At 38.8% G+C, this 131,376-nt stretch overlaps 1 protein-coding gene across 3 annotated transcripts; it reads right to left on the bottom strand.

Annotated features, from left to right (window-relative positions):
* Positions 1–29,174: 29,174 nt before the first annotated feature.
* On the bottom strand, positions 29,175–131,115 carry FRK (fyn related Src family tyrosine kinase). Of its 3 annotated transcripts, XM_086317201.1 has the most exons (8): positions 129,948–131,115; positions 68,714–68,835; positions 47,322–47,485; positions 45,023–45,191; positions 42,146–42,304; positions 33,327–33,508; positions 31,497–31,662; positions 29,175–31,117 (listed from the first exon to the last, which is right to left on the bottom strand). In XM_086317201.1, exons 1-8 carry the CDS (start codon positions 130,319–130,321, stop codon positions 30,909–30,911), a joined length of 1,545 nt encoding a protein of 514 aa, XP_086173327.1. In that variant the 5' UTR covers positions 130,322–131,115; the 3' UTR covers positions 29,175–30,908. The 3 variants fall into 3 exon arrangements, 2 of the variants coding, with proteins under 2 accessions (XP_086173327.1, XP_086173328.1); XR_015132746.1 differs by lacking the exon at positions 33,327–33,508 and having other exon boundaries at positions 129,948–130,919; XM_086317202.1 differs by lacking the exons at positions 29,175–31,117; positions 31,497–31,662; positions 33,327–33,508 and adding an exon at positions 41,758–41,983 and having other exon boundaries at positions 129,948–130,919.
* Between the last annotated feature and the right edge of the window lie 261 nt (positions 131,116–131,376).

Here is a 131,376-nt window from a genome sequence, read left to right as displayed (position 1 = left end):
TGTCAGCGTCCAGCAGTTCTTCAAATTATAGGACAAATGTCTAAAGCAGACACAGGCTCCCCATGGGATGCAGTCTGCTATCCTGAGATTCCTTCTTAACAAGCACGAGGACCTTGCAGTTTAATTTAAGGGGAAAGAATCCCACCCTGTTTCCCTTTTGTAGTTTTGAGAATAATTTAAAATCTAAAATATATAGAAAAAGAATGAAGAATAGAAGAAGCCAAATTAATCTCCCAGTATGGTAGTCTCTGACCATGAGCTCAGAAGTTTGAAAACCTCACGTGCTCCATCATTGACCAGTTGTGTGATTTCAGGCAGGTTACCTAACCTTGCTGCTGCTGCTGCTAAGTCGCTTCAGTCGTATCTGACTCTGTGCGACCCCACAGACGGCAGCCCACCAGGCTCTTCCATCCCTGGGATTCTCCAGTCAAGAATACTGGAGTGGATTACCATTTCCTTCTCCACCTAACCTCGCTACTCCTCAGCTTTTGCACCTGTAAAAGGTGTGCATGTGTGTTGTGTGTGTATTCGAAGATTCATAGAAATGACTTAGCATATAGCACTGTTAGCTATTAGTATAAAAATAGAAGACATCAGAGAACTACTGGTGTGCCTCTAACACATCCATTCATAAGAACAAATAATTTAATGGCCCTACTAGGTAGCAGGCTTCTGTATTAAGTCCTGGGAAGCAAAAACAAACAAAAAAAACCTTCCTTCCTCTCAAGGAGATTCTTTCTAAAAATGACATGAAGTCAGACAATCCTAATGCAGCAATCTTTCACATTCCGAACACAGGACTGTGAAGTATCATAAAAGACCATCTAGTCTAACCCCTTATACTGCCCTTTGATTCCTTCTCTTTACTATCTTTTCTGAAGGAAAAAAAAAAATCAGCTCCTCCACAGTAAGACAGTTCTATGTGACAGACCTTAGAGAAAGTTCAAGCCTTAACAAAATGATAGGTGTTTAATACTTCACTGGTTTCAAGGTTTTTTGAAATGCATGAAATCAACACCTTTTGCAAACAATCTTTTTCAGGTTTACTCACTTCCAGATCCACCTTCCCCACATCACATAGTATCATAAGGTCTCCTCTCCTTTCCCTGGGTGTCATGACACCCTCCCCTCCTGCTAACCAGCAGGCAGTGGGGGGACGTGATCTCAAGTAGCACTTGCGCAAAAGAAAACCGGTAATTTTGATGTGTCAAGGAACTCAGATGTAAACATCCCACACTCCTTTTTCCTGCAATGCAGTTTGTGTAAAAGACAAAAGTCTACTTTAAATTCTGAGCCCACGCTCTTTTATTTTCTATAGCACTTGTAGCCTGCCTGGGCTTGAACATGAAAACCTCCATTGAGAACCATTCCCATTTTGGATGATGCAGCCTGCTAGAAACCTCTTTTTACATTGAGTTCAAGTTATTTGTGTCCCTTTCTTGTCACATCTCCTGCCATCCCTGCTCTGATCTCTATGCTCCCACTAAGATGAACTGGTTGATGTTCCTCACGACATGCTCCACTCTCTTCTGCCCTGAGTCTCTGCCTTTGCCTTCCTTCTCCATGATTATCCCTTCTTTTCCCTTTTCTTTCCCTTCCTTTCTTTATTTTAAAATGGAGCTCAGACATGCCGTCTCCAGGAAGCAAACTATGACTACCCCCAACCCACACTTACACTTTCATCCCAGGTTTATTCAGCACTTTCTATGACCATTTTGTGTCCATTTTGTTATAAAATTATCTCTGAGCATGACACCTTGATTCTATACCGGAACCCACTTGAAAGCTTAAATCATGTCTTATTCTGCTTGAGAATTCCAGTACCTGCTACAAAATAGTCTCTCAAAAATGGTTGTTGAAAGAACAAACTGTTGTGTTTTTTTTTTCTCCCCACAATTGTCATTCATTCATTCTAGTTTGATCACACAGAACTAAAAACAGGGCTGTCTTATTTGACACGAGTCATTTCTACATTTGAGGAGAGATGTCATCTCATGTCATATCATTCATGTATTCATTCATTTACTCATTTGATCAGCAAATATTTAATGATAGCCTTCTACCTGACAAGTATTATTGAAGACACTACAGAAGAACAGATAAATGAAGTGCAAACCCTGTCACTAGGAAGAATATAATTTGGATAGTGTCTCTGTAGCTTACGTACTCCATTGTAAATTTCAACCACCCACTTCACCAGTTTCATCTTTTAAATATTTTTAAATTTGATAATACTTTAACGTGGTCACAATAAAATTAAATTTAAACAGGTACATTGAGAAACCTTATTCCTACCCTCTCACTATTCTATTCCTACTCAGCCTGCTCTGGGCTTTAATTCCTTTATTATTTTTATTCCACATTGTTTTAATTCCTTTTTTTATTAGTTTGGAATTTTTTTATGTGAACTTAAAAAATAAAATTACGTACTCTTATTTTATCGATTTCATAAATAAGAGGTAGCATGCTATAGGTACATCATGCACCCTCATCTTTTGCTTAACAATATATTCTGGAAATCCTTCCCAATTAGTATACAGAGAGCCATTCTTTTTCAGAACCACTGAGTATTTCATTTTGAGGATGTATCAGAGTCTGTTTAATTAGTGCCCTAATGATAGTGCTCCTTCTGCCCCAATTTTAGACATTTCACATATCATAATTATAGACCCTCCTGCGGTGGACTCTAGACTCTCCCAAGTCATTAAACTTAGGTTTGCATTAGCTTTGTAGCAAGTATGTTACCCTTCTGTAATACTAGTAACACTAGTATGTAAGCTTTTTATCAAGTAAAATGCTACTCTTTTCCACATGAAATGGTATAAGTCATTTATTCTCCTTTCTGTACTTTAAATGATTTATTTCGGTATCAAGGGAAAACTTTGCATTTATCACCACTAAACTTCATTTTGTTTCAATTCATCATTTCCACATTCCAGCATGACTTCTTGAATCTTACGTCTATTATCAATCACATTAGCTACTCCACACAGATTGGTAGCATGCACAGATTTGATAAGTGTGTTTTCTATTTTTATCCAAGTAATTGATCATCTCACTCTACCACAATCAATCTCTGTTTCAGAGGATGAGATCTCCTTCCTCATCCCCACCACCTTCCCTTCTTCCTGAGCCCTTGCTTTAATCCTTTCCGAGTTCCCTGGTTCCACCTGCCTCAGTCCTGCGGTCCACGCCATTTCCACTCTTTCCTCTCCAATCACTTTACTCTTCTCCTACCCTTGGAATCCTTCCTTCCCATTTATATCCACCTTAAAGAAAAGCCACCTGGACCTTGCTAATGTCCTAATTTATTTTCTTCCTTTTACAGACAAATTCAAGTGCACAATCTGCACTCAGGGTTTCTACCTCCTCCTCCTTATTCTGGCCACCACATGACTAAAACATACCCACCAGCGGTACCAGTTACCCCCATGTCACCAGACTCCTCTGCATTCTTCACAGGGGCTGAAATACCAGCAGTGTGGGAAGACACGGTTCGGAGCCTCCCTACAACATTTGATATTGCTGAACAGCAGCCACCTGCTCTTGCCAGAGCCTCGTTCTCAAACTCACGGTATTTCCTGCTGTCTTATTCCCAACCCAAGTCACTCAGTGAGTCTGCAACCCTGTTTTGTGGTAAAAAGACTGAGTTCTAAACAAATACACCAAAACCACTCATTCCAGGGGACCCTTTCAGAGCAGGCATCTTTGCATAATATGCATTTATCCCAGTGATATAGCCATTGCTTAAAATGGCTTTTATGTAGTCTTAGTGGTAGCAATTTTTTTCCTTAAGGGGATATTTAAATTCACCTTTTAACTGATAGCTTATGGTGATTGGTTGTCAGATTCTTGATCTCCAAAGAAGATTTAGCTTTGGGACCTGGAACCAGGTTTGATCACTCAAGAGCTTTTGTGTAGCAGAGTTTTATTAAAGTATGAAAAGAGAGAAAGCTTCTGACATAGACATCAGAAGGGGGACAGAGAGTGACCCCCTCACTAATCTTTAGCAAGGGAGCTATATACTTTTTTAATTAGTTATTAACAAGAAATCAAAAGAATGTCTCAATGTTGTAAAGATCTTACTAGACCCACTCCCACAATTTACATTTTAAGATAACAGTATTAGAACTAATAATACAAAAATCTTACCAGACCTACTCTCATAATATACATTTTAAGATAACAGGATTGGTCAGAAGGTTTTCAAGAAAAAGAAACTGTCCTCAAGCAGGATATGTTGTTGTTATATAATCCTTAGTACAGAGTTTAACTGAGTTGTTTGTTGTGTAATCATCAGTTCTGGGCTTAAAGAAAAAAATGTTTTATGTGACTAAGACTAAGGAATGTAGAGAAAAAAAAATACATTTGTCCTTTCCTCTTCCTTGAGAATTCCAGACCCCTATCTCCTCTTTGAGAGTCCTAGACCCCTCTCTCCTCCTCAGGGACCCCGGACTTCTTGTCAACCTGCCTAGGAATTGACTCTCTCATAACCAAAAGTTATTTAAAAAGGTGAATATTCTGATTTGGTTATTCATGTTTTTTAGTCAAAAACAAAGAATAACTAATTTACATTGTCCAAAATTTTCTTGTGAAATTGTTTTAGAAGGCAATTCTGAAAGAATAACAAATATTTTTTGAATACATGGCAGAATCTTTATTAAAATAAGAACAATTTTTCAAGGAGACTATTTTGATGATCAACAACATTTTTGATGTATATGGCTTGGTTTGTTTAAAAGTAAAGCCTCTTTACTTACCAAATTGGAAAAATGAAACTCCATTCCCTACTTCCCTAATACCTCCTCTAATGGGGATTAAAGAGGAAGAGACTTCTGGGCTAAGAATTTACTGATCCCAGTAAGCTTTGGCATTGCTCTTGTGTCACTAAGAGGACAGTCACTGACAAGTATATGGCCCGGTAATGCAGTGGCTCTTATTCCTAGAAAGCTTTAGAAAGATCTAGAAAGGTCACTAAAAGGAAAAGGGAGGTGAAGAAAGAAAAGTCACTAACACTATTCTACATATTAACCCAAGATCATATCTTCATTTTGAGATGCAATGAACTTTGAAATGTAGGGAGCAGCCAAGAAATGCTGACCTGTACTCTTACATATTTAATATAAAATGATGGCACTGGTCTTCAGGCACGTCGTATAGGACTTCATGCCATTGTTGTGTTTTACTTGAAACAAAGCCAATAAGCACTATATGTATATATGTGTAAGTATGTATATAGAGAGAGAGCAGGGGAGAGAGAGAGAGTGAGTGAGATTGGAATTATTGCTCATATAATGATGGAGACCAACTGGAGACCCAGGAGAGCCAAGGATATACAGTTCCAATCCAAGTTTAAAGACCTGAGAACCAGAAATGCTGATGCTGATGGTGTAAGTTCCAACTTTAAATCCAGTAATCTTGAGACCCAACAAGATCCACTTTTCAGTTTGAATCCAAAAGCTTAAAAACATCAATGTCACAGCTCAACCACTCAAGCAGGAAGAACTCCCTCTTATTCAGTATTTTTGTTCTCGTCAGGTCTTTAATTAATGGGATGAGTCCCATCCGTGTTAGGGAGGTCAACCAGCTATATTCGGTCTATTTATTTAAATGTCCATCTTGTCTAAAAACCCCCGCACAAGCACATCCAGAATAATGTTTGACTAGATGTCTGCGCACCCAGTCAAGGTGACACATAAAATTAACCATTACAATACTTAAACTGTTTTCCTACTTACTTTGAAAATATGGCTTTCTAGCTCCTCTTGACATAATTCAGATTGTACGGCAGCACCGAAGACCCTCATTCCCATGTAGTAACAGAAAGACGGAGCCGAGCAGAGGTTGTCACTGTCCCCATCTCTCCCTGAAACACTGTGCCCCCACACTCACCTGGTCTTCCTGGCTGGCCTCAGCACATTCAGATTTGGGACCCCCACGTGTAAGCTGTATTGTCTACGAGAGCTAATGTTGGTCTTTGGGAGTGACTCTGTGTGTGTTCCTATGGTAACTATTTTAGACACTGAGAAAAACTAAGAGGCGTATACACAACTTATCCTAATGGAGAGACCTCAAAGGAGAACTGAAATCAGGGTGGACATGACCACCCTAAAGAATTCTAAAGGATTTGAAACACCAGGATTCCTTCTCCTGACCCCTAGTTACCCTGAGGTGCAGAGAACAACAAAAACCACCACGAACTAGAACTCCTGGGGCATCATTCTAGAGGGAGTTAGGCAGACACAAGAGTGTGTCATGTTGAGGAAAAGGGACTAGCTCTCGAGGCAGGACTATAAATCCAGAGCTTTCGCATTGATTGAAGTAGACGTGATTCTGAAAGTGAGTAAATACCCAAGGAAATTGGTTACTATGCACTTTTTTAAAACCATTGATTTCTCAATCCTTAATTTCAGGCAAATATTGGCAGTTTCTTCATGCTAAAAGGTATGAGTGAAGATTAAGCACTGAACCAGAAAGCAGCTTTAGGCTAAAGGGAGAGAAAGTCAAACTCCATTACAAAGTGGTAAATACAAAAACCATATCAATTAATGAGTGGTTTTTACATACCTGGTGCCTGGGTTCGTCTAACAGCTCCTTCACTATTCACCAGTAACCCTCCAGGTGAACTTTTACAAGCTTCATTTTGGACGCTGGTGGTCTATAAGTTCCTTTAGGGGAAAAAGTATATCCTATTCTCCCATTCCCTAAGACTCTTAAAATAGAATTTTCACATCATAATGACTCAATAAATATGCTATATTAAATGAATGGATTTAATTTCCTTAAATTCATTCCTCCCAGTTAAATATAACATTCAAGTTAGCAAAAGCAGTGCTAACTAAAGAAAATGAAATTGTGATAATCACACACAATTAAAACACACTATCAGAAAAACATCTTTGACTATGTCAAAGCCTTTGACTGTGTGGATCACCACAAACTGTGGAAAATTCTGAAAGAGATGGGAATACCAGACCCCCTGACCTGCCTCCTGAGAAATCTGTATGCAGGTCAGGAAGCAACAGTTAGAACTGGACATGGAACAACAGACTGGTTCCAAATAGGAAAAGGAGTACATCAAAGCTGTATATCGTCACCCTGCTTATTTAACTTATATGCAGAGTACATCAGGAGAAACACTGGGCTGGAAGAAGCACAAGCTGGAATCAAGGTTGCCGGGAGAAATATCAATAACTTCAGATATGCAGATGGCACCATGCTTATGGCAGAAAGTGAATAAGAACTAAAGAGCCTCTTGGGTGAAAGTGAAAGAGGAGAGTGAAAAAGTTGGCTTAAAGCTCAAATTCAGAAAACTAAGATCATGGCATCCGGTCCCATCACTTCATGGGAAATAGATGGGGAAACAGTGTATAGGCTTTATTTTGGGGGGCTCCAAAATCCCTGCAAATGGTGAGTGCAGCCATGAAATTAAAAGACGCTTGCTGCTTGGAAGAAAAGCTATGATCAACCTAGATAGCATATTACAAAGCAGAGACATTACTTTGCCAACAAAGTCTGTCTAGTCAAAGCTATGGTTATTCCAGTAGTCATGTATAGATGTAAGAGTTGGTCTATAAAGAAAGCTGAGCACCCAAGAATTGATGCTTTTGAACTCTGGTGTTGGAGAAGACTCTTGAGAGTCTCTTGGACTGCAAGGAGATCCAACCAGTCCATCCTAAAGGAAATCAGTCCTGAATATTCATTGGAATGACTGATGCTGAAGCCGAAACCCAATACTTTGGCCACCTGATGCGAAGAGCTGACTCATTTGAAAAGATCCAGATGCTGGGAAAGATTGAAGGCAGGAGGAGAAGGGGATGACAGAGGATGAGATGGTTAGATGGCATCACCAACTCAATGGACATGAGTTTGAGTAAGCTCAGGGAGTTGGTGATAGACAGGGAGGCCTACCGTGCTGCAGTCCATGAGGTCACAAAGAGTCAGACACAACTGAGCGACTTAACTGAACTGAACCTTGTTATTTAATCTGCATGGTGGATGCAGGAAGGAGTCAATTCTCCTATTTATAAATGTGTTCTCAGTCACATGTATGTAATCTTTTTGTAATATATATTAGTTAAATCTTCCAAATAACAGAAGATTCCTAAATTGATACGTTTTCCCCTACAACTAACATGTTCACCTCACTTATGCTGGAAGACAGTGATATTCATGGAATTTCTGTTTCCTCCATGTTCAGAAAAGAGTACAGAAATCAGAAAATCAGGTACTGAAGACCTACACTGAAAAAATAGGGGATTAAGGATAAAGAGAACGAGGTTAGATTGCAATGCACTCTAATGATGGGTCCTTTGTGTTGAAATTGTGAAGACTTTAGCAGCTTTTTTTAAAGGGGGGCTAACATGATGAATTGATTTTTCTAGGAAGACATAATCTGGTAGCTTCTTCAGACCATCCCCTTCTGGGGTGTGGCGGGGGGAGAGAGGGCATACAATCAGAGGATGTTGTGGTAATCCAGTGACCCAGGGAAGAAGTGGGCTTGCATTAGGGCATTGCTGCTAAGAATGGAAATATACTGACATGTGTAAGACATCTGTTGAAGCAACAATTTATGGAGGCTCATGCCTGATAAAGGGAATGAGAGGAAAGAAAAAAAGTGAAATAGCAAAGTTTCTACACCATGGGATTAAAATAATGAGAATTCCATTCATATAAGTGAGTCTGATAAAAGGAGAAATAATCAAATTGGTACTGGATCTGCTAAGTCTGAGATGACAACAGGATATATCTTCTCTGTGCTACAGTTTCCACCTCTATAAAGTGGGGGAAATAGCCTCAGCTTTTAGGATATAATTGAAGACTAAATGAGATAATACTAAGCACTTGCAACAGTGTCTGGCACTTGGCAAGTACAATCTAAGTCTTTGTTATATAAATATACATCTGTAAACAGCTTCAAATGCAGAAAGAGATTTTACATATGAGGCCTTCTACTTAGGTATAGACTGAAGTATCATTGACTTCTGCTTCAGGCTCTCCATATTTGCTGATTTATTTCTCCTGCCCTCCCAATGCCTACTTTACTTCTAATCACTGATGTCTTACCTCATGTATTACCCCCATGGGAACATGTTTCCATGTCTAAATTAGCTCCATATCCTCACATTTGTCTGCTTTTTAAGCGCCCTTTTTTTTTTTTTTTTTGGTACCATAAATTTTACAGTAAATGGTAGCAGTTGTTCTTAGTTTTAGTTTGCTAGCTCATCAACTATGCCCAGACTAGGATGTTAAATTCCACAGAGACAAAACTAGGATGTTAAATTCCACTGAACCTGTTTAGTTCACCACTGAATCTCTAACGCATACATGATTCCTGGTGCCCAAAGACAAGCAGCCACTGTCAGGATCCGAAGTGTGGCGGGATTAAGGGACTCAAAAGAGAAAGTCACACAAACTAGCAACAGAAGGAAACCGCAGTTAACTCCAGATACAAAGGAGCAAGAGAAGAAAGTCACGTTACCTGAGCCCAGTGGGAGCTGGTGGTAGAGAAGAGACCTGGCAACAAGAGCTAAAGCCAGAATCAAGGTTCAACAGTGAGAAGGGAAGATGTATAATGACCCTAATTCACTTTCCTCCCATCCTTCCATTGTCTAAATACAACCAGAGGGCAGGGCAAGGAGCCAGGGTAGTGCAGTCTGTGGCAATCAGCCTCTCATGGCACAAAGCAGGGCAGAGAAGAACTCAAGGGCAATAAGAGAATAACCAACACAGCATCCAGTGAGCACCAGTAGCTGTTTAATCAATGTAGAGATGACTATTAAAGCCAAAAGCATAGACCAGAATTCTAGCAGAAGTATATTTAGAAATGAACAGAAAATCCAGGAGCAAATCTTATGACCAGATTTAGGGACCAAGAAAAGAAAAAAAGTTTAAAGGAAGGAATGTGATATCTGCTGCATGTCACCCATTTTTTCATATCTATTTCTCATGTGCTGATTCTATAATTTTACCCTTGAGTATTTTCAATAACCAACTTTCCCATCCCACATTTCAGTTGAGACACATTTCTCATCCATTTTGAAGCTTGTGGTGTTTATTAGAATGTGAAGTTCTGCCTTTGAGTCCACTGGAGAGGAAAAAAAATTATAAATGTAGTAAAAAGAAAAAAGAGAGAGGGGGAAATCAAGTGACTGCAATCACCATATCACTAAACAAATTAGTTTCACTAGCTAACTATAAAAGCAAACTTGGAAAAGGTGAAGTAAGTAGATATCGAAATGTCCTGCTTCATCAGAGAAGCTGGAAAAGGAGGGGGACAAACAATCATGAAAAAGATAACAGACAAAAAAGGAAATTCCATTTCAAACCTATAGAGAATCCTACCTACAGGGTCCAATATCTATTTAGAGTACAATACCTACAACAAAATTAATTAGAATGTTTGCAAAGTTTTGGAGATCCAGAGTTCAAGACAGGATCTAAGCTTCTTGGCAACAGGAAATCTCATAAGGCCCTTTTCAGCTCTGGTCTACTGATCAGATATTTCATAGAACACAGAATTATTGTTGTTTTTGTTATAGTTGCAGAAACACTCCAAGTGACAAAATTTGGATAGACCCTTATAGAAAAACTGAGTGAGATGCTTGTCAGTATTTGTATCAGCAGTATTTGTATTTTCAGTTTCTCTATTAAAAGACCTGTAATTGCTAACAGTGCTCTCTTGTAGCTCCTCTAATTTACACTATGATAATCTAAGCCTTAAATGTTACATTTTTTACAAAACAAAAATGTTACATGTAGGCACTTAGATCATTTCATGAGTTCTGCCTAAAATATTCCTAGAAATTTTATAGTATTAAAAAAGTCTAGTAATCTTTATTTCACCAAAGAGATGGGATTGTCAGTTCTCTATTTCCCAACATAGGACAATTGATACCAGTTTCAAACAATCATCAAGCCCTTGGAATTTGGCTTGAGGTAAAACTCAACCATATATGCAGTGTGAGTAGACAGAGTCTTTTAGAACTTTGAAGATTAGCTACATAATTAGAAGCATTTTGGTTCTATTTCACTCTTATATAGGGCTTCCCTGGTGGCTGAGCCTCAAAGAATCCATATGCAATGCAGGAGCCACAGGAGACACGGGTTCGATCCCTAGGTTGGGAAGATCCCCTGCAGGAGGGCATGGCGACCTACTCCAGTATTCTTCCCTGGAGAATCCCATGGACACAGGAGCCTGGCAAGCTACAGACCATAGGATCACAAAGAGTCAAACATGACTGAAGTGATGCAGCACACACACACGCATGCTTGTATTCCCATAATACGACCCTTCTGATTGTGTAAACTGCAGGATTCAGGCAGAAATAATGGATCATAGTAAGGGTAAGGGTGAAATCATCCTTAGAATGTGGGGCAGAGACTTGCTCTATTTTGTTTGCCTCATTATTCCTAGAAAATACCTGGCATATAATAAGCACTCAAAAAATACTTCCTGAATGAAAATGAATGAATGAACAATCACTTTCAGTTCAGTTCAGTTGCTCAGTCGTGTCCCACTCTTTGCGACCCCATGAATTGCAGCACGCCAGGACTCTCTGTCCATCACCACTCCCAGAGTTCACTCAAACTCATGTCCATCGAGTCGGTGATCCCATCAGCCATCTCATCCTCTGTCATCCCCTTCTCCTCCTGCCCCCAATTCCTCCCAGCATCAGAGTCTTTTCCAATGAGTCAACTCTTCGCATGAGGTGGCCAAAGTACTGGAGTTTCAGCTTTAGCATCATTCCTTCCAAAGAAATCCCAGGACTGATCTCCTTTAGAATAGACTGGTTGGATCTCTTTGCAGTCACAGGGACTCTCAAGAGTCTTCTCCAACACCACAGTTCAAAAGCATCAATTCTTCAGTGCTCAGCTTTCTTCACAGTCCAACTTTCACATCCATAATGACTACTGGAAAAACCATAGCCTTGATTAGATGGACCTTTGTTGGCAAAGTAATGTCTCTGCTTTTCAATATACTATCTAGGTTGGTCATAACTTTCCTTCCAAGGAGTAAGCGTCTTTCAATTTCATGGCTGCAATCACCATCTGCAGTGATTTTGGAGCCCAAAAAAAATAAAGTCTGACACTGTTTTCACTGTTTCCCCATCTATTTGCCATGAAGTGATGGGACCAGATGCCATGATCTTCGTTTTCTGAATGTTGAGCTGTAAGCCAACTTTTTCACTCTTCTCTTTCAACTTCATCAAGAGGCTTTTTAGTTCCTCTTCACTTTCTGCCATAAGGGTGGTGTCATCTGCATATCTGAGGTTATTGATATTTCTCCCAGCAACCTTGATTCCAGCTGTGCTTCTTCCAGCCCAGCATTTCTCATGATGTACTCTGCATAGAAGTTAAATAAGCAGGGTGACAATATACAGCCTTGACGGACTCCTTTTCCTATTTGGAACCAGTCTGTTGTTCCATGTCCAGTTCTAACTGTTGCTTCCTGACCTGTGTACAGATTTCTCAAGAGGCAAGTCAGGTGGTCTGGTATTCCCATCTCTTTCAGAATTTTCCACAGTTGATTGTGATCCACACAGTCAAAGGCTTTGGCATAGTCAATAAAGCAGAAATAGATGTTTTTCTGGAACTCTCTTCCTTTTTCCATGATCCAGCATATGTTGGCAATTTGATCTCTGGTTCCTCTGCCTTTTCTAAAACCAGCTTGAACATCAGGAAGTTCACGGTTCACGTATTAAAGCCTGGCTTGGAGAATTTTGAGCATTAGTTTACTAGCGTGTGAGATGAGTGCAATCGTGTGGTAGTTTGAGCATTCTTTGGCACTGCCTTTCTTTGGGATGGGAATGAAAACTGACCTTTTCCAGTCCTGTGGCCACTGCTGAGTTTTCCAAATTTGCTGGCATATTGAGTGCAGCACTTTCACAGCATCATCTTTCAGGATTTGAAAGAGCTCAACTGGAATTCCATCACCTCCACTAGCTTTGTTCCTAGTGATGCTTTTTAAGGCCCACTTGACTTCACATTCCAGGATGTCTGGCTCTAGGTCAGTGATCACACCATCGTGATTATCTGGGTTGTGAAGATCTTTTTTGTACAGTTCTTCTATGTATTCTTGCCAATATTAAGAGATATTCTCTTCTTACTATCTTCTGCTTCTGTTAGGTCCATACCATTTATGTCCTTTATTGAGCCCATCTTTGCATGAAATGTTCCCCTGGTATCTCTAATTTTCTTGAAGAGATCTCTAGTCTTTCCCATTCTGTTGTTTTCCTCTGTTTCTTTGCATTGATTGCTGAGGAAGGCTGTCTTATCTCTCCTGCTATTCTTTGGAACTCTGCATTCAGATGCTTATATCTTTCCTTTTCTCCTTTGCTTTTCACTTCTCTTCTTTTCACAGATATTTGTAAGGCCTCCCCAGACAGCCATTTTGCTTTTTTGTATTTCTTTTCCATGGGGATGGGCTTTTCTCTGTCTCCTGTATGATGTCACGAACCTCCATCCATAGTTCATCAGGCACTCTATCTATCAGATCTAGTCCCTTAAATCTGTTTCTCACTTCCACTGTACAATCATAAGGAATTTGATTTAGGTCATACCCGAATGGTCTAGTGGTTTTCCCTACTTTCTTCAATTTAAGTCTGAATTTGGTAATAAGCAGTTCATAATCTGAGCCACAGTCAGCTCCCGGTCTTGTTTTTGCTGACTGTATAGAGCTTCTCCATCTTTGGCTGCAAAGAATGTAATCAATCTGATTTCGGTATTGACCATCTGGTGATGTCCATGTATAGAGTATTCTCTTGTGTTGTTGGAAGAGGGTGTTCGCTATGACCATTGCGTTCTCTTGGCAAAACTCAGCCTTTGCCCTGCTTCATTCAGTATTCGAAGGCCAAATTTGCCTGTTACCCCAGGTGTTTCTTGACTTCCTACTTTTGCATTCCAGTCCCCTATAATGAAAAGGACATCTTTTTGGGGTGTTAGTTCTAAAATGTCTTGGAGGTCTTCATAGAACCGTTCAACTTCAGCTTCTTCAGCATTACTGGTTGGGGCATAGACTTGGATTACTGTGATATTGAATGGTTTGCCTTGTAAACAAATAGAGATCATTCTGTCGTTTTTGAGATTGCATCCAAGTACTGCATTTTGGACTCTTTTTTTGACCATGATGGCTACTCCATTTCTTCTAAGGGATTCCTGCCCACACCTGATCTAATACATGTATCTTCAGAATGGAGAAAAGCACTTATAGTGAATCACCCTGGGATCTAAGTATAAAAGTAAATTTGTGAAAATTTCCTTTATGACTCAGGGAGCTCTTTTTTAAGAACCAGCTCATAGTGTGGAAACTTCTCAGTCTAATATTTGACAGACCATTCCCTATTCTGACTTTCAAGTCTCCTCAAATTATTAAGTCACAATCCTGACAAACATATCAACCAAGGTAGACTCCATGAGCACTTAGCTTTTGTTCTTAGCATGGGGGGAAATAGAAACAACAAAAGTACTTCTTGTATCTAATTTATGTAAATGAGATGATCCATTTTTATTACTAAATTTGGATTCTATCGATCCCAGCCACAGTTAACTTGTTTGATTTCACATTGAGAGAAGGGAATGGAGATAAAGAATCCTTGCAAAATATAACCCTAAACAAAAAAGAATTTAATAATACCTTTGTTTCTATTTATTCTGGAAGCAAGTATTCTTTTTTTTGCTTTCTTTTTTTTAAAATTTTATTTTTAAACTTTACAATATTGTATTAGTTTTGCCAAATATCTAAATGAATCCACCACAGGTATACCCGTGCTCTAATGAATGTATCAGGAACCTTATCATGTGTCTCTTAGTAGACAGCTTTCAAGAAAAGATTTATTATCACCTAATTTTTTTGTAGAAGCAGGATTGTGAGTAGATGACTAGTGGAAAATGTCTTTTGACCTGACTTTCAGGCTCCATTATTCACATCTGCTCTATGGCTCCAAATGCATGATGTCTTAACTAGAAACAAATTTTTACCATGGGACAACCAGACACCAACTAATCTAGGTATAAGCAAACCACACCATTTCCAGTGTGCCCTTAGTGTGTACCTTCAACCTGCTGAGGGAGACAGAAGCTGTGCTTTAGTCGTGGAGGTTTTCATTGTCTCACTTTTTAGTTTATTAATGCAAATATTATATATTGCTTGCCTATGTATGCCAGTGCTATACTAAGATTTGGTCATCTGTAATGTAAGGCCAGCTTCCTCTAGGACAAGAAAATCATTGTAAACTCCAAGGGGAGTTCTGTCCATGAGCACAAACTAGAACCAACTTAGATCGTTCAGAATCTTTGGTGTGGTGGCCATTTTCATGTTCATTATCCCATGTGATATGCATATATTTAAGAGTCTTAAAAATGAGGCTGAGAGTGATTGCTTAGTCTGCTAGAGGTGACAGAGTTAGGGAACAGGACTTCTCTTCCACAAAATTCATTGCATGCTACATTGCTACCCTGGAGCCACCTGTCCTAAATCACTGCTTTCTCTTCTACAATATATCCCATACTGAAAGGAAATTGTGAGGCAAATAAACATACTTTGCAAGGACTAAGAAATTCCAAAATCCTCTAAATAAAGAGATTAATTTTAAAATAGAAAAAAAATGTACAGAATAAATTGAAAAATATGGCTAATGAAGGTAGATAGAAACTGGTCAAAAGTAAAAATGATTTTTAAAAATTTTATTGGATAAAGGGATCCCTAAAAATTAAATCAAATATTTGATGGGCTAAAGAGTCAAAAGCTTAAGATGTAAAACTAAGTTCTTTCATGTCTCAAGGGAAACAGTTTTCAAAGATCATCTGAGCTTGAAACTCAGACTAGATGCTTGTAAATTTTACACCAATGTTTTTTCAGACTAGAATATAGGTCCTTGGCTTAGCATGAAATTCTCTTCAAAATCTGGTGTTAACATCCTCTTCCATTTGCATTCATCTTCTAGTCTGATTTCAGTGTGTCTCCCCAGTCTTCCTAATAGACCATGTGTGTCTGGGTGACACAACTTACCACAATGTTATATTCATCAGTTACTTACCCAGATTCCCCATAGATGCCTGAGACTTGATTTTCATAGCTAACATATACTGAGTGCATACTGAAAATGCTTTTCTCATTTAATTTTCAAAACAACTCTCTGACCTAGGTACTATCCTCATTTTACAGATATCGGGTCAAAGACATTAAGTACCATGCTCAAGGCGAAGGACTAGTAACCCAAATCTAGCTCAAAGCCTTACCATATAACCACATCAGGCTTTCTCTAGTATTCATATTTTTATTCCCAATTCTAACCCAGTCCCTCAGATGGAGCAGATGCTGAATAAGTGTTGGAATGATGATTGAATGAAAGCCCAAATTAGTTCCTCCTCCTCCTCCACTCCCCCACTTCCTTATATCTCAACCTTCATTGCAGGAGATTTACTGCCCAGACTGAAATTAAATTAGATTGCTTTCCTTAACTACACACTGACTAACTTGTGAAGGGCAACAGCTCAGAAATATACTTCGTAGCAAGGGGATATCAGTCCGGAACTAAATCCACACATAACCCACTAAGTGAGATTTGAGAGTTGGCTGTATTCAATAACACATACTTAGATCGAAATATCTCCAGATCTTCATGAAATATTCATGGCTTTATGTTTATGAAATCCTCATTGCATTTCATAAATACTAACAATAATATTTCACCAAGAGCAAAAAAAAAGACTTATAGAATTAAGTGATTTGATTTGGCAAAGATCTGTCAGTAAATCTCTAGCTAAGACCAAAATAGATACTATAAATCTGACTACTTGGTCTCAAGAGAGAAGAACTAGTTTTCTTCCACTAGCTCACCATCTTGCTAACTACATTTTTTCTTCTTCCTACGTCCCTTTTTCTCTTTTCCCTCTTATCTCATTCCTACCCTTTGCCAAACACAGGAAGTATGTTGTAGGGGAAATAGGACCCCTTGTCGGATCCATTAAGAAAAAAAATCCCTAAATTCCTCAGAAAGCATCACCCTTTCCCTTTCTGGAACCCATGTCTTTTCCCTAAATATTCAGTAATTACAAAGGTTTTATGAGGGGGAATGTTTGTGTGTGTGTGTGTGTATTAGTCACTCAGTCCTGTCTGACTCTTTGAGGGGGAATGGATACAAGTATAAGTAATGGCTGAATACCTTCACTGTTCACCTGACACTGTTACAATATTGTTAATTGGCTGTACCTCAATACAAAATAAAAAGATTTTTAAAAATAAGTAAATCAAGTGTTTTCTTAAATGGACCCCAAAGCAAATTTTCTCTTAGCACAGCATTATGTCAGAACCAGACTGGGATTCTAACATTCTATATTTTTTCATCCATTTTACCCCGGAAATAAGAACAATGAGATGCAAAAGCAACCTTTCATTGGCATTTTTCTAGTATTAATCAAGTAGTGCTTTCCTTTCTTAAAGCCCTCTCACTAAAGAAGAGACTACCAGAATTTAACCACGTAATATCAAAGGTGAAAAAGAAAATATTGGATTCACCTTCATTCAGGTTTTTTTCCATAGGATGTTATGGAAAAACTTGAACAAATTTTTTGGCCAGCCCAATACAATTGTATCATTTATTCAGAAAAAGTGCATGAATCTTACTAAGTCTTTTTCACAATATTAGAAATCTGATTATCATAATCGAATGAACTTGAAGGACATAATTCTTCTTCAGTCAACAAATTAACTTAAAATCATAATATTGAGTAGATAATAAAGTACAGATCAACTTGTTTTCAGAGCCACCAAAAAGTATCGATGTGATTTAGATAGCCTTAAAATGTTAACACAAAATCAATATTTGACATATTAAAATATTTAAATTCTGTGCTGAAAATGCATTAAAGATTTAATGGAAGAAAACAAAATTATTATAAGGTTCCAAATTAAGTAGAGTTAATGCCACAAACAACATATCATTTTTACTGTTTCATGAACTCAAAATTCTAAACCACGGTAGGGAAAATTGTTCAATTTTTCACTGGTATAATAATTTAACTCTCCTATGGTTGAAAAAATGGACTATGATTAGTTGTCAGCTTTGCAAGTTAGTACTGAAAATGTTTTACTTTTTGTGCTAATAACAATCTAAACACCTGTAATTTTTTAAAATTAATTTTACAAAATTCTCTTCATACTTCTTTGTTAAAAGAATGGATAAGCAAAGAAAACAAGTGAAGATACATAAAAAATATTTCAGTGCTTTGGAAACATAATTGGGCATTGTAGGAAGATAACCAGAGTGCACATAAAAATAAGAGCTGAAATACTAGAAACTGTATATCAAAAAAGTAACATTCATGAGGACTGCTGCTGCTGCTGCTAAGTCACTTCAGTCATGTCCAACTCTGTGCGACCCCATAGACGGCAGCCCACCAGGCTCCCCGGTCCCTGGGATTCTCCAGGCAAGAAGACTGGAGTGGGTTGCCCTTTCCTTCTCCAGTGTATGAAAGTGAAAAGCGAAAGTGAAGTCACTCAGTCGTTTCCGACTCTTAGCGACCCCATAGACTGCAGCCTACCAGACTCCTCCGTCCATGGGATTTTCCAGGCAAGAATACTGGAGTGGGATGCCATTAACTCTACTTTGGTGAGGAGCACTCAGTTACTTTGATAATTAGAGTTTGATGAGAAGGGAATTATGTCATCTTGCACTTCTCTCAAACTGGGAGCACTGTGTCATAATCTGTATCAATGTCTTCACTTCACCTCTGTCTGAGCAGAGGTACTTATGATCAAGTGAGCTTACTTCCAGAATTTTTTTTTTCCACATAGACTAAATATAAGGATTTTAGAATACTTTAAGGTCTCTTTTTCTCTCCTAATTATAAACTGTTTGGCAGCAATCTGGGCCCCCACCTGCTGGTCAGTTTGAGAACTTGTGGAATTCATTTATCCTGTTGTTTTGACTTTTGCTATTACTCAAGATTGGCACTCATTCCTATTTGCACAACATTGCACACTTTGCACGCTTTAAAATATTTTTAATGTGCAGCCACAAAATCAATTCTTGAATCTTATCCTTACTATTCTCTAAATTAAGTGCTGTACATTTCTCCAGAAATATAGGGAAGAGATAATTAACTTGAAACAATCTTATTTATGCCAAGCCTTTTTCTGAGATTTTCAAGTAATTCTGCAAGAATTTTAGGAGTATATGAAGCAATTTTATTTGAAAAAAAAAATCTCTCTCAAATGACTAAATACCCCTTGCTTTTTACTATTTTTGTTTCTGAGTTTTCACTCCAAAAGAAAGAAAACTCCTGAGAGACTGACAATATGATCTCCAAAGTTTCTACCAGCTCTCAAATTCTGCAATTCTGTGAAAATAGATCGATGCAGATAATGCCCAGGAAAGATTCTATGGCAAAATCACTTGTTTGACGCAGGTCCTAAAACTCAGCTTGAACTAAGGATATGTTAAAATCAAATAAGACCGTTTTTGCATTATTCATAAGATGAATAGCCAAATAAAGGAAGAACCATTTTTCCTAAGATTTGATGATAGGTTTTCTTAAAACAGTTTTGCCTTTCTTTGCTTTATTTTCCTTTCTTTTTCCCTTTTATTCTTTCTTATAATTATATTCTTGGGGGTAGTTCAAATGTCTTCTCCCTGAAATATTAAAACCCCAGTTTTCTTATCACCTCTTTAAATGGGTTTCATAATTCCTCTACAATGAGCCTTATTGTAATATTTTGAACAATTAGACCTGACATCATGTTCAAGGAAAATGAATAGATACTTTAGTTGAAATTACTTGAATTTTTTTTTTTTTGCCCTATTTCTTTAATCCAGATAAAACTTACATTTCCAAAGAAAAGCCACCTATCTACTACAGAATGTTAGGAAACTAGATCAATCTTGAGCAAACAGCTAAGAAAAATTTACCATGACATTTGCCTTAAAACTAAATGGTCCTGGAATAAGAGATGTGTCTGTTCAAAATGTGTTTTTATAGGTTCCAGGCCTTAGTTCTCCTAAGGCAAAGATACTTAGTTTAACAACGAAATATTCATATTAGATAGCTCGTACAAATGCAGTGAGCAAGACAGCAGTTATTCTTTCAGATTTATTTGAATCGGTAAATGTTCCTACACTGCAGACTCCACTCCCGCTGAAATAAGGTCCAACAAGCATCCTAATGGCAGCCAAACCATATCTGGTCTCCCCGATTTTTAGAAACACACCCCCCACCTCGAATCCCACATTCCCAGTGAGCTGATGCCTCTCTCTGACATTCACAACCCCGTGGGGAGAAACTGCCAGGGCCCTAGACGTGGTCCCCACTCCTCACTCACTTCTGCCTCAGCCCACTCCAGTCTCACTTTTGATCCTGTTTCTCCAGCAAGAACACACTTCCTCAGGAGGGCCAAGTTGCTAAAAGCTAGTGGAAAACTTTCACTTTCCAAAGTCTTTGACCTGTCATTAACATTTGATACAAATGTCTGCTCCTTAATTGTTAGCTTCTGTGATAACACTCCTGATTTTTCACCACTTTTCTGGCTTCTTCTTTTCCACCCAAATTTAAATGTCCACCTCCCCAGGGAAAAGCGCTGATCCCTTTTTGGCCCTTATTCTCCACCCTCTCCTTCAGTGGCCCCCTTTTCTCATGTGATTTTCTTATGCCAACTCCTCCGAATTTACACTTCACACGTCACTTCTGAACTCCAGGTGCAAATATTCAACTCCTTAATTAACATTTCAAGTTGGATGTTTTATGATGACCAGTCAGCTAATTAGCTCCTATGATCATTGTCTCCCCTACTTGCTTCTTTTCTGTTATGTCATATCTAGTTTCTCCTAGAGGACAGGTCCTCCTTGATACCTAAGTATTCCTCATTCACAGAAACAAACAGTACCATTGCTTCTACCTCCAGAGTCTCATGTGGGTTTGTTTGTTTTCTCTGTCTCCTGCCATCCACTCACTTGACCCATTATCACTGCTCCCCCAATCAGTCCTCCTAAATTGTCTCCCCATATCCATTCTCCATAGATTAGTGAAAAGAATATTTTAAAAGTTCAAATTTGATTATGCTATCAATTTAAAGGCTATCAATGTCTGTCCATTACTAACCTGGACTACACAGCCTCCCACAATTGGGGCAGGACTGGCCTGGCCAGCCCTAATTTGTGCCTCTCCCCCTCACTCCACACACTCCTAGAAGTCCTGCCAAACAACTTTCTCTTACATCTCATAGGTACTCCTAGCTATAAAAAGAGGATAAGAAATGTGATCTTTTAGCTGGGATCCAAGAACACAGATTCTGTTGTTAAGGGGCAAGGAGAGAATGAACAGTGGATAGCAGATTGGAGACAATAAATTAATTCTTAGGGAGAATAGGAGAAAGTAAGATTGCTTATAGGTTTATGGGTTGAGGTTCACATGAACTGGACATGGAACAACAGACTGGTTCCAAATAGGACAAGGAGTACGTCAAGGCTGTATATTGTCACCCTGCTTATTTAATATAGATGCAGAGTACATCATGAGAAACACTGGGCTGGAAGAAGCACAAGCTGGAATCAAGATTGCCGGGAGAAATATCAATCACCTCAGATATGCAGATGACACCAGCCTTATGGCAGAAAGTGAAGAGGAACTCAAAAGCCTATTGATGAAAGTGAAAGAGGAGAGTGAAAAAGTTGGCTTAAAGCTCAACATTCAGAAAACTAGGATCATGGCATCTGGTCCCATCACTTCATGGGAAATAGATGGGGAAACAGTGGAAACAATGTCAGACTTTATTTTGGGGGGCTCCAAAATCACTGCAGATGGTGATTACAGCCACGAAATTAAAAGACACTTACTCCTTGGAAGGAAAGTTATGACCAACCTAGATAGCATATTGAAAAACAGAGACATTACTTTGCCAATAAAGGTCTGCCTAGTCAAGGCTATGGTTTTTCCAGTGGTCATGTATGGATATGAGAGTTGGACTGTGAAGAAAGCTGAGTGCCGAAGAATTGATGCTTTTGAACTGTGGTGTTGGAGAAGACTCTTGAGAGTCCCTTGGACTGCAAGGAGATCCAACCAGTCCATTCTGAAGGAGATCAGTCCTGGGTGTTCTTTGGAAGGAATGATGCTAAAGCTGAAACTCCAGTACTTTGGCCACCTCATGCGAAGAGTTGACTCATTGGAAAAGACTCTGATGCTGGGAGGGATTGGGGGCAGGAGGAGAAGGGGACGACAGAGGATGAGATGGCTGGATGGCATCACTGACTCAATGTACATGAGTTTGGGCGAACTCTGGGAGTTGGTGATGGACAGGGAGGCCTGGCGTGCTGCGATTCACGGGGTCGCAAAGAGTCGGACACGACTGAGCAACTGAACTGAACTGAACTGAATCTGCCTCTCCCAATAGATCATAAACTTAGGAAAGCAAGGTCTATTTCTCTCATGTTCACAATTTTATCCAAGCATTTTGCTCACTATCTGCTACTCACAGGCAATCAATATATATTTGCTTAACAAATGAATAAAATAATTAAGGAAAAATAATGGGTAAATGAGTATACATGACCTTCCACCACTCAACATCCTTTAAATATTACTTGACATTTTAATGTGGTATGCTAGTGTTAGTGCTATTTACTAACACTAATATAAGTATTTCTGGCACCCTGTCACTGGGCACATGGTAGGATTACACATACAGTGCTCCTTGTGTCTGGGTGAAGTCATGTCACTATGGCCAATGAATTGCAAGCCAAGGATTTAATTGCCAACACGGGACCTACCAATACTGTCATTCCCACTGCCACAGCTACAAACTACATAAGAGCTGGTAGTTTTTCCATTTGCTTGGGTTTCTGAGAAAGGTGGCATAAAGCAGCTAGCCTGCTATAAATATGTGGCATAAAAAAAGACCATATTCCCAAGGTTCACAGATGTACTTTACCCATCACACAAATATAAATTCTTTTACTATAATCAACTGAGGAAATATTTTACTTGCTATGAAATAAATTAGTGAATTCACAACCAACTTGAACTCTGAAACAGCAAAATCAACTTTAAAAGTCAAGTTAAAATCCTTAATTTTAAATAACTAGCATAATAAACAAATCCAGTACGAATGAAGATAGAACACTTAGGGTAAAATATATTTTTAAGAAAACCCTTTGCTTTAGTATTTTGAAGAACACAATTAATTTTTTTAATTTAATACTTGCACATGTATGCATCTGAATGCAGAGTTCCAAAGACTAGTAAGGAGAGATAAGATAGCCTTCCTAAGTGAACAGTGCAAAGAAATAAAGGAAAACAATAGAATGGGAAAGACTAGAGATCTCTTCAAGAAAATTAAAGATATCAAGGGAACGTTTCATGCAAAGACAGGCACAATAAACCACAGAAACGATATGGACCTAACAGAAGCAGAAGATATTAAGAAGAGGTGGCAAGAATGCACAGAAGAGCTATACAAAAAAGATCTCAATGGCCCATATAACCATGATGGTGTGATCATTCACCTAGAATCAGACATCCTGGATTGTGAATTCAAATGGGCCTTAGGAAGCATCACTACAAACAAAGCTAGTGGAGGTTATAGAATTCCAGCTGAACTATTTCAAATCATAAAAGATGATGCTGTTAAAGTGCTGTACTCAATATGCCAGCAAATTCAGAAAACTCCAGCCAAAGGACTAGAAAAGGTCAGTTCTCAATCCAATCCCAAACAAGGGCAATACCAAAAAATGTTCAAACTACTGCACAATTGCATTCATTTAACATGCTAACAAGGTAGTGCTCAAAATCCTCCAAGCTAGACTTTAATAGTACATGAACAGAGAACTTCCAGATGTTCAAGCTGTATTTAGAAAAGACAGACGAACCAGAGACCAAATTGCCAACATCCATGGGGTCATAGAAAAAACTAGAGAATTCCAGAAAAACATCTACTTCTGCTTCATTGACTACACTAAAGCCTTTGACTGTGTGGATTACAATGAACTGTGGAAAATTCTTAAAAAGATGGGAATATCAGACCACCTTATCTGCCTCCTGAGAATCTAGTATACAAGTCAAGAAGCAACAGTTAGAACTGAACACGGAACAATGGATTCATTAAAAATTTGGAAAGGAGTGTGTCAAGGCTGTATATTGTCACCCTGTTTATTTAATTTATATGCAGAGAACATCATGTGAAATGCCGGACTGGATGAATCACAAGCTGGAATCAACACTGCTGGGAGAAATATCGATAACCTCAGATATGCAGATGACACCACCCTTATGGCAGAAAGTGAAGAGGACGAAGAGAACCTCTTGATAAAGGTGAAAGGAGAGTGAAAAAGCAGGCTTAAAACAACATTCAGAAAACTAAAATTATGGCATCTGGTCCCATCACTTCATGGCAAATAGATAGGGAAACAATAGAAACAGTGAGAGACTTTATTTTCTTGGGCTCCAAAATCACTGCAGATGGTTACTGCAGCCATGAAATTAAAAGATACTTGCTCCTTGGAAGAAAGCTATGACAAACATATTAAGACAGAGTATTAAAAAGCAGAGACATTACTTTGCCGATGAAGCTGCATCTAGTCAAAGCTATGGTTTTTCCAGTAGTCATGTATGGATGTGAGAGTTGGACCATAAAGAAGGCTGAGCACTGAAGAATTGATCCTTTGGAACTGTAGTGTTGGAGAAGACTCTTGAGAGTCCGTTAGACAGCAAGGAGATCAAAGCAGTTAATCCTAAAGGAAATCAGTCCTGAATATTCATTGGAAGGACCGAAGCTCCAAAACTTTGGCCACCTGATTCGAAGAGCCGATTCTTTGGAAAAGACCCTGATGCTGGGAAAGATAGAAGGCAGGAGGAGAAGGGGATGACATAGGATGTCATGGTTGGACGGCATCACTCACTCAGTGGACAGGAGTTTGAGCAAACTCTGGGAGATGGTGAAGGACAGGGAAACCTGGTGTGCTGCAGTTCATGGGGTCGCAAAGAATCAGACACCACTGAGCAACTGAACAGCAAGTAATAGCTTTATAACAAGTGGTACAATTAAAAGAGGTATTTTTTAACCTTTTATTACACAGATAAGTTACAGAGATGTGTAATATATTCACAAGTAATTGTACAACATAAATATTATTAAAGGGTACACTATAGAAATACACATTTTTAGAGAAAAAAATCTCACTGAGATACCTTTAAAATATACTAACCTGGCTAATCTGCTTTGCTTCCCACTTTCTGAATCTATAATTAAATGTAGATTTTGAAAAACGACTGAAAGCTAAGATATATTTTATTCTGCAATTGTGTGGACCATAAAAATTAAATCTAATTTGGCTGATATCAACCAACTTTTTCCTTTACAATTAATACAATTAAAGCCTCTATTCTAAAATTTCAATAAATTATTACTAGACGATGTTTAGATCCTTCCAAACCAAGCAATTTTAGTTGTTTTTAACCACTTCACCCTAACATACAATTCCATGATTCCTATGTTATTTGATTTGAATCTCCTGCATAGCAATACATATAACTAGATGGTTAAGGCATGTTCAAGATTTGCTGCCCTTTTCTGGAAGAGTTGACTACTTTCTACGAGGATGAAAAAGATGTTACACTGAAGTCTGTTGCTTTAGACGACTAATAGATTAACTACCCAAGCAAGAAAAGTAAAAGGAAATAATTGGGTGTCTCTTTCCTTATGACTTAATCTTATAACTTCTATATAGATAGTATCACCTGAGTGCAGACTGAAGCTAAACTAGTTAAAGTTCTGAGATTCAACATTTGTACATTATTTTTATTCTCCAGCTCATTTCTAAATGTCATAAATAATCTAAGAGTTTTACCATCAGTTCCTTAATATAAAAAAAGCAAATCTGAAGGTGTTTAATAGGGCAATGTAGGCAGTAAAAGGATGATACAGTGAAAATTAAAATATTTCTGGGGTCATGGATTTAAAAGATTTCTAAGTATTCTCCATCAAACCTCCCACCTTTTTTCTTTTAGCCCATTCCATGGAATTTGGGGATTATGTTGAAGACTGTAGACCAAAACTCTGTAATGAGCCAGGAAATACAAAAACTGAATATTTCCAGATGAACTCACTGGCAATTCCACTCCCCATGTATAAAAGCCTCACTTGCTTTTTTTTTTTTAAGTGGCCTTTCACACAATCTGAATAAGTATCCAAATTATCGCCATTGTAGTTCACATATCTTTGTGAAGAGTCCTGAAAAGTCACCAGAAAACACACTACCAACCAGACCATTTGGACCAGAAACCACATGCTCGAGTTCACGAAAAACAGGATTGCAGATTGGGCATATGCTTGGCAAAGCTACGGATCACCAGCTGAGCCTTGCTTCCTCTAGGAAACACCAGCTGGGTGACAGCCGGCATCCTTCCAAGGGCAGCGGTTCCCATTGGGCCACCAGAGAATGGAAAGAGCTTGGGCCCCTATAGTTCAGTCATCTGTGCAGGCACCATGCGGACGCACATTGTGAGCAAAATACGCGAGCTGATGTGGCCGGCCTGATATTTCCCCATGGCTTGTTCTTTGGTGTCCTTTAAGACGACCCGTTGCGCAGCCCAGTTTGCAGATTTCTGGTCACTTAGATTTATGCCTCTTTTGACCTTAGACAACATAAAGCTATTTCCTTCATAACCTTCTTAAGAGAGGCTTATTGGAATTTTGAGGGTTTTTTCTATTTTAAAAATCCTTAGATTTTTGTCAACAGAGATTTGAAATACCACATGAAATTATGTACTCACATCCCTCACCACCACCTCCAAATAACTGAATTACATAAATAAAACATTACATAGAAAATGCTTTGCTTCAATTTATGGGAGGTAAATTTAACAAGAGCTGGCTCATTGTAGGAGAATTAAACTTATCTTTACCTGATCCTTTTATCTTATACAGGGAAAGAACTTTATATCAGTTTAAAAATCTATTCCTGCTTCTCATAACTGAATCTATTATTTTTCTCCATGATCCATCAGGTAAAAACAAGAATAATAGATTGGTTTGACAGAAACTTGAACATAAATGTCTCCAAGAATCAAACGTGTTAAGTCAAAGGGTTTCAGGTAGTATAAAAACAAGAAAGGATAACCTTCTTTTTACATTTCAAAATCAGACCTTACGAAAAAATTTATTGTTATTAGCTACTACAAAAAGAAAATGATATAGTAGTTGAATTTTCAAAATGAAATGGGAATATTTTAATTCATTTCTGTATATGTTCAATCAGGATTGAACTCCTAGAAATAAGCTCAAAGAAAATGAGCTATTTTCTTTTAATTTCTAATAACTGGTTATTTATAATTTGCTCTTTGCATTAGACTCTTTGACTTTAAGTAACTGAAGTTGCCTTCAGTTCAGTTCAGTTCAGTCGCTCAGTCGTGTCCGACTCTTTGCGACCCCGTGAATCACTGCACGCCAGGCCTCCCTGTCCATCACTAACTCCCAGAGTTCACCCAGACTCACATCCATCGAGTCAGTGATGCCATCCAGCCATCTCATCCTCTGTCATCCCCTTCTCCTCCTGCCCCCAATCCCTCCCAGCATCAGGGTCTTTTCCAATGAGTCAACTCTTCACATGAGGTGGTCAAAGTACTGGAGTTTCAGCTTTAGCATCATTCCTTCCAAAGAAATCCCAGGGCTGATCTCCTTCAGAATGGACTGACTGGATCTCCTTGCAGTCCAAGGGACTCTCAAGAGTCTTCTCCAACACCACAGTTCAAAAGCATCAATTCTTCAGCACTCAGCCTTCTTCACAGTCCAACTCTTACATCCATACATGACCACAGGAAAAACCATAGCCTTGACTAGACGAACCTTTGTTGGCAAAGTAATGTCTCTGCTTTTGAATATACATAGTCAAATAATTAGAAAGATTAGTGTTGACCTTCCCTTACAAATATTTGCTATTCAATAATCCTTGTGGCTCAAACCTTAAAGAATCTGCCTGCAATGCGGAAGACCAGGGTTCAACCCCTGAGTCGGGAAAATCCCCTGAAGAAGGGCATGGCAACCCACTCCAGTATTCTTTCCTGGAGAATTCTACAGACAGAGGAGCCTGGCAGGCTACAGTCCATGGGATTGCAAAGAGTCAGACACCAATGAGCAACTAACACACACATACTCACACACACACACATAAAGGAACCAAATGACTCTATAATTGTTAGCTCCACATGGCCCATTTTAGTTTCAAAAAGTTTAAGTGTATATACACACACACTATTATATGTATATTGCATAGCTACTTTATTCTAGGGGACTTTCTTCTTAACGGACACCTACCCAGGCTTCTCTAATTTTATTCAGATAAGCCAGCCTCCCAGCCTATCTCCAGAAAAGGTACCCATATTCCCAGCTTCAGTGGCAGAACATATTCTGAAAAAAAAGCAAAAGTGTTAGTCGCTCAGTTGTGTCTGACTCTTTGTGACCCCACGGACTTTAGCCCACCAGGCTCCTCTGTCCATGAAATTCTCCAGGCAAGAATACTGGAGTCGATAGCCATTTCCTTCTCCAGGGGATCTTCCTGACCCAGGGATTGAACCCAGATCTCCTGCATTGCAGGTGGATTCTTTACCATCTGAACCACCAGGGAAGCCTAGAACTTATTCTAAGTCAGCACAAAACAGTCTATTATTGGTCTAGGGCTGGGCATATGACCCCAACTTGCCTTAAAAGAAAAAGAATGATTTTTATACAAGCTGAAAATGCAAAGACAGAGACTTCCCATTTTTCTTGCTGGATGGAGAAAAGGCAACCCCAGTTGGCTCTGATGGCCGTCTATGATCATAGGAATGAGAACAATGCTGATGGCAGAGGGAAGGTTGGGAAAGGGCTTCAATCTTTGTTAACACCATTGATGGGATTCCCAGGTGGCCACTGGTAAAGAATCCACCTGCCAGTGCAGGAGCTGCAGGTTGGATCTCTGGGAATCCTGCAGGAGCTGCAGGTTGGATCTCTGGTCGGGAAGATGCCCCAGAGAAGGAAATGGCAACCCGCTCCAGTGCTCTTGCCTGGGAAATCCCATAGACAGAGGAGACTAGCAGGCTACAGTCCACGGGGCCTCAAAAGAGTTGGACAACAAGAGCATCACTGAATTGCTAATGGTATTGTTCATGAAACCCTGTCTCCTTTGTTAAATAACAAAAATGCAACTGAGTAAATTTAAAGATCAAATTGGCTTTATTCAGTGATTCTTGAATCAAGACCACATCTCATTTAACAAATAGAAAACAGGTAGGCCATGCCATAGAAAAGGAAGGACTTTTAAAAACAGAAAAGAGGGTGGGCAAAGGAAGTTATTAGCCAAGAATGCATTGTTTTGGACAAGGTTGTCCTCCTAAGTGGGATGGAAGGGGTCTATCAGGAAGATTACCTCCCTCGTGCTGGCCCAGTGATTCCAGGTTGACTGGTTGGTTAAAGGTTACATTCTTGGGAGAGGCTGAAACTGCAATTAGGTTAAGTGTTAAGTCTAGGTTTGCTGACATGGGGCTTAGCATGAGTGACTCCCTATCCGGGGCCTGTTATCTTCTTTTTAACCATTTCTGTCTTCCAATTAGAGAGTTACAGATTTACTTAGTGCTTAATCTACTTTGTGTTGGGGCTTCCGTAACTGCTTAGAAATGCTCTTCCTTCCCTTTAAAGAAAGAAGAGAGAATATACTCAAAATATTCTCAATGTACTCAAAATTTTCTTATTGTTTCATTCATATTGCTTTACATTAGAAGATCTTTTCATAAATATTTTTATTTGAAACCTTCTTTGAGGACTCTCTACACTTATCTAATGAGGCACAAAACTTGATAAACCAACTGCTTAAAAGAAAAAAGATTCTTGCAAAGGTTAATTAAAACTTAAGATGAGTAAAAAATCCTTTTGGCCTAACCAGACAAAAAATACAGTTTTAAAACCAAGGTTATGAAACCTTATTATTCCTGATTCATACTCTCTAGATCTGAAGCAGAATTTGACCTGTTGTGTAGTCAGTTTGAAAATCTGGCCTATATACCAAAGGTACATTTTTTTTAATTATTCAGAAATCCTAGGTCATAAAACAATCCTACTGATCTCCTCTCATTTTCCTGAACTATCTTGATACTTATTTCTCAGATCTTGCAGGCTATTACATGTTTCTTGCATATTTCCATAGATAATAAGTCATCAGCTTTGCAATCTGATTCTTAACATTAAGAGACTAAAACTAATGTAGATGAATCTCAGATGACACACATGGAGGTATAGAAAAATTCCATCATTTCCTTCTACAAAATGAGGGAGATTTTAATTCTTTTTCTCAACAGCTGCTTCATTTTTTTATGCATAGAAAAAAATATGTGCAATTACTCCAAGTACAATCAAGTCATTTAACATGGCTTTGCCATCATTGTAGTTACAGGATATTTTAAATGAGAAAAAAAAAATCTCAAAGCACAGGTCCTGCTGTGCAGCAAAGCAATCAAATTCCTTCATAACAACAGTCTGATGGGATTCAGCAATCCAAGGAATAATGAATAACCACTTTAATCAGTAAACAGGAAAATGCTACAACAGTCACTGAGTAAAAATTGACTATCATCTCTTGATCCTCTTGATCGGCATTTCAAACAATAAATAGAAATGTATGTCTCTTTTAAAAAGAAAAATAACTCTGTTTAGTACGTTTGATTTGGCCAGGCAGTGGGGAGATGATATTTCATCTTAGACTGTCCTTCAGTATTGCCCAGTTGGTAAAATGCACATTTAATCTTTTTTATATCATATGGCCAAATTTACCTTATCACTTGAATATGTGAAGAGAAATTCATTTTTACAGTTGGTTAATATGATTGTATTGCTGAACTGATTATTCGGTTTTATTGCTGCTTCATTATTTGTTCTTCCTCTTCAGTGTTCCTCATAGAAAGTTATTTGTATCCGAATATGAAGACTCTGTTACAAAATAATCCTCAAATTTCCAGTGCAGTGTTTCAAATGTTGGCCGGTCCTTAGGCTCTGCATTCCAGCACTCCAACATGATATTGTAGAATTGCAATGGACAGTTAGATGGTTGAGGGAGTCTATAGTTTTGACCCAACATCTGGATTACCTGAGCACCTGTCATACCTAAAACATATACAATGGAACCAACAAAAAACAAATTGAAAATCAGAGTCTTAAATCCACAGATACTGATACCCTAGAGGACAAAGCAAATTGACTTCCTCGGAGAAACTGTGAAGTCCACCATTCTCTTCCCAGGCTGTCAAGACTAAATCCTGCAGCAAGTACTGTCTATAAGACTGCAATTCAAGAGCAAAGGATAAGGAGGCAATAAAGCACCTCATTAATGCAAATCATTATCATCAAATTTTATCTATTATGCTCCCACAGGCGCATGGTGTGGTCAGCCTCATAACTCTGCCCTCTAAGTCTGGGCAAAGCAGTTAAAGTCACACCTAAGTAAGTGACCTACAGCAGAAAGGCCCACTTTAGAATTACTCACCACTATAAGGCATTTTGCCATAAGTAATGATTTCATAAAGAAGGATTCCAAATGACCACACATCGGACTTAATGCTGAATTTATTAGTACGAATGGCTTCAGGCGCAGTCCACTTCACCGGCAGCTTTATTTCGTGTTTAGATTCATAGATGTCTTCATTCTCTACCTGTTAATGCATTAAGGAATCAAGCCAAGTTAAAGTGGTATTTTTTTTGGCCACCCTCATTCGTCTGTAATCTACTTCTCATTAAAATATAGAGGGAAAAGATTCAAAATGAGTTTAGTTCAGGTGATAAGTACAGCAGCAAATTAGTCATTAATGAAACATTATTTGAGAGCCTGAAGTGAAAGTGTTAGTGACTCAGTCCTATCTGACTCTTTGTAGTGCCCTGGCTCCTCTGTCCATGAAATTCTCCAGGCAAGAATACTGGAGTGGGTAGCGATTCCTTTATCCAGGAGGTCTTCCTGACCCAGGGATCAAATCTCCATCTCTTGCGTTGCAGTCAGATTCTTTACCATCTGAGCCACCAAGGAAGCCCTATTTGAGAGCCTGTGTATGCGTGCTAAGTTGCTTCAGTCATGTCTGACTTGCAGTTGGCTGGACTGTAGCCCACCAGGCTCCTCTGTCCATGGGATTCTCCAGCAAATAACACTAGAGTGCGTTGCCATGCCCTCCTCCAGGGGATCTTCCCAACCCAGCGATGGAAACCAAGACTCCTGTGGCCCCTGCATTGCAGGTGGGTTCTTTATTGCTGAGCCACTGGGGAAGCCCTTTGAGATCCTACTATGTGCTAAAAGTAGTACTGGAAGGAGCATTATATTACATATGGGAAATTCGTCTGTGATGACACGGGTTTTATACCTGGTCTTTAACAAACTAAAAAAAGTGAAAACAAAGCCTTTTTTTTTTTTTTTTTTTTTACTGCTGGTATTGAAGAGCCACTGACTTTGAGAATTACCATATAACCATTTTCTAATACTGAAATGTAGGATCCAAATGATTTAAATTACTATATCAACTCACTGGGGATCTAATTAATTTACAAAGAGGAAAGACAACTTCATAAAATCAAAAGAGAATCATATACCTGTGTTTCATGCTCCACACTCATATTTTAGGATATAATGCAGAAATAAATATTTAAATTCAGAGAAAAACAGCTAATACTACACTTTCCATATCAGTGTCTTCTGGCCTGATGTCACAAAATTGAGGGAGGTAGGGGAAGGCAGTATTTTAAAAACCAATGATTGCTGTAGAGTTCTGGCAGCATGCATATTAGTCTGGCACAAAGTGAACAGCAATACATACAAAGTGTGCTGCTTATTAATAAACAAAGGCAGACAGAGGCTATCGTTGTTTAGTCGCTAAGTCACGTCCAACTCTTCTGAGATCCCATGGATTATAGCCCACCAAGCGCTCTGTCCATGGGATTTTCCAGGCAAGAATAGTGAAGTGGCTTGCCATTTCCTTCTCCAGAGGATCTTCTCGACCCAGGGATTGAGCCCACCTCTCCTGCATTGCAGGCAGAGTCTTTACCACTGAGCTACCAGAGACTGATATGAAAAACTGATCATTAATTCAACCACAAACTTAATTACATACTTTCCCATGTGGTTGGTCATTGTTTTCTCTGTTTCTTTCAAATTGATGAAGAAACAGAAATAGAAGGTAGTTTTGTCTGTAGGGCCTTAGTATCCTGACAGGATCTATGGACCATAGGACTCTCAGAAATATTGTGGAAAAAAAAACAGCAGGAATACTACTAGTCTCCTGGCCTGTGCGCCTTTTGACTCATTACCAACTAATTAAAACAAAGCCAAATCCACCTTAAAAACTCTGGCAAGTCCAAAATCTGCCACTTTGTAGATATTATGTTCCCCAACAAGGACATTTCTGGCAGCCAAATCTCTATGAATATAGTTCTGGGATTCCAAATAGGCCATTCCAGAGGCAACCTGGGCTGCCATGTCTACCTGCTGCGTCAGATGGATTTTTGATCCAGCATCATCTAGGCAAAAAGAGAAAATAAGAGGTTCAATTTGGAGAATATTTGAAATATTGAAGCAAATTCTAAGAATTCTGATGACTGAGCTCTCAGTGGGATTAAGTGCCATAGCACTGATCTGTTGAGAAAATAAATATAATCAGTACAAACCGTCCTATTTCCTGTGAAGGGTTAATGAGGCAGCAATTTTCAGAGTTCAAACACATTTCAAAGCTGAGTCCCTCCCTTCCCTAAATGAACATTACTGAGAGAAAGGAGCAAAAGTACCACATTATCCAAACACAGCTATAAATATCTGAAAGAGTCCAGCTATTGCCATTTTGAATACCACATGTCACTGACTCATCTCTTCCTGGAAATTATTTGGTTGCCTCTGGATTTCTTTCATTGTATAGTTTGCTTTAGTCTTTGAACCTAAAAATAATGCTAATTTGCATGGTTGAGCCAATGAAAAGGTCTCATTCTTCCATCATATTGTTCTTAAAAACTAGCTCACAAAAAAATGAAGGCTCTATATGTGTAGTTATAAACTGTGTATATTACATTTGTACTCCATCAAGTTTGATGCATGTGTTAAAGTTTCTTTCTTAGTCTGTTATTCTTAGAATAGGTTGCTCGTCTCTCCAGGCATGGTATACCTTTCATAGACATAGTTTCTCCTACTGCTGATTCTGCATAATGAAGTATAGGAAATTTATATAGTAGAGCCAGTCTGATAATTACAGAGAGATTAGTGTTATCTTATGATGACTTTGTGAAACAGTGTCAGCCATCCCTGGATAGTTGAGATGCTATACTGTTAATAGATACCTTCAAATTTTTGGAGAATTGAAATTGTCTCACATAAATCCAAACTATCATTATCCTTGTCTGAATAAGCCAAACATTACCAAAAATGCATTGAATTTATGGTCAAGAGTCTTACACACAACTCCTGACTTTAGAGGTAATTACAGTATAAGAGGGGGAACACTGGTTTGAAGCTAGAGTGCCAGCTTTGAATCAGGGCTCCACCTTAGATTTCTTCCTGACTTTGGGCAAGCTGCTTAATACTCCTGTGCCTCAATTTCCCCATATATACAGCAATAATTACCATTACCTCATGGTGTGCTTAGTCGCTCAGTCGTCTCCGACTCTTTGTGACCCCATGGACTGTAGCCCGCCAGGCTCCTCTGTCCATGGGGATTCTCCAGGCAAGAATACTGGAGTGGGTTGCCATGCCCTGCTCCAGGGGATCTCCCCAAGCCAGGGGTCAAACCCAGATCTTCCAGATTGCAGGTGGATTCTTTACCATCTGAGCCACCAGGGAAGCCCTTACCTCATGGGATTAGTTGTTAAAAGAGAATTAAAATGAGTTAATACACATAAAGCACTTAAAATAGTACTCGACATAGGAAGAACACAGTAAAGTCTACCTGTTCTTATTAGCTATCATTGCTGCTGCCTTATCAGAATTAAACAGTTTAAGATCTGTGAAACTAGAGATGCATGTGGATTACCCAAGTGGAAATGTCTAAAAGAAGACAAGCATATGGTTTGGAAGCTCAAAGGAAAGCGTGTAGCTAGAGATATGGATTTAAGGGTCATGTTTATGGGTGGAAGTTAAACATTAAAAGTTGCTGAGATTGCTACAAGGTGATAGAATCATGAGAAATGCCAACATTTACAGTGGGCATAGAAAAATAAACCTGCAAGAAAACTGAGAGGAATCAGCCTACAGAACGAGAGAAGAACCAGAAGGGAACATCCTAACAGTCAAAAGTTTGAGAAGAGAAAGTCACCACTAGTGTCAAATAAATCCAGCAAGATAAGAGCTAAAAAGCATTTCTTAAATATAGCAATTAATAAGTCATTGGAGACACTAGTGACAGGAAGAAAATCCCACTGGAGATGGGGTATAAAGGATGAAGGGCTGAATGGGAATTGAGGACATGGAGATAGCAAGAAGAGAAATCAATTTCCAAAAGCCTAATTAAGACAGGGAAATAACAAAACGCTAGCAGAGGAAAATGAAGTCAAGGAAGAGAGAGCAATTATCCTGAAGTTTATGATAGTGAGGGATTGTCATTGATAAGGTACTAGAGCAGTTTCTGGAATGCTGAGTATCTTATTCTTGATTTGCATATCGGCTGCGTAGTTGTTTATTTGCTCACTTTACAATTACATGATAAATATATATGTAGAAAGGGCATAAATCATACATGTTCCATTCTACATGTCTGTCATCTTTTATAATTAAGAAAACGAAATTAAATAGAGTCAAGGAAAGTTTTCAAATGAGAAAGACCTAAGCATTGTGTGTGTGTGTTTAATACAGCAGTGTATTTAAATAGGACTTGAGTAATATTGATTTATGCCAAAGCCTTTGACTGTGTGGATCACAATAAACTGTGGAAAATTCTTCAAGAGATGGGAATACCAGACCACCTGACCTGCCTCTTGAGAAACCTATATGCAGGTCAGGAAGCAACAGTTAGAACTGGACATGGAACAACAGACTGGTTCCAAACAGGAAAAGGAGCATGTCAAGGCTGTGTATGGTTACCCTGCTTATTTAACTTCTATGCAGAGTACATCATGAGAAACGCTGGGCTGGAAGAAGCACAAGCTGGAATCAAGATTGCCGGGAGAAATCTCAATAACCTCAGATATGCAGATGACACCAGCCTTATGGCAGAAAGTGAAGAGGAACTCAAAAGCCTCTTGATGAAAGTGAAAGAGGAGAGTGAAAAGTTGGCTTAAAGCTCAACATTCAGAAAATGAAGATCATGGCATCTGGTCCCATCACTTCATGGCAAATAGATGGGGAAACAGTGGAAACAGTGTCAGACTTTATTTTTGGGGGCTCCAAAATCACTACAGATGGTGACTGCAGCCATGAAATTAAAAGGCGCTTACTCCCTGGAAGAAAAGTTATGACCAACCTAGATAGCATATTGAAAAGCAGAGATATTACTTTGCCAACAAAGGTCCATCTGGTCAAGGCTATGGTTTTTCCAGTGGTCATGTATGGATGTGAGAGTTGGACTGTGAAGAAAGCTGAGCGCTGAAGAACTGATGCTTTTGAACTGTGGTGTTGGAGAAGACTCTTGAGAGTCCCTTGGACTGCAAGGAGATCCAACCAGTCCATTCTGAAGGAGATCAGCCCTGGGATTTCTTTGGAAGGAATGATGCTAAAGCTGAAACTCCAGTACTTTGGCCACCTCATGCGAAGAGTTGACTCATTGGAAAAGACCCTGATTCTGGGAGGGATTGGGGGCAGGAGGAGAAGGGGATGACAGAGGATGAGATGGCTGGATGGCATCACTGACTCAATGGACATGAGTCTGAGTGAACTGGAGTTGATGATGGACAGGGAAGCCTGGCGTGCTGCGATTCATGGGGTCGCAAAGAGTCGGACACGACTGAGCGACTGAACTGAACTGAACTGATGACAAACTTAAAGCTAACATCATACTCAATAGTGAAAAGCAGAAAGTTTTTCCTCTAAGGTCCAGAATAAGGTAAGTATGCCCACTCTCACCACTTCTATTTAACACAGTATTGGAAGTCCACACCAGAGCAATCAACAAGGAAAGAAAGAAACTGGAAGAGAAGCAGTAAAACGTTAACTATTGGCAGATGACGTGACACTGTATACAGAAAATCTTAAAGACCCCATCAAAAATACTCCTAGAGCTAATAAATAAATTCAGTAAAATTTTAGGATACAAAATTAATATACAGAAATCTGTTACATTTCTATACATTAATAATGAACTATCAGAAAGAGAAGACAATAAAACAATCCTGTTTACAAGCAAATAAAAAGACTGCAGCCTTGTGAGAAACCCTGAGCCAGGAGACCTGGCTCATCTGCACCTGGATTCCTGATTGCAAAAGCTGTGAGGAAATAAATGTTTGCTGCTTTAAGCTACTAAGTTTTGGGGTAATTTGTTGTGCAGCAATAGATAGAAGTTTGATATCCGGAAAATATCAGTGCTATGTATACAATTTAAAACATGGACCATGGGGCTTCCCTAGTGACTCAGTGGTAAAGAATCCACCTGCCAATGCAGGAGACACGTACTTGATCCCTGATCCGGGAAGATTCCACATGCTACGGAGCAACTAATGTTGTGCTCCACAATAACTGAGGCTGTGCTCTGGAGCCTGGGAAGTAACAACCGCTGACACCTGCATTCCCTAGAGCCTGTGCTCTGCAACAAGAGAAGCCACAGCAATGAGAAGCCCTGCACAGCAACTAGTGAGTAGCCACTGGCCACAACTGGAGAAAAGCCTGGGCAGCAATGAAGACCCGGAACTGCCATAAATAAATAAAATTATTTTTTTAATGGATTATGGAGCCAGATTTCCTAGGTTTGAATTTTCACGCAACCATCTTGAATAAGTTACTATACTTAACCTCTCCATACCTCAATTTCTTCAACTGCTAAGTGGGGATGATGATGATAAGAATTCATGAGGTTGTTAGAAGAATGAACTAAATTAATGCTTGTGTATGACTTAGAAACATTGCTGTCACATAGTAAGTGCTATAAAGTTTTCTTTAAAGAAAAAAATTAAAAATATATGCTCCTCTCCTACCACCATCCCATATGGTTGATTTCCAGTAAGTCACCTCATCTAATACTCAGAGAAACTACAGGAAGTAGTTTGCCCTGTTTGATAGGGATTCCTGGGACTCAGAGGAACAAATAATATTTTTTTAATATTTTATTGATTGATTTTTGGCTGCCCCGAGTCTTCCTTGCCATGTGGGCTTTCTCTGGTTGCCTGCCATGAGCCGTGGCTACTCTCCAGCTGTGGTGCACAGGCTTCTCACTGCTGTGGCTTCCCTTGCTGGGGAGCGCAGGCTCTAGGATGCCTGGGCTCAGTAGTTGGGGCTCACAGGTTCCAGAGCACAGACTCAATACTTGTGGTGCAGGGGCTTAGCTGCATGTGGAATCCTCCCAACCAGGGATCGAACCCATGTCCCCTGCACTGGCGGGTGGATTCTTAACCACTGGACCATCGGGGTTGTCTTGTAATAAATTGCAGAGATTCAAATCCAGGATATGCTGGAGACTGAAATTTCATGACTCAAATTTATTCTATACTGCCTCTCTAAAATCCGCCTTACACTCCAGAGCACCCAAAAGTCAGGGGCGATGAAGAGACTTCCATTCATACAAACAGTAAATAGCTCTATAGTTTTGTTCAGTTAAAGGGTATCTCAGTCAAAACATCCCTGTCTGCATCAGTCCACTAGGTGGACTGTCCATGAGAATGATGAACTACATGCTGGAGCTCGATTCGTAGGAAAAGAAAATATACTGACATATACTAGATGCTCTACAAGTATTTATTGGAAAGCAAACAAGCCCAACTAAACTTAAAAAGATGCAGGTATTTATCCTCTTTAAGTTTCAATAAGAAATACCAGGCATCAATTACCCATAGTGCTAAAGTTTTTTGACAGGCTTCTCCCATTTTGGAGAAGTTTATTACAAAAAAAAAAAAATTCAGCCAAGCTTAGGGACTACAAAGATGGTTCTATAGAAAAATGTGTTATTTCAACTATCAAATACAACATCTAATCCTATTACAGTGGATATAAAAAGGTTTTCACTGACAGGCACAACAGTGAAGGAAATTGAGTAATACATTTCCTGCCCTGAAAGAGTGCAGTGGCCTAGGAAATGTGTACAACCTCAGAGCACACTTCTAATACAACAGCCATATGTCAAAACTGATATAAGGGTTCACAGACCTGCGACAATTTACATCTGCAGCAAGGAAATATTTTCATTATGTTCCATTACTCAAGAGCCTTTCAGCTTAATAATATTTATCATGATGGGCTGTTTAAGAGTGGAATATTCATTTTAAGACCACTTTGTTGAAATGAAACCCTCTTGATTGGGAAGGAATTGCCTGTAATGAACACACCTTCATTACTCCCCCTGGCTACTAAGAATCATGGCAAATGAAGGCCTTTGTCAACTCGACCCTGATGGCTCAACCCAGAAGACAACAGAGTTCATGCTCAACCCTGAGTAAAACACAATGGCCACAGAAATCCTCAATGTCAAAGGAGTCTGCAACATAATATAAGTGTACCTGGCATTCAAGCTGAATATCAAGAGTCTTAAAACAAGTGTAACCCCAAGTCTCAAATTAGGTTCACAATAGCCCCAACTTAATCTATTCATCATTTATTCATTCAATTAGTCAACACAGAGTTAGTGCACACCTTCTGTGCCCCTGACATTGTTCAAGCACTAAAACTGAGTTGTATTTTAGAAGAGACTAAAAATAAGCTATCTAAATAAATCATTAATTACAAAATGAGTAGGGGCTTCCCAGATGGCTCAGTGAGTAAAGAATCCACCTGCAATGCAGGAGACTTAGGAGATGCAGGTTTGATCCCTGGGTTGGGAAGATCCCCTAGAAGAGGGCATGGCAACCCACTCCAGTATTCTTGCCTGGAGAATCCCATGGACAGAGGAGCCTGGTGGGCTACAGTCCCTAGGGTTACACAGAGTCAGACACAATTGAAGAGACTTAGCACCCCAGCTACTGTGTTAAGAAGAAATGTAAGGGGTCAAGAACCTGAAGAGGGACATCAATTAGAAGGCTACTGCAGAATCCAGGAGAGGGTTGATGATGGTTTGCACTGGAGTAGCGGTGTTGAGAAGTGGTAAAATCCTGGATATGTTTCAAAAGCAAGCCAGTGGGATTTGCTGGTTGGTCTGACATAGGATGTGAGAGTAGAGAAGACTGAGATAGTAAGCCTGTGTGTTGGCATCATGAGAGAAGGAAAAACCTCAAGAGGGGCAGGTTACCGAGGATAATATCAGAGATTGGTTTTTGGACATGTTATTTTGAGATATCCAATAGACATATGTAATAGAAATGAGGGCTATTTATAAACTTTTGTTTTTTTCTTGCTCTTAAGCACTTTAGAGGGTTGTGCTCTCCTATCCCTTTGATTTGATTTAACCAAATAAACAGGGCACAGAAGTTACCTCTGTCACTCCTGGTCAGAAACTTTAACAGACAGAATGAGATTAGTCATATTTCCTACTCCTGACAAGGTGATCAACAGACCTGAGACATTAGCCAGTCTATTTTTCATATGTAGCATGAGCAAGAATAAATACTTGTGTCAAGCCTCTGGGATTTGCAGGAGTTCATTACTGCATTATACCCACATTATCCCACATCATCCAGACTGATACAGCATTCACATAGAGAAGTTATAAAGGCAGTTAGATTACGACTCTGAAGTAATGGAGGGATATGATTTGGGCAATTGGTAACACATAAGTGTTACTAAACAATAAGAGTGTTGAGATTAGCAAGGAATCTAGTGATGTTGCAAAAGAGTTTTGGAAAATCCCAAGATATCCAGAGGTAGGGGAGATGAGGGAAATCACATAAACTGAGAAAAACCAGAAAGAAAGAAAGGAGAAAAGGCCACTGGATGAAGTGTCCCAGTAGCCAAACGAAGGTAGTGGTTCCAGAAGGAGAGAGTATCCATTGAATTGAACACTGCTGTTAGTTTTGAGGACTGAGAATTGACGTTGCTGTTTAACAGCCTGAAGGCTTATCATTTGACAAAACATTTTTGTTAGAGATGACCTGAGATGGCTCCTGTACTTTTGTCCTTGGGGATAAGGCAAAAGGAGTCAGTGCTGAGGTTAGTCTCCCTATGGTGGGTAACACAATACTGTTAAATATGATATATTTATGCAAGGGAGCTAGGTATATTTTTGGTTTTTAACAGTTAGCAGGTCTTATGCTCTTTGTTCCTATCTAGTTTTGCAATTTAATATCACCAGCTTCACCAGTCACCCTGAAATAAGAAAATTCTATCTTTCTGACATCTTTGTTCTGTTTTTCTCACCTCCCTTTACCTCATACATTGTATCAGTCCCATTCTGGCATGTCAAGAAAGTATAGAAAATGCCTCTTCTTTAAGCATGAATTGTTCTCTCAGTACTTGATCTCCATTTCTTTGAACATCTCATTTTAATGCTTATAATATTGTTGTTTATTAAATTATTCATTTGTAATAAACACCAAAATTCTACAGCACCCTTAAGTCTTCTCAGACTACAGGAAGCAGATGTAAAAATAAGGTAATAGTATGTGTCTGCTTTTTAGCCTGAACATTCTAATGTTTTCTAGCAGTTGGAAGTATTTTAAATACCAACAAGCACAGTGTTGTCAAAAACTGGCAAAGACAAAAGTGAGGGTAACTTTCCCTCCCTTCCCCGCAAACTATTCTATGTCTCCTAATTCTGGGCCATGGAAAATACTGCTCCATGACTGATACTGTTCAATTACTTACTGTAGGAAACAAAGCATCAGGCAAAACATCTACTCTTCAGTTTTCACATTGCGTTTAAGTGCTCTGATATGTCTGTGGTGAACAGTTTGTTCTTCCACTACATAAACATTTTTCCTCCCTTTGAGTACACAGCATACAGCCTGTTAAAGAGTAGTTGAGCAATTCAATGTTAAGACATTCATTGTCACAGATATGCCATAGTAAATATCCTCTGGGTTATAGAAGGCTTGCTAAATGACATTTATAGGATTCGCTAAACTAAATTCCTCTTTTTTTTTCCTTTCATTAAGTCTTCAGCTTACTTTGGAGATATTCTTGCAGACTTCCATGTCTCATCAACTCTGTAATAATATAAATTGGATCTTCTAAAGTGCAAACAGCATAAAGCTGGATAAGCTTTGGATGTCTTAGGTTCTTCATTATCTGTGCCTCCCTCAGGAAGTCATTTGGATCCATTGAACCTGAAACAAGAAGAGGGGAAAATCACTTTATGTTATTGAGGCATTCCTGTCCTCAGAGCAGCCTGGTGGGAATCACCGAGATTGCTTCCTGCCTCTCAGTAAAGTAAGAGCATTGGTGTCACAAATCTTCAGATTTATCAAGGAAGAGAATCAGTTCAACCAGGGCAACATAATAACTGGTGTGTTGGTGCATCAGGGCTGTGCAGCTTATGTATTATGACCTGTCGGTGAAGAGAGGTTGCTTCAGGTCCATATGAAAAATTAAGGAAAAAGGAGAGACTGACAGTCTAATTGATAAAACAAGGCAGGCATCTTAGGAACACAAAGAGAAGACATTCTATTAACATGAACGCTGGAAGACACTGAATGTTTAATCACTGCAGCGAGTTTTTCTGCCCAGGATCCAAAGACTAATCATTGCCCTGTCCTTGGGACCCACTGAGGGAAGAGCTGGATAACTATCCTAAAAAACAATGACATCTACCACGTTTGTGTCTTTAATTCTGTAGGGACATAGAGTATAGGCCAAGCAGAAAACATTCATGGGCCCCTCCCACAAATTAATGTTTTTTTCACCACTTGAAACTGCATTCCACATTTTCTCATGTATTAATACCTCCACAGTTGGAGTTGTAATAGCTTGATAAGAGAGACATTGGAGCCTATTTTGAAGACTCATCTAAGTTAAATTGCATTTATATTGGCTCGACTCTGACTCACCATGCAGAGTGCCAAGTAGTTACAATCACATAGAATTTAAGAGAAAAAAGGCTACCTGGAGTTTACATTTCATTAGTCATTTTAAAATCTTTTATTTCTTATACAATATGATGTTTCAGACTCACTGATGTAATTGAAGGAATTCTGTCATTTCACCTCTCAGTATTCACTATAGATAGTGCAAACATTTTCAGTGATGCTCAGAGAGTCCATTTTGTTCCTTATTCTCTTGTTTTGAAGACTTCACAGCTACTATTTGAACCTCAAGCATGGGTAAGCTTTGACACTCCAAGCTAACACTCTGACTTGTTCATTAGTAAGGTTATTTATTAATAGCCTTATTAATGAAATGCAGGCTGTATTAATGAAATGCAGGCTATTTCACAGAGGCAATCTATCCTTTGGTATGCCATTTGAGACTCTAGAAGTTCACTACCCAGGCTCAATCAAGCCCTACCTCACTTTGTGATCTTAAACAAATTACCAAACATCTCTGAACTTCAGTTTCTTCATCTCTAAAACATGGCTAATAATTCCACTGACACCATAGAATCAGTGTCAGGGTAATATATTGTCTGGCACATATGTGTTCAATGAGTGTTGGCCATATTTGTACTATTATTAGCAATCACATTCTTAGGAAAACCAAACAGATCAACTATAAATATCTCTTCACTGACTAAGGAGAAGAGGCAAGGACTTACAGAGAAAGAATATGGGGAAATGGCCTATTCTCTTCTCCATCAATTTTTACTGAGCTCGCTTATTTCAGTTTTTACCACTGGTTTGCTCCACATAATCAAATAGGATTAAAGTCTTGAATCAAGACTTAATTTAAGACTGTGGCAAAATGGAGCTAAGAATAAAAGAGGCACCCACACCATAATAAGGGACCACTTAGGGTTGTTATAATTAGTTTGGCCTATGGTCAATTACATATATAGTGGTATCATGCCCCCACCCCCAAATAATCTGATTCATGAAGTTTCCAGTGAGAAACTTCATTCAGACAATTACGATCTTCATTCAGACAATTTATCTACAATACGTTTTTATGTTGATGCTTTGGGTGGTCATCAGATTCATGGAATACAGGCCACTTATGTATGTGTATGTTTTAGTTGCTCAGTTGTGTCCAACTCTTTGTGGCCCCGTGGACTACAGCCTGCCAGGCTTCTCCGTCCATGGAATTATCCAGGCAAGAATACTGGAGCGGGTTGCCATTCCCTTCTCCAGGGGATCTTCCCAACCCAGTGATCAAAACCAGGTTTCCTGCATGGCAGGCAGATTGATTACCATCTGAGCCACCAAGGAAGCTTAAATCATTGCCAAATCAGACCATCCACTAGAGCTGGAACTACAGCACATCAGGAGCCTCTGCAGGGGAAGCTTGACCAGCTGCACAGCAAGAGAGACCCAATCTCAACTCAGCTAGTAATGCAACATTAAATATTAATTTTTGCCTGTCAAAGCTACTGTGGGAGTTGATTTCAGGCTCGTCTTTATTGCATGGCAGTCTGCTAAGCAATAAATAGCTGAGAAGATTGATTAATGACCCCAGTGAAGTGAAGACATTTAAGCAATCACCAAAGCTGTTTGCTGCTATTACACTGTAAATCAATAATAATTATTCCTGTTGGAGAGAAAACTATCGTGGAGCTTTTTTTTAATAAAAGAAATCTAATTTTTTTGTTCTCTTTTGACCTGTGAAAGGCCTTCCTTAGAGAGTGATGTTAGGATGGATAGCTGGCTGTTTCTTTTTTGGAAAAAAAGATGATAAGATTGGACAGTAAAGGTTAGTCTCAGTTTTCAACAGGATTAGGATTCAAAACCACACATCTGCAGTAATTGTGAAAATCTCAGGTGCTGGGATTGAGTACTGTGGTCACCTAGCAAAACACTTGCTTGGTGTCCAAACCAGCTGTCCCATGACCTCTTGAACATTTATAATGGCAAGTAGGTTATAAAAATCAATGTATGCCATTCTGGTTCTCATACCTGGCTTTAATGTTTTTACTGCTACCGGAGTGGTATTGTTCCACAGGCCTTCCCACACTTCACCAAACTGACCAGATCCTAATCGCTTCAAAAGTTGTATGGAGCTGCGGTCAATCTCCCACTGGTCCACAGTTTTATATGACAAATCAAAGGGAGCTGGAACTTGTATCTGTTTCACAGAATAATTAGAATACTGGTAAGAAAAAAGTTATATTTAACAATTTTTTGGTTGAAAATAACCTAGGTACTTTTAGAGTCATCACTTTTAAAAACAAAATATTGTAAATTTTATCCCAATTACCTTAAAATGAAAAGCAGTAGTGGTAGAATCTGCGCTATCACCTCGTCCAGCTGCTCTCCTCCCAGATCCTGCTGCATCAGGCACCTTGCTGTCCATCTGTCCCACCCCAAACCCCAATGTCCCCTCCCACCTATCTGGTATGCATTCTCTCTGTATCCTTGCCTACCTAAATCAAGGTTCAAGGTCAAATGAAGTTCCATCTCATCCACAGTTATTTCCCCAACTCTCTGACCCGTAGCATCTACCATATGTATCATCAAATTTCTCATAATTAATTTCATCTTTTTTCAATTTCATTTACTTATTTGTTCATTCATTTACTTAATAAATAAATATTTTTCAACACCAACTAGGCTTCACTGTGTAAACAAAGCAGGCAAGGCCTCTGCTCTCATACTTCACAGTCTAGCTTGTCATCCGTCATTAGATATTTATCTTATTTCCTCCACTAAGTCATTGGCATCTTGAGTGCACAGAAGGTCACCCATGTTTTGTAAATCTTTTCCCTATCTGAATTCAAAACTATGAGTTAAACTAAGTATTTTTAAGTCATGTCTTGGTATCAGGTGAGATATTTCTTAGCATAAGCTTAGATTTTCTTGTGAGGTCATTTCTGTACCATCTAAGATGTATATGCATGCATGCTCAGTGGCTCAGTCATGTCTGACTCTTTGTGACCCCATGGATTGCAGCCCACCAAGATCCTCTGTCCATGGGATTTTCTAGGCAAGAATACTGGAGTGGATTACATCTTCCTCCTCCAGGGGATGTTCCCAACCTAGGGATCAGACCCGCATCTCCTGCATTGGCAGGTGGATTCTTTACCACTGAGCCACTGGTGATACCCTAAGATGTATATACTTATATCAAAATTGCATATTCACTTGGCAGGATTTAACTCAATAAATTCCCTACATAATGATCAGGATTCTTCAGCTTCTACTTGTCTATAGTATTATAATCAGGCATCACCAGGATGCTTTCAGCAGTCATCCAGTTATAAACCATAGGACTGGCTATACCACTGACGGTACATGAGACCTAAACTCTGATGAGGAGCTGAGGGTTTGCCCAACTAAGGTGACTGACCACTATCTAATTTTAAACACATTTAGGTAAAACATGCAAACAGTGGAATTTAATGACAGATGTAGATAAAATTTCTATAAATGTTATCTCCTTCCACCAAACACCAGGCCAAACAAACTGTTAAACAGTTAAATGATATCTATTATATGCAGACAACTGGATAATGAACCTGGTCATTTCATGTTAATAGTCTTGAATACAGATCATCTAAGTAAGAATTATATTCCAACACTTTTTTCTCCTCCAGCTGTATCATTAAATGCTCCAATATCAGGATATTAGATTAGTGTCTTAGTGCAAAGAATGAATATTTTCTGTGTTCAGTGATTGCTTAAGGTCAGGACTTGGCAAACTTCTTCTGCAAAGGATGAGATCATAAATGTTTTAGACTTAGTGAGCCATATAGTCTGTTTCAACTACCAAACTCTGCTATTATAGCAAAAAGGCAAAGACGATTGTAAATGAATGAGCGTATCTATGTTCCAATAAAACTTATTTATAAAAATACTGGGGCTTCCCTGGTAGCTCAGTCAGTAAAGAATCTGCCTGAAGAGAAGGAGATTGGGGTTCGATCACTGGGTCGGGAAGATCTCCTGGAGAAGAAAATGGCAAACCACTCCAGTATCCTTGCCTGGAAAAATCCCATAGACAGAGGAGCCTGGTGGGCTGCAGTACATGGGGTCACAAAGAGACAGGCACGACTGAGCAACTAACACTTTACACTTTCATAAAAATATTAATAAGTGTGGGGTAGTATTGGCTCATAGGCCATAGTTTGCCTATCCATGCCTTAGGTATTCAATGACCTTTTTTTTTTCCTGAGCTAGCATATCATATGACAAAAAACTCCTATATCTGAAGGAAAAAAGTAACTTCAAAAGTAAGGAACACAGCTTGAAAGCATTTCACCTTTAAGCATGGTTTTCCCAGCTTGACACACAGGCCATCACTTGTCTTGGTGTAATGACTCACGAATTCATTCAGTGTTGAAAAGGTTCTTCTCCGGGTGAGGAAAAAGCCCCCTTCATCCAGTCTTCTGATTCTGTAGTGTTTCACAACCCCTTCATCTAAAACTGGAACCCAGAATAAGTCCTTTTAATAAACTTGCCAAAGCAAAAGAGATTTGCTTTTTTTTTTATGATGATAGCTCCATGCATGGAATAAAATTTTAACAAATTCTATTTATTTCTCAACTTTTCTTTCAGAAAAGGCTTCAGGAGGCTTACAAAAGCATATAGCAGAATAAAAAGGAAAAAAGAATGGGAAAATTATATTTTAAAGGAAATATAAAAATAAAAGAGTATGGTTAGCACTAAAAAACTATGCTTTGAGGCTTAGTATACTTGTTTAAAACAAGCTATAAAAGTGACTGTATTATTCTAGCAATGTAAAGAAGGAAATAGTTTCAGAAATCACAGTGTTCATAAGATAAAATCACACAAGATATTTAGAAACAGTTCTTTCTGGTACAGAGACAAAGGATAATTTTCTCCCATTAAATTATATAACATGGACACTGAAATAAAAGCGCTCTCAGGAAACAAAATCTATGTATAGACATATAGATACAGATATAGGAAGGGAAGGAAGGAGAGACAGAGACAAACATTATTTAGCCTTTAAAAAAAGAAAAAAACGGAAATCCTGTCATTTGCAACAATGAATGGAACTGGAGGCCACTGAGCTAAGTAAAATAAGACAGAGGAAGACACTGCATAGTATCGTTTATATGTGGAATTTTTAAAAAATGAACTTAGAGAAATAGAGTAGACAAATGCTGCCTGGGGGTGGGATGGGAGGACCAGGAATAGGGAGGAACTGATAAAAGGGCATGAAATTTCAGCTGTAAGAGGAATAAGGTCTAAACATCTAGTATATAACGTGGTGACAGCAGGGGATAACACTATATTATACAGGCGAAATTTGCTGAGATTGTCACATGTTCTCACCAAAAAAAGAGAGAAATATATGAGGTGACAGATATTTTCATTAACTCAGTGTAGGGAGAGGGAATCCTTTCATGATGTATATGTATTTCAAATCATCATGTTGTACACTTAAATATCTTTTTGTCAATTAAACCTCCATAAAACTGAAAAAATCACATCATCTGCATCATGAAAATATTTTACTTTCAGTTCTTTATATTAAATGCAGAGGGCAAAAAATAAATAAATAAATAAATGCAGAAGGCAGGCAAACATTTAGCTCTTCTAAAAATAACATAAGGTTCTTAAATCATAATTTTTTAAGTGTCTAGAACACATTCTTGTACTCTGATCTGTCAAGTTACCATTCCCTTTGACAATAACTCTTGAGGCAATGTTAATTGCCTTATATAATCATCACCAAATAGAGGGGTTTTATTAGGATATAGAACTAAACGCATACAGATTTCTGTATATGGATTAAAAAGCTAAAACAAAAAAAAACAGATGTAAACAATATTAACCTCAATGTATTTCTCCACAAACCAATAAAAAATATTAGAAGTAGGTAGCTATGTTATAAATTATACCTGCAATTTATATAAATATTGGCCTGAAAATTCCAGTTGCCATTTAGCAAAAAGAAAAGTACATAAATTATAACTGAGATGTCTAGCAAAGCAATATGTCTCCAACTGGAAATGATAGGAAGCATCAACATTTTTTTCCAATAAAAAAATTCTTTTTTAATCAAGATGGACCATATCTGGCTCCAAACTAAAATGGAATACCCGGAAATTAAACTTAAGAATTATCTTTTAACGCATCACAAAAGGCCTAGTGACTTCTAAGCCAGAGACTAAAGTCAACAGATGACTGAAGGGTCAAAATACTCGTGATTTTCTCAACAAGGGATGTAAATCCCAATGATTGATATGGCTTTGGCAATTGCTATTGATTATAGAGAAAACCTAAGTAAATGTTTACCAACTATTTATAGTTAAAAATTTAAACTCTTAACTGTAAAAACCAATATTTTCTAACTAGTATGTGACCAAAACACAGCAATGTCACTGAACAGCCATGTCTTCAACATTAAAATAAAAGAGCAGGCCTTAAAAAATTTCAAAATTTCCAAACGTTTCTACCGTAATGTTCCAACATTTCTAATAACTGTTGCTTTCTCTTTCTGAATTTTAATTTCTTTTTGTAGTCCTTTCAGAAGACTACAAATTGTGAAAACTACACATTACCAAAAGAAAAAGTCATTCCCACCTTACAACCTTAAATACCCCTTAAATGGTTTTCCCATGAATTTTCTAAAAGCCAGATCTTCTTCGGGTCTCAATTTAAATCCTCAGAACCAGCCTCCTCCCATCACCCTGTTGCATGTACCCTTGCAGCTCCTTTCTCTCACATCACCCAGGTTAATTGTGATGATGGATTTATCTCAGTAGAGGTGGCTCTGTGAATTGGAGGGTCTCTGTGTCATGAACTAATACCTACTCAGAGCCTGAGACAGAGTAACTAATACAAATATTTGCTAGTTGAGTGAACGATGTCACTAACTTTTAGATTTGAAATAAAATGTAAGTTTCTTAAATGTCTGCTGCAAAATTAAATAGCTAGCATTACTGATTCAACAGACATGAATTTGAGCAAACTCTGGGAGATAGTGAAGGACAGGGAAGCCTGGCATGCTGCAGTCTGTGGGGTGGCAAAGGGTCGGACACACCTTAGCGACTGAACAACAGCAACAAATTTTACAATTGTAAGTACTTTGAAGTCAAGACTCCTCCAGAATTTTATTTTTAAATAGAGGAAAACAAACCTAACCCCAGTGTATAAATACCATTAAAAGACAATCATTCATGTTTATATCCAATTTTTTAAGTTTTGCAATAACACAGGATGTGTACTTCATCTCTGATCAACATCACAGATTATTTATGTATAGTTCATTCAAGTTTTCAGTCTAGGCAAGACTAAAATATATATACACACACATATATATTTTTTTAATTAGATCACAGAAGCCACCTAAGGTAAATTCAATACACTGGGTTAGGATGAAAGCACTTTAAGTTATATTCCTGAGTAATCAAATCCAAAATTCATGTTGTTTTCTTAAAGTGGTTTTAATTTGTTAGTAATGGGTCCACACATTTGTAAATTGCCCATTCCTAATAAAGATTGAATTCAGAAGATCTCAGAACCAAGGAAAAATGAATTTTCTATTCCTGTTCTAGTTCACCGTGATCTCTTTTATTGAACCAAATCTATTCTACATTCTACAGGCTATAAGTGAATGATAATGCTTATGCCATTCTTATTGTGAATTACTTTGAGTTCAGACTAGTTAAAGTATTTTAGTAGTTTAACTACAAAACATACAAGGCTAGCTATACAATGGAATCATCCATCAACAAACTCAGGAGCAGCACAATTGAATGAATTGAGCTACTAGAAGGCCAGACATCCTAAATTGGCATCTTGACTTGCATTTATAGTGTTTGACCTAGGGGAAAATATTTCACCTGTCAACTGATTAATCTACCAAAACATGTCCAAGAAGTAGGATATACTGCAGCGATGCAGGTAGGCATGTATGCAGAGTACAATAAAGGCTTATTGAACATTGAAAGAATTCAGCTATTTCTGCCCAAGACCTTCTATAAGGATTGTAACACTGGTTACCTGATTATTATTATTATTTTTGGATTGTAACACTGGTTACCTGATTATTATTATTATTATTTTTTTTTTTTTGGCCACCTTCACAATGAAGGCAACTGATTGTGCAGAAATCCATGTGATATAGATGCAGTCTTACGATTTCAGTCCCATATGCCGGCCCAAAAGCATTTACAAGGAGTTGGTGGCAGTTATGGAAGCCCAGTTTTCTCCTAATGATGAGATCTTATTTTAGTCTCTAATGTTAGAAAAGGTGTTTGTTCACCACTGCACAAAGGAGTGGTATTTCATCAAAAAAACACTTTCGAAGAGTTTTTTCCTCAATTTACCACGACTAACATATTCAGAACATATTAAATAATTCTGATACCCCAAAATTGTTTTTAAAAGACAGAGCCTCCAGAAATTAACTTTAGAAGGCAGTATAAACATTGAGTTAGAGGCTGTGTCTGCAAGACATGAAGACGACTTATTAGGCTTAGTGAAAAATATCAGAATGAGCAGCTTGGCATTTTGCAGATAAACAAATGGTTGAGTGAGCAGATTTTCATTTTTCAGCTGGTCTTCTGGCATCATCTGGGCATAGCGTTATTCCTACTGACTGATAATAATCTGCTCTCATACTGAGTAAAACAATGTGACTTAGATGATTGAGCAAATGATTGAAAATCAAGAACTCACTGCTCTAATCTTATTCTGCCAGTGATATGTTCTTTGACCTTCGGCAAAGAATTTCATTTCAGTTTCCTTATCTAGAAAATGAAAATAATGATCTTATCTATACACTCCCACAGGGGTAGTTTGAGTGTCATTATTCACAAAGGATGATAGATATTTCTAAATGTCCAATTGTGAGTACTGTATTAGAATATCAGTATTATCAAATAGCATTGTCAACAAAAGAGAGCCACTTCCACAGTAAAATTTTCCACTCTTTGCACAATAATGACTACATAACATAGTGGCTACCAAACACATTAAGTAAAGAAACTGCTATAAATTCGTGTGAGAGAACTCCTACACATGTAAACCCCTGTTTATTTGGCTTCTCTTTAGTAGGTTGGTTTGTACTTTTTGAAACTATTATGCTCATGATAACACCTACTATGCCATTGCTTCAGAACTTATGTCAAGATAGTTCTACACCAGTAAGTAAATAATTTTTGAGTCATTACACTGAATCCCCCATTAAAACAGAAGTGAAAGTCGTGAAAGTGCAAGTCGCTCAGTCTTGTCAACTCTTTGTGACCCCCTGGACTATACAGTCCATGGAATTCTCCAGGCCAGAATACTGGTGTAGGTAGCCTTTCCCTTCTCCAGGGGATCTTCCCAACCCAGGGATGGAACCTAGGTATCCTGCATTGCGGGCAGATTCTTTACCAGCTGAGCCACAAGGGAAGCCTAAGAATACTGGAGTGGGTAGCCTATCCTTTCTCCCCCGGATCTTCCCGACCCAGGAATCGAACTGGGGTCTCCTGCATTGCAGGAGGATTCTTTACCAGCTGAGCTATCAGGGAAGCTCCCATTAAAAGAGAATCCAAACAAACATCCATTTTGCACTGTATTTTGTTCTACAGCAAACAGAGTAGAATTCCAGTACGAGTAGTTTTGGAAGAACAAAGTATTGATACAGCTATCTAAAAATATTAAAGTGGCATCATGTAGAAGACGTGTTCTTTTTTGGTGAAAAAAAAAATCCACCAAAACCAAAGAGAACAAACGGATTTGACTCTTTTCATGCATAAAACTCGACTACTGTGTTGGTCCCCAAGGTCACCTGCCTCCCTGCAAGGCATATTCAGTGAGCTGCGAACATCAGTCAGTAAGTCTGACTACTAAACTGGTAGGTTAAGTGAAGACTCTTTAAGAGAATATCTATATTAGGTGACTCAAACGACTTAACTAAAATAAGCTATTTGAAGGGTGGGGCATGGGAGGGAGGTTCAAGAGGCATGGGACATATGTATACTTATGGTTGAGTCACGTCGTTAAGTGGCAGAAACCAAAACAACATTATAAACCAATTATACTCCAGTTAAGAATTTTTTGAGAAAAGCTATTTGAGGATACATCTGGCAGCTCTCGTGTCCTGAGGTCTTCCAGCATTGTTACTGGTCCAGGAAACCCGTTGACGTACGTTTTAGTCAAAGACAATATAAACAATTATACTTACAGGCAAAAATCAACTGCCTCTTCCATATTATATAGCATAGAAATCCATGAGCTTGAATCACATGTCTGTCCAAATACTTAGAATATTTTTGAGAAAACCACTGGTCTTATCCTCAAGACCTATATGGTCTAATTCCTTACAAAGGCAGGCCAATCCCTGTCAAAGCTGGCTCTTAAATTTTCAGAACAAAATAATCAATTTTGTTGTTTATACCTATAATATCATACAAAGATGAGCATCACTTTAATTAATACATAATTATAGCAATCGATATTTTGTCATAATTTAATTTAAAAACATTACCACAGTTTTACACGAAAAAAGCATTCGCAGCCTCTGATATTGCACAGAGCTAGAGACATGATGCTAAAGCTGAAACTCTAATACTTAGGCCACCTGATGCGAAGAAATGACTCATTGAAAAAGACCCCGATGCTAGGAAAGATTGAAGGTGGGAGGAGAAGGGGACGACAGAGGATGAGATGGTTGGATGGCATCACCAACTCGATGGACATGAGTTTGAGTAAACTCAAACTTTGAGTAAGCTCAACATCGCCTGTTGGCGATAGACAGGCGTGCTGCAGTCCATGGGGTCGCAGAGTCAGACACGACTGAGTGACTGGACTGAACTGAACTGACATTGCACAGAAAGTCTCTGGGAATCAATTTGACTGTTTATTCCTCTCAGGACTCTAACTTCTCACTTAGTATTACATGGGCAATAAATCACCAGGAATTTACATCCATGGATTATATTATCTCAGTTTCCTACTGATAATTTTTCACTGGGTTAAGATTTAATGTGACACGAAAGCCAGTGCTTCTACTTTTCAAAACTTACCCTAAGGAAATAATTCAAGTATTTACATGTATTTATTTAGTTATATCTCTGCTTTGTTCCAGAAAGCTCCAAAAGCTTGCATAAATCATCAAAATAGAATAAAATTTAAGGGAAGTGGATGAAGGAAATAGGACAAAAAGGAAAGAAAAGGATGATGACTCCAGAAACGAGGCTGGTATACTGTATGTAAGGTATTCTTTAGATTTCCATTCCATTCATGTTTGCTAGATATGCACCGAAGATTTGGCTCTCTGCATTTTTGACAGCTCACAGCCATGAGGGAAAATCATTCAGTTACCTGATTCCCTGAAGAAAATATTAATAAATTCTTATTCAAAAAAACACATGATTTCTGGTACTGAAATGAGAGAAATTTCTCACATGAGTCCTCATAAAGAAAAACACAGAAAATGTAATAAGCAATATCACCATCAACATTCTTAAGAGTAAATACATCAACACATTGCAAAGGGCTGGTTATTAGACTGCCACTAAGGTGAGCCAGTTTCCAACTTGAAATTCAATGAGAGCATTGTATGGGAAACTAACCACTGTTCATCATCCAAAACAGGGAAAGCAATAAGTGTAAGGATATTTATGCAACATTTTTATAGCATGAAATGACTGGTAAATTGCAGTAAATCTTAAAATTGAGAATTAAAAATAAAATCATAAAAATTGTGTAGTAACAAGAAAAATATATCATGTGTTCAGTGTAATAAGTGGGGTAAAAAATTAAGAGTATAATTACAAACATGAGGATACATTTGGCTGCTGCTATGTCCTGGGGTCCTTTCCTGCTGAAGAAACCCAGCTGAGGTTCTTGTGAAAACCATAATTGCATGAGGGCTGAGATGATTTAATTTGCCAACAGGATAATAGTTGTGCTAGATTGGCAGATTTGTGAATATTTTACTCATTCTGTTTTTTCAAACCAACTGTAATAAAAGTATAGTGAATTTAAAATAAAAGCATATACATAATGCTTCCCACTTTATAGAGAGGCAACATAATTAACCACCTGAGACAATGTCCACACACATTATTCAAGACTGTCTATTAAGATACTTGATATTCTTTATATAAAGACCTCTATGAACTCATTTCTCTTTGAACTTGACACTTAAAATCATAATGCATCTCTTCTCACATCACCCAGTGAGAAGCACAATATGGTTCCATTTCTGCCTTAACTGCAAGAGAACCCCAAGCTAAACTGATTTCTAAATTGTGATAATTATCTCCCATTAGAGGCTCAGCAAGATCTATTTCTCTGTTCTTTTTCATTGATTTGTCTTTTTTACTGTTTAGCTGTATTTTACGGGTTTTTTTTTTTAATGTTTGCTTATTTTTTTATGTTTAGCTCTGTTTCAGCAATGTAAGCCAACTTGAAAGCTTTTGTAGAAGTAAACACATTCACAAATGAAATGATATACAATCAAATAAAACGGCATATCTGCCAAACATAAGAAAGAATTTCTAATTAAATGAATTGCCCAACACTGGGACAGGCTGGTTCTCTGGGGTTTCTGGGAGGTTTAATGCTCCACTTAGAAAGTTAAAATTGTAAGGGATTTCTTGGGAAAAGCAATATTACTCTAGACAGCTTTTGCAAATTCTACTAGTCTATCAAAAAAAGGAAAACGTGATACGTGAATGGCAAGAAACTTTACATATGACTGAGTCTAAATCCCTCTTTTACTGATGAACCTAGAGTTTCAAAATCAACTGCTAGTAGTTTGCAGGGCTGGAATCCATGTCTAGTCATCTAGGGTGCCCTGTTAATGACAGTAGAAATAGGAGAAACCTTTAACAATTATTTCCTGTTTCCTGTTTTGTTTCTCTTTTTTTCAAGAAATTGACTGATTTCTTAGGAGAATGTTTGAGGACTTTTAGAATACCACCTTTATCTTCCCTATCAAACTCACCCCAAACTCTCAGGAAGCCTTCTCTGTGATGGAGAACTCAAGCCCTGAATCCCTGTTCTCCTTCTTTGCACCCCATCTCAGTGAGTAGTAGACACGTTAAACAGAATGAACATGAAAGTCATGGAGAAATGTAATGAAAGATAATTGAAATACTTTGAAATGAATTTTTACCTCCTTGGGAAAATACAAAGGACCTTCTCATGTATTAACTAATTGATTTTCATAGCAGAATACTGTCTCCTTCCATTTTTCATTGTTTTCACATATGCAAGACAACTTTTGGTCATTTGCTCATTATTCCTTCACATTTCCAAAAGCAGAGAGCTCTCATTCTCCATACCCAATGAGGACCCTTGATATAAGATGTGTTCCTGCTGTTTAGTTCAGACAAGTATTAGGTGAAGTGTACACAGGTCTGTTCAGATTTGGCTTCATTTGTCATAGCTGGTGGCGAACACAGCTCTGGTCATGTTCAAGTAAACATGTCACATAAAGACAAGCCATCTCCTAGTCATAGGCTGCTTTTGGAAGGCTGGCCAACCATCTTCCTAATGCCTGTGACTAGTTCAGGTATAAATCAGGTGAACAACCATGGATACTCACCATGATTCATCACTATCCCCAGAAAAAGAGTTCAAAGTACATGTTTCAGTGCAAGGGGGGCGTCAACACCTCCATCTTCCTGTGCAAAAGGTAGTACTCTTTACGCACAAACATAAAACCAACTGGATTTTTATTGAGCACCCGCCTTAAGCAAGCACTGTGCTAAGTGCCTTTTTATGTCATATTTTATTTAATTTTCATACCAACCCTAAGGGATGTGGATATTTCTTCATTGTTTTACAGAGCAGAAAACAAAGTAGAGGGAGATTAAGTAAATTTCCCCTGGATACAAAGCAGGTAAATTTTCATTCTATGAGTTGAAACCAGGCAACAAAATGCTGAATCCCATAGCACACACTTAATCCCTCCACCAACTGTCTCCTTCTATTGCCAAACAGCAAGTATTTTTAAGCTACCCTCACAAGTCACTGCTCACAGCTCAGGGAGCAAGTAGGCTTATGGGTACTATTTAATCCCAAGATTAGGATAATGCTACAGAGAAGGTCTATTTCTGCAACTGACACCTTTTAAGGGAAACACAGGTTGAACATTCTTCCATCCAATGCTGTGATTCCACTTTTCTTATTTACTCGTTCTGAGTCTTCTCTGCCTACATCTTCTCCTTCTATATTGGTTCTGACCTGGACCACCACCTCAGCTCTCACAACTATCTTTGATAACACTGCAGACACGCGGCTTCAGCTGACTGTACTAGAGGTGCGATGACCCCCCAGTCTCTCTCTCCAGTGCACCTTCCTGACCCCTGCGGCACCTCAGATGTACCAAGTCACAACTTTAATTCCCATGATCTTATTCCCCAGTTTCCTCCCCACTTGAATATTCTCTCTCAGCGAATAGCATTGCCATCCTGAAACCCAGACAGCAAAGCTAGAGATTCAAGGATCACCCCTGATTCCTCTGTCTTCCTGATTTCTCATCTCCAACTGAGCATTATATCCTATCTATTTGTACTCCCCGTCACCATCACCCTATGGCGTGTCCCCTCAGTTTCTCTCTTCTGGGCCGCTGCTTTCCCTGTCTCCAACATCTCTGTCTATCTTCCACAGTCACCAGAGTCACCTTCTAAAACCCAGATCTGAATTTATGATTCTCCTTTTTAAAGCTCTTCAAGTGTGCCCCATTGCCTAATGGTCATACACCTTAATGGAATTCTCTTCTGCACCCTACCCTCAAGGTTTAAACACTTATTGGTAGTTTCTGGAAGACACCATGATGTTTCCTGTTTCTGTGCATTTGCACAAACTATTTACTCCAACTAGAATGTTGTTCTATTTATATATTAGAGACAAGTTCATTTTTCAAGCTCCAGCTCAGGCTCTCCTCCTCGATTAAGCCTCCAGACCTGAGCAAGCAGTGACTCACTTGGTCCTTCATATCCCACTGTTAATAGACTTCTGCTGTTGAATTCATTCCACAGTGCTGCTCCTGCGTATTTACACTGGCCTTCTCCTACTGGCTTTTGAGCCCTTTGATAGCATTTAATTAGAGGCGCTAGTGGTAAAGAACTCGCCTGCCAGTGCAAGAGAAGTAAGAGACATGGGTTCAATCCTTGGGTCAGGATGATCCCCTGGAGAAGGAAATGGCAACCCACTTCAGTATTCTTGCCTGGAGAATTCCACGGACAGAGGAGCCTCGTGGGCTACAGTCCATAGAGTTGCAAAGAGTTGGATACGACTAAGCAACTGAGCATACACACATACACACAATTATGTGAGACATGAGGCCAGTGAATCAATCATTCTTTCTTGGCTTCTAATAGGTGCAGCATCCTTCCCCATCACTTTGACTTAGGATGTGGGTGTGTAACTTGCTATGGAGTGGGGGCAAACAACATATGGCACATCCCAGGAAAAGTTGTAAAGAGTTTGAATAGCAGGTCTCCTCCCACCTTGCCCCTTCAACCTTCTGCTCTCCACCAGGAGAGTGCCATAGCTGGGTCAGTGGCTACTACTTTGACCTAAGTCCCAGAACGAAAGCTATATGGAAATAAACCTAGGCTTTCTATCTGGGACAGAATCTAACCAAGTGTGACCAATCAACGTGTCACAGGAGTAAACCACTGAGATTCAGGATCAACATCTGATTGATCCAGGATATTTTAAAGAAAGCAATGTGACTTCTGAACAAGATTTAAAAGCTGCCCAAAGATCCAATTTTGGAACTAGCTATGCTCAGATCTTGGAGAAGGCAGTGGCACCCCACTCCAGTACTCTTGCCTGCAAAATCCCATGGATGGAGGAGCCTGGTGCTGCAGTCCCTGGGGTCGCTGCAAGTTGGACAAGACTGAGCGGCTTCGCTTTCACTTTCCACTTTCATCATTGGAGAAGGAAATGGCAACCCACTCCAGCGTTCTTGCCTGGAGAATCCCAGGGACGGGGCAGCCTGGTGGGCTGCCGTCTATGGGGTCGCAGAGTCAGACACGACTGAAGTAACTTAGCAGCAGCATGCTCAGATCTAGTTAGGTTACCTTTGATGAGCAACTTACTCTGTCTTGTCTCCAATTCCATCAATTACAAAATAAGTGTCTTGAAAGTCCTTTCCAGTTCAGATTCTCTAATGTCTAGCATTCTAACAAGGAAATAAACATAGTCATCATAACATTCGAATGAGGTAGAGAAAAATTATGACTGCTACTTTCCAGAAGAGAAAACTGGGACACAAACTTAAACATTTATATAAAATCTGAAAATTCTGAAGACTCATCGTTATGACAAAGGCACCTGCAGGAAAAGACAATGGGCTGCATGTGGAGTATAGTGCTTGACGCTTAGGATTCTGCCCTGTCTACTGGGCAACCCTCCCACCCAATAGCAGCTTCATTAAAGTATCCAACCCTCATTTTTTGCAACCTAAATTACCAAAATAAATATAGCAAAGTGCTGAAGTTACAGCACAAATTTCAAAGAGAAAAGAACAAAGCCAATGTCTTCTTCCTGCCATCCCAGACAGCAATGACCATATTGACAGTTTCAGAGTCCCATCATTAAGCCATGACACTAAGCTAGGATCATGGTACAAGCTCTCCAAAGGCTTAGGTTTGAATTTTAATGACAATAACATATATTTACATTGCCAGCTTAGTGCCAGGCAGTGTTCTAAGCACTTCTCATGCATTAACTGGTCTAACTCGTCTAATCCAAATACCACCAGGAGGTAGATACTATCTTTAATCTCCATTTTACTAAAGAGGGCTTCCCTGGTGGCTCACACAGGAAAGAGTCTGCCTGCAAGGCTGGAGACCCTGGTTCGATCCCTGGGTTGGAAAGATCCCCCAAAGAAGGAAATGGCAACCCACTCCAGTATTCCTGCCTGGAGAATCCCTTGGACAGAGGAGGTCCATGGTGTCATAAAGAGTTGGACACAACTGAGCAACTAACTCTTTCTTGCTTGCTAAGGAGGAACCTGAGGCACACAGAGGCTGAGTGATTTGCCCAAAGCCACATTGCTACTAAGAGAAAAAAGCCAAACCCATGCAACCATGCTGCTGAGTTTATTACTATTGACGGGAGAATCCAACTGTCACTCTGATGACCTCATTGTCCCAACCTAGATAACCTCAGAATAAAATTCTGCTTCCAGATTTCTCTCAAATTTCCAGTGTAAGGAAGCAATCCCCATTTCTACTCCAATCCATCACTATTCAATACAGAAAATCAAAATGTTTTCCCTGATTTCAACTATTCGCTTAGTCTTGTAAAAACCACAGTTAACACAACAAATAAGTAGATACCTTTCCTATAAAAGTGTGTCTTTTCTATTTAGTTGGTATTTCCCCTCCACTGCCAACTAGAAGGTACACTTCATGAGGGCAGGGACTGTCAGGTTTACCATTGTAGCCCAGCCTTCTGAATACCAACTGCACATAGTAGGCATTAAATAAGTATTTGATGAATGAATGAATAAATCACAAGTTCTTTAAGGCTTGGATCATCATTTTGTTCAGGATTATACACATAAAAGATATAAAGAAAATGATGCTTACTAAAAGTACATGAAAATAGAAATATAATTTTTGCTTCTTTCCTTTTATGGTTTTTCCTCCATATTTTACTTCTGGAAAAAGATTTCTGCAAGTGAAAAGGAGATAGCTGTGAAAGAGGATTTAAGGAAGGCCCCTGACCCACTGAAACAAATAGGAAAATAAATTTAGTCTCTGCCATGGCTAGACTTTTAAGACAACAGAATACTTTCTTAATTTGTAGTTCCCTTGCCAAAGCATCTAATAACCTGAGGCAAAGCATGTTTCTAAGATGCATTAGAAATGATTTCATGATTGATGCAATGCTGACAAATAGTTATAAAGTAGCTAATATACATGTATCATTTGAAATATATAGTTTAAAAATTAGAGCTACTCATTTATTAAATTGGATTGTGTATATTTCATTTACTTTGTATATCATGAACACATCTTATGTAACTATCAGGACAGGGAAAATAGATAACCTGAATCATTAAGAAAATACAAAGCTTGGTCAATTTTTTGAAATTAATAAAATTATTGCCAGTTGGATGTGGTTTTATTTATAGCACAAGATGCTAGAGATATTTTAAAATTAGAAACTTCTTTTCAACTAAAAATCAGATATTCTTCCCCTTTCTATAAATTAATGAGTCGTGGAAACAGAAAATCTAAACCAAAAAAACCTCTATTGTTTCCATAACGGCATGCTATTTCTTGACATGCCACTAGAGGGAGCACATGCTTGACTGAAAGCCCTGCTTGGCGGCAGTTGCGAAGAGGGGGGACCAGAAGATAGAAGTCAGCCTAGTATTTTGGTTTTAAAATAAAGGTACACATATAGCATTCAGCATTGTAGACAACATCCATGTTTGTGTAAACATCGTGTGAAATATTCTTGTTAGGCTTAATGTTACAATTTTGTTTTGTTTTGTTTTTTCAATAACATGTTTTCTCCACTTAGTGTAACAAAAAGAAACTGGACACTTTATTTAAGAATCAGGTAACCTTGAAATATAAACATTTATTTAGTTATTATTTCCCTGAGATATAAACTAAACTAACTTTCTCAAGGCTGGTGGTAAGGAGGAGGAATTGGAAGGCCTGTGAGTCTCTGACTTTCCTTTCCAAAGTCAAGATATCTTAGTTTCCTGTTCAATCAAAAACTCAGCACAATGCCTCAAACGTTCTTCCTTATCTATGCCTCCTTTGTATTCCCCTGCTCAACTCTTGTCCTAATCCTTCCCCCTTTTCCCCAGTTGGAAAGCATCAAGTTCATATATTATCAAAGCCCAAGATCCAGAAAGAACTGGTTTGACACCTCAGGTCTGGCAATGTCCTACTATCCAAAAATATAATAATCCATATTGAATTTGGATGCCTGGAGACAAAAGTTTTTTGCCTGTGTATCGTGTGTGTGTGTGTGTGTGTGTGTGTGTGTGTGTGTATACAGACATAAACATAGATATATGTACTACATAATAAAATGTTAATTTTACTTTATAGAGTAAAACATCTGAAATATAATTTATCAGTAGTAATGTTAAGAAAAGGCAGGCATAATATGATTACTTACCAAAAAACACCACTTGCTATTATGGGCAGTGATATTTGCAATTAAGTTGAACACAACTAAATTATGACTTTAATTAAAAGGCATTTTCTAAGATAGCACCAACATGTTTAAAATTTAATACATTTTATGTGAGATACTGGAATTGTTAACATAGAATTTTCTTTCTGCACCGTTTGCACTTTTTAAAAAGCAAAACATCTCTAACCAATATCAAAATGCTCCCTAATCCATAGACATTTCATTGCATAATAAATTGAAGGAGCACTTTTTTCCCAACCAATTATTACTTGCCCTTCCTTGGGATATACGATTGTATTTATATCCATGGCTAATAGTAATAGAATTCCTGACATTCTCTTGTGGCCACTATGTCCACATTAATTTTAAATGAAAACTAAATGGAGGCTGGGGGGACTGATAATGAAACACACAGCCTTTGGCCATTGGTCAGCATCCGATTAGAATGAGTCAGCAGGTCTTAGAAAGTTTGGGAGCGATAGTGGTATCTCAGCGGTTAGTGAAAGGTGGGTTTGGGTCTGAATTCTGGGCCAGGCAGAGAGATACAGGGCCACAGTGCCAATGACATCCTTCTCCAATTCTGTCTTCCCTACAAGTCTTATTACCTGAAAACAACTAATTTGTTAAGGTGAGAAGCTGTCTTTTTTCTAAAAGAAGTCTGAAACACAGCACACAGTATTATTTGTGATCTTACATGGTCCAGACCTCTGAGGTTTAACAAAGCGACAATGGCCTTGCTTATCTTTGCTGCTGGTAGACGACAGGGTAAATACATGAGTGTTTGAGCATCTACCATCTTTACAAACTGTTCTAGAAACCATGGAGATAGAGAAGAAGCATGAAATAGAAGCAATAAAAGTATGTTGCTTCGGCTCAAGGAGTGTATCACCTAGTTTGAAAAGCACGTTTTTACCTACACTGAAAGAGTAACTCATAAATGTAAATGAGTCTTTGAATATGTAAGTTCAACATGAAGGATACACACAAGGTCAACATGAAAGGGTACACTTCTTCCCTGACGAAGCTGCTGCTGTTCGCATTGTTTTTTGAATTGCCTTCAGAATGAATTTAGAAGGCATGCAGATATATTTACCAAGTTATAAGTCCATGGTATAACTCAGGTTAATCAGCCATATGATTCAGAAATTTCTTTCAGTGATTCTGGCCACTTCCAAGTATTGAAGCTGCCCTTAATGAACATATTAACATATTAAATTGCCCCAGCTATGGCCTTTCACATAAAGTGATATCCTTTCTGTAAAGGCAGTTCTGCTATTTGTGTGATACTTCAGTTCTAAAAATTCTAGTATATTTATTTTAAAAATTAAATTATGTTGCTGCAGAGACCTACCTTATATTCTCAAGAGTAGATAGCAGGCTTCAAAGCAATCACAAAGTACTATTATAAAAGTGTTGCACATTCCATGGGACCTATGTGTTCAATGTAATGGAGATGTATCACAGTGAGTTCTCAGTTCAGCAGACACAAGTTAAAAAATAGATATGCCCTCCTGCAATTGCTTCAAACACCTCTGAACTAATTTCCTTTGGTTCCCTCTCCTCTCTCCAAGCATGTCTTCGCATGGACTTCATCATGGCTCAGGTGACTAGTTTCCCCCAATCACAGTTACCATAGATTATCCATTCTCCCTTATTTTATCTCATTTCTGATCAGCCACCAATTCCTGTCAGCTTTATCTTTTAAATATTTCTCACCTCCATGCCCTATCCTCTATTTGCTAAACCTCTGCCCTGATTCAAGCCATCACTGACAGAGACAAACAGGACTCTCTAGCAAAAAGCCCCAGGAGCTCCTTCTAAACTGCATGATACTGGGCCCACTGGGCCTGTCCCCCCACAACCCGCTTTGAGCAGTAAGAAGGGCTGCACCTGAATTCTATTATACTTCTGACAGGTCCTATGGTTTCCTTTTCCACAAAAGAGGAGCTACAATTTCCCACAGTGCCAAAGCCCAGAGGAGCTGGGCTTTCCAAACCACCCTGCAAACAGCTGATATCCAAAATCAGGCTAAGAGGCTTGTGCAAGTTTCCTGATGAGAGGGACTGGCTGTGGGGAAAACTGGGTCTTGCTCTAGTGGGCAGGGTCATGCTCAGTAAACCTTTAATCCAATTTGCTGATGGGTGGGCCTGTGCTCCCTCCCTGTTAGGTGTTTGGCTTGAGGCGACCCATTCCCAGAAAGGCAAACCAGTCCTGGAGCCCATGGGCTGTATGGCAGAGCTAAAGAGGACTTATGCCAACATGCGCCTCCCAGGACTGCTGCTGCTGCCGGTGCCCGTGTCCGCACAGCAGACCACGGCCAACGCACCCCTCCGAAGGAGACCCTCAAGCACTGGCAGGCAGGTCTGGCTCAGTCTCCTTTCCCCAGGCTCCGGGTGCACACAAGGTTTCGTCTGTGCCCTCCACGAGTCTCTGTTTCCCCAAGTCCCATGGAAGTTCTGTAATCAAATCCCACTGTTCTTCAAAGTCAGATTCCCTGGGGACTCCCAGTCCCTTTGCCAGATCCTCAGGCTGGGAAGTCTGATGTGGGGCCTAGAACATTTGCAACAGTGTGAGAAATTCTTTGGTACTATTGTTCTTCCTGTTTGTGGGTCGCCCACCTGGCGGGTGATTTTAATGTGATTGTACCCTCCTACCATCTCATTGCTGCTTCTCCTATGTCCTTGGACATGGAGTATCTTTTTTGGTGGGTTCCAACGTCCTCCTGTTGATGGATGTTGCCGCTAGTTGCAGTTTTAGTGTGCTCACAGGAGAAGATGAGTGAAAAAGCTGGCTTAAAACTCAACATTTAAAAAACTAAGATCACGGCACCCAGTCCCATCACTTCATAGCAAATTGATGGGAAAACGTAGAAACAGTGATAGGTTTTATTTTCTTGGGCTCCAAAATCACTGCTGATGGTGACTGCAATTATGAAATTAAGACACTTGCTCCTTGGAAAAAAAACTGTAAAAAATCTAAAAAGCATATTAAAGACCAGAGATATCACTTTGCCAACAAACGTCCATATAGTCAAAGCTGTTGTTTTTCCTGTAGTCATGTATGGATGTGAGAGTTGGACCATAAAGAAGGCTGAGCACTGAAGAATTGATGCTTTCAAACTGTGGTGCTGGAGAAGACTCTTGAGAGTCCTTTGGACAGCAAGGAGATCAATCCAGTCAATCCTAAAGGAAATCAACCCTGAATATTCTTTGGAAGGACTTATTCTGAAGCTGACACTCCAATATTTTGGCCACACGCAAAGAACAGACCTTATTGGAAGAAACCCTGATGCTGGGAAAGACTGAGGGCAGGAGAAGAAGGGGGAGACAGAGGATGAGATGGTTGGATGGCATCACCAATGCAATTGACATGAGTTTGAGCAAACTCCAGGAGTGAAGGACAGGGAAGCCTGGTGTGTTGCAATCCATGGGGTCACAAAGAGTCAGACATGGCCTAGCGACTGAACAACAACAACAAACTCAGACTGCTCTCGAGCGCCCTAAGGCCACTCCTGCACTTGCCCCATAAAAAAAGGAGAGTAACAAAGGGGCCGTGCGGCTTCTGGGGACAAGCAAAGCATCAGTGCAGCTGGCTAACTGTAGGTTCCCAGGCCCCACTCCATGGAATGCTGACTGACTGCTGTCTCACACCTGTGATTTCAGACAGCAGCGATGATGCTTCTGTGTTTACCTGTCATTTCTCCTCAGAGTGAGTGAAGTCGCTCAGTTGTGTCCAACTTTTTGCTACCCCATGACCTGTATAACCCACCAGGCTCCTCCGTCCATGGGATTTTCCAGGCAAGAATACTAGAGTGGGTTGCCATTTCCTTCTCCAGGGGATCTTCCCGATCCAGGGATCAAAGCCCAGTCTCCTGCACTGCAGGCAGACTCTTTACCATTTGAGCCACCAGGGAAGCCCTGCTCCCCAGACCATCACCTATAAATTGTTCACCTGTTCTGCTTTCCACATTGCCACCAACATTTAGCCCAAGGCACTTTCTACCTAACACCTCCTTCTATATTTGAACCTAGAGAAAAAGGTCCACATTTCTCACGCTGGTATACAAGGCCCTGAACAGTTCAGCTCCAACTTTTCAGGCTCATTTTTGGCCATTCCTGCTCTCCTCCATCACTGCTTTACACACACACACACACACACACACACACACACCCCTGCACTATCCTTCCCCCTTTCCACCCTCCATTCCACATAACACTGGACATATCACAACCCTGTGCGTTGGCCTTGCCAGAAATAATCACTGTCACCCCGCTACCTTGTGAGGCAAACTGAACACAAATGCGGCCTCCTCTGGGAAGCCTTCCGAATGCCCTCTCCTAGACTTGGCCCCTGCCCTCTCTCATCTCACAACAGGAGGGTTATAACCCTCCTGAGACAGTGCCCTGCTCTTCCTGATGCCCTTGATTTAACAAAGGCCTGGCACAGAGTAGGCACTCAAACGTTTGTTCCAGAAATAGTATTAAAAAATGATATCAGCTATTAGATGTATCAACCTGAATATTGCTGATGAACCCTTTTGTCTCATGTCCTCAGGGTGGTCATTTCTCGACTATCTTCAGTCTAGTATCACCTGCTTTTGAAAGGGTTTCACTGAGGATGAATCTGGAACTCCCTCTCCTCCTCTAGAGATTTTTCCATGCAGTTATCTAAAGTAAAATCACTATGTGCAATGCAGTGTTTTTTCTGAAAAACTCAACTGAAAGTCATTTTTCAGCCTTCAAGATGTATTTTTCTGAAAGTGTACCTTAAACAATAATATAAATGCTTATGGGACACCAAACATTGAATTAATATTAATGGCAATAACAATGATCATTTCCTTTAGAGTAATTGAAGTCAAGAAATAGCCGAACCAGTTGACATGAAGCCAGAATTTTACATTTTTCATCAGAAAAACAACTCTCTACCAATGACAAATAACAGTAAGGCCACTAAAACTACCTGTCATGCATCTAATGAAGACAGATTCTCCGGCTACCACATATAATATGTAACATCCAAAAGCACTGCTCTAATCCACAGCTAATTAGTGTCATGCCATTATGAGAGGTGTCACGGCCCCAACTCTCTCCCCAGATCAGCGCAGACCTCACAAGAGCTGACAGCCGTGCAAGGATCACAACAAGCCAATTAGCACCCACCCCAACCTTGGGCTGCTGCTTCTCAGCGCCTGCCCCAGCATCAATAAATCACGCTTCCTCGTGAAGCTCTTCTCTGACAGCTACGAACCGTTGCTGCTGGAGGAATAAAGACAATACTTCGAAGGAAAACTCATGTGGGAAAGACAGAGATAGAAAAGGGATATTATTTGCCTTCCTTTAGTGGCACAACTGTCAGCAAAATTGAAGACCATCAATTCAGACTGATTAGGAGACAACTGCACTAAGAAATAAATTCATGACTGATATACCTGAAGATCGTTAGTGGTAATCAAAGTCAGCAATTGGCTTGTTCGGTCATTTGTTTGTTTGAATGTAGATATATCAAAGACCCGTTTTCCCCATTTTTCTCCTGTATCACCCTCCTTCTGGCTAATGAGAAAATTTCCCTTTCAGCAGAACATAAAGGTCTGCATTTATTTGCCCCCCAGTGAATACACAGCAATCAGATAATTTGTTTGCAAGACTCTAAATGGCTTGACTTCATTGAAAAGGAATCTATAATGATATGCTGGTCTCCAAGTAGAGCCTACAAAGCTTCCTAAATCCATAGGCAAGCGCTAGAGTATTCTCAGCACATAACAGCCAATATCCTTGTAATTTTATTCTAAGCCTATAAAGCTGTTTTGTTCCATAATATTCTACTTATAAAGTGTTCAGAACAGTCACTGTAGCCTGGGAATTATTTAAAGACATGACTCAAGTAATCCTACTTTTCCTGGGTTTTTCTCATGGAAATATTCTTCTTCTAGATTTTTAATGCTAGGATCTAAAACATTTAATCTAGCTTTTGACTGATGACTACCTAATATATAAGCACCTGTAATGCTTAAAGATAACTCTGAGGTTCCCTACACTTCTTGTCTTCTAAGATATTATTAAGTAAACACATACTTGACCCTTAGCCAGAAAACTACATTTGACCAAATGTTACATGTCATGGGTTAATTAAGCACATTGGCATTCAGGATTTCAATTCATTTTCTATTTACCAGGCAAATACAAATGAAATGTAAAACAAAAAAAAAGTATTATGGCAAGATCAATTCTGACAAGTTTTGACTCTGCTTCTTGCTTATCATTTCTCTAGAAGGATAGACTAGTAGATAATGCAAAAGTGTGAAAACACAGGCAGATCCATATAGTTTTCATTTCATACCTAGAAAGTATGTATTTGAAACTATTTACAGATACTTCTAACCATAGAAAATTTTTTTTGCTAATTTTTATATTACTAGAGCGGTTCAGTACACTTATTGTTGATACTATTCTGAAGATAAATAAGGCAAACTTAAAATTAACATGTCCATGTTCACACAGAAGAACATGACTACAGACTCTCAAATCCATACTTAAATCACACAGACAATTCCCATACCTGAAAGGGCGAAACTGCCTTTCTGACTTTCACTTTCTCTGATTAGAAAAGCTCCCGTCTGGTTTTCTGAATATAATAGCTGTTTTTCAGCATCTGTTCTCTTGATTGCTCCAAAGAACCACCTAAAAAGAGAGATATAAATTTTAATTAACCAATCAACATTTGTTTTTTTTAAGGAGGAAGAAGTTTGTCAAGAAAGTATTTCAATATCACAGAGACTTGATACTCTTCAGTGAAACTATAACAGGTACAAATGGTAGCTTTCGATACTTGACATGGTTCTTCTGGATGTCTTCAATCCTCATCAAGAGTCTTTAATACATTACAAAATAGGAATTTGGGTGATGTCTGTTATGACAACCCTTCTCACACATGCATTCTCTCTGAGAAATCCTGTATTCACTTTCTGTCAAATGCAAAGCTTCCATCCAAGGTGGGATTACCACCACATAGTTAAGTTTGCCATGCTCCATGATTCAAAATTGCTCATCATCACCATCAGACTGTCCACTAACTCTCCTAACACCAGGTGTTAGGAGGCAAACATTCCAATCCAGGGATTCATATATTTCATATCAAACTGTGAACAGTCAAAAATGTAGTTCTCTGAGCTTTTTTTCTTCTGCTTCTTCTTTTTATTATTCCTTTTTGCAGCACACAGGCTTAGCTGTCCATAGCATGTGGGATATAGGATTTTAGTTCCCCAACCAGGGATCAAACCTATGCCCCCTGATTATAAGGCAAGATTCTTAACCACTGGACCACCAGGGAAGTCCCTCTCTAGGCTTTAATTTCCACCTTTCCCCATATCCATTGCTGTCAACTCCTCCAGTAATGTAAGATGATTTTGCATGTTTAGAAGGAAGTTTTCATCCATGGAGTGAATGAGTGAAAGTCACTCAGTCATTTCTGACCGTTTGCAACCCATGGACTATAGAGTCCATGGAGTCCTCCAGGCCAGAATACTGGAGTGGGTAGCCTTTCCCTTCTCCAGGGGATCTTCCCAACTCAGGGATTGAACCCAGGTCTCCCACATTGCAGCTAGATTCTTTACCAGCTGAGCCACAAGAGAAGCCCAAGAATACTGGAGTGGGTAGCCTATCCCTTCTCCAGCAGATCTTCTCCATCCAGGAATTGAACTGGGGTCTGCTGCATTGCAGGTGGATTCTTTACCAACTGAGCTATAAAGGAAGCCCCTTCATCTGTGGAAAGATTATATGGAAAAGATACTTCTGCCTGAGTAGTATCTTCTCAGTGTCCCCTTCACTTCTTATCTTTACCCTCTTATCCAAAAAATTCCAGAACTACAAGAGTCAATAAAGGTGAATATGATCAAATCCAACAAAGAGTTATGGATATTAATATCACAGCCAGTTTAAAACTGGCTATGTCAAGTAAGTAGACACCAATATGATAAAGAGGAAACTGAGATAGCCAGATTTTCATGAATAAACTTTCACTATGGGGTCATAATTTTGATCTTTATCATTAAAGATTTTAGGTAAAACATTTATCTTTCCAGGTTATCATCTTTTAAAATATAAGCACTGAAAAGGAAATGTAGGCTTGAGGGAAAAGATTCAGGCTGAGTGAGGAACTGCAGGCTGGGAGAGGCCCTCAAAATTGGCTCCAGTTATTTGAAGAGGGCACAGGTATCAGGGAGTATGAGGGCACTAAGGTGATATAATTGAAAGAAGAAGTGGAAGAAGTTGGGAAAAAAGGACATTAAAATATAATTACCTCCTGACAAAAGTAAGATGTTTGTTTACCATTTTCCTAATTATCAAATTTCAAATTATATAATATTAACTGTATTAGCCAGGAAATGCCAGATTATGTTAGAGCAATGAACAACTCCAAAAATCTCAGTGGTTTAGAGACACCAGAGATTTATTTTGTACTCAGCTGCATGTACACAGAAGCTCATCTGTGCTACATCCATCTCTATGTCTACCAAAGAATTTCCACCTCCATGCTTCCATGACTGGCCAGGAAGGCAGGATTGGAAACTGTGGCAAATCACAGGCTGGCTTCTGGAGCTTCTATTTAAAGCTTCTGCTCAAGAATGAGCCTATGGACAAAAATGATCAGATCAGATCAGTCGCTCAGTCGTGTCCGACTCTTTGCGACCCCATGAATCGCAGCACGCCAGGCCTCCCTGTCCATCACCAGCTCCCGGAGTTCACTCAGACTCATGTCCATCGAGTCAGTGATGCCATCCAGCCATCTCATCCTCTGTCGTCCCCTTCTCCTCCTGCCCCCAATCCCTCCCAGCATCAGGGTCTTTTCCAATGAGTCACCTCTTCGCATGAGGTGGCCAAAGTACTGGAGTTTCAGCTTTAGCATCATTCCTTCCAAAGAAATCCCAGGGCTGTATGTTCATGCCTAAATGCAAAGAGAAAATACAATCCTACTATTTCCTCGAAGGCAGAAAACTTGGAAACACTGGGTGGACTACACTAATGACTACCACACTGATTCAATAACAGGAACCAAATTAATATCCATAGACTATTGTTTGCCCAACTGAAATTATAAAAGGCTTGGAAATGTTCCAACCTAGACAGCATATTAAAAAGCAGAGACATTACTTTGCCAAGAAATGTCCATCTAGTCAAGGCTATGGTTTTTCCAGTGGTCACATATGGATCTGAGAGTTGGACTGAATATTCATTGGAAGGACTGATGCTGAAACTCCAATACTTTGACCACCTGATGCTAAGAACTGACTCATTTGAAAAGACCCCCATGCTGGGAAAGATTGAAGGCAGGAGAAGAAGGGGACGACAGAGGATTAGATGGTTGGATGGCATTCCCGACTCGATGGACATGGGTTTGGGTAAACTCCGGAAGTTGGTGATGGACAGGGAAGACTGGCATGCTGCAGTCTCTGGGATCTCAAAGAGTCGGCCACAACTGAGTAACTGAACTGAACTGATTGGAAATGTTCTAAGGTGGGGATAGAATAAATTCATAGAAAAATAGAAATTTATTTTTTCCATCACTGCATAAATAAGTAAATAAAATAATGGAACATAATTAAAAACTCAAACAGAACCAAACATACAAATTAGTGATGAAAGTATAGATTAGTCAATAAATGATGCTGGTACCATTCATATTCCATATGAAAATATTAATTGATGCTACTTACAGCATACACAATAATTTTACATAGATTAAAGACCTATGATAAAAGGCAAACTTTAAAACATTCTGAGGATATTGGAGTAGGGAAGTTTTCCTCAACAATACAAAAAGAAAAGGAAGACATATAAGCTTTAAGGGGAAAGACTGATGACATTTATTGCATCACAATTAAAAACTAACACCACCAAGATTGCCATGAAATAAAATTTAAATATAAGCCACAGACCTGGAAAAGGTACTTGCACAGCATATAACCAAGAATAAGATTACTATTCAGATTATATAGAAATCTATATTCACTAAAAAGTAAATAAGACACAGTATATACTATGACAAAAATTGACATAGTATATACCTGATAGATGACAGAAAAACAAAAAACCTAATAACCAATAAAGAAAAAAAAAAAAAAAGGAAGGTAGTACAGCCTTTATCTATTGCCAATAATTATGAATATTAAGAATATTTAAATATAAAAATGAGAAGTGATTTCACTTTTCAGGCTGGACAAAATTTAAAACTTTCACATTCAGACAGTGGGGAAAATGTGAAACAAGAACCTTTATACAATACTAATACTAGTGGCAAGGTAATGGGTACAATTCATTCAGGGAGCATTTGGCAATACTTGGTAAAACTGAATATCTGTATACTACTTAACTTCCTTTCTAGGTTGTATACTCTATGTGCTCAAGGAAATATACCACAAAAACATTTACTAAAGAATTCTCACATTGAAAATTGGAAACAACCTAAATGTCCACTTCAGGGGAATTGATACATAAACTTAATTATGCATATAAAATAGATTACTATATGGGAGTTAAAGCAAATATATTGTTGAGGGACAAAAGGAAGTTCAAGAATGATCCATAACATTATAATGCCATTTATACAAAATTTAAGCAAACACATTAAAAAAAAAAACACATAGATTTTTATGGATAAATGCCTATTTAGTGAAAGCTAATGTTGAAAATTCTGAAAGAGATAGGAATACCAGACCACCCGACCTGCCTCTTGAGAAACCTGTATGGAGGTCAGGAAGCAACACTTAGAACTGGACATGGAACAACAGAACTGGTTCCAAATAGGAAAAGGAGTACGTCAAGGCTGTATATTGTCACCCTGCTTATTTAACTTATATGCAGAGTACATCATGAGAAATGCTGGGATAGAAGAAGCATAATCTGGAATCAAGATTGCCGAGAGAAATATCAGTAACCTCAGATATGCAGATGACACCACCCTTATGGCAGAAAGTGAAGAAGAATTAAAGAGCCTCTTGGGTGAAAGTGAAAGAGGAGAGTGAAAAAGTTGGCTTAAAGCTCAACATTCAGAAAACTAAGATTGTGGCATCCGGTCCCATCACTTCATGGGAAATAGATGGGGAAACAGTGGAAACAGTGACAGACTTTATTTTGGGGGGTTCCAAAGTCACTGCAGACGGTGACTGCAGCCGTGAAATTAAAAGACGTTTACCCCTTGAAAGGAAAGTTACAACCAAGCTAGACAGCATACTAAAAAGCAGAGACGTTACTTTGCCAGCAAAGGTCCATCTAGTCAAGGCTATGGTTTTTCCAGTGGTCATGTATGGATGGGAGAGTTGGACTATAAAGAAAGCTGAGTGCCGAAGAATTGATGCTTTTGAACTGAGGTGTTGAATAAGACTCTTGAGAGTCTTTTGGACTGCAAGGAGATCCAACCAGTCCATCCTAAAGGAGATCAGTCCTGTGTGTTCATTGGAAGGACTGATGTTGATGCTGAAACTCCAATATTTTGGCCACCTGATGCGAAGAGCTGACTCATTGGAAAAAGCCCTGATGCTGGGATAGATTGAAGACGGGAGAAGAAGGGGACGACAGAGGATGAGATGGTTGGATGGCATCACTGACTCAATGGACATGAGTCTGAGCAAGCTCTGAGAGTTGGCAATGGACAGGGAGGCCTGGCGTGCTGCAGTCCATGGTGTCACAAAGAGTCGGACAGGACTGAGTGACTGTTGAAGTGATAGTTAAAGTACTCAGGCAATTTCTTTTTAGACTCCATTTCCAACAATGGCAAAATTTCTTCAGACAAATATTTCAAGCAAAGAAGCAACATGGATCAAATATATTGATCAATCCCGTACATTTTCCTGATTTCTGGTGCATTAATTATCCAGCAACATTAAAATGTTTGGTCCAAATGTAAATATGTAAACCTCTATGAGAATTATAATTCATCTTATAGATTAAATTCTTAGAAGTACAACTATATCTCCTATATCTCATTTTTCTAAAGAATAAACACTCCATTATGTAAGTTTTACATGCAAACATTACATTTGTATTTTGGATAATCAAGTTTATAAAATGACATGTTTTCTCTGCCCAATATACATATAAGCAAACAGTTCTGTAAATCAAATGGTTAAAGATACGGTCATTTTACGACATTTGAAGAGAGGAACTTCTGTCTCACCCATTCTGGATTCTTGGACAATCACTTTACAAGGCAAATCACACCAGGGAAAAATTGATAATAACAATGAAATACATGAAACTATTAAGTTGGCATAAAAGTTTGTTCAGGTCTTCCCATAACATCTTGTGGAAAAAAACAAACAAACTTTTTGACCACCCCAATACTTAACTGGATGTATCAGCTCACTTAATATCTGGAATTTGACTTGGCTGAGCTACCATCAAGAAATGAAGAAAATAGGGCTTCCCTGTTGGGTCAAAAGAATTTGCCTTGCAATGCAAGGGATACCGGTTTGATCCGTGATCTGGAATGATCCCACATACATTGGAGCAACTAAGCCTGCACGCCACAGCTACTGAGCCTGTTCCCTAAAGGCCCGGGAACTGCACCTACTGTGCTCATGAGCCGCAGCTACTGAAGCCCATGCTCCCCAACAAGAGAAGCCAGTGCAATGAGAAACCACAACTAGAGAGAAGCCCCCACGCCTCACAGCTAGAGAAAGCCCCTGTGCAGCGATGAAGACCCACCGCAGCCAAAAAACAAATAAATATTTAAAAGAAGTGAAGAAAATGAATAAAAATAGTTTTCTGGATGCAGCGGCATTATAATGCCATCTTTCACACTCAAAGAGGATGCATCTGCTATAGACTGTGATCACTAGAGCGTATGCTGTTGTATGGATTAATGGGCAACTGATAGTGCAGTCCACCCTCTGCATATGTGAAAATTGTTCCTTAATTTGTGGTCCGAGCCTTGGGCACAACTGTCATCCTCCTCGGTTCTGCCTTCAGAGCCCTTGCTGGCCGCGTTCTGGAGGAGTACATCCACCGCAGCCATTTTCAGCGCTCTCTGTACGCTTTGGTTCTTATGTGCAGCAAACAGTGAATGCCAAGAAGAAATCAAGAAATCCTAAGAGGATATAAAACATCAAAGAAGAGTCTTATAGAGCTTGATCCTCAAAATGTGGGTCAGCATCACATGGAAACTTGGAAATTTGCATGCTTTACATCTTAGCTACTGAATCAGAAAGCCTGAAGGTGAGGCCCGGCATCCTGGGTTTTAATAACTTGTCCCCCAGTAAATCTGATGCACACCAAAGACTGAGAACTACTGAGGTACAGAAACAGTAAAGAGGTTAGAAATCTACATAAGACATCAGAGAATAAGTTAGATTTGGCACTTACATGTGAATAACTATCCAATAAAATGACACTACACACACACACATATACATTTTATTGATATTTAATGAAAATAACCTTTATTACTATGCTTTATCCACCATGAAAGAGACCTTGATTAAGACTAGCCAGAAAGAAGAGGAGCTTCGTAGTAACCTATAACCTTGGAGAAAAATGCTTCAATTAGATGAAAATGGAGGAAAAAATACAATACTTTTTTAGACAGAAGGAGTATGTAATTGAAATCTAAGATTTATTTTGCAAACATTTGAGTGTCTACTGTGTGTAAATTATATAGCCCTGAGATAGAAAGATCTGCAAGATATATTGCTAGATAAGAAAGGGTAAGATCTTCACAACCCAGATAATCATGATGGTGTGATCACTCACCTAGAGCCAGACATCCTGGAATGTGAAGTCAAGTGGGCCTTAGAAAGCATCACTATGGACAAAGCTAGTGGAGATGATGGAGTTCCAGTGGAGCTATTTAAAATCCTGAAAGATGATGCTGTGAAAGTGCTGCACTCAATATGCCAACAAATTTGGAAAACTCAGCAGTGGCCACAGGACTGGAAAAGGTCAGTTTTCATTCCAATCCCAAAAAAAGGCAATGCCAAAGAATGCTCAAAACCACACAATTGCACTCATCTCTCATGCTAGTAAAGTAATGCTCAAAATTCTCCAAGCCAGGCTTCAGCAATACGTGAATCGTGAACTTCCTGATGTTCAAGCTGGTTTTAAAAAGGCAGAGGAACTAGAGATCAAATTCCCAACATCTGCTGGATCATGGAAAAAGCAAGAGAGTTCCAGAAAAGCATCTATTTCTGCTTTATTGACTATGCCAAAGCCTTCGACTGTGTGGATCACAATAAACTGTGGAAAATTCTGAAAGAGATGGGAATACCAGAACACCTGACCTGCCTCTTGAGAAACCTGTATGCAGGTCAGGAAGCAACAGTTAGAACTGGACATGGAACAACAGACTGGTTCCAAATAGGAAAAGGAGTACGTCAAGGCTGTATATTCTCACCCTGATTATTTAACTTATATGCAAAGTACATCATGAGAAACGCTGGACTGGAAGAAACACAAGCTGGAATCAAGGTTGCCGGGAGAAATATCAATAACCTCAGATATGCAGATGGCACCAGCCTTATGGCAGAAAGTGAAGAGGAACTAAAAAGCCTCTTGAGGAAAGTGAAAGTGGAGAGTGAAAAAGTTGGCTTAAAGCTCAACATTCAGAAAATGAAGATCATGGCATCTGGTCCCATCACTTCATGGGAAATAGATGGGGAAACAGTGGAAACAGTGTCAGACTTCATTTTGGGGGGCTCCAAAATCACTGCAGATGGTGACTGCAGCCAAGAAATCAAAAGACACTTACTCCTTGGAAGGAAAGTTATGTCCAACCTAGATAGCATATTCAAAAGCAGAGACATCACTTTGCCAACAAAGGTCTGTCTAGTCAAGGCTATGATTTTTCCTGTGGTCATGAATGGATATGAGAGTTGGACTGTGAAGAAGGCTGAGTGCTGAAGAATTGATGCTTTTGAACTGTGGTGTTGGAGAAGACTCTTGAGAGCCCCTTGGACTGCAAGGAGATCCAACCATTCCATTCTGAAGGAGATCAGCCCTGGGATTTCTTTGGAAGGAATGATGCTAAAGCTGAAACTCCAGTACTTTGGCCACCTCATGCGAAGAGTTGACTCATTGGAAAAGACTCTGATGCTGGGAGGGATTAGGGGCAGGAGGAGAAGGGGATGACAGAGGATGAGATGGCTGGATGGCTTCACTGACTCTATGGACGTGAGTCTGAGTGAACTCCGGGAGTTGGTGATGGACAGGGAGGCCTGGCTTGCTGCGATTCATGGGGTCGCAAAGAGTCAGACAGGACTGAGCGACTGAACTGAACTGAACTGAGGAATATTATAGTTTTATTTATATTCCAAAAGCCAACAAGTCAAAAATTATATGTGCTTACTTCTTTGGAGATTAGGGACAGATAAAAAATGATGACAAAGGACTTTCCATTTTTATTCTGCATTCTTCTCTGTAATTTGGAGGTTTATAATAAGATGCAGTTATATCATTTCACAATTTATTCACAAAAAATGTTGAAAGAAGTCAATCAGGTACATACTACGAAAAAACTGCACGTTATAAAGATCTGGACTAGAAATTTGGGCAGTTAGAATTGAAAGCTACAAGAAAAATCTCAAAGGAGTATGAAATAAGTGAAAGGGGATAAGCAGTGAAACAGATGGAAGATCAAACATGACACCAGGGTACCAAAACTGCATCACAGAAGGACAACGTACTCAGCAGCACATCAGAAGGCAGAGTGTAATGAGAAGTAAGAGCTGCAGCATCTCACTGGGAAGTTATGCCTATATTTCCTCATTTGTCAGTTCAGTTCAGTCGCTCAGTCATGTCCGACTCTTTGCGACCCCATGAATCGCAGCAAGCCAGGCCTCCCTGTCCATCACCAACTCCCGGAGTTCACTCAGACTCACGTCCATAGAGTCAGTGATGCCATCCAGCCATCTCATCCTCTGTCATCCCCTTCTCCTCCTGCCCCCAATCCCTCCCAGCATCATAGGCTTTTCCAATGAGTCAACTCTTCGCATGAGGTGGCCAAAGTACTGGAGTTTCAGCTTTAGCATCATTCCTTCCAAAGAAATCCCAGGGCTGATCTCCTTCAGAATGGAATGGTTGGATCTCCTTGCAATCCAAGGGACTCTCAAGAGTCTTCTCCAACACCACAGTTCAAAAGCATCAATTCTTCAGCACTCAGCCTTCTTCACAGTCCAACTCTCACATCCATACATGACCACAGGAAAAACCATAGCCTTGACTAGACAGACCTTTGTTGGCAAAGTGATGTCTTTGCTTTTGAATATGCTATCTAGGTTGGACATAACTTTCCTTCCAAGGAGTAAGTGTCTTTTGATTTCTTGGCTGCAGTCACCATCTGCAGTGATTTTGGAGCCCCCCAAAATGAAGTCTGACACTGTTTCCACTGTTTCCCCATCTATTTGCCATGAAGTGATGGGACCAGATGCCATGATCTTCGTTTTCCTCATTCATACATGGGACTAATAATCATTACCCTGCAGTCTTGTTTTGAGATTAAGGAAAATTATGTGTAAAGTGATCAATGCCTGGCCACACTCACACTTAATAAATAGCACTTACTTTAAGAGAACTTATTGAAGGGACAAGTTATATATTTGTTTTTAGACATGGTGGCTTGGAGGAAATGATAGAACACAATTGAATATGTGAACCTGTTTTTAGGTCTCTGTGTCTGAACTGACTTCTCTGTCCTGCCTGTCCAGTCTTGACTACGCCATACCACCACTAGGTGGCAGTAGTCATTTTACTAATCCAAAAAAGCGAACTACAGCAATCAGTTCAGTTCAGTTCAGTTCAGTCGCTCAGTTGTGTCTGACTCCAACCCCATGGACTGCAGCACACTAGGCTTCCCTGTCCATCACCAACTCCGGGAGCTTGCTCAAATTCATGTCCATCGAGTCAGTGATGCCATCGAACCAACTCAATTTGTGCTGTCCCCTTCTCCTCCTGCCTTCAATCTTTCCCAGCATCAAGGTCTTTTCCAATGAGTCAGTTTTTCGCATCAGGTGGCCAAAGTATTGGAGCTTCAGCTTCAGCATCAGTCCGTCCAATGAATATTCAACACTGATTTCCTTTACGATGGACTGGTTAGATCTCCTTGCAGTCCAAGGGACTCCAAGAGTCTTCTCCAACACCAACTCCAACACAGTTCAAAAGCATCAGTTCTTCGGTGCTCAGCCTTTTTATGGTCCAACTCTCACATCCATACATGACTACTGGAAAAACCATAGCTTTGACTAGATGCAGCTTCATCGGCAAAGTAATGTCTCTGCTTTTTAATATGCTCTCTAGGTTTGTCAAAGCTTTTCTTCCAAGGAGCAAGCGCCTTTTAATTTCAAGGCTGCCATCACCATCTGCAGTGATTTTGCAGCCCAAGAAAATAAAGTCTCTCACCGTTTCCATTGCTTCCCCATCTATTTGCCATGAAGTGATGGAACCGGATGCCATGATCTTAGTTTTTTTAAATGCTGAGTTTTAGGCCAGCTTTTTCACTCTCCTCTTTCACTTTCATCAAGAAGCTCTTTAGTTCTTCGCTTTCTGCCATAAGGGTAGTGTCATCTGCATATCTGAGGTTATTGATATTTCTCCCAACAATCTTGATTCCAGCTTGTGCTTTATCCAGTCTGGCATTTTGCATGATGTACTCTGCATATGAGTTAGATAAGCAGGTTGACATTATACAGCCTTGACGTACTCCTTTCCCAATTTGGAACCAGTCTATTAGTCCATGTCCAATTCTAACTGTAGCTTCTTGACCTAACAGATTTCTCAGGAAGCAGGTAAGGTGGTCTGGTACTCCCATCTCTTGAGGAATTTTCCACAGTTTGTTGTGATCCACACAGTCAAAGGCTTTAGTGTAATCAATGAAGCAGAAGTAGATGTTTTTCTGGAATTCTCTTGCTTTTTCAATGATCTAATGGATGTTGGCAATTTGATCTAAATCCAGCTTGAACATCTGGAAGTTCTTGGTTCACGTACTGTTGAAGACTCACTTGGAGAATTTTGAGCATTACTTTACTAGCATGTGAGATGACTGAAATTATGTGGTAGTTTGAACATTCTTTGGCATTGCCTTTCTTTGGGATTGGAATGAAAACTGACCTTTTCCAGTCCTGTGGCCACTGCTGAGTTTTCCAAATTTGCTGGCATATTGAATGCAGCACTTTCACAGCATCATCTTTTAGGATTTGAAATAGCTCAACTGGAACTCCATCACCTCCACTAGCTTTGTTCTTAGTGATGCTTCCTAAGGGCCACTTGACTTCACACTCCAGGATGTGTGGCTCTAGGTGAGTGATCACACCATTGTAGTTATCTGGGTCATGATCTTTTTTGTATAGTTCTTCTGTTATTCTTGCCACCTCTTCTTAGTATCTTCTGCTTCTGTTAGGTCCATACCATATCTGTCCTTTATTGTGCCCACCTTTTCATGAAATTAAAGCAATAACTATATATATATATATTAAGCTAGCTATAGAAATATATATTAAGCTAACTAAAGCTATAGTGTGGTTAACTGGACTATATTTTACAAAAAAGACAGAGTGTGTCTTTTTTTAAAAAACAAAATTTATGCAGTGTAACTGAATACCAACATCTAAATAATATAGATATCAATCAAAATTTAGGAAAATAAACCTGTGAATACTTGTGGTATCTCCATTAATGTTTCCTTATTTCATTTACTAGAGCCTTATTCTATTTGCTCTGCTGCCTCACTGACTGGCACAAAGTAGACACTCATAACTCCAATAAGATGGAGGTGATTTCCTCCTATCTTTTTAAAAGGGGGCATTCATTCTCAGTAATTCCCGGCTAATGTTTAGAAATTTAACAAATAATTTCTTTTCCCAATGTCTCCCTAACAACTAAGACAGCTAGCCTTAAACTCTAAAGATGGCTGCTGCTGCTGCTGCTAAGTCACTTCAGTCGTGTCCAACTCTGTGCGACCCCGTAGACGGCAGCCCACCAGGCTCCCCCATCCCTGGGATTCTCCAGGCAAGAACACTGGAGTGGGTGCCATTTCCTTCTCCAATGCATGAAAATGGAAAGTGAAAGTGAAGTCGCTCAGTTGTGTCCGACTCTTAGCGACTCCATGGACTGCAGCCCACCAGGCTCCTCCATCCATGGGATTTTCCAGGCAAGAGTACTAGAGTGGGTTGCCATTGCCTTCTCCTAAAGATGGCTAGCTAGACTCTAAAAAATAGATCTCTAATACCAATACTTGTATCCTCCCCATAAATAGCAGAAAAGGAAGTGGGTAGATCAACTTGGCATAGCCACCAATGGGAAAGTACCCAGGATGACTCCCCTGATGGAATGCAGGTTAGGGGTGTTTTTATTGCTGTCATCACGGTAACACAGGTTATTATGGATAAAAAACCACCTATTGTCCCCACCCGTGTAGTTTGGGAGAATCAGCAAGACTAACATTTTTGCAAAATATCTACAGTTTGCAGGGTACATTCATAATCACATTTAGCCATTTATGGTACCTAAGGCTTCCAATGGGCTTCCCTGGTGGTTCAGAGGTTAAAGCATCTGCCTGGACTGCGGGAGACCCAGGTTCGATCCCTGGGTCGGGAAGATCCCCTGGAGAAGGAAATGGCAACCCACTCCAGTACTCTTGCCTGGAGAATCCCATGGAGGGAGGAACCTAGTAGGCTACAGTCCATGGGGTCGCAAAGAGTCGGACATGACTGAGCGACTTCACTTTCACTTAAGGCTTCGAATCATGACCCCTTAAGCTATGGAGGTTCTATACGACTTGCCTGCACTAATCTGTGTTTCAGTAACATTGCCAGGAAAGCCTCTATCAAAGTTCCCTATTCAGTTCAGTTCAGTTCAGTTCAGTTCACTCGTGTCCGAACCTCAGATATGCAGATGACACCACCCTTATGGCAGAAAGTGAAGAGGATCTAAAAAGCCTCTTGATGAAAGTGAGAGTGGAGAGTGAAAAAGTTGGCTTAAAGTTCCCTGTGGTCCAGGTAATTTTCACGTCCTTTCCCCTTCCCTCCCCTTCCCTTCCCTTTGGCTCAGCATCCCTCTTGGCTTGTAGTAATTAACCCTGTCACTTTTCCCCACTCCCCTATTATGGTAAGGACAAAAAGATAATAATAATGCTGATCAATGTATTCTCTTAGTTTTCCCTCCTTTCCATTTCCCCCACCACAACCTTTGTCCCATGCATCATCACCATTTGGACTATGGAAATGTTTTACTGCTACCTTTAATCTTAATAGCTTCTGCTTCCAGATCACACACAAGGAGCCAGGCACTGTGGCTATAAGCTTTATGTGCATCACCTCAGTCTCTCTCCCACTTGCTCACCACCACCGCTAGATTAATCATCAGAAAACATGACCTGGTACATCTCACCAGTACATACACATAAAAAAGTTTTAAGGGTTCCCTTTGCTCATGGAGTAAAACCTTTTTTAACTCACCTCCATGTGGCCACTAGTCATTTCTTCAGCCTTATTTTCCCTATATTAATTCTGCTCCAGCTAGACACATCCTCTTCCCACTATTGGTGGTAGCATCACTTAAAATCTGCCTCCCTAGCATTCCTTCAGTGCTCAGCCACCACTCCTCTGGTTTGGCGAGACGCACACAAAAGCTAGTGCTGCACAGTATTACTTTTTATTTTGAGATTAGTCCCTGTGTTCACCTGAGGCTGCAGACCTCCCTGGCATAAAGACTGAGTCTGATAACACCAGATATGCTTTTGAGAGCAGTTCAAATAAATACTTGCTGATGAAGCAGTTAACACATTGTATTTCAGTGTGGGCATTTTATATAGTCTTTTGATTTATACCGAATGTTGGACTTAATGCCTGTGTTTCACGTAATCTTTCATTTGTTCTTGCCAAAGAGTGTGGAGGGCAAAGCATTTAAAGAAGAAGCCTTATCTGCTCTGGGCCAGTCGCAGCACAGATTCAAATGTTAATTGGCCTCAGACCACAGATTTCAATCTAACCACTCTTCTGCCAAAGGGAACAGTTCTGCGTGAATGTAGAGACCAAAAATGAGACTGACTTTTCTGTCCTCCAAAACACAGGGATATCAGGGCTGCACACAGGAAAAGCGTGTGTGTTAAAGTGACAATGTCACATCCAGTATCTGAAGTAGAACTTGCAGTCACAGAAAAACCAGGAAATTCCTTGTATGGGTCATTTGATAAAGCTTTGTTGTTGCTATTGTTCACCTTTGTAGTCATCATGAAAGGGGACTTTTGAAAGAATTTTCTCAGGGAGGAAGTAAGGTTAACTAACTGGTACTTTCCCCACTGAGGAAGGTACAGCACCACGTGTTTATGAGAGCATCTGATTGTAACCTGAATCCACTTCCCTGAGTCTAGTCATCAAAAGTACACAATTCCTCACAAAAAGTTTAGGAAGAATACAACCAAGTTTAGACAAGCATTCAGTCTCAAGGCACTGTTTTTGCGTCCCAACCATTTCAACAGTGTAAAAGGAAATAAAAGTTAATATTGTTAAAATAAAAAACAAAATGTGTACATATATGATGGTATTTCCAATCATCAAGCCTGAAATGAAAGTGTAAAATTTAACCTATGTACTCTGTTTTTGTACATTTGTGATAATGCTTGTCCTAGAAACTAGCGGAATATGGATTAGAGTTGAAAGCGTTAAACATTAAATAGTTTCTATCTTTGTCACATCCAAAGAAAGTAAACTGATTTTGTAATTCCTGGGGAAATGCTTTACTTCACAAATCACCACACATGTTCATTCACATTTCTTTCTTACATGAATAAGCTTTGAGGTACTAAGGTTTCTTTTTAATGGTTATATGGGTCACTAATTTCAGAGTGACTTAGTTTCGTACCCTTCAAAAATAGTTACCTTCCTTCATGAATCATTTTCTTTCTCACTCCAAGACAGAAAGCTAAAAGGAACTTTTTAATTCACTTTATAGAATTTTAATTTCCAGTGTCATGAATGATATTTATCTCAACCCACTTTGTTTAAAGCATTGAGTATTCTTTAAAAAGCTACAAAATAACTTTTTCTTTGAGAACCATCTTCATGAAAAAAAACAAGACCAAAGGTTTGGGTCTAATCAGTGGGTGGTCGCTGTGTGTGCCTGCTCTGGATGGGTTCATAAAGCCATGTTTTGGATTTGGCAGGCCAGTCTGGATTTTCTGGATAAAAGTTTCTCATACAAAAAGGAAAAAAGAAGGAGCATTTATATCCTTTTTATAAATATCAGAGATTATATTCAAAATATTTTGTGATTGATACAGCACAGGTACCCATTATTAGAATAGACACCAGCAAAACCAGAGGCTGATGTTTAACTTTCAAACATGGTATTTATCATTTTAACACTAAATGATGCACTGTGTCATCCCTCACTTTCATTGAATTCTTTATCCCATATAAAAGATAGGAAACATCTTTAAAGTATCTTTACCTTCTCATTACCATACAGGGTAATATTGATATAATTTTCTATATGCTGAAATATATCAGTTATATTTGCTTCATAAGTATATGAAGAACAGATGACAAAGCAAAAGAGGAAAAGAAGAGTACATTTCTTTTTCTTTGAGAATCTTAGAGTATCAAGGGAGGGACAAAAGATCATTTTAACTGAGTAATAACTCAAAGAGAAAATGATCAAACAAAAAGAACATTTAATCACCGAGGTGTACTGTCAGAGATATGAACAACTAACAGTGAGTCAATGATGGAAACCTTCTTAAAGAAAACACACTTTGAGTACAGGTTTGGAAAAGATGAGAAATCCAAAGAAATGAAGGGCAAGGGCATGTGCACAGCTGAAGAACCAGCAAGGTGTCTGTGAGCAGGGTGGTTTGGTTGGCCACAGTGAGCGGGGGAGGGACCATTAAAGGAAGAAACAAGAAAACCAGTTCTTTGATGTTTACAGGTAATTGCAGGTGGAAACCACTAACTCAATGGGAGAAGCAGATCATCAGCAAAATTTTAAAAGTTCATTGGGAGGGTAAGATATTCCACTTAAGATTTTAAATGGGAGATAGTATTAAGTTTGAGGCACACCAGCAAAAATGACAGAAAATTTCGATTTGTACTTTAAAAATTATTTAACGAACAAATTTAAGAGATGACAATATGGAGTGTGGGAACAAGAAAGAGTTCTTCTGTGGGAGGAACACAGGAGAGTTGATCAGAAATTTAGCGGTGCAAAGAAATTTTTATGTGGGTCCACGAGTAAATCTTTGAAATTCACTGTAAATGTGTTTTAATGAGTATATGCATTTTTCTGGGACATGAATCCATCATTTCTTTAAATTATCAATGATGCCTATGACAGAAAATACTCATCTTCCTCAGTAAGTTTAAGTGGTTTTTTTCAGGTTCACACAAGAACTGGTGACAAAGTTATAACTACAGTCTACCAGCATAAAATTTATCCACTCATTCATTTTTCACTCAACAGCGACAAGGATTCATGCAAACACCTACTCTGTGCATGCACAGTTCAGGCTGGTAGAATTACAGCTGAGAATGGAAGGAACACGAAATCCTGCCTCTGTGGATCTTGCATACTAATGGGGGAGGACAGCAACAAACAAAATACAGGAGTAATTATACATTGTGTTCAAAGGCGATATGTGCAAAAGAGAAAGAGAAAGAAGCAAAGGAAGGAAGAGGGAGATTGCATTTTTAGAATCACTCTTAGTAGGCAGCAGTATGTGGCAGGTGGAATTCCAGAGGGTTTTGTCTTGTGTTCCTAAACTCAAAGTAATCAAAATAAATAGAGATGTGGAGAAAAACTGAACTGCATCTTTGAGAGGAGTAAACGAGTAAGGATCATAATCTACTCTAGGACTGAAGCCAATATCCAGATTTTTCAACTGCAATTTGGCCAAGATCTGTTAGAAGATTTTTTTTCTAATTAAAGAACAAACAATGCCCATCCACTTCACACATGTTTTTCAGTGACGTTTATGAAAATGCAAAACACCAGGAGCTACAAGTATCCTCCAAGGGTTTCCTGGGAAGCAATGGCTCTTTAGCCAAAGAAAAGTGAGCAACCTGTTTAACGGGAAGAGTATTGTTTTATGAAAAATAACTATACATAGGATAGAAATCCTATTTCTGATTATAGTAGAATAAATAAAGTAGGATTCGTTCATAGATATCTCTTAAAGCCATATAAAAGTAAACTATTTAAATAAAATTATCTTTCACATTTGGCAAATATACAATGAAGAACAAAATTTCTGTCTAATCTTAACCCATACATGGCACAAAGACACACACATATGTGTGGAAATGGATGTGTAAATATGTGTGTGGGGGGGAGGGGCATGCATCTGCAGCTAGCATTAATCAGGTGTGCACTAATTGCACTGCCATTTTAGGGATTTAAATGAAACAGGTGTTCCCAGGCAGACAAGGAGTGAGACAAAGAATTCAGTAAAGGTCAGAAAAAACATTGCTTTTCCTTTTTCTTTCCATAATCTGACCCTGTGTACGCAGCTACCCACTAAAATTGGATATAATTAACAATTACCAATAATAACCCTAGCATAAATAACTGAAGCTTATAACCTTCGTAAATGCCACCCACTGGACTTTGAAATGCTAGAAGCTGAGCAGTCCATAGAGCAGCTGGTTCTTGTCAAAAGGAAAGCCAGAAGCAGTGCCAGAAAATACACCTTTTGTTTTCAGTGTCAACAAGCTATTTGTCAGGAAACAAAAAGAAGGCTCCGCCAGCCCTGGTGGATGTTTCTGAACCTGAAAGTTGGTTTTCTGCCTGATTTTGCTTAGAGTTAGAGAAAAAAGCGGTTGCAAAAGTATATTAAAACCTCACTCCTGGGAACTGTTAGTAGGAAAGGCTGTCTGAGAGAATAAAGCTGTCACCCAACACCCACCCCGCCACACACACACCAACCAGCACCACTTAACTTCCTCCAGGGCCTCAGTTTCCAACCGCCTAAGTCTGCATAAGAATCAGGCAGAGCAGGTCCCAGACGAATGCACCCAGGCTGAGGTGGAGCTGAGGATGCTGAAAGTTCCCAAGTGTAGCACACAATTCAGAGGCAGGAAGCCAAGTACCCAGGATCTGAAAATTACAGCCTTGTTTAGGTTTTGTTTTTTATTTTTTAGAATGGACTTGTGGACATGGGATGGGGAACTGGGGGAGGGGGGACGAATTGAGAGAGCAGCGGTGACATGTCTCAGTTCAGTTCAGTCCAGTCACTCAGTCGTGTCCGACCTTTTGTGACCCCATGGACCGCAGTACACCAGGCCTCCCTGTCCAACACCAACCCCCGGAGTTCACTCAGACTCAAGTCCATTGAGTCGGTGATGCCATCCAGCCATCTCGTCCTCTGTCTTCCCCTTCTCCTCTCACCTTCAATCTTTCCCAGCCTCGGGGTCTTTTCAAATGAGTCAGTTCTTCGCATCAGGTAGCCAAAGTATTGGAGTTTCAACTTGACGTGTATACACATGTAAAATAGATAGCTAGTGGGAAGCTGCTATAAAGCACAGGGAGCTCAGCTCAGCGCTCAGCTCTGTGTTTTGAGGAGACAGCCTTTCTCTTACATCTGTATCTTCAACCTCACACCTTTGTTCTCTCTGGTCTACTCTGCTCCATGTTGGACTCCACTCTCTTATTTTCAACCCATCCAACAAGTCATAATTTTTTTTTAACTTTTAAAATATATTTATTTACTTATTTATTTGGCTGCATCAGGTCTTAGTTGCGCCAGGTGGGATCTTTCACTGTGCACAGACTATAGTTGTGGCACACAGACTTAGTTGCCACATGGCATGTGGGGTCTTACTTCCCTGACCAGGGATAGAACCCACCTCCCCTCCATTGCAAGACAGATTCTCAACCACTAGCCACCAGGGAAGCCCCACCGTTTCTTTTTTTTTTCTTTTCTTTTCTTTTTTTTTTTATTAATTAATTTTTTTTAATTTATTTTATTTTTAAACTTTACAATATTGTATTAGTTTTGTCAAACATCGAAATCAATCCGCCACAGGTATACCCACGTTCCCCATCCTGAACCCTCCTCCCTCCTGCCCCCCACCACCCTCCCTCTGGGTCGTCCCAGTGCACCAGCCCCAAGCATCCAGTACCGTGCATCGAACCCGGACTGGCGACTCGTTTCATACATGATATTATACATGTTTCAATGCTATTCTCCCAAATCTCCCCACCCTCTCCCTCTCCCACAGAGTCTATAAGACTGATCTATACATCGGTGTCTCTTTTGCTGTCTCGTACACAGGGTTATTGTTACCATCTTTCTAAATTCCATATATATGCGTTAGTATACTGTATTGGTGTTTTTCTTTCTGGCTTACTTCACTCTGTATAATAGGTTCCAGTTTCATCCATCTCATTAGAACTGATTCATAAATTTAAAAATTCAAAGCAAATATTTAGGGACAATCTAGAATAGAAAGCAAGCTCACACATACCAGAATCTTCGTTCCTAAAATTTTAATATTCTTTCCCCTAAAGAGAAAACTTGCCAACACCTTCTTTTCCCTCAGATCCAGGGCCCTACTTTTACAGAGTTTTACAGTAAAATAAACCCTGCTTCTGTAGGCAAGGCAATTTGGTCTGGGCCTCCTGGAGATTCCAACAGACATCAAATTATTCTTTCAGTAAAGGTTCGGGAACTCCAGGTCTTGATTCTCATCAACACCAAAGTGAGAGTTTTGAAAACAGAATTTTCTTCAGCACATCAAATCCTTAGGCAAGCAGCTCTCCCACCACTGGCCATATCAGAGCATGGCCGCGTACTTATGTATATTCTTGTGTCAAGGGCAAGGACACACCCAGGCTTAAGGGTGAAGGGGCAGAGTGTCTTCCAGTTACAATTATCCTTTAAATAATGCAATATTAAAATAATGGATTTCTTGAATTAGGTTAAAATATTTGCTCTCTCAAAGTGTCTTAATAAGGGGATACATTCCAATGATACACAATGTAAATATTATTTATAAATAGCATATAAGCTATTTGTATACAAGTTCCCAGGTGGCGTCAGTGTTAAAGAGTCCACCTGTCAAGCTAGGAGATAAAAGAGGTGCAGGTTCGATCCCTGGGTTGGGAAGATCCTCTGGAGAAGGAAATGGCAACCCACTCCAGTATTCTTGCCTGGAAAACTCCATGGACAGAGGAATATGGGCAGGCTACAGTCTGTGGAGTCACAGAGTCCAGTACAAATGAGCACGCACACACTGGTAAATTGATATGTGTTCTAAGAAGCTGAACTATGCCCTGCATGGATGGCTACCTCACTAATTAACCAACTGTAATTCAGTAAGATTTTATTTCATACTTTTCGTGATACAAAGACTTTCCCACCTACTAAAATACTAGTAGCCTGGGATTAATTAAAGAACTCAGTGAAATATATAGTATAGTAAACTCACCTGTCAGTTGTATCCCAGAAAAGGGATTTTTTTTTTAATTGGAGGATAATTGCTTTACAATGTTGTCCTGGTTTCTGCTATACAACAATGTGAGTCAGCCATAAGTATACATATGTCCCCTCCCTCTTGAGCCTCCTTCCCAACCTCCATCCCATCCTCTAAGTTATTATCACAGAATACCAGGTCAAGCTCCCTGTGTTATCCAGCAACTTTCCACTACCTACTATTTTACATATGGTAATGTATATGTTTCAGTGCTACAGAAAAGATTTTTAAAACTTACAGATTTGAAAAGACCTGCTGTTGAAATGACAACACAGGACAGGAACACTCAAGAGCTTCAAGATTGGACTCTCAATAGGCATGAGGTTTTTACCAGACTGAGTGATGATAGATTTATTGTATAAGACCCCCTCCTTCCCACTTAACTCCTACTCTTCCTTTGGATTGTAGCTTAAGTATCTCAGGCTAAGAAATCCTTGTCTGCAGGCCAGGTGAATAGGAGCACCACATTCCTTTCCTTGTTGTTTTTTAAAAAATATTTTTTATTAATTCTCACTTCCCTACCATATTTGTAAGTGCCAAGAGAGCAAAACCCTATTTTTCTGCTCATCACTCCAATGCTCAGAGCCTACCACAACACCTGGTATTAAATATACTCTCAGTAAAGACCATGAATGAATGAACAAATGACTATTTGGGGATGTGAGTCTTACCGAGTCAAAGAGTCCTACAAAGTTAAAGCTGACCAAATGACTTCTAAAAATAAGACATTAATATAGAGAGAATCGTCTGAAGGTTTGGAACAGAGAACAAAAAAGTAAGTCAGATTTTATCAGTCATTAATATTCTCATATTGGCTATCTGATTGGCTAATCAGATGATCACAGTCCTACAAATAAGGGGATAATAACAGCAATCACCATAAGGACAGCACCTGGATTTCACTTCACAAGTCACAGTGTCATCAAACCTACATCATGGAACTCATTCTCATGGCAGATCTTGGGGTAGTCAAAGCAGGTGCTTCAGTATCCTCATCGTGTGGAGGAGAAAACTAGAGCCAAGAGAAACAGCTTGACCTGGTCAAGTCTTGTACGTAACAGGCAGTGCCAGAGTGTTAGCAGATGTGCAAAGCACTTCGGTGCAATTTCTCTAACACGGTGCAGAATGTGGAGGAAGAAACATGTCCACAAATCAAAATTTTACTCTACAGAGTGGGTCAGAAATAAAAAGAGATGATTGCATAAAGGGGTTAAAATATTATAAAAAGATATTTTAAAAATTTTACTTAAATTTGTAGAAAACTGCCCCCAAAATATGGTCTTGATAAAAAACAGGATATTTAGGGATACATCGTTTTCATTGTGAGTACATAATCTCTTATGCTATCTTCCAGAGAGAGTGCTAAACAGAGTGAACCATCGCATTGGACTATTGTAATAAATCATGTATTTTTGTTTTTCATTTTTTACATTTCTCTTCAACTTCACTGATTTCCTACAAAACTAGAAAATCACACGAGGATACTTGCCTTTTATTTTCTTTGACATCCTGCCTAAAAAAATACTACATACAACACAAAGGACTTTCAACAGTCTAGACTTACTATGAATCAACTTATTAAAAATGTTCTCATAGAATAACAGAATATACTTTTAAAAAGTTAAACACTAATTCCTGTTTGTTGTTCAGAGGCAGACTTGGCTGCACAAAGATCAAAATTTTTAAATGGAAAGCAAAATAAGATTCAAATAAATATTTAAATAAGTAAAACAGCCCTAAAATTATAGATGATATTGCAGATAATGAATTATGAAGCTTAAAGCAGATTTTCTATACTACCAACCAAAAATTGATTAGACATCTCAAAAATAAAACTAAATTATTACTTATTCTTTCTATACAAAATGGTATTATAAAATCATTTTCACATGAAGAGCCAAAGAAAATGAAGTCAAAATATGAAGGAAAAAAACTCATAGAGAAGGTAGTTTATCTAATAAATGTGATGTTATGTTTATTATTTGTCAGCTTCTTTAAATAATTTGCAGTGCTTTAACCTTCTAGATAAACATTCTCCTTCTTACAAATTTGGTCCATATAGTTTTTAATTCTTTTTTTAAAGAGAAGCTCCTCCTCTAGACTATGTAAGCTGTAGATTCATGAAACCTAGATCCACCCATGTTCAGATATATTTTCTTAAAAAAATCTTAATAAGACGCAAGCTTCCCATTTCCTTTGGTTTCATACTCATAACAAATTTTTAAGCTTAGTATTATAGCAATTTTAAGACATATCCCAAAGTAGAAAGAATAGTTTAATGACTTACTTTTACCCAATTGTTACTTTATCAACATTTTTGAAGTCTTATTTTTTGTAGGGCAGGCAAACCTTGGAGATACTGAGCATTTTCGATGGTTCCAGACCATCAAAATAAAGTGTATGTAAAAAGTGTATATACAATAATAAAGTGTATATACAATAATAAAGAATCTGCCTGCAATGAAGGAGATGCCGGTTCGATTCCTGGATTGGGAAGATCCCCTGAAGAAGGGATTGGCTATCCACTCCAGTATTCTTGGGCTTCACTTGTGGCTCAGCTGGTAAAGAATCCACCTGCAATGTGGGAGACCTAGGTTCGATCCCTAGGTTAGGAAGATCCCCTGGAGAAGGGAAAGGCTACCCACTCCAATATTCTGGCCTGAAGAATTCCATGGACTGGGGTCACAAAGAGTCAGACACGACTGAGCAACTTGCACACACTCACTCATTCATCACAATAATAAAGTGAATCACTGAATTTTTTAATTTCCTAGGGCATATAAAATTATGTCTACACATATTGTAGCCTATTAAGTATGTGATGGGCTTCTTTAGTGGCTCAGTGGTAAAGACCCTAGCTGCAATGCAGGAGACATAGGTTCAATTCCTGGGTCAGGAAGATCCCTTGGAAAAGGAAATGGCAACCCACTCCAGTATTTTTGTGTGGGAAATTCGATGGACAGAGAAGTCTAGCAGGCTGCAGCCCATGGGGTCTTGAAAGAGTAGGACATGACTTAGCAACTAAACAACAATAAAGTATGGGATAGCATTGTGCCTAATTAAGACAATTTACATTCCTTAATTTAAAAACACTTTATTGCTTTAAAATGCTAACTAGGATCTGAGCCTTCAGTGAGTTGTATTCTTTTTGCTGGTGGAAGGTCTTGCCAAGATGTTGATGGCTTGATGGCTGCTGACTGATCAGGGCAGTGGTTACTGAAGGTTGGGACAGTTGTGGCAATTTCTTAAAATAAGACAACAATAAATTTTGCCACAATGATTGATGACTTCTTTCCTTAAGCCTCCTAAATTAACGTGTGCTAGCTTCAAAGTTTCTTCTGCAGCTTCCTCACCTCTTTAAGCCTTCTAGAAGTGAAGAGAGTTAGCACATTGCTCTGAATCAGGCTTTGGTTTAAGGAAATGTTGTGGCTCGTTTGATCTTCCAACCAGACCACTTAAGCTTTCTCCATATGAACAGTAAGGCTGTTTTGTTTCCTTATCATTCATGTGCTCACTGAAGCAGTACTTTTAATTTCCTTCAAGAACTTTTTCTTTCTGTTCATAGCTTGGCTAACTGTTTGGCACAAGAGGGCCAGCTTTCAGCTTATCTTGGCTTTCAACTTGCTTTCCTCACTAAGCTTAATCATTTCTAGCTTTTTATTTAAAGCAAGAGACATATACCTCTTCCTTTCACTTGAACACTTAAGAGATTCCTGTAGGGTTATTAACTGGCCTAACTTCATTATAGTTGTGTTTCAAGGAACAGGGATGTCTGCTGGAGGAGAGGCAGAAAGATGAGAGAAAAGCCCATTGGTGAAGTTGTCAGAACACAACCAACATTTACCAATTAAGTTCTCTGTTTTGTATGTGGTACATGGAGTCCCAAAACAATTATAATAGTAACATCAAAGCTCACTGATCACAGATCAGTATAATAAATGTATTAATAAAAATAAAGTTTGAAATACAGCATGAATTACAAAAATGTGACAAAGACATAAAATGAACAAAAGGTGTTGGAAAAATGGCCCTAGCAGATTTACTCTAATTTGTGAAAAATGCAATAAAGCAAAGCAAATTTAAACAAGGTATGCCTGTATATGGGGTTTCCCTGGTAGCTCAGCTGGTAAAGAATCCGCCTGCAATGCTGGAGACCCTGGTTCAATACTTGAGTCGGGAAGATCCCCTGGAGAAGGGATAGGTTACCCACTCCAGTATTCTTGGGCTTCCTTAATGGCTCAGTGAGTAAGGAATCTGCCTACAATGCAGGAGACCTGGGTTCAATCCCTGAGTCAGAAAGATCCCCTGGAGGAGGCCATGGCAACCCAGTCCAGTATTCTTGCCTGGAGAACTCCCATGGACAGAGGAGCCTGGCGGGCTGCAGTCCATGGGGTCACAAAGTCAGACACGACTGAGCGACTAAGCATAGCACAGCACATGCCTGTATATATCTAACTGATACGAGTACAGGTGGTTTCCAAAATTTGGTGAGAAAATTATAGTGAAAAAAATTAACCACAAAAATTTCAATGGTGTTATGTTAGTTTTTAAAAATGATATTTTATGATCCACTAATATTTAAAATCAGATTCTGCTTGTTCTTTAGAAACTAAACAAGTAGATTTTAAAATGTTTTAAACGTTGAGAATTCTCTAAAATGAAAAACATTACAATAAATATTTACTGAGACCTACTCCAAGACTAGGCTTACTTACAAGTTTACATTATAATTGGAAAAACATACATGTATACCAGTATAAAAAGACAAAAAGTCAAAAAACATATGCTACCTAACCATATCATACATCATTATGATGTCAGATAATTGGAGAAATACATTTTAAAAGAAATGTATTGTGAGAAAGTACTTCATAATGTGACATGTATGATCAATGGTGCAGACAAAATTTCACATATAATGGCTGATAAGACAGAGACTATGAAAAAAAAAAAAGACCTATGCAGTATACTTGCTTGAAATACATAACTATATTTCTACTTTCAAATTAAAGTACTATTTTTAGGAGTTTGATTTGACAAACAAAAAACAAGGCTTTTCTGCCTTATTATTTCTCTATTGTAAATATTCATGTCTATTGTATGTAATTAATTAAAATTAAATGTATAGGAATAATTAGGTTACTTAAAAAGATATCCTTGATAACAAGAATAAGATTGTAAAACTGTTTAACAAATTTCCTAAGCATACATATACATCTCTCTAGTGCTTTTTCAAAATCATACCAAATAGTCCCTTTAAAAATAATAGAAGAAAAAATTAAACCTAAGAGACAGTCAGAAAGAAATAATAAAAACAATGGTGGGAAAAACAAAAAATAGAAAAAATCCACAAGACAAAAATTGATTTTTTGCAAAGATTAATAAAAGGTATAAGCCTCTAGCAATATCTCTCAAGAAAACAATCAAAAACAAAATATCAATATCTATAATTAAAGAAGGAACCACCACAAATTCCCACAGACATCAAAATAACAATAAAGGAATATTGTTAACAACTATATGTCAATAAGTTTGACAATTTGGATGAAATAGACATGTCCCTTGATAAAAAACATCTTACCCAACAAACACAAGGAGATGTAAAATCTTAATAACCTTATATTCATTAAAGAAATTGTGTTTGTAATTTGAAACCTTCCCACAAAGAAAACTCCATATCCCCAAGGCTTTACAGGTGAATTCTGTGAAAATTTAAGGAAGAAATAATATCAATCTTACACACAAACCCTTTCAGAAAATACAAGGATATTTTCCAATTTATTTTATGAGGTCAGAATTACCTGGTATCAAAATCAAAGACATTTCAAGAAAAATGTCTCTCATTAGCTCAGATGCAGGACCTTTAAAATATATTGGTAAAATAATTCCAAGAATATATTCATATATACATATATATATATATATATACACTCTGATTTTACCATTGACTTCAATATTAGGTTAGGTTATATAGTTATGTATAAACCCCATGTGGTAGTAAAATGATATATCTTACAGAATAAAGATACAAGCAGTTATATTTCTTGTAGGAGGCAAAGTTTACCTCTAGAGCCCAGTAATTTTAGCTACCTACTAAAATAGAACGCCACTAATTCTCAGAAGAATGTGACAGAATCTAGAGTAGCTACAAGGATATCCTGTATTCATTCAAAAGTTAGCAGTACTGCAAAGAAACAGGAAAGTGTGATTCACACTCAAGAAAAAACTAATGCAGTCAATAGAAATAAACTCCAAGTAGGCCTAGATACTGGGTTAAAAAAATGGACAAAAAGAACAGACACTTCACAAAAGGAGGTATAAGACTGGCCAACACACACAAGAAAACGTGCTCAACATCATTAGTCATTAAGGAAATGCAAATTTAAACGACAGTGAGTGGGGCTTCCTTGTAGCTCAGACTGTAAAGAGTCTGCCTGCAATGCAGGAGACCAGGGTTTGATTCCTGGGTCAGGAAGATCCTCTGGAAAAGGGAATGGCAACCAAACCCAGTATTCTTGCCTAGAGGATCCCATGGACAGAGGAGCCTGGTGGGCTACAGTCTGTGCAGTCTCAAAGAGTCGCAGACAACTGAGCGACTAACACTACTTTTTCTACTACTAATGAGCAGGAAGATTATTTCAACTATATGGGCTTCTCAGATGATACTAGTAGTAAGGAACCCTCCTGCCAATGCAGGAGACATAAGAGACCTAGGTTTGATCCCTGGGTTGGGAAGATCCCCTGGAGAAGGAAATGGCAACCCACTCCAGTATTCTTGCCTGGAGAATTCTGTGGACAGAGGAGCCTGGTGGGCTGCAGTCCATAGCGTCACACGGAGTCGGACCAACTGAAGCAACTTAGCACGAGATATTTATACCCGGTAGAAAGGCTAAAATTTTTTAAAAAGCCAAGAATATCAAACACGGGCAAGATACAAAGCATCTTTCATCTGTTGTTGCAGGAGTACAACCCTTTGGAGACCTATTTGGCAATATCTTATAAACTTAAACATACATAGGGTAAACCTATGACACAGCCATTCCACTCTTGGGTGTTTACTTCAGAAAAATGAAAACATAGTCATAAATAGACCATACTGAGTGCAGTTTTACTTGTAATGGGCAAAGATGGGAAACAGCCCAAACATCCATCAAGAAAAGGATGAAAAAGCACCCTGTGGAACCGTCATCCGGTGAACTAGTACTTAATGCTAGAAATCAAACTAATGATACATGCAACGACATGGCTGAGGCCCAGAACCATCATCTTGAGCAAAAGGAGCAAGACCCCAAAAAGTAAATGTTGTAGGACTCCATTTATGTGAAGGACCAGAAGAGACAGCAAAATGAAGAACTCACAACAGTGTTTGTCCAGAGACAAAAGAAGGGAGGTGTCTGGAGAAGGACTGTGAGGGGTCTTTCTCAGGTGATGGGAATGTTCTACATCTTAATTGCTGTGTCGTTTGTACAGGCATAAGTACACATTTACCAAAGTTCACTGAAGTTTAGGATATGTGCATTTTGTGGTGTGTACTCTGTACTTCGTAAAATTTACTTTTTCAAAAGCCAATACTATTTAGTTTTTATAATGCCAATTCTTCCTTAGTTCAACTTGAAAATACATAGGTTGGCATTTGTGAAAAAGATTCACTTGGAAAGTCTGAGCTTCTCAGAAATGTCCCTTTAATAAAATGTACCTTCGCTACCATCAGTTCAGTTCAGTTCAGTTGCTCAGTCATGTCCGACTGTTTGCAACCCCAGGGACTGCAGCATGCCAGGCCTCCCTGTCCATCACCAACTCCTGGAGCTTACTCAAACTCATGTCCATTGAGTCAGTGATGCCATCCAACCATCTCATCCTCTGTCGTCCCCTTCTCCTCCTGCCTTCAATCTTTCCCAGCATCAGGGTCTTTTCTAGTGAGTCAGTTCTTCATATCAGGTGGCCAAAGTATTGTGTTTCAGCTTCAGCATCAGTCCTTCCAATGTATATTCTGGGCTGATTTCCTTTAGGTTAGACTTTGTTGGAACTCCTTGCAGTCCAAGGGACTCTCAAGAGTCTTCTCCAACACCACAGTTCAACAGCATCAATTCTTCAGCACTCAGCTTTCTAGAAACCCCCACATTTTAGATGCCCCACATGAATATGACTGTCCTGGCTTGTGCTTCCTTAGGGTCATATTCTCAGGAAAATGGCTGGTATGGCTATGTGAATCTCTTGGCGATATTAATATCTACTTCCCTGGTAAGTTATTTTCCTTTGTAAAAAAAAAAAAATCTTCTGGAAAGAAGGCTTTAACTCAAAGGACAGCAAAAATTCCAGGCTCCATGTAAAGGAAAGTTGGGATTAGTGCAACCTCATAACATCTGTCAAATGATACCACATAGACTGCTACTGCTTCTTGGATTATGACAGTATAGATACATATTTTCAGGGGACTAACGTGGGGCTTAAAGCCAGAAGACAGGAAAGCAGGTATCTAATCTTCAATAAGTCATACAAAGCTGTGCTTCTGGTTAGCTAGTTTTCTTAGAAAGGAAATATTAAGGCCAAGAAGTAAACAAAAACACACTGTTTGCTGTCACTCTTTGAAAAATGACCATAAGTTTCATATTAAAATCTATACATGGACTCTGTGCTTATTTAACTATAAAAAACTACTTTAAATTTCGGTTCTAAAAGGAAACCACCCCTACTGATGATGTCCTTGTGAACTTATGCCTGAACTACAAACATATTTTCAAAGTTATCAAGCCCTTTTTAGAAATAATGAAGCTGCAAGCCACACCTTTACAATTTTGACCTTTTGAAAGACCAGGCTTATAAGAAGCCCCAAATACTCAACGTATGTGATGACATCTTTCTCTGATAGTCTATTTCTCAGCAATGTTCTCAACTATTACTAATCTTTCATCTGTCATAATCCTTTGTTAATACTATGAGTCATGTTACATGGATTTCATAATCCAGGATGGTAAACACTCAGGAGAACAAGCTAAAAGTTCTCCACCGATGCTAGAGTCCAAAGTCTTCCATCTAATCTCTGGATATAAATATGTTCCACATGCTGTATGACCTCTGACCTCAGCTTCCTTATCAACATTTCTATTGGATGTCCCTTATTCTGGTAATCTACCAATAGCTCTATAAGGCACAGAGAGCAAGGGTCCTAACTTTCCATGCTCTTCTTCCTCCATGACAATACCTACAGTTGAGGCACTCTGTATTTCTTTACAATGCTAGAGCCATCAAAGATATTTTTTAAAGACTCCAGCAAATACAGAGACTATGGCTAGTTCATCCATGTATTCATTTACATAGTTTATGACTTTGGAATCAAGACTACTGATTTCAGTTCAGAAGAGTGTAGCAAGTAAGTCTCCAATTAAAATGCAATTAAAATACCTTAGCAGCAAGGTAAAATCAAAAACAAAATCTTCAGAATCTAGGGCTACACAAAGAGATCTTAAACTTTCCACCAAAAGTATGACACATATTAGGAAAACATGATAAAATTAACCTCAGCAAAATTAAAAACTCTTCCTCTGTGAAAGATCCCATTAAGGAGATGAGACAATTTACAGACTGAAAGAAAATGTGTGTGATATAGGCAAACTTTGTATCTGACAAAAGATTAGTGTCTAGAATGTATAAAGAATTCTTAAAAATCCATAGTAGAAAAAGTCCCTCAAGGAAATGAGCAAAAGACATAAAGAGACACTTCATGGAAGAGGATATACAAAGGGTAAATAAACACATTAAAAGATGTTCAACATCATTAACCACTAGGGAAATGCAAAACAAAATAAAAAAAATCATTACTACTTTTCAAAATAGCTAAAATAAAAGATAATGACAATATTAAATGCTGGTGAAGATGCAGAGCAGCTGGATCACTCATACATTGCTGGTGGGAACATAAAATGGCACAGCCACTCTGGACAACAGTTTGGCTGATTTGTACAAAACTAAAATGCAGGTTAGACAGCAAGATCAAACCAGTCAATCCTAAAGGAAATCAATACTGAATATTCATTGGAAGGACTGATGCTAAGGCTGAAGCTCCAATATTTTGGCCACCTGATGCGAGGAACTGACTCATTGGGAAAGACCCTGATTCTGGGAAAGATTGAGGGCAGGAGGAGAAGGGGATGATAGAGGATGAGATGGTAGGATGACATCATCAACTCTATGGACATGAGTTTGAGCAAACTTCAGGAAACAGTGAAGGAAGGGAAGCCTGGTGTGCTGCAGTCCATGGGGTCTCAAAGGGTCAGACATGACTTAGCAACTGAACAACAAAATGCAGTTACCATAGGCTTAGCAATTGTACTCTTGGGCATGCATCCTAGAGGAATGAAAACTTACATTCACAAAAACCTGAATAAGAATGTTTATAGAAGCTTTACTTATAATAGTCAAAATATGAAAATAACTCAAATGCCCTTCAGTGGGTGAATGGTTGTGTGCATCCACATCATGGAATACTATTCAGCAATGAAACAGAGCAAACTACTAATACCCGCAACCACCTACATGAACTGCCAGGCAACTGTCCTGGGCAGGAAAGAAATCCAATCTCAGAATGTATACCTTCAGTTATGTAAGATTCTTGAAGTAAAATTAAGGAAATGGAGGTTAATAGTTTTCAGGGGTTGGGGCCAGGGGCTGGAAGGGCCGCGACTGGTGAGAAGCAGGGCAGTAGTTGACACAAAAGAGTAAGAAGAGGGATTCTGGTGGTGATGGAACTGCCTGAATCTTGACAGCGTCCATATCAATTTCTTGGTCCTGACATTACAGCACAGTTCTTTGGGTGTTTTTTTTTTTGCTGCACTGAGTCTTCTTTGGCCATGCAGGCTTTCCTCTAGTTGCGGTGAGTGGAGGTCCTGTTCATCGTGGTGTGCACGTTTCTCGTTGCAGGGAAGTCTCTTGCAGAGCACGGGCTAAGGGCGCGTGGGTTTCAGTAGTGGCCGCATGAGGGCCCGGTAGTTGCAGCGCCCGGGCTTAGCGCACAGACCCAGCACTTGAGGCTCGTGGGCTTAGTTGCTCTGAGGTACGTGGGATCTTCCTTGATCAGAGATCGAACCTGTGTCTCCTGCATTGGTAAAGGCAGATTCTTTACCAGTAAGCCACCAGGGAATCCCAACAGTACAGTTTTGAAAGATGTTACCATTAGGGAAAAGAGGGCAAAAGACATACCAAATATCTCTGTATAATTTCTATCAACTCCACGTGAACTTACCATTCTCTCAAAATAAAATGATTAACTCAAAAGCTGATATTTACAGCTACTACATTTAGAATGGATAAACAATAAAGTCCTATGTTAGAACACGGAACTATATCCAATCTCCTGGAATAAACCATAAAAAGTAAAGTGTTAGTCACTTAGTCATGTCTGACTCTTTGCAACCCCACGGATTGTAGCCCACCAAGTTCCTCTGTCCATGGGATTTTCAAGGAAAGAATACTGGAGTGGATTGCCATTTCCTTCTCCAGGGGATCTTCCCTACCCAGGGATTGAACCCAGGTCTCCCGCATTGTAGGCAGATTCTTTACCATTTAAGCCACCAGGGAAGCCCCTGGAATAAACCATAATGGAAAATAATATATTTTTTAAATGTGTATATGTGTAAAACTGAGTCACTTTACTGTACAGCAGAGATTAGCACAATATTGTAAATCAACTATCCTTCAATTTAAAACAAAACAAAAAACTGATGCTTACAGATCACCCAGTTTCTTAAAACTCAGAGTGGAATCAGTTATCCCACTTGCTTATAATTCAATGTGCTTTATTGTTAATAAATAAAATTGTTTAATTAATAAAAATATTAATAAAATTAATAGAAAGAAGAAACAGGTTTATTTCATCTGTGCCACAGGCATGAGTAGTTGTAGCAATTACAAATTACTGTGGTACAAGATGTTGAAATATCAACTGTGTCTTGTGTTTAAAAGTATCCAAATTACTAGTATTGATTGTAATTGATCTGCTACTGTTTTCAAGGAACCAAATTGGAACAGCAAACAAAAATAACATATATTGATAGAGAAAAAAAAAAAAGTAAAGAAAAAAACGAGAAGATAAACATCCACTTCTAGAAAGCGGACAAGGAAAAAGCCACAGGGCACCAATTCCTGTGCTCCAGTTTTCCAGTTAAATGTTTGAAGTCAGTGAGATGATGAACAAGACCTATTGATTAGTAAGAAAATTCTAAGTGATTGAAGAAGAGATGTGCCTAGAGCAATTCTTGAGTAATAATGCCCCAAAATTTGACGTTATTGAAAGTGAAGTGAAAGTGAAAGTCATTCAGTCGTGTCCGATTCTTTACAACCCCATGGACTACACAGTCCATGGAATTCTCCACGTCAGAATACTGGAGTGGGCAGCATTTCCCTTCTCCAGGGGTCTTCCCAACCCAGGGATCAAACTGAGGTCTCCTGTACTGCAGGTAGATTCTTTACCAGCTGAGCCACAAGGGAAGCCCAAGAATACTGGAGTGGGTAGCCAATCCCTTCTCCAGGGGATCTTCCTGACTCAGGAATCAAACTGGAGTCTCCTGCATTGCAGGCAGATTCTTTACCAACTGAGCTATCAGGGAAGCTCAGTGTTGCTATTACTGGTTTTTAAATAGTTACCACATTTGTGGTAAAAGCATAACAGACACAATAAAGGGGCCAAAGTAGATCAAACATCAGTTACTATAAGAAAGTAATATTAATAGATGATAGATCAATAAATAGAAAATTAGATTTGTTTTCACTAATGAAAAAGTGTCGAGTGTGAATAATACATTCTTCAAGGAGCCAAGTTCTTAAGGACTTAAGTTAGAGAAAGCTGGCTACTCTTCCAAGAAGAGTAATTAGGAAAGAAAAGGTTTTGAGAAGACAAAAACTGAGTTATTAGAAAGAGAATCTTTACAACTGATTTACCAGAAGAAGGGAAACACAGCCTATAATAAATGATGGCATGACTTGGGACCTGAAGAAATGAGTCAAATGGGGCAAGAAATAAGGGTATGGATCAGGGAAGGGGTGATAAGGAGTAATAAATCTCAAAACGTATTGCACATGGCCATCATATTTGCTTTATGCAGAGTGATATGCTCACAACAGGGTTAGGATCGGGCCTTAAAGAGCTGGCCATGGGACGTCCTAAACTGACTGCTGTGTTGAAGATATTAGTGTTAACGACTTCACATGATGAAGGGACTAATAAGAAAACATATTTAAATCATCTAGCAGTGTTTAAACACTTCTATTCTTTAAGATGGAGAAGGCAATGGCACCCCACTCCAGTACTCTTGCCTGGAAAATCCCATGGATGGAGGAGCCTGGTAGGCTGCAGTCCATGGGGTCGCTAAGAGTCAGGCATAACTGAGGGTCTTCACTTTCACTTTTCACTTTTCACTTTCATGCACTGGAGAAGGAAATGGCAACCCACTCCAGTATTCTTGCCTGGAGAATCCCAGGGACAGAGGAGCCTAGTCGGCTGCCGTCTATGGGGTCGCACAGAGTCGGACATGACTGAAGCGACTTAGCAGCAGCAGCATTCTTTAAGATGAAATAACTTCCATCCATCGTGTTAGTAGAGCAACATAAAACAGTCTCAAATAAAGACCCTCAAGAAAAGGAGCTATAATTTTTAAAAGTGTCAAATAGAATGATAAGTGACAATACCTATAACAATAAACATTATATAAGCAAATTAATATTATTTAATGAATAATGGATATAAGCAGCCTAAATGGTCCTTCAAGTCATAGAATTTAAGACTAGTTTAAAAGACCAGACCTAACTGCATGATTTATTGTTTGGGGCACTAAAGATAGAAAGACCTAGAAATAATAAAAGTCAAATGTTAGATAGATGCTTATCCACTTAAATTTTTTAATCTCAAAAAAACACTAATTTAGAAAAAGAGGAGTTTGGAGTTTTTAATAGCACCAAAATAAAGTCATTGTAATTGATAAAAAAATTATAGTTAAAAATTAAAATATGTTCATATATATAATAGGATAAATCAAAATAACATAAAGAAAGAACTATTTGAAATTAAAAGTGAAAACAGATTTTTAATCCAGTATTATAGGTCTACAACAGATTCAATAAACAAAAATATGTTAATGGCTTAAAGAAGAAAAAAATATGATTAAAAAGATTGAGATCAGTTAGAAGAAAAGTGAAACAAGAACTTTGCAGGCTTTTTTTTTTTTTTCATGGTAATGTACAGGAGTAAGGGGGCTTCCCAGGGGGCGCAGAGGTAAAGAACTTGCCTGACAGTACAAGAGACTTAAGAAACATGGGTTCCATATCTGGGTTGGGAAGATCCGCTTGAGAAGGAAATGGCAACCCACTCCAGTATTCTTGCCTCGAGAATCCGATGGACAGAGGAGCCTGCTGGGCTACAGTCCATGGGGTTGCAAAGAGCTGGACATGACTGAGCAACTTCACACACACACACACACACAGCAGTAAGGCAGGATAGTTGGAGACACTAATCAAAAAGAACTATTCAGAAGTAGGATCAGGGCTCAAGGGGGAAGCCAGCCAGTATCTACAAGGAAAAGTGAAAATCATTGTAATATTCATAAAAACTGTCCAAGGCAGGGACTGTATAACATAATGTCATGAGACAATGGGCAGCTAAGGCACAAAGCCATTCTAGACACACGCTCCTTGAATGAAAACTAATGGTATCGATGTTATGAGTGAATAGAATCCACAAGTAGCACCACCTGGGAAACGCTTTTATCTGAGTTCTTGGATTCACTGGAAGTAAGTTTACAATCTCATAGAGAGGCCGGGCATACCACACCCAAAGAAATAGCATTTGTGGGACACCTGAAGGGTCATTCTCTCTGCTTTCTGCTCTCCCCTCCCCCTCCTCACTCACTCTGAGACTTAAGAAAAATAAAACACTAACATAACCAAAATCAAAAACAGAAGGCAGCTTTGCTTCTCCCAAAACCACACCTCAAATCAGCCTCTCACCCTGCATACGCAGACCATGGAGCCTGTGCTCAACACTACAATAGCCTCGGGAAGGAGTAATATCTACAGAACAAATACAGCAGAAACCAAAGATTCACGTGGGAGACATAATAAACCTGTTTAATAATGCAGTACTCAAAAACAAATCTTTACTACCATGAGGTATATTGACGAATGTGCCTAATCTACTCAGCATTGTTACAACGCTTCATGTTTAAGGCATTTTACATTGTTAATTAATGTCGGCCAATATTCATAGTCCTGTTAATTACAACTAAAATGTCAAGTAGCATTACAGCAAACACATATTTATTTATATTTCATGTTTGTGTTTAATTTCTTAGGGGAGGGAGAAACATATTTGAGATGCACAGGATAATTTTACATGATGACAACACAGAATTACTCATAATATTTTTGTGTTCAGAGCTATTTTTAGATGTGCATACATTGCATTGAATCCATTAAGAAAAATTCTCTTATAAAAGACATAAATAAGAGAAGATTAAATGCAATATGAAAGGTTTTGAAATGCCTAGGACTGAAATCTAGATACCCATTTATTAATAACACAGCCTTTCATTGATGTTAGAAGTACAAGGGATCAATTTGTTCAACTCCCAGATTTTCCATTTTTGCCCTCAGCATCCATGGGCAAGAAAGACTGTGCTCTCAAAACTTTACAATGGCCTACAGGCTGCCCCTTATTAATAAGAGTCTGTTTGAAATGCCAAATACAGATGAAACATCAGCACAAGCTAATTAAAAGGCCACTCTTCAATTCGGAAAATCTAAGTGAAAATAATAATCTTTCCTACATGAATTAATACAACTGAAACTGGTTACGTTCTCCAATATTCTTAGGATGAATGTACATATTCATGGACCAAGAAAGATGTCTCCCTTAATATCAAAATAATACTTTGGGAGTATTTTAGCCACACCTTGTATATCAATGGTTCAGGGTAGAGCAAGATATTGCATCTGTGAGACCATCTACAAGGTTCTTCATTTCTCCCTATTTCTTATAGGTTTAATGAGCAATACTAATTCAAATTCCAGACTGTAAACAAAACTTTACAAATCATTTTCAGCTAGACCCACACTCCCTCTGCCCGCACCTTCCCAAAAAAGTCATGTGGCAGAAGTATAAGCCAAAGGGAGAGAAATGAAGAGTGAAGTCAGAAGTAAAGGGGGGCATGGCGGGTCGCTTCAAGGAGACTTGGGGTCACTAGCTCTGAGTGACATAGGAAATTGCTGGAGAGTTTCAAGCAGAGAAGTCATTTTAACTTTTGGCATTTTAACAGTCACTCTGCCTTCTGGGTTGGGCACAGACTCTATTTAAGGCCAACAGTCAAATCAGAGAGGCCACAGTAATGCTATCACAGTAAGCCAGACTGAAAGATCAAGGTGAGTTGGACCAGATAATGGCAGTCAGTGATTCCAAGATATTTAGCCTGAGTAAATGGAGAAATTGTTATTGACAGAGCTGGGGAAGACAGTGGGATAGGTTCACAGGAGAAACACAGAAGCTCAGTTTTGGAAACGTTGGAATGTTGGAAATGCCTGGAATTTGGAAACTTTCACGAGGATATAGTGATGTCAAGTAGATCACTGAATATACATGCATTGGGTTGAGTGAACTGACACAGAAAATGAGGTCAGATTGAGAAGAAGATCAAAGTTAAAGGACTGAGCACTCCTATATTTAATGGTCAGGAAGAAGAAAAGGTGGCAGCACAAATGTCTCAGGCAGTGACGTAGGAGTAAACCAGGTGCCAGGTGAGTGGGTGTCCTTGTGATCAATTAAAAGAAGTGTATCAAGGGTAGTGGAATTATCAAGTGTGTTAAACAGTATTGATAAGTTTGCATTCCCACCAACAGTGTAAGAGGGTTCCCTTTTCTCCACATCCTCTCCAGCATTTATCGCTTGTAGACTTTTGGATAGCAGCCATTCTGACCCTCATGAAATGGTACCTCACTGTGGTTTTGATTTGCATTTCTTTGATAATGAGTGATGTTGAGCATCTTTTCATGTGCTTGTTAGCCATCTGTATGCCTTCTTTGGAGAAATGTCTGTTTAGTTCTTTGGCCCATTTTTTAATTAGGTCGTTTATTTTTCTGGAATTGAGCTGCAGGAATTGTTTGTACATTTTTGAGATTAATTCTTTGTCAGTTGCTTCATTTGCTATTATTTTCTCCCATTCTGAAGACTGTCTTTTCACCTTGCTTATAGTTTCCTTCGTTGTGCAAAACCTTTTAAGTTTAATTAGGTCCATTTGTTTATTTTTGCTTTTATTTCCATTACTCTGGGAGGTGGGTCATAGAGGATCCTGCTGTGATTTATGTCAGAGAGTGTTTTGCCTAGGTTTTCCTCTAGGAGTTATACAGTTTCTGGTCTTACATTTAGACCTTTAATCCATTTTGAGTTTATTTTTGTGTATGGTGTTAGAAAGTGTTCTAGTTTCATTCTTTTACAAGTGGAGATTCCTCAAAAAACTGGAAATAGAACTGCCATATGACCCAGCAATCCCACTGCTGGGCATACACACCGAGGAAACCAGAATTGAAAGGGACATATGTACCCCAGTGTTCATCACAGCACTGTTTACAATAGCCAAGACATGGAAGCAACCTAGATGTCCATCCACAGACAAATGGATAAGAAAGTTATGGTACATATACACAATGGAATATTACTCAGCCATTGAAAAGAATACATATGAATCAGTTCTAATGAGGTGGATGAAACTGGAGCCTATTATACAGAATGAAGTAAGCCAGAAAGAAAAACACCAAAACAGTGTACTAACACATATATATGGAATTTAGAAAGATGGTAATAATAACCCTATATGTGAGACAGCAAAACAGACACAGATGTATAGAACAGTCTTTTGGACTCTGTGGGAGAAGGTGAGGGTGGGATGATTTGAGAGAATAGCATTGAAACTTGTATATTATCATATGTGAAACAGATCGCCAGTCCAGGTTCGATGCATGAGACAGGATGCTCGGGGCTGGTGCACTGGGATGACCCAGAGGGATGGGATGGGGAGGGAGGTGGGAGAGGGGTTCAGGATGGGGAACACATGTACACTCATGGCTGATTCTTATCAATATATGGCAAAACCACTACAATATTATAAAGCAATTAGCCTCCAATTAAAGTAAATTAATTTAAAAAATAGTATTGATAAGATAACTAAGATGAGGACTAAGACCTGACCAATGGACTTTGACTTTTAATAAGAGCAGCTTCCCGAGCGATAAAAGTCTAACTGCAGTTAGTTCAAGAAAGAATCAGTCAGCAAAATCCAGTTTGGGAAGCAAAAGAAATACATAGCAAGGAATAGACATAGAAGAGGAATCCATGTTAAGAGATGTTAAAAGAGATAAACCAATTGCAATATATGGGCTTTAAATGGATTGATGAACAAATCCCAAAGTAAATCCATAAAAATTTAGATTCAAAGTATTAAAAATACATTTATAAAACTGGGAAGTTTCACATTAACAGGGTAGTTGATGATATTAGGGTTATTTTATATTTTTAGGAGTGATCACTATATTGTACTTATGTTTGGTTTCTTGTTTCTTAAAAGTATTTTGTGTATTATATTTCAGAGCTAGCTACAAAAGAATGTATGGATACAATTATATGATGCCTACTGAGAGCATACTATGTCACTTCAGTCATGTCCCACTTTTTGCGACCCCATAGACTGTAGCTCACCAGGCTCCTCTGTCCATGGGATTCTCCAGGCAAGAATACTGGAGTGGGTTGCCATTCCTGCCTCCAGTGGATCCTCCTGACCCAGGGATTGAACCTGCGTCTCCTGTGGCTCCTGCATTGTAGGCAGATTCTTTACCACTTGAGCCACCAGGGAAGCCCATGATGCCTAGTATTTGCTTCAAAATAATCAGCCCTGGGATTTCTTTGGAAGGAATGATGCTAAAGATGAAACTCCAGTACTTTGGCCACCTCATGCGAAGAGTTGACTCATTGGAAAAGACTCTGATGCTGGGAGGGATTGGGGGCAGGAGGAGAAGGGGACGACAGAGGATGAGACTGCTGGATGGCATCACTGACTTGATGGACGTGAGTCTGGGTGAACTCCGGGAGTTGGTGATGGACAGGGAGGCCTGGCGTGCTGCGATTCATGGGGTTGCAAAGAGTCGGACACAACTGAGCAACTGAACTGAACTGGACTGAACCCATTGGTAGGGTGGGAGTAGGAGTTGGAAGAAGGATTATCAAGAAATTTGTTGAAGCTGAGTGATGAGACATGGGATATAGTTTTCTATAGTTTTGTAAATGTTTGAAATTTTCTGTGAAAAACATTTAAAAGAGGACCATGGTTGAGAGAGAGAAAAAGAAAAAGACTCCAAGTAAAGGCAACTTTTCAAAAGTTTGCTGTACAGGAGAGGAGATTAATGTGCAATAGCCAGAGGCAGAGAGGAGCGAAGGGTTGCTTTTAAGATTTAAGAATGTTGATTTTATTTGCTTGCTGCTGCATAGCTTTCCAAGAGGAAATTAGTTCTGAAAGATAATTTAATTCTTTACTAACTGGGATGTAAATTATAGTGATGAACTTAAGAGAGGTCTAGAATTTTTATAAGAAATCAATATCCATAGATTGAATTTCAGTTGAACCTACAGAATGCTAAAGATTCAAGCACATTCTAAACTTGCTAATTCTTTTCCAATATGCCCACAGCCATTATTCACTCTTATCCATTTACCAAAAACATACTGTCAGAAACCTTCTACCTAACAACATTGATTGAAAATTCAGTTTCAAAGTTATAATCTGCTAAGATATTTGGTTATCCAAGTATTGTCCATGATAGTTAATTCATTTTAATTAAATGTAACAAATGACTGAATCAAAAATGGTAGAAGCAAGAGAAATTGTCATTTAAATTGTGTAGCCACTCTTTACAATCAAGCTTTCCAACTCATTAACCTCTTAATAGAGTTATTATTAAAGATTTTCCTTAATACTCCACTGTACTGACTTTTTTTCAATATTGGTGGCTAAGCTAACAGGTAGTTTTTGTGTTGCAACAACTTCTCACAAATAAATAGTGAGCAGGTGAATGTCTGTTTCTATGGTTTCTGTTTACAGTAGAGAAGAACATGCACAACGATTGTTTGACATGTTACTTTCCTCTGTCATAGAAATTTAAGTATTGCCTTCTTATCCTTTCCTTCATCTCTTCCATCTTATCTTCATTCTATTTTCTTTCTCTTCATCTGACTCTTTCTCAATGACCACTACCTCTAGGTTCCATTAAACATGATTTCATTTTAATTTTTTATTCTAGGCAAAGTGTCTGTAAAAAAAAAGGATCATCCAGTAGGAGATCCATCTGCCTTTTTAAAATGTTTGTCTTACAAAATACTTGGTTTCTAAAATAGATCTGCAATTTAAGAAGTAATAACAGGTACTTTCTTTGCTTGGACAAAGCTTCTCTCATGACAAATCCTCCAGTGATAAGATTAGTTTGCTCCCCTCTTTCAGCAGGGACTAAGATCCAGCAGATAAGGTAAACTCCAGGAATGCAGTAACCTTGCCAATTACTTGGGTTACACTTAGCAAATATACTTACTTTCTGCTGGATCAAACTAAACCATATGTTATTTATACTCCTATCTTTTTTTTTTACAATGGCCCAAAACTATAGCAACCACAAGTTGCTGACATATGCCGAACGAATTAGAATGTAGGTTTGAAAAACATCTTGGGATCACTCTTCTCACAATACCCTCTGTACAAAACTAAATCACTAGGCGTGTTCAGTGACCTCCATCAGCTGCAACAATGCAGTTAGAATGCTAAAACAAAATGCTTTCTAAATATTTTATATTCCCAGAACAGTTGAGCAAAAATTCCTGGGAGATGTTCTTCCTTTGCATTTGAAGATTAGCTTCTATTAAGTTAATTTCAAAGTCAAATTAACTGAAAAAGTTCCAGAAAGGAAAAAAATACTATTTTGTCCATTATATAAATGAAATAGCTTTATAAGATAAATATGAGTCCTCTTAACTGCAAATGTAAATGTAGAGATAAGGTGAACAAAGTAAATGAAAAGTGAAAAGTCATCATTGGAACTGTGCAAAAGCTTACGTAAACCTGACCTGATAAATACTCAACCATCTATTCTTTTAAATCCTCAAAAGGAGATTTCATAGTCTATATGTGAACATGCCATCAGAACAAAAGTGGTTTTACTATTGTGAACATAGTATTTGACTATTAAATCAGCAATTAATAGTTTGTTAATAAAAACAAATCCTTCTTGTTTGCCTAAATGGAGAATGTCAGACTTTCTTTGTGAGACCTTCTCAATCAGTGCGAATGAGCAAGGCTACTAATTCCTCTAAGTCCCTGCAGAAGTCTTCTGTTTTACTACTTCACCTGAAAACTGTCACAACATTGTTTGTTAATTGGCTATACCCCAATGTAAAATAAGAAGTTAAAAAAAAATTCATCTGCCTTTTTATTCACATTTTAAACCTCTGCGTGCCTTCCTTCCCTTTTGTTCTTGGCTCTTTGTATGTTTCTCTAACGCACGTGGGCCTCACAGAAGGCTAAAGCCTCTAGGGAGGGCACTTTTCTGCCTTGCCTTACGGATCAAGAGATAACCAGAATGAATCCTACACACATACACAAACACACTGACTGCTACCCTGGAAACAAGGAGAAAGGGCCGGGAGGTTGCATCAAATTCTCCAGCAGACAAAGATATGTGCCCCTGGTTGAAATTGAAGAGAAATGAAACAAACAATTATGAGGCAGGAGAGACAGCACCAACTAGTGTTAGACCCAGAAACGCAAAGTGGGAGCAAGGTAAGGGAGCAGAGGTAGGTTTTTGGCCAAGTCTTTAATTGTATTCTATCAAGCAACCTGTTAGTTTGGCTTAGAATTAGTCTCTTGACAAAGCTCAAAAAAAATACAGTTTTTTTAAGTACTCTTTAATCAGTAAGTAGATTAAGACATAAAATTTTTTTCTTTATAATTCAAGATCCCAAAACATTAAACATGTCTAGACCTCTACAGACCCCTACAAAACTCAATATATGTTCTTGAGAGTAGAAATAGAAAAAGAATTCAAAAACAGAAAGAGAGAGAAGGAAGAAAATAAGCTAGCCTTAAGGTCAAATCCAATTATTATGAACACACATTTAACCGGACTCTGAGCTTCCTCGTAGCTAGGAATAAAAATGTGATGTGTAATAAATTAAGAATTTACTATCTGCTATAAGGAAGTAAATCAATTTCTCAAGAGAAGCAAACTATGTGTACTAATTTAATGGCAGGTTCTTATATTTTTAAAACATGATTCCTTTTAGAACATGATAAAACCTATAACACCTTATCCTAAAAAATGCACAAATATATATCACACAAATTTTGTCTGCCACTTCAGAGGGCTCATGAACTCTCTCAGGCCCCTCTCTGGAACCTTTAGGAATCCACAGTCTATAGGTTAAGAATTATTGTCACCAAAATTTGGAGGAGTATCTTAAAAGTCGTAGTGGATAAAGACAGCAGTAATTGCAAAAGCTCTATTTTTAGGTCTTTCTTATATTAGGAGGACAATATTAAAGAATAATTCAGTGAAAACCATATTGTGAGAAAGGCATAGTCATGAACGACGTAAGATTAATCACAATATCTACATTTGACCTTTTGGCCAACATTGTTACCTTTAATTTTCCTGATTGATGCATGAAAATCACTCTTCTACTCATTTCTTTAAATGTTCAACAGAAGCATAGAATCTACAACACTCAGATAAGCAAATCCAGCAGCTGTTTGTCATTCCTTCACCTTATATTATAGTTTACTAACATATATGCCCAAACAATATATTGTTTGGTTTTATTTGTAGACTTCAGGAAATATAATCATATTATATGCATTTCTTAAAATTTTCTTTCCACTCAACATTATACTTTGAGAACATACCCATGTTGTTGCATGCCACTCAATTCATCATTTTCACTAATGTATAATATTTCATTGAATAAATAAACCACAGTTTATCCCTCTCTTATAATGGACATTTGGATTGATTCCAGTCTTTCACTATTAGAAATTGAATTGCTATCTACATTTCCTAGGAAACAGTTAAATTTACCATGGAGAAGGGGGAGGGGAAGAACTCATAGATTATTTGTTAGTAACAGTCAAGGTCATGAGCTGGCTGGTTAAATGGATGTTCATTATTCATCATGCTTTAAATCTTACCTTAAGCTTCACACATTCTTTTGTATTTATAAAATGTGTTTTTCAAATAGAACTTTTTAAAAGCCATTGGTAAACTGGAATATTTTGTAATATTAAATTTTTCATAAAGTGAACCATGATGCTTTAAAAGCTATCAGTGGTTTCACTAAGCACCAACACTATCATAAGAGAAAAATCATCTATTGAGATCCTTTAATGTCCATTAATTCTCATGTAACTATTTCACTTTCTACTGCTTTACCAGGACCTACAAAATCAATAGCTTGAGACTTTCCATTCTCCTAAACTACTGCTTGTTAAAGTAAAGTTTTTGATAAGAGATAGTACAGAGTTCAGAGTGATTCATATGAAAACCAATAGGTGCCTATAAACTATTGCATAAGATAGATACAAGAAACTGAATCACTTTTGTACTGTTTATATCTGAAACATTATTCTATTCTCTCTATGATAATATCCTGAAGTTAAACCAGGAGTATCCTATAAATATAGTATATAATAGAAGATGGGGAAGGCAATGGCACCCCACTCCAGTACTTTTGCCTGGAAAATCCCATGGATGGAGGAGCCTGGTGGGCTGCAGTCCATGGGGTCACTAAGAGTCGGACACGACTGAGCGACTTCACTTTCACTTTTCACTTTCATGCACTGGAGAAGGAAATGGCAACCCGTTCCAGTGTTCTTGCCTGGAGAATCCCAGGGACAGGAGAGCCTGGTGGGCTGCCGTCTATGGGGTCACACAGAGTCGGACATGACTGAAGTGACTTAGCAGCAGCAGCAGCATAATAGAAGATAATCAGGGCTTACCTAACAGATGCCCTATTTGTCTTCTAAGAAAATGCAGAGGGCTACATATTGCTTTTTTATTCAAAGGAGGACTACATAATGCCTTTTTATTCTGCAACAGGTGTATCTGAGTTCATTCTTTTTATTTGTAAAATAGTACTACAACTATACCATAAAAAAAGGATTAACAATGTAGATGAAGATTTATAATAAAGTATTAAGTATTTTCAAAGAGCTTTTAAAGTGACTAAGTATTTCCAAGTAAGTTTTGATCATTAAGCCTATTTAATATACAGATCTTCCTAGACTTAGGATAGAGGTTATGTCCCAATAAACTTATCATAAGTTGAAAATATTATGTCAAAAATTCATTTATTACACTTAACCTTCTGAACATCATAGCTTAGCATAGCCTACATTTTATGTGCTCACAACACTTACATCAGCCTACAGTTGAGCAAAACCATCTAATAGAAGGCTATTTTATAATATAGTGATGAATATCTCATGTAATGTATTGAATGATGTACTGAAAGTGAAAAACAGGATGGGAGTATGGGTACAGGATGATTTTAAGAGTACGGATTGTTTAAAAACTCACCATCGCATGGCTGCCTGGGATCCAAGGCTCACTGCCGCAGTCCAACATCATGAGTGAGCATAGGACCCTGTAATGCTAGCCCAGGAAAAGGTCAAAATTCAAAACTTCAAATTCAAAATTCAAATTATGATTTCTGCCAAATGCATATTGGTTTCACACCATCATAAAGTTGAAAAATCTTAAGTCAAACCATTGAAAGTTAGGGACCATCTCTATTTTCCTATATGTTTCTTTTCCTTCACAGACAAACTTCTTTAAAAGTTATTTATGTATTTGCTGCTTCTACTTTAAGACCTTGAACTAAGCTCAGTCTTTCCACATGACCCTAAAACTTGAGAGTATAGCACCCAAGAGAAAATTCTTTAATTTTTCCAACAGTTTTGGAAAACCCAAACTGCACTAAAACTGAACCCTTTATTTATCTTCATTCTGCCTTAACTTCCAAATCAAATATCTAATTCACCGAAGGATGTTGCAAAGCCACCAACTCTGATGCCCTAAAGAGAGTGAAACTTTTGGAAAATCCCAACCAAACATAGTCCTTAAGACCCTGAATATTCTGCTCAGAGATGGAGGCAGCTAAGTTCCACTGCCTCTTTTGATTTTGCCTTTCCTCAGCTCTGATTCTCAGGATGGACGAAAGTCCCATGAGTAGAGCCCTATCATACAAAACTTCTATGGCTCAGCCCTACACCTCCCAGTGCAGAGTCCCAGTCAGAGCATGAAGTTCCTTGTTATAACTCACTTACACTCTTCACTGCATGATCTCATCCATAATTACATGATAAAACTGCTTTTTAGTATCACCAGCAGTCTTGCAATAAATCTCATGGTCTTTACTTCTTCCTCATTACTCTGACCTTTGCTTAGCATTTGACCCAAAACCTCCCTCTTGACATTCCATTTGCTTATTTTGATAAGATGCTGTTTGTTTTTCTTCTACTTTTTGAATTCTTCAGTTTCCTTCAGGAGCTCTTCTTCCCTGTATTAGTTAGGTTTTGCTTTCTAACAGCTAGTCTTCCCTCCTTATCGGAGAGGGTTGGTTCCAGAATACCAATATCTGTGGATGCTCAAGTCCCCTATATTAGTTAAAATTATATATTATTTGCATACAATCTACACATATCCTTTAGAGATACTTTAAATCATCTTTGGATTGTTTATAATACCTAATACAACAGAAATGCTATGTAAACTGTTGCCAACATGTGACAAATTCAAGTTTCATTTTTTGGAACTTTTTTTTCCAAATATTTTCTATCATATTTAGTTGAATCAGTTCAGTTCAGTTCAGTTGCTCAGTCGTGTCCAACTCTTTGCGACCCCAGTACACAGATATAGAACCTACAGATATGAAGAGCTGACTATATTTGGTTAACTCAGGAATCTAAAAGTGAGCAATTTGGAGTGAGTTCAACTGATCTTAGCTGGGCTTGATCATGAGTCTCCACTCAGCTTGTGAGTCATCTCGGACAAACAGGACCTCTCTTCACATAGTCTTCCATCCTCCAGGAGGTTGCTTGAGCTTTTCATAGTAGTTGCAGAACTCCAAGAACAATAAGAAAGCAAGCCCCAACATGTAAGCCCTTTTCAATCTCTATTTTTGTCATGTTTATAATTGTTCCACTGGACAAAGCAAGTTTCTTGGCCAACTGAGAGTTTGTATGGGAGGAGATTACCCAAGAGTGTATAACAAGGAGGTGTGAACAACACAGTTATTATTACAATCTACTCACCACATCTACTCACCTAAACTATGGGCATTTCTAAAGAGTTAATCTTAGACTCCTCCTGTTTCTTAGCCTCTCACACTGTAGTTCTGAAATCTACAATGCCTGCATTTCTCATATTCCTGAAACATCTATAACAGATGAATGGGAATTCCTTCAAATATCTATCTTTATAAAATAGACCTCTTTTTGTCCATATTTTTTTATTTCTGCATTTCTCCTGGACATTTTCACTGAGATGACTCATTAGTACTTCACATTCAACTTTCTTAAAAGTGAATGTATTGCCTTTCTTTCTGATTCAACCATGCCCCCAATAAAAAGAGGACTTTATGAAATGTATATTTCTCTTAATATTTCACGTGGTCTCAAAAACATATTTTTAAATCCTCTCTCTTTTTCTTCTAATTACTTTTGCCTCTAGTATTTACCAGATAAGAATGCTCTTGCATTCATTTAAATCTGAGTTTCAGCTTTCTTGTCCTAAAAGCAGTGATAAGAAAACTTGCCTTGCAGGACTATTACAAAGATTAAATTAGCTCATGTATACAGTTTTGTGTGTTCAGCACATCAAAGATACTTAAAAATGTTAATTATTTCTCTTCCCCTAAGTCCTCTTGATTTTTCATTCATGGAATTCCTATATTCCTACTCTTCCTTTTTTAACAGTACCACAATTAGAAATTAAACCCTGATAAACTCATGCTGGAGACATTGGGTACAGCTTCTCTATCACCACCTAGCCTGTCTCTTCTCCATTTTACTTCCACATCATCACTGCCTTTTCAAAGCATGACTTTTCATCTGTTTCTTATCAGACAAAACCCAAAGTCTTTAACCTGGCACACATGGTCTTTTCCAAAACCTTGTCCCAACCTCTTTTTCCAGATTTATTTCTCATAGCTCTCTCCATAAATACTTCAGTTAAATTATACAACTTCCCATTCCCTAAATGTACTTTTACTTCCTTTCCCCCATGTTCAACAATTTGTACTGAATTATCTCATGGATAAACATTGAGTAAAATTAAATCAGACAGTGCTTCTACCACAGGGAATTTACAATTTCAGGACGCAATAGAGAGTCTCACCTCCTGGGATTACAAACTGTCTGGAGCACAGACATTGTCTTAAACAGTTTTCCAGTCATGATGCAGAAAATGTAAGTATCCTTCCCTCTAAGACTTCACAGTCTCATATGAAAGACAGAAGTTATGCAACTAGCCATTATACAATAAAAGTAGAGACTCCAAAGGCAGGATGGAGGCAGGCAAATCTCACTTTCATCATTTATTAGCTGTGTAACTTTGAGCAGTTTGCTTAAATTCTCTTAGCTTCAATTTCTTCATCTGTGAAGTGTAGTGCTAGTCACTCCATTGTGTCCAATTCTTTACGACGCCATGGACTATACCTGGCTGGCCTCCTCTGTCCATGGAATTCTCCAGGCAGGAATACTGGAGTGGTTTGCCATTCCCTTCTCCAAGGGATCTTCTGGACCCAGAGATCAAACCCAGGTCTCCTGCATTGCGGCAGATTCTTTACCTTCTGAGCCACCAGGGAAAGTAGCTACCTCAGCAGGTTGTAATATATAAAGGTAATACAAGTGCAATTATTTTGTATTTTTTGAGTAGGATAATGATAAAGTCTCAATAAATACCAGTTATTAATTATTATTCTGGAGGCGGGCATGGCAACCCGCTTTGTTATTCTTGCCTGGAGAATCCCATGGACAGAAAAGTGTGTGGTCACAAAGAGCTGGACACAACTGAAGAGACTTAGCTTGCACATTATTTACTATTGTTCTACTAACAAGATATACAAGATTGTGGGGGAAACAAATTATGAATTATTTTTATAAAGGTTAGAAAAAGACTCTTGGAAGGGGGTCATGAGAGCGGAACCCTGAAAGAAAGGTGTGATTTTCCCCAAACCAGAATATATCTCTTCTACCTCTGCACATATTCATTCATGTATTTGTTTCTTCAACATCCTTTAAAATACTATTTTAAGTGCAAGCTATATGACAGACAGTTGTGCTACTCTCTGGCATCTATCAGCATCTGTCCTATGCTGGCTGAGAGAGAAAAGCAGCCCTGGCACCAAAGAGTTTGCCTGCCACTTCAGACTAGGCCTGGGAGTTCTTCTGTTGAACATAAACAACCTCACAGAACACCAACAGCAGACAAGGCCACTCTGTGACCCTGACGGATCAAGACAAAAACAAGATCAGCTCACCCTTAATCATATCTGAACACTCACCAAAAAATGGACATTGTCCAAGCACAAAAATGACCAAGCATCCACCTATTTTGGTTAACGTAAGTGACTGCTATTTCTTTACCAACCATAGCTTTAATCTTGATCTAATCTTCCCTCTTTCTCAATAAGATTAACTAAGATACAAAATCATACAGTTACCCTGCTTCCTGACAGTAATCCATCCAGAGCAGTCTTGCTTCCTAAACTCTCCCCAAAGTCAATGCCCCAAATCCTCTCGTGTGTCCTAATACTCCTACTGAGATGCTCCACTCTTGTCCATGGAGTGTCGTCTCTTTCCTTGTAATGAATAATAAACTACTGTAGGTGTGTTCTTGGTAGTCTTTGTCTAATAGGCATTGACATACATTCTTGGTTTAATAGTCTTACCTCCAGAAACTGTAAAATTATCTGGAGAAAAAGCACTGCCCTGTTCATTTTGTTATCTCCCATTGTTCAAAAAACAATGCCTTTAAACATGGTAAATAGACACAAAAAGTGTATTCAATTGATACATGAATCTGGTAGACTCTACTTCTTCAATAACTAGAAATGCTGAAAAGATTTGCAGAAAGTATCCTGAGTCCAATTTCACAGAAATAACACAGGCACCTCCAGAGACAACATTCTGGCAGCGACTTTGCAAGAAGCACAATTCTGGAGCTTGCAATAGTGTCCCTTATGGGAATCTTGGTATGTTGTAACTAATTTTCAGAAATGGCTAAAAGATATAGGTGATACCGGAGTGACTTTAGTCTATCTAGTTACTGGCCTTTCACTGGAACTATATAGGCTTCCCAGGTGACATTAGTGGTAAAGAATCCACCTGTCAGTGCAGGAGACACAAGAGACTGGGTTTGATCCCTGGGTTGGGAAGATCCCCTGGAGATGGAAATGGCAACCAACTCCAGTATTCTTGCCTGAAGAATTCCATGGACAGAGGAGCCTGGCAGGCTATAGTCTATGGGGTCATAAAAAATCCAACACCACTAAGCAACTGAGCACACATACCAAATCATCCAAATCAACTGCCAGTGTGTTACGCAAGATTTGTGTTAGTGGAAAGATTTATTTTAAAATAAGATTCTAAATGTTCTTCACATTAGAAACCTAATATAAAGCTCAAGGGTTTCCCTAGTGGCTCAGTGGTAAAAAAAAAAAAAAATCCGCCTGCCATGGAGGAGACCCAGATTCAATCTCTGGGTCAATAGGAGCCCCTGGAGAAGAGAATGACTACCCACTCCAGTATTCTTGCCTGCAAAATTCCATGGACAGAGGATTCGGGCAGGCTATACAGTCTATGGGTCACAAAGTCAGATATAACTGAGCAACTAACACTTTCACTTTTCATAAAGTTCAAAAGTTCTCAGCAACAATATTTCTTGAATTGTATTTTCATTTTACCCTTAAGAAGGTGCAAAATTAATGGATAAAAACTCTAATTGAGAAATTTATTCTGAATTTAAAGGCTGTATAAAATAATGTCATATGAATAAAAAAGAAAACATGAAAAAAATTAAAGGCTAACACTAAAATTAGTTCAGTTTTTAAATAAGAAAAAAATCTAACTGAAAAACCTTGTGGGAAAAAATGACATGACAAAGATATTACACGAGGGTAGTTTATCTGAAATTAGCCAAATGAGCAATAAGTTGGGTAATACAGATCACATGTTCTACGTTTGAATCTATGCATTTTAGAAAAACTCTTCTGTTATGTTCATCTTCAAAGAAACATTCACATAGACTAACTGCTAAAGTTGCAGTCTTCAGGAAAATAGCCTTAGGAGGTCTGAAATATTATTCAAGCTGCAATTAATCTGCACAACTACCTTCCCCAGAAAGTCCTTCCAGTGCTATGATGTGCTAAGAACTGGGAGTCAGAGAATGCTGCAGAGAAATTAACAGCTAATTAGTAAGAAAGCTAGTAAAAAAAAGACAATTATTTTGTTTGGTAATGTTTTAGAAGGTAATAGTGACAATCCTAATATTCAGTAAAAAAAAGTCAAACTTTCAGCATGCACAAACTGAAAAATATTTCATACACATAATAATTTGAAGTTGTATATGTTCAGCATAAAAATTGAAATTATAACTCTGGTCCCACAACATTAATTTTGTAAATTGGGTTTTGGTTTTCCATCCATTAAAAGCTCAGGCCAGTGATTCCTTTACTTTAAATTAACCACAATATAGTTTCAGTTCAGTTCAGTTCAGTCGCAATGAATACCAAGCCAGGAACTGATTGTGAATCTCACTGAAGTGATATCTAAAAATAACATATATACATACCCTTTAGGTATTCATTCTACCTTACAAAGAATATTCAAATTAGTCTATAACTCCCTAAATATTTTTCCCTTAGGGACCGAATGAAGCCACTAATTTCTAGGAGCCTGGAAATTATGTTATTATGACTATGAGTATAACCAGAAATTGAGGCATGGACAATTCATTGAAAAAAAAAAATGCAAAATAGCCTATCCCTAAAATGAGGAAACTCAGTAGATTTTCTTGGTAGGTTGAAAAAAAAGTAACTCAGAGAGAAAAAGTCAAAGAAAAGAGGTACTTCTTATTTCAATAAAAGACCTGAGATTTATAGATAAGCAATCACTATTTAATTATTCATTTACTCAACCAACATTTATGAGTGTTTATTACGCACAGGCACTACACGAAGTTTCAGAGCCCAAGGCAATAGCTCATCTCCCCACCTCCCACAAACAGAGCTTAGAGCCTTAGAGAAAATAACGAGAATAATGAAAGCTGATACTAAAGGCTCTGAGCAGGAAGACCTGATGTCTTCTAGAAAGTCAGGAAAGCCTTCAGGGAGAGAGGAACAAGCAAGGTAAGACCTGAGGGATGAATGAGAATTGGTCAGGAAAAAAAAAAGAGGGAGAGTTTGCAAGCGCAATAACCCACTCCTGGGGTAAAGAAGGCAGAAGATGCAAAAGACTAAGGTTCAATCCATAGGTTGGGAAGATCCCCTGCAGAAGGAAATGGCAACCCACTCCAGTATTCTTGCGTGGAAAATCCCTTGGACAGAGGAACCTGACAGGCCACAGTCCGTGGGGTCGCAAAGAGTCGGAAGTGACTGAGCGACTGAGCACGCACATACAGGAAGCTAAAGACCACAGGGAAAAGAGAGTATGGAAGAAAGATGGAAAGATTGTGTAACAACATCCATCATTGTGTGGATGCTGTTATAGGGAAAGATGTGAGTTGAGGCTGGAGTGGGGTGTCCAAAGTGTTATCCACTTAGGCAGAGGTAAAGGAAGAGCTGGCCAGCGAAATAACAGATAACATTTCTTAAGCCTTGACTATGTGTCAGGTTCTCTATGGTGCATGCTTTCTGCACAACAACCTAATTAATTTATGTCACATGTTGATCCAATGAGATAGGGGTCATTTTTATTCCTGTTTACTGTAAGTTGCTCAAAGTCACATGGCTTGGTCATGACAGAGCCAGATTCAAATTCAGATCTTTGGGACCCATAGCCTGGTTTTTAAGCACACCACAGGCCAAATCAAAAAGGGCAACCAACATTATACCTCTATCAAAATTCTATACCATTAACATTTGGACCAAGTTAAAATATCCACCAGAAGAACTAAAAAATGTCTCTGATTTTTATTTACTGTATAGATTCTCACTGTGGTATAGGCAGTTGTGAAATGCAAAGTTTTCTGAGCTGAAAATCAGACACTTAATTGAGGCAAAGTCTTGTTTGTTTCTCTTTGAGAAGCCTCAGGATCTAGTCCATAGGACACAGTGGTTGCTTAACAATAGTCCTACTTTACTATATAGAAGGTTGTATCTACTTTTATGTCAGTTTGGTGAAATGCTTGAAAAAGTAATACTAGTTTCTATCTACAGAGACAAACCAAACCTTTAAATAAATTCACTTGAACAAAATCAAACCAGTTTGAAAAAAAAAACCAGTAGAATCTTTCTTCTTTTTTCAAAGAATGAATTCAATCAAGCTGGAATTTAAGTTCTAATCTTTAGGACTGAAGCACAGTACTTTATGAGTTATTAATATTCCATGCACATATAATGTTTTCCCTCACTAAAAATTTGTTGAAAACCTGAAAAGGAAAAAATAACCCATACTTTTATTAAGAGAGACTGGTTCTGAAAGGCATATTGCAGCTGAAACTTCCAAATTAAGTTTACCAATTAAATGACTGACTCCTGACTTATTTTAATAATTCCATACTATGGTACTTCATTGCTTCTCAACGAAATAATATTTTGAGATGCATGTAATCAAGTTTTACAGCTATTAATCAACTATTTTTAACTGTTATTAATTACACTTAAACTTTTACTCTGATTTTAATGAAGTTCTGCTGATTTCTCTTTTCCCCATTTCTATGATTTTGCCATTGTTCTTATAAAATGTATTTAATGTAGCAGTTAATTATCATTTTTCTTAAAAATGATGAAAAAATATATAATGCATTAAATAATGGACATAAACACAGTTATATAAACATAAATGTAGTACAATTATATTAATATGAAAAATCATGTAATACTATACCTGAAATGTAATTTTTAAATAAATTTTAAAAGTACTTACTTCTTTTTTAAAAATTTTATTTATTTATTTCTGGCTTTGCTGGGTCTTAATTTTTTACAAAGTATTTGAGCAATAAATTTATCACACTGTTATTTTATATCAAAGGATAAAGAAATAAGATAATATCATAATTTTAAATGAAATGCAGTCATTTAATTACAAAGTTTTCCAGTTACTCTCAGCATAGAAGTATGCTTTTGTTGATTTAAATTATTTGCCTGAAAATTCTTATCTTGGGATTACCCAAAACATTTAATTTGATAAATAGCCACATGTATTTTTATAATGCATTTTACTTTTATATAAAAATAAACACTTAACTTAGCTTTTTAAACTATAGATCTAAGAATACTTTGTCTTCAAAGAGAGAAATTGAAAATATTTTATTTTCCAATTCTACGTATATGCATTTAGTCTTCCCTGAAAACTAGAACAAAGGAAAAGAAATAAATGATGTGGATTAAGAATATTTATGCGACTGCTTACCCATAGGTGATTTTCTAATGATTTCAACTACTCAAAGTAGATATGTTAGATTGATTTGTGAATATCCTGATGCCTTTTTCTTTATTTATTTATTGATGGTAAATAATTTTTAAAACACATTGTTCCTCTCTCTTTAAGATTCAAATGCAGGCTTCATATCCTAGTAAAGAAAGACATCTACTGACATCTAGGAAATGGCAACCCACTCCAGTGTTCTTGCCTGGAGAATCCCAGGGACGGGAAGCCTGGTGGGCTGCCGTCTATGGGGTTGGACAGAGTCGGACACGACTGAAGCAACTTAGCAGCAGCAGCAGGCTGAAAATAACTAGGAACATTGTGTACAACTTATATTGGATAATTATTAAATTCAACAGTATTCAAATAACCAAGTAGCAAAGTTGCAATTGTATTTTTAGATAGTGGTGTAAGAGAATTCTCTTTCTGAGCATGTACTAGTTTATTTCCCCATGCTACTTTCTTCAAGTCTTAGCAATGACTTAGCAATGACTTTCTTCAGACCTTAGCAATGACTTTAAGTTAGATAAAATCTTGACAGAATTTTAGTCTGACACATTAAAGAGGAGCATGATTAGAAAAATAGTCCTTAAACAAATAGAAAGTCTATTATCTTAAAACTTTATAAAATTCTAACACTTGTATCTGACAAGCATAAACTAACAACAAATTTACAAGTTACAAATATTTATTCTTGTGCTCTTTTTCAAGGCCGTCTATATCATGGTGAATAGGAGAGGAACTGTAAACAATATACCTTTTGCTGTTGTGTTTAGTCCTTAAGTCGATGTCCAACTCTTTTGCAACCCCATGGACTGTAGCCCACCAGGCACCTCTGCCCATGGGGTTTCCCAGGCAAGAATACTGGTGTAGGTTGCCATTTCCTTCTCCAGGGGATCTTTCCAACCCAGGAATCGAACCCATCTCCTGCATTGCAGGGAGATTCTTTACCACTGAGCCATGAAGGAAGGAAGCCCAATCTACCTTTACATGGCAATAAGAGTAGGCAAATCTTTTCACAAAGTACTTCTGAGTCTAGTCCAGTTTAACATCAAAGGTAGGAACCACCAAAAGCACAGAAACAACTAGGGGAACAACTTTTAAACTCTTCATAGATGACTGATGCTTTGCAGAAATTATACAGTCACTGCAACCCCATGAACTTTATTCAGAATAAGTTTTTATTTGAGGAAAGAAGGAAAAAAGGGAAGATATAATTGATAGGAAAAAGAGGACAAACTAAAACGAGTCTTTATACAGCTTTGAGCATTACATTACACAAGACTTCATGCTACCAAAAATTGAAAACTTGGTTAATTTGTGCCGTTAATACAGAATGAAAAAGGAAAATCTTTCTTCAGGTCTCCCCCTCCCCCACCATCCCTCTTTAGAGGTAACTGTTGTTAACAACTTGGTATGTGTCTCTATCTAATATATAAATGTTTTAGTTTATCTTTGGCCTTTATAAATGTTCAGTTCCCTGAAAGCAATTTCTTGTTGAGTTGCTAAGTCATGTCTGACTCTGTGACCCCATAAACTGCAGCACATCAGGCTTCCCTGCCCTTCACTGTCTCTCAGAGTGCACTGAAACTCCTGTCCGTTGACTCAGTGATGCCATCCAACCATCTCATTCTCTGTCACCCCCTTCTCCTACAGTCCATGGGGTCCCAAAGAGTTGGACATGACTGAAAGTGTTAATTGCTGAGTCAAAAGCAATTTCTACCCTATGTCAAATTCTGCCCTCAATCAATGACCGACTTTGCAAGAACAAATCAAAATCATACCTTTTAAAAGAAAGTTAAATCAGTGATGACAGTTCTTGAACTAGATTAAGTACCTGACTCTTAAGATGTTGTACATTTCCTTTAGGAGTAACTAGCATTCTGGGGAAAAGCCAGTGGCAACCCACTCCAGCACTCTTGCTGGGAAAATCCCATGGACGGAGGAGCCTGGTAGGCTGCAGTCCATGGCGTCGCGAAGAGTCGGACACGACTGAGCGACTTCACTTTCACTTTTCACTTTCATGCATTGGAGAAGGAAATAGCAACCCACTCCAGTGTTCTTGCCTGGAGAATCCCAGGGACGGGGGAGCCTGGTGGGCTGCCGTCTATGGGGTTGCACAGAGTCGGACACGACTGAAGCGACTTAGCAGCAGCAGCAGCAGCAGCATTCTGGGGAGAAGGCAATGGCAACCCACTCCAGTACTCTTGCCTGGAAAATCCCATGGACGGAGGAGCCTGGTAGGCTGCAGTCCATGGGGTCGCTAAGAGTCGGACATGACTGAGCGACTTCACTTTCACTTTTCACTTTCACACATTGCAGAAGGAAATGGCAACCCACTCCAGTGTTCTTGCCTGGAGAATCCCAGGGACGGGGGAGCCTGGTGGGCTGCCGTCTATGGGGTTGCACAGAGTCGGACACGACTGAAGCGACTTAGCAGCAGCAGCAGCAGCATTCTGGGGAGAAGGCAATGGCAACCCACTCCAGTACTCTTGCCTGGAAAATCCCATGGACAGAGGAGCCTGGTAGGCTGCAATCCATGGGGTCGTGAAGAGTTGGGCACGACTGAGCGACTTCACTTTCACTTTCATGCATTAGAGAAGGAAATGGCAACCCACTCCAGTGTTCTTGCCTGGAGAATCCCAGGGACGGGGGAGCCTGGTGGGCTGCCATCTATGGGGTCACACAGAGTCGGACACGACTGAAGCAACTTAGCAGCTTAGCAGCATACGATTACTGATCTTTTTGCTTTTCACCAATATATTTCATCACTTGAATTTTTAGCAATAGAATTTAAAGCCATTGTTCTTGGCTCCAAGATTCATAGGTAATTTCCATACCATTATTTTCTGGAAGAACTTTAACTATATCTCTAACATTGAATTTTAAACATTGAATTTTCAAAGGGTGCAGTGAGTTCTGAGTAATCAGAGCCTAAGAGTAAGATTTTTGAGGGATTCCATGTTGAAGATGTGGAAGAAAAACACTCATCTATGAAAGGATCTAGGGATTAAAATTGAAGATAAACCAGTGATTCTTCCTAGAAACAAATAAATCATTAAGAATGAATTTATTATATCATTTAATGTAAAGTATTCAGAAAAGGTAAAGCATTTCTATGTGGAATTTAGTAATCAATGATTATATTAGTTTGTCTTTTAATAATAGTCTAGTTCTTTTTCTAACATCTTTATTTCCTAATGTTAAAAGAAACAAAGGAACAAACCAACACTGAAACTTAACTGACACGCCCTGCCACTAATTACTCCAAAAGTATTTGCACTGTCTTCTTATTAATGCAAGTCAAGGATTAAGATATTAACAATAAATACTAAAATGCATTGCACTAAACCAGTCTAATAAGGAACTGGATGATAACTTTCCTTGATTCCCCACTGCCTCTCATCTCACACATGTGAAGATAATAATCTTTACTTAATACTATATACTGAGCTCCTTGTAAAATAAATATTAACTTTCATAGAATTCATAAGGAAAAAGAGGAAGTTTATTTATTTATTCATAAGGAATAGAAGTTTAAAAACTCACATAAGAAAGTTATTAAAAGAAGCTTTTAAAAATAATAATAATAATAATTCCCCGGGGTATTAAGGCACTGTGGGTCACTTGGATACCTTCACTTAGAAGACTAAAATTGCTTCTACTTGAAATGGGGTGAAATTCTAGAGGCTACAACCACCTGCATAAACAGCACTGAAGCAATTTAGCTGTTTGGTTGCAAGAACCTCAATTAGCAACCTGGGTTCACAGGTGAAAGTCATGGTGTACACTTAAAAGGAAACAAGTGGCTCTTGCTGACCAGGAGGCATGAGAGCAATATCTGAGCATCAAAGGTTTTTTTAAAAAAATTATTTTCTAACTGGAGTATAATTGCTTTGCAATGTTCTGTTAGTTTCTGCTATATGGCAATGTGAATCAGCTATATGTATAGATATATCTCCTCCCTCTTCAGCCTCCCTCCCACACACCCACTCTCACCCCACCCCTCTAGGTCATCACAGAGCAACAGCCGAACTCCCTTTACTACACAGCAGCTTCCCGCTAGCTATCCACTTTACACATGGGAGTGTGTATGTCAATGTTACTCTCTCAGTTTGTCCCCCCTCTCTTTCTGCCCCTGTGTCGACAGCTTCGTTCTCTACATCTGCGTCTCTATTCCTGGGCAGCAAGTTTTTATGCCGGTGGATGTGAAGATCCCAAGAAAAACCTACCACAAATATACAGGATTGTAGTAACACATGGGAACACTGCTGAGGACTAATTCCAAGAGGAAAGGTCAGGAGTTTCGTACAGAGGGAGAAAAGTATTCTTGGCTACAGACAACCCCTGAGAATCGAAAAATAGCCATGATAATGTAACTGGCAGAAAGAATCTAAAGAAGTTAAGTAAGGGTGCTGTGTTTGATCCTGTTACCCAAAACATTATTGCTTTTGAAATGCTTATTTCAATTCACTTGCTGTCTTCAGCATTTATTGTTCTGTCAAGTATGAATGTAGTTGAACCACTACATTTGAAAATAAGAGGTCATGTTCCTATATAATAGAGAAATCTAGAGGACTAGGAGACCCCAGAGAACTTACAGATGAGGAAACGGAGCCCTAAGCAGTTAAACGAATTTAATATATTCAAAACTAGTATATTATGACCCACTCCAGTGTTCTTGCCTGGAGAATCCCATGGATGGACAAGCCTGGTAGGCTGCAGTCCATGGGGTCGCACAGAGTCGAACACGACTGAAGCGACTTAGCAGCAGCAGCATTAATATTATGTTAAACTGAATATAAAACATATATAATACCATACCTTACATGGAAATCACGTAGTAGAAAAAATCATATTATAAATGCATATAACTAAGCATTCAGTGAATAAAGACATTTCATATAGATTATCACAGAAATAAATGTTCATACAGCTGATTTTCTCATCTGAGAACAGATCAATTCCATTTGTCAGAAGTCTAGATTTCAATTCATTTCTATTTAGGTTTAAAATAAGGCACTTCTTAACATTCATAGACCCCTGATATTGGAAAGAATCGCAAAGTCCCCTAACCCTCTCTGTGTTTGAATTTGAGTTTGGAAAGCAGCAACAATGCACCATAGCTCTTCCTACAATATTTTTCCCCAGACCAGTAAAAAATGCTGCAGTTCACATCAAACGAGAAAACACATAAGAAAATGAGTGAGTCCCCAGAGGTTCCTCCACTAAGAATATACACTCTATAAAATGAGTCCTGAGAAACATTCCCAGTCTTGGGTTTCTTTGGAATGAGGTGGAAACAGTTTGGGCAAGTAACAGTCAGAGCCTGCTTCTCATCTCACCACACCCCAAGAATCCATTGTCTAGACCTTGCTCTATCTGTTTTATATTCAAACCACCACTAGCATAACCTTGCCCTTCCCCCAACTCCCCATGCCACTGCTCCACCTGCCACTTGCATGGATGGATGGATAGGTGCACAGATGGACGGATAAGTGCCTAAGTACATAAAATTTTCTTCCTTGGTTCCACTATAAGTCATAGGATTTATTCAAATATCAGGGTAAAGTCTATCCCCTTCTCTGGAGAAATAACATCATTATTTTCCTTGTTAAAACCTCTTGAATATCTGTAGCTGGCTAATTTCTAATTATAATAAAAACCAAATGGGATTCAAAGAAGAATATCCAGTCATGATTTTACTAGGAAAAGGTGACATCTTCTAAATGTGACCTTCTATTAATTTGTTAGTTAGCCTTTGTGTGTCTATCAGGACTGGAGTTGATGCTTCAAAAGTTTAGAAAAAGAGAGAGCTGGACTTTAGGTTTGAAAGTGTGGTTTAAGGAAGACCTGTGATACACCTGCTGCTGGTGGTGGTGGTGGAGTCCCTAAGTCGTGTCCGATTCTTGCGACCCCGTGGACTGTAGCCCACCAGGCTCCTCTGTCCATGGGATTCTCCAGGCAAGAATACTGGAGTGGGTTGCCATTCCCTTCTCCAGGGGTTCTTCCTGACCCAAGAATCGAACCCGGGTCTCCTGCATTGCAGGCAGTTTCTTAACCGACTGAGCTACCTGCTAAAGAAACACAGTTCTATGTTAATGTGAGGCATGACTTCTTTTGTGCTTAGTTATTCAGTCGTATCTGACTCTTTGTGACCCCATGAACTGTAGCCTGCCAGGCTCCTCTGTCCACGGGATTTTCCAGGCAAGAATACTGGAATGGGTTGCCATCCTCTTCTCCAGAGGATCTTCCCCAACCAGGGATCAAAACCTGGGTTTCCTGCATTGTTGCAGGCATATTCTTTACCATCTGAGCCACCAGGGAAGCCCTGACTTCTTTTACAGCCAAAGAAAAGAGAGAGTATTAAATACACCGTTTGTTTACGTTGATGAAACTGCCCCTAGGACAGGTGGAGTATGCCACTGTAACGGAAGTCACTTCAACAATTACCTTCCAGTTTCACTCACACCTCTCAGGGGAGGTGGATTTCAATTAGAAGGATCTTTCCAGTACTTCCTCATAACTTTCTAAGTAGCTCTTTGAAAATTAATGGGTTTGCAGCTAGGTAAGAAAGAAAAACCCATTACCCGCCCTCAGAGAGTTGAGAAATAGTGTGTGTGGTACTCACGGCTCTGCCTGGAGGCTCCTGTCTTCAGCCACGTAGTTAGAAGGAATGTAGCCCTGCAGCTGCTGGCTGGAGCCGTCGGCCCTTTTCTCCAAGTGCCTGGCCAGCCACCAGCCCTTGTGGGACTTGTCTAGGACTTGGAGCTTGTCACCCGCGTGGAAGCTCAGGTCCTCAGCTGTCCGAGCCTGGTAATCAAATAGAGCCACAAAGAACTGGCCCTGGCTTCTCTCGGGCTCTGGAGCCGGAGGCCGGGGAGGATCAGGAGGGCAGTCAGCCCATGGGTTCTGAATCACCCCAGGCTTGTCCACCTCCTCAGACCACCAGCAGGGGAAATAACGATCCAGGTAGGTCCGGAGCCTCAGGCAGAGGTTACCCATGGCGCCCCCGGGGGGAGTGGGGGAGAGGGGCTTCTCCCTCTCCCCTCACTCTCTGCAGATCCACTTTCTCTTCCTCCACCCGGAAACTTTGCAATCAGCACCAGTCCTGCCGGCTCTGGGAGAGTGTACAAAGCCCCGTTCACAGCCGTCCGGCCAACCTGCTTGCAGAGACTCACCGGCTCGCTTTCTGTGGCCCCCAAGGCAAAACCAGGTGGAAAGTGGGCAGCTGATCGGTGGGAAGGTTTCTCAGGATTCCCACCACAAAAAGAAATTTGAGAACGCTTTATTTAGACAAACGCCTGAGAACAGAAAAGAGGCATCTTGGTTCTTGTCCCAGGAAAAAGTTACCAAGAGAAACAGGCGAACTCCAAGTAAGCCTGTCTCCACGTCTTGCCTTTGCCAGCAGCTCTCTCCCCACCTCAAGTCCGTCTCAGAGGTTTGACCGGTCCTGACCCTCAGCGCTTTTTCTTTTCTGCTAATGACTAACCAACCTGCCCAGGCTATTGCCTTTAACATCCTGAGCGATGAACAGACTGTAATAATTTCTTCTTACTTCCTGGTTCCTTTGTGCCTGTGATCTTAATGGGATTCCAGTCCCCTCTGCCTCTCCCTTCTTCCACACCCAAGGGAGACCAGCGCCCTCACCAGGGAGCCAATTCTTGAAGCAGCTGCCAAAATCCTTACTCCTGGACAGACAAACTAGCCCAGGGGCTGTTTTGTCCTGCTGAGCTACCAGCACAGAAAATAAAGGCAGAGATAGGTCCTTTCATAAAGACGAGTAGGATTGTTTTGCCACCACTAAGGGAAATAGAAAGGAAAAGTAAAGCATTTGGGTATTTGCTACTAGACAAAAGGGCAATTGGGAAAGAGTCATTGAGTCCCTATCTTTTTTTTTTATCACCATGAATAGATTTTAATAGCCTCAAAATAAGTTCACAGTCTGGAAAAATACAAGAGCAGATGACTAAAATGCTGAGAACCCAAAATAGTACATTTTCCCACAGAGACAATTTCCCATCCTTCGTGTACTATTTCTGAAATACAGGGGCACACAC

The sequence above is a fragment of the Bos grunniens genome, chromosome 9 (assembly GCF_055505025.1).
Source record: "Bos grunniens cultivar Pamir isolate PY7600 chromosome 9, Bosgru_T2T1.0, whole genome shotgun sequence".
In the NCBI taxonomy this organism is placed as follows: Eukaryota; Metazoa; Chordata; class Mammalia; order Artiodactyla; family Bovidae; genus Bos; species Bos grunniens.
This window is presented reverse-complemented; position numbering and strand designations above follow the sequence as displayed.

Excerpts from the sequence above, each read along its gene's own strand:
- FRK (XM_086317201.1), bottom strand. The coding sequence starts at position 130,321 with ATGGGTAACCTCTGCCTGAGGCTCCGGACCTACCTGGATCGTTATTTC. Across the intron at positions 42,305-45,022 it reads AGTAAAAACATTAAAGCCAG|GTTCAATGGATCCAAATGAC; the intron begins GTATGAGAACCA and ends TTCTTGTTTCAG. Across the intron at positions 31,118-31,496 it reads TGGCAAAATGCCTTATAGTG|GTATGACAGGTGCTCAGGTA; the intron begins GTGAGTAATTCT and ends TATATGTTTTAG.